Here is a 140,920-nt window from a genome sequence, read left to right as displayed (position 1 = left end):
GAATTACTCTTATGGTGGGGGGAAAAAACCATGAGCATGTTGTACTACTAGATACCACAAACCGGTGACTTCAGCAACAGAAAACATTTTTTCATAGTTCAGGAGGTTAGAAGTCCAAGACCGAGGTGCTGGTTTCTGGGGAAACTTCCCTCCTTGGCTTGCAGACAGCTGCTCTCCTGCTGTGTCTTCCCATGGCCTTTCCTCTGCACCCCTCCTCTTCCTATGATAGCATTTAACTAGATTTACCCTTTTAAAGGTCCTGTCTCCAAATGCAATCACATTCTGAGGTGTACTGGAGGTTAGGACATTTAGCACAATTGATCCCAATACCCTTACAGAGGAAATAACAGGCTTAAAAAACAGAGCTGCAAAAGCTCATGCTTAATCCAAAGAAACAAACATCAAATGTGACCCCAGGCCTCCCGGCTCACTGCTCTAGCGGAGGTGGCAGGGGCAGTCCTCAGAACGGAAGGCTGGCCCTCCAGGGAGGCCGGGGGAATTCTGAGGGTTCCTGGACATGTGGGAGGCAAGCTGAACTCTAAGACCTAGATTTTCCTTTAAATGCCCCCATTTATATTAATGCCATCATTATCTACCAGGGCAGAGACTGCTGGCTTTCCATCAAAATCCAGCCCTCCCTTCTTTCTGAACTCAAGGCCAGAACACAGTTTTCAGCCCGCAGCCTCGCCTGGAGTGGCCATCAGACCAAGCACTCCCCAGTGGAAGTGAGAAGAGCCATGGGCCATCCCCAGTCCTGGTCTGTGAGGTCTCCCCAAACACTTCATGCCCTTCGCCCCTTCCTTCTCGCTGGACCGTACCAATCGGGGCCTCTTTGGAAGCTGAGAGTGAGAAACGGCAGGGCAACCATCAGCCCTGAACGACTCTGTGGAACAGAGACCCTGCTGACCCCTCTGTGGGACCTAGAACACCTCAGTGCCTGAGCCCTGGAACCTCAGGGCCTCTTGGTCACAGCAGTTCAGCCTTTTATTCAAGTGACATCCCACTTGGCCTGCCCACCTTTCCTCCCTCCCTCCCTCCCTCCCTCCCTCCCTCCCTCCCTCCCTCCTTCCCTCCTTCCTTCCTTCCTTCCTTCCTTCCTTCCTTCCTTCCTTCCTTCCTTCCTTCCTTCCTTCCGTCCTACCTCTGAATTTCTTTGAGCAAAACTGATGACATATTCCAGGGAGCAAACTCGCCCATGCCGCCCTCCTTAGTGTTCCTTCACTTCCTCCCCTCTGCCGTGGGAGCCGCCTTGTCTGCACTGTCACTCGGCTCCCTAACGGGCAGGGGCAGGCTGCGCCAGCGTCGGGGCGCAGCGCCCTGCCCGGCCCTCTGCAGCTGGGAAATCACGCTCAGCTTTCGGACGCCTCCCCTGGCACCCTGCACCTGTCACCTGGGGCTGCTGAAGGAGGTGTGTGTTCTCGTCACTTCTCTCCCAGTGCCCAGCCCAGCCACTGCCCACTGCAGGGGCGTGGTAAGTCACCCGAGTGAGTTTCCAAGCTCCCTGGGATGCCATTTGATTCTACCTTCTGGAGTCGGGGCTCTCCCCTCGGCCACCCCGGGCCTTGCCCGCCCCTCGGCCCCTGTTTCCGTGTGGCGGCAGCAGGTCGGCCTCCCTGGGCGCTGCGGGTGCGGCGTGGGGCCCTCGCAGCTTCCCCACGCGCTCGGCCTCACTTCCCCTTTGGTCTGGGTCCCGTGGTTCCTCTTACGCCCTGAGACACAGAGGGAAAGGCAGCCTGGCTCCACAGACGGTCTAAAACCTGGGGTTTTCCGTCGGGGTAGCTTCCTGCTGGGGTGCCGGTCTCCTTCGTGGGAAGCTGTGCACCTTCAGGGTTGCCCTCCCACGCCCACCCCTCTGCGGAGCGGGCAGGGGTCCGTGGGAGAGGTGGGGCCTCCCCTGTGCCTCCAGCGACTGCCCGAGCCCACAGCAGTGCTCCCTGGCGAGCGCAGCAGGACGGAGGCCTCCTGTCCCCTGCGGTGTCCTGGCCACCGCACAGGCAACCCTGTCACTCCGTGAGGGAGGGGACATGCTGACAGGCCGCTTGGCCTTGAGGAAGGACCAGAACAAGCGTAATGTGACAACATCCCCACGTTGCACTGAGAGACTCCTGAGCCCTCGAACCCCTCTCGGGGGAGGACGTTCCAAGGGGCTCGCGTGGGAGCAGACCTGCTCAGACCCACTGCCTAGCAGAGCAGTGAACAGCAGCGGTCACCTCACTCGGCCATGGCCCTGCACACCCTTCTCCTGAGTTCACATCAGTTTTTGTTTTCTTTTTTCTGTTCAATAATAGCAAGAAGTTTTTATGATGTGAAACTGGTCATAAGTTGTCTTTCCCAGACCCTGTGGTTATGCTGACAACTTATGGGTCTGTGACAAATAACCAGAAAAGTTGTTCAACAAACGAAACTCACTGAACATGAGATCGTCTTCCATGGAAAAGAAAAACAGTGGAATTTAAGTGCTAGCTTTCTAAACCATTCGTGCTAGCTAGTCGTCTGCAAACATTCAGAATGTGGAAATGGCTTCTGCATTGGGTAGTCAGGACTGGGAGTCAGGAACAGAGGCTCTGCCCAGCTCTGTTCTGCTGATTACAAAGAGCCGGGACCTTCAGTCAGGGGTACTTCTCTGTTTATCTAGGGCCCTGTGGGTTCTGCAGCCCCTGTCCTACCCTTACAGGAGATGGGGGACTCCAGTCCAGCTGAGGGCTGGCCGCAGAAGGATGTCTTGATACTCAGGGATGTTGTCCAGGCCTTCAAATAACTGTTAAAGCACAGTGAAATGACTAAATTCTTTGGGGGAAAAATAATGCTAAGACTTGGTTTTCACGCTCTCTCTTGTCCATTGTGAAAGAATCCCTTCACCTCCTCTCCCTGCCTCCTGACCTTTAAATATTTCAGTAGTCCCCCGGCTCACCTTTCCCCTGAATCTCCCTTAAACGCTGACTTTCATGGTCAGTCTAAGGTCATGTGCAGGATTATCTTACTGCCTTTCTTTGGCTAGTGCTTACTTCTGTCTTGGAGGAAAACTACCCTTCCCTCCTTCCCCCACCACACACACCAGACAAAAAGACGTTTGCAGGATCATCAGCTTTTAATGATTTTGCTGAAATTGCCTCCTTGGAGGCAGCTAATGGAGAATGTGTGTCTGCTGTGAGACTTCCAGGTCCCGAGGGCTTGGTCTCTCTTACCTGGCCCTTACCAAATCTCGGCATCAGATGCCATCAGATAGATTTCACCTGGAGCCCTTTGGCGATGGAAGCAATCAGAACGCTGGGCTGAGGGTGTAAGAGGAGCGAGCATTGGGCCCAGAGCCTGCTTGCATTTCAAGGGCCCTTGAAAATGTCTGAGGTCTGTAACTAAATGTTATGGGCTCCCAAATATGACCATAAAATGGCAAAACAAGTTAATGCTTATTTCTAACACTGAATTGTAGAATCATTAACATTTATAATAGCAACATACACTTAATGTGGGTTATCGGCTACTTGGATGTGCCGGGCATGGCAAGACACCCAGGTCCTGGGAGGAGCCAGGGCTGCTTTCAGCCCCTGAGGAGGCCCAGCTCGGTAGGACTAGGGCTGGCAGGCGAGACGCCCGGGATGCGGCACCTGACTGAGGTCTTGCTCTTGCATGTGCCGCTCAGCCAGAGCAGCTTCAGGCCTGCACGCTCCATTCACCATGCGCACCCTGTTCAGGTGTGCCATTCGAATCCTCCAGGCTGCATTTTACTGTACCTTTTGAATCTTTAGATCTGTTTAGATACACAAATACATACCATTGTGTTACAGTTGACTATGGTATTCAGTGCAGTAACATACTATACAGGCTTGTAGCCCAGGAACAATAGGCTAGACCACATAGCCCAGGTGTCTAGGTTTGTGAAAGTACAATCTGTGATGTTCTCACAATGGCAAAAACCACCTAACAACGCATTTCTCAGAATGCAGTGCTGCCATTACTAGTGCATGACTATATTAGAAATAACCCTGTTAGGTCACTATTAATTGAACTTTTTACATTATTTCCAAAGTGATTGATGAGCAAAAGCTGGGTTTCGAAGAGGCTTCACAAGTCATTTGATTTGGTCCCTTTATTTTATAGAGGGAGATAGATGGGCCCAGCGAAGGGAAAGGACTTGCCCAAAGTCTTACAACCCACAGGTGACAGCCCAGGACCACAGCATGGGTCTCACAGCTCAGCTGTCTCTCTGCTACAGCAGACAATCTCCCTTTCTTAGTACTTGTGGGTGAGACACTGGGCCAGAGCTGCTTGTCCCTCTGCTGCCTGATGACACAGACATTCCTCAGTGTCCTGAGGTGGAGGGCTCAGCTTTCCTCCCAGAGCACTGGTGGAACAGAAGCAGTAGACCTAAGGACTGTAGGAACCAGTTTCTTTCTATTCCGGTCCTTAAGCAGGTATTGTTAGACTAGCCTGAAGCTGCACCCTATATCCCTGGCAGTTTCCAAGATGAATCACACGTTTCTCCAAGCCCCGAGTGTCCAGTTTCAACTTGGGCTTCTTAGATGAAGTAAGCAACCTACAAACTGCTTTGTGCCGAAGACAAAAAGCAGGTCCCCCTTTAGCAGGAAACAGAATAAATGGCCATGAATGTTCAATACTGCAGCATTCCTTATTCCCAAAATCCCTGTGGGTCAGGTTGTGGAGAATCAAAACAAACCCGGAAAATGCTGATGGTCCAGCTCCTGGGCCGCCCTGCAGATCACCGGGAAGAATCTGGGGCTGGAGCAACTACCTAAATGTATCAGGAAAATTCTGCGACATGCCTCATTAACAGACGAATGGCTCCATGAGAAAGTCCAGTGTGTTACTGAATTGTGACATCTCAAGAGTATTTGCATTTTATTTGTCTTTCATAGTTTGTAATGGCTCTAAGCATCCAACATACATATGGTGGTCAGGGATAAAAAGAAGCTAAGAATAAGATGTAGCAATAGCAAAAAATCTGATTATCTGGAAGAAAACTAGTTCTGTACATGCATTTTCCCCCTTAATATCCCAAAACTGGGAAAAGCGGATGCTTGGCTGCGGGGAGCTGCGGGATGGAGAAGCCGGGCCCGGCGCTGGAGGGGGTGGCTGCGCCACATGTGGGAGGCTGCGGAGCTTGCAGAGGTTTTGCTTTGAAAACAAAAGCTGCCCCGCTGGTGTGGCTCAGTGGTTGAGCACCAGCCCACGCACCAAGAGGTCACCGGTTTGATTCCCAGTCAGGGCACATGCCTGGGTTGCGGGCTTGATCCCCAGTAGGGGGTGTGTGGAAGGCAGCCGATCAGTGTCTCTTACTCGCCCTCTCTAAAAATCAATAAAGATATATTTTAAAAATAAAAAACAAAAATTTCCTTGATTTGTCACCATAAGGGGTTGAATTTTCCTTCAAAAACATTTGCTTCACAGTCCTTGTTATCTGAGATAACAAGGCGAACTCTACCCTTGGCTGGTGAATAATTTAACATCCTTTCAAACTGACATTCTTTAAATATTTTTCAACGATTTCTTGGTGGGGATAGAAATAACAAATTGTCTACTGATAAAAACTGTATACCTCTTTCTTTATGTTCAAATTAAAGATTTATTGTATTGTCTTTCACAAAAAGGCACCAGATAATTAAGGAGTTAATTTTATTCAGGCTACTGCAAGAGCAAGCGTGCTCATTAATGAAGAACGCCCCATTGTGAAGGCAGGGCCCAGGCTTTGCAGAAGCAGGAAGTCCACAAAGCCACGCAGGTTCATGACATCAAGCGGAAGCATGGCCCTGGCCAGCGTGGCTCCGTGGTTGGGTACTGTTCTGTGCACCAAAAGGTCGCCCGGTTCCATTCCCAGTCAGGGCACAGGCTCAGGTTTCAGGTTCAGTCCCCAGTAGGGGTGTGCATGAGGCAATCAATCAATGTTTCTCTCTCACATTGATGTCTCTGTCTCTCTCCCTCTCCCTTCCTCTCTCTCTAAAAAAATCAATGAAAAAGAACTCTTAAAAAGAGAAAGAGTGGACATCCAGTCTTACCTAGGTCAAATGGAAAGGGCAGTTCTCTGTGATTAGGGTTAGCTGTTCCCTGAGAACAGCAGGGTGAGCTGGGCGCACTTCCTCCCTGCTACCAGGAGCGCAGGGCTCAGGTACCCATTGTCATGCCCTAAAGGGCCACATTTGAGTTTCTAAAGAATTGTCTTTCATGTCACTGCCTTTTCTGCTGTTACTGGATGAAATAAGTCGTCCACACACAGCTCCTGCTTCTGGCTCACATGTGACCAACACTCCCTGCCTCCTGTAGTCCTTATTCTCTGGCTTTGGCTATTTTCTGAATCTGGCAGTCATGGCAAAATATTAAAGTACTTGCGATTTGGACTGTAAAATAAGTCTCTCATGTCCCGTGCTCAGCACTGATCCAGGCAGTATTTTGTCAGGCGTTATCTTGGGTGAGTGACTGTCAGCGAGCTGGTCTCAGGGTCGAGGTTGGTCTGTGTTTCCACAGGACAGGGATCCAGATGCACGTTGCAAAAGTGCTCTGTAAAAATATGTTGCTGCAGAGCACACAGTGGAGTAAGGACAGCCTCTTTAATAAATGGTGCTGGGAAAATTGGACACATGCAGAAAAATGAAACTAGACCATCAACTTACACCCTACACAAGAATAAACTCAAAATGGATAAAAGACTTAAATGTGACTCATGAATCCATAAAAATCCTAGAAGAAACTGTAGGCAACAAAATTTCAGACATCATACACAGCAGAATTTTCACTGATACATCACCTAAGGCAATAGAAACAAAGGAGAAAATGAACACATGGGACTACATCAAACTCAAAAGCTTCTGCACAGTGAAAGATACAATAATCAAAATGGAAAGGCTACCCACTGTATGGGAGAGCATAATTGCTAATGATATATCAGATAAGGGGTTAATTTCCAATACATATAGAGTGCTCATACAACTCCACAAAAGGAAGACAAAAAACCCAATTAGAAAATGGGCAGAGGAACTAAATAGACACCTCTCCAAACAGGACATACAAATGGCTAAGAGACATATGAAGAAATGCTCATCATCACTAATCATCAGAGAGATACAAATTAAAACAACAATGAAGTATCACCTCACACCTGTCAGAATGGCCGCCATCAACAAACCATAAACAAGTGTTGGCGAGGGTGTGGAGAAAAGGGGACTCTAGTACACTGCTGGTGGGAATGTAGACTGGTGCAGCCACTGTGGAAAACACTATGGTGTTACCTCAAAAAATTAAAAATTAAAATTCCAGCCCTGGCCGGTTTGGCTCAGCGGTTAGAGCGTCTGCCTGCGGTCCGGAGAGACCTGGGTTCGGTTCCCGCTAAGGGCATGTACCTCGGTTGCAGTTTGTCCCCGGCCCTGGTTGGTCGTGCGGGTGGCGGCCACTCGATGTGTCCCTTTCACATCGATGTTTCCCTCTCTCTCTCTTCCTCTCTCTCCCTCCTACTCTGTCTGTACAAAAAATGGAAAAATGTCCTCGAATGAGGATAAAAAAAAAAAAAATTAAAATTCCATTTGACCCAATGATCCCACTTCTAGGAATATACCCTAAGAAGTCTGAAACACCAATCAGAAAGAATATATGTACCCCCATGTTTGTAGCAGCACTATTTACAATAGCTAAGATCTGGAAACAGCCCGAGTGTCCATCAGTAGACGAATGGATAAAAAAGCCGTGGTACATATATACACAATGGAGTACTATGCAGCTGTAAGAAAGAAAGATCTCTTGTCCTTTGAGACTACATGGAGGGACCTGGAATGTATCATCCTGAGTGAGGCAAGCCAAACAGAGAAGAACAAGTATCATATGATCTCACTTATTTGTGGAATATAATGAACATAACAGTCTGAGGAATGGGGTAGTCCCAGAGACGTGGAGGTGGGGTACAGACTGATAATCCCCAGAAGAGGGGATGATAGGGGAAAGATAAACCACAGAACTTATTATGCATGTATGCATGAACAGTGGACATGGACAACAAACTGGGGACAGGGCAGGGAGGGAGGGGGAGGAGGGAATCAGTGGGGGAAAAAGGAGAAACATCCGTAACAAAAATTAATTAATAAAAAAAAAAGAAAGAAAAGAAATACGTTGCTGCTGCTGAGGAATGGTGCCCTGGTCAATTTTTGTTTTGTATTTTCCCCCTTAATGACATTTTACATGTTGCCAGTTGTGTTGGACAGTCCTGTGTGGCAGCTGGCATTAGTGGGTACCCTACTTCCCACTTCCCATCTCCCAGCAACCAGTAGTGTAGTTCTGTCTCTAGATTTGCCTATTTTACATAATAAAATAGGCAACAGATTTGCCTGTCTCTAGATTTATTATTTTACATAAATGGAATCATACAATATATGGCTTCCTTTTGAGTGTGTTTGGCTTCTTTCACTTAGTGTAATGTTTTTAGGTTTCATCCATATTATAACATGTCAATACTTCACTACTTTTTTATATGTCCTTTTTAAAAACATATATGTTTTTATTGATTTTTTTTAAGGGAGAGAGAGAGAATGGGAGAACATTGATCAGTTTCCTCCTGCCAAACCCTCAACCTGGTTATGTGCCCTGACTGGGAAACAAACTGGCAACCTTTTGCTGCACAGGACGATGCTGAACCAACTGAGTCACACTGGCCAGGGCAGTACTTTACTTCTTTTTATTGCCAAATAATCTTTCGTGGTGCGGATATACCATTTTTATCCATTCAGCCGTTGACAGATATGAGGGTTATTTCCACTCTAGCTGTTATGGATGATACTGTTATAAACATTTCTATACAAATTTCGAGCAGACATATGCTCATGGAATGAACTCATATACCTAGGAGTAGAATTGATGTGTCACACGGTTATTCTGTGTTCAGATTTTGAGGAACTGCCGACTGTTTCCCAAAGCAGCTGCAATGCTGGCTGACATTCCCAGCAGCAGGATAAGGGCTGCAGTTTCTCTACCGCCTTGCTGACACTTGTTATTGCCCATCGTTTTTAGCATAGCCATCCTAATGGGTGTGAAGTGGTATCTCATTTTCCTAATGACTAATGATTTGACCATCCTTTTCTTTGCTTATTGACCATTTGTATATCTTCTTTGGAGAAAGATGATTCTCATTTCTTAATTAGATTATTTGTCTTTTCATTGCTGAGTTGTAAGAGCTCTTTATGTGTTCTGAGTACTAGTCCCTTAACATATGTATAATTTACAAATGTTTCCTCCCATGCTGTGGGGCATCTTTTTACTTATAGTGTTCTTTGAAGCACACAACTTTTTAATTTTGATGGAGTTTAGTTTATCCTTTTAAAATTTTTCACTGCTTGTGCTTCTAATGATGTTTTAGTACCATTTAATACCCCAGGCAACCAGCTGACTAACATTCTTTTTTAAAAATTAATTAATTAATTTTTTATTGAACTCTGCCAATGGGTGGGACTGTAGGAGGAGAGGAGGGGAGGGGAGGAGCTGACTAACATTCTTCTGATTTGTTCCAGGCTAGAGCCTTGAAAACTTGAAAATGTCCTTATAAAGTGTGTGTTGCTGTAATTACAGTCCTTGTCTTTCTTCTCAAAGATGGTAATGATGACTGTCCAGATTCCAGAGGACTGTTTCAAACATCCAAAGACACACTATAGGGCAAAGTGGTGTCACCTTTCCTATTTGAAGTTTCAAAAGACCTCTATCATTTTTAAGTCTCAGATGCAGTGTTTCACCCAAATGAATTTACTTGAATGTTCTCTCCATGAGATAGCTGCAGAAAAGGTCCTATTGTCAAACAAGGAAATTCAAAATACATGTTAGAACATAAAATCTCTGAGAACACTGGCCAATGTGGCTCAGTTGGTTGAGCTTTGTCCCATACACCAAAAGGTCGCTGGTTCAATTCCCAGTCAGGGCACATACCCAGGTTGAGGGTTCGATCCCTGGTCATGGGAAATGTTTCACACTCACATCAATGTTTCCCTCTCCTCTCTCTTTCTCTCTCCCTCTCTTGCTCTAAAAATAAATAAAAATAATTTTTAAAGAAAACAAAAAGAAAAACTCAGAATAAGTAGAAGGAAAGAAATAGTAAGATCAGAACAGCAATAAATGACCTAGAGACTAAAAAGACAGTTCAAAAGATCAATGAAACAAAAAGCTGGTTCTTTGGAAAAATAAACAAGATGGATGGACCTTTAGCCACACTTACTAAGAAACAAAAAGAGAGGACCCAAATAAACATAATCAGAAACAGAAAGAGAAGTAACAACTGACACCACAGAAATACAAAGGATCATTGAAACATACCATGAACAATTATAGCCAACAAATTAGACAATCTAGGTGAAATGGACAAATTTCTAGAAACACACAGTCTCCCAAAACTGAACTGGGAAGAGATAGAAAACTTGAACAGACCAATAACAACTAAGGAAATCAAAGCTGTAATTAAGAAACGCCCAGAAAACAAAAGCCCAGGCCCAGGTGGCTTCACGGGGGAGTTTTACCAAACTTTCAGAGAAGATCTAATACTCATTCTTCTCAAACTATTCCAGAAAATCCAAGAAGACAGGAGACTTCCAATTTCATTTTATGAGGCCAGCATAATCCTAATTCCAAAACTGGATAAAGGCACTACAAAGAAAGAAAACTATAGGCCAATATCCCTGATGAACACAGATGCCAAAATCCTTAACAAAAGATTAGCAAATCAGATCCAGCAATGTGGGAGACTGTTTGCATGGCATCCATTTTGCAAAAATCTGCTCTGCCATCTCCTGCCCCAAGGCAGGATATCTCTGTCTGCATCTCTGCATACAATGTTTCTGCATTCCTTTAAGTAACCATTTACTCAGCCAGTTATGCTCTGTTTATCATTTGTTCCACCCGGGATATTTATGTGATATTTACTTGAAATTGCTTCGGGGTGGTTACCACAAACTTATCGCTTGGCAACAAATGTTCTTGTTTTTCTACTTCTTGCCCTATATATACTGTGGATCTCCCCAGAATAAATGAGACTTGATCAGAGCCCTGTCTTGTCTCCATTTCTCGTGTCTCTTGTCCCTCCTCATCCTCACTCCCCCTCTAGAGTCCTCCTTGCCCAGGAAGGCCTCGTGGTCATACTGGAAGCTCTGGTTGTCCTCCGGCGGCCGCTCGCCCAGCTCCGAGTCGGGCTGCACCACGCGCTCCTTGCGCACGGTGGGCTTGGCCCGCAGCGCCCGGGGGGCCAGCGCCAGCGCCAGCAGCAGCCCCAGGGCGAGTCCCAGGCGGCGGCTTTCGTGCGAGCCCCTGACTCGCGCACGTGTTAGACTCCTTGGTCCGTGTTTCAAGGCAATACATCAAAAAATTTATTCACCGTGTCCAAGTGGGATTCATCCCAGATATGCAAGGCTAGTACACTATTCGCAAAGCAATAAATGTGATACACAATATAAACAAAATGAGCTATAAAAACCATATGATCATATCAATAGATGATGAAAAAGCATTTGACAACATCCAGCACACATTTCTGATAAAAATGTTCAGCAATATGGGAATAGAGAGATCATATCTCAACATAATAAAGGCCATATATCAAAAACCTACAGCCAACATCATACTCCATGGGAAAAAAACTAAAAACATTTCCCTTAAGAATGGGAACAAGACAGGGATGTCCACTTTTGCCACTGTTATTTAACATAGTACTGGAAGTCTTAGCCACAGCAATTAGACATGAAGAAAAAATAAAAGGGATCCAAATTGGCAGGTAGGAAGTGAAACTGTCCTTATTTGCAGATGACATGATATTGTACAGAGAAAACCCTAAAGACTCCATCAAAAATCTACTAGACTTAATAAATGAATTTGGCCAAGTAGCAGGATACAAAATTAACATCAAGAAATCAATGGCATTCTTATACACCAACAATGAACTCACAGAAAGAGAAACAAAAAAAACAATGCCATTCACCATCGCAGCAAAAAAAATTAAGATACCTAGGAATAAACTTAACCAAAGAAGTAAAGGACCTCTTCACAGAAAACTACAGGTAATTGAAAAAAAATAGAGGCAGATGTAAAAAAAGTGGAAGCATAAGCCTGGCCAGTTTGGTTCAGTGGTTGGAGCGTCAGCCTGCAGACCAGAGAGTCCTGGGTTCAGTTCCCACTAGGGGCACGTACCAAAAAAAAAAAAGAAGAAGAAGAAGAAAAAAAAAAAGTGGAAGCATATAACCTTGCTCATAGATTGGAAGAATTAACATCATTAAAATGTCCATACTACCCAAAGCTATGTATAGATTCAATGCAATTCCCATCAAAATACCAATAATATACTTCACAGAACTAGAACAAATACTCCAAAAGTTTATATGGAACCAAAAAAGCCCCAAATAGCCACAGCAATCTTGAAAAAGAAGAACAAAGTAGGCGAGATCACAATACCAGATATCAGGTTATACTACAAAGCCACTGTACTCAAAACATCCTGGTACTGGCACAAGAACAGGTGGATAGATCAATGGAACAAAACAGAGAACCCAGAAACTAACCCAAGACAATATGCTCAATTAATATTTGACAAAGGTGACAAGAGCATACAGTGGAGTCAAGACAGCTTCTTCAATAATTGGTGCTGGGAATATCAGACAGCTACATGCAAAAAAATAAATAAATGCAGCTAGACCACCAACTTACACCATACACAAGAATAAACTCAAAATGGATAAAAGACTTAAATGTGGCTCATGATTCCATAAAAATCCTAGAAGAAAATGCAGGCAACAAAATTTCAGACATCATACACAGCAGAATTTTCACTGATACATCACCTAAGGCAAGAGAAACAAAGGAAAAAATGAACACATGGGACTACATCAAACTAAAAAGCTCTGCACAGCAAAAGAAACAACCATCAAAATGGAAAGGAAACCCACTATATTGGAGAGCATAATTGCCAATGATATATCAGATATGTGGTTAATTTCCAAAATATATAGAGTACTCACACAACTCAACAAAAGGAAGACAAAGAACCAATTAAAAAATGGGCAGAGGACCTAAAGAAAGGAGGTTGGGGGTTGGGGACTGGGAAAGATGAAGGATTAGATTGCAAATTAGTAACAGGTGTAAATATCTCTACACATGGCCAAGAGATATATGAAAAAGTGCTCAACGTCACTAATCATCAGAGAGATGCAAATTAAAACAACAATGAGGTATCACCTCACACCTGTCAGAATGGCCGCCATCAATAAATCATCAAACAAGTGTTGGCGAGGGTGTGGAGAAAAGGGGACTCTAGTGCACTGCTGGTGGGAATGCAGACTGGTGCAGCCACTGTGGAAAACACTATGGTGTTACCTCAAAAAATTAAAAATTGAAATTCCATTTGACCCAGTGATCCCACTTCCAGGAATATACCCTAAGAAGCCTGAAACACCAATTACTAAGAATATATGTACCCCCATGTCCATAGCAGCACTATTTATAATACTTAAGATGTGGAAACAGCCCAAGTGTCCATCAGTAGATGAATGGATAAAAAAGCTGTGGTACATATACACAATGAAGTACTACGCAGCTGTAAGAAAGAAAGATCTCTTATCCTTTGAGACAATATGGAGGGACCTGGAAAGTATTATCCTAAGTGAAACAAGCCAAGCAGAGAAAGACAAATATCACTTATTTGTGGAATATAATGAACTAAACAAACTGATGAACAAAATAAACCCAGAGTCATAGAAGTAGGGTACAGACTGACAATCCTCAGGAGAAGGAGAGAGGGGGAGGGAAGGGATAAACCATAGAACTTATATGCATGTATGCATAACCAATGGACATAGACAACAAAGCTGGGTCAGGGTGGTGGGGTTATGGGGAGGAGGGTGTCGATGGGGAGAAGAGATATATCTGTAACAAAAATTAATTAAAAAATAATTTTTAAAAAATATTTAAGAAAATGAAATAAAATCTCTGAGAAATTCTGCAGTAAGCAAGTCTAAATGAAACTTTGTCATAGAGAAAAGGGAACTCTCACGAACTGTTGATGGGAATGCAGACTGGTGCAGCTATTATGAAAAACAGCATGCAGTTCCTCAAAAAATTAAAAATTGAACTGCCTAATGACCCAGCAATTCCATTTTTGGGTATATATTCAGAGAAACCCAAATACTAATTCAAAAGAATACATGCAGCCCCCATGTTCATGGCAGCGTTACTTATAATAGCCAAGGTATGGAAGCAGCCCACAAGACCATCAGTAGATGAGTGGATACAAATGGTGTAGGACACATATACAACGGAATATTACTCAGCCATAGCAAAGACTGAAATCTTGGGAGAGCATGGGAAGACCTAGACAGTATTCTGTTGTGAAATAAGTCAGTCAGAGAAGGACAAATACCATATGATTTCACCTATATGTGTAATCTAAAGAACAGTATAAACAAAGAAACAAAACGGAAACAGTCCTGGCCGGGAGCTCAGTTAGTTTGAGTGTCATCCTGATACGTCAAGGTTGCAGGTTCCATCCCCAGTCAGGGCACATACAAGAATCAACCAGTGAAAGCATGGATAAGTGGAACAACAAATCAATGTTTCTCTCTCTCTCTCTGTAAAAAAACAAAAAACAACAACAAAAAAAACAATAATGATAATAATAAATAAAACCCCTGGCCAGTTTGGCTCAGCAGTTAGAGCACCAGCCCAAGGACTGAAGAATTGCGGGTGTGATTCTAGTCAAGGGCATGTACTTGGGTTGCGGGTTTCATCCCCAGCCTTGGTAAGGATCGTGTGGGAAGCAACCAATCAATGTGTCTCTGTCACATTGATGTTTCTCTCTCCCTCTTTCCCTCCCTCCCACTCTCAAAAAATTAGTGGAAAAATATCCTCAGGTGAGGATTAAGCAAATAAATAAATAAATAAAAACAGACTCATAGATACAGAGAACTGACTGATGGTTGCCATAGGGAAAGGAGGTTGGGGGTTGGGGACTGGGAAAGATGAAGGGATTAGAGTGCAAATTAGTAACAGGTGTAAAGCACAGCACAGGGTGTGTAGTCAATAATTTGGTAATTATGCATGTGCCAGGTGGGTGCTGGAACTTTCAGGAGGAGCACTGTAAAGTATATGACTGTATGCCCTGGCTGGTTTGGCTCAGCGGTTAGAGCGTCGGCCCACGGACCAGAGAGACGGGGGTTTGGTTCCCGCTAAGGGCACGTACCTCGGTTGCAGTTTGTCCCTGGCCCCGGTTGGGGTCATGTGGGTGGCAACAAGTCGATGTGTCTCTCTCATATCAGTGTTTCTCTCTCTCTATTCCTCCCTCTCTCCCTCCTGCTCTATCTGAAGATGAATGCAAAAGTGTCCTCAGGTGAGGATAAAAAAAAAAATTAATGAGCCTAGTTGGTGTGGTTCAGTGGTTGAGCGTCAACCCATGCACCAAGAGGTTGCCAGTTCGATTCCTGGTCAGGGCACGTGCCCAGGTTGTGGGCCAAATCCCCAGTGGGAGGCACGCAGAAGATGGCCAATCGATGTTCTCTCTCATAGATGTTGCTATCTCTCTCTCCCTCTCCCTTCCTCTCTTTCTAAAATCAATAAAGAAAAAAAAATTTTTAAGGAAAAAAATATATAATTAAAAAACAACAACCATGGCTTCTCAAATTATTTGAACAAGAAACTATTTCAGACAAGGAACTTAACCTGTTTTTGAACTAGCGCACATTGGAAGGGTCGGGAGAGCAACTGGCTCTCAGGGTCTCTCAGTGACCACCCCTGGAGTCTGTTCACACTCGCAGCAGGGTGCAGCGGGGGCCTTCCCCCTCCTGTGGCCACACCATCTGGTCATGTGGCCTTCAACACAGCCAGGGAAGAGAGAAAATGGAGGAGGGTGGGTGACAGATTTTATGGGCCAGACCTAGACATCTCCCCACACTCCCTTGGCCAGAGGAGTCTTGTCTGTTAGGTGCAGCGTGGCCCCACTGTGCTTTTGGAAGGACAGGGGTTGGTGGCCCACTCTGCGGCACCGGCACACATGCTTTCGGAAGCCCTGCTCTGGAGGTTTACATGCCTGCAGTACAGGCATCCACGGTGACTGTCGGCATGTGAAGACGCCCTGGACAACACTGTGGACTTCGCTCTGGGACCAGCTCCCAGGCCTGAGGCTCTGTGTTGCCTGAGCCCAGCCTGCCCTGGATCCTGTGCACACTGCCATCAACCACGGGTCCTTTTCTACAGGAACGGACACTGGGGCGGTGGCATCGTGCGTGCTTATTTCAGCAGAGGCAGAATTCGACAGGAGCAAACGAGTCGATGACTTTAGACTGCTGCCCTGGAAATCAGGTCGATGCATGGGAGTGGGAGAATGTGACTCTGTATCTGAACAGACCAGATGGAACCCTTAGAAATGGACACGGCCGATGCATTGGAATGGCCATCCTAGAGCTGGTACTATTTAGAGTCTGAACACACAACAATAATGAGGAGAGAAAACCAAAAGTAATGCTGGTGGTAAATGCTTGATCTTTTCCCAGAAAGAAAATGAAGTCTTGGTGTGGTTGGTGCATTGGGACATAAATAGCCTGAATGACACTTTAAAATTTACACACAAATCTCAGTAGCTCCCTACTGAGCACCTATGATGCTATCATGCTCCCTTGAAGTGTATTTAAAGCCTTTTCAATGTCAAGTTGCAAAGGAGAAGGAGAGCTGCTGGTATGTCGTGAGTGGAAAGTGAGGGCCAGCTGGTAAAAGGTTAGAAAAGGTGCTGTGTGTCTGGAATGCGAGGTGCGTGGGCCGGTCTGGCTGAGGAGCAGGCCTGCTGCAGCCCATCCGAGGAGGGCCACCTGCCCAGGGCCCTGGCTGTTGCCAGACTAGTCTAGGTCCTGTCCAACAGAGGCGGCTGCGGAGGGCAGGGCTGGCTCTCAGCACCCACATAGGGAGCAAAGCTTGTTTTGGATGTGGTCATGGGCAAGAGTGCCCATTTTGGAGCCAAAACCTGTCTCTGTCACTCTGTGACCCTGTACAAATGACCCCACCCTGCCCCGCCCCAGAGGCCTGCTTCTGCTGTGACCACATTTGAGTAAAGCCTAGAAAAGTACTACCACGCTCTGTGCACAGTGGGCTGGGAGCTGCCCCTCCCACTGGCCTTTGTTTTTCTTTCTCAGCATCGCTGCCCCTCTCTTCCAGTCTTTGCTACCAGCCTGCAGCCCACCAGGCCTGAGGACAGAGACAGTGCTGTTTCTCTCCCAGCTACAAGGCTCAGTCTACTCAAGTGAAAACGAGAAACGGCTCACTATCGACCCACCTGTGCAGGTGTGGAGTTAATGTGGTCAGGCAGGTGCAGGATGAACAGGCTGCAGCACCAGCAGGCGCTCACAAACGCTGAGACTGTTATTTCATTGCTTATGTAGCCAGCGATCTCAAAGCTACCAGAGGAGGGTGTTTCACACGGCGGTGATGGCGATTGAGTGTGAGGACAGCAAAAGGAGCGGGAGATAAAAACATGTGCTTCTCTCCAGCTGGGCAGCTGTGAGGGGAAAGAAGGCGGGCCCTCCAAATGCTCCTCTCTCACAAACACATTCCAGGCAGCCCTGTTCATCTCAGATGATTAGCTTCCTTGCCTGAGGCCAAGCAGTCTTTCCCAAAGTGTCTGCTCAGCAGCCTGGTGGCTCCCTGTCACTGCGCAGGCAAACCAGTAGGGCTCACATCTGACTGGGCCCAGGCTGGCTCTGTGGTCACCCACTCGCTGGGGGCCAGGGCTGTGCAGCTGTATGTTTTGTTAAGAATATTGATTTTGAGAGACAGGAAGGGACAGGGAGAGGGAGACACTGATGTGAGAGCACATGGATCAGCCACCTTCTGCACGCCCCCTACTGGGGATCGAGCCCACAACCCCGGGCATGTGCCCTGACCAGGAATCGAACCGGGACCTCTCAGTGCACAGGATGATGCCCAGCCCACTGAGCCACACCAGCAAGGGCCAGCCATGCGTCTTTTAAAACCCCCAAACTACTGAAAAATCCCCAAATAATGTGGATAAAGTTTTATGGAGAGAAAAAGGAAAGTTTTCACCGACATCACACCAAAAAACATCAGAAATATCTGCTATAACATCTCTCACCCAAAGTTCCAGTTCCTGAGGTGGCCACTACCTCCTTTAAAAAATTTTATTTTTATTTTTTATTCCAGTTGACATAAAATATTATATTAGTTTCAGGTATACAGTATACTGATTAGACGTTTATATACTTTACAAGTGATCACTCCAATAAATCTTGTACCCATCTGACACCGTACATATATTACACTATTATTGACAATATTCCCTATACTGTACTTTATATCCCCATGACTGTTTGTATAACTGGCAATTTGTACTTCTTTTTTTTTTTTAATCCTCACCCGAGGACATTTTTCCAGAGTGGGAGGGAGAGAGAGGAAGAGAGAGAGAGAGAAACATCGATGTGAAGGGACACATCGAGTGGCTGCCACCTGCACGACCAACCAGGGCCGGGGACAAACTGCAACCGAGGTACGTGCCCTTAGCGGGAACCGAACCCGGGTCTCTCTGGACCCCAAGCCGACGCTCTAACCGCTGAGCCAAACTGGCCAGAGCTGTACTTCTTAATCCCTTCACCCTTTCGCCCAGCTCCCATCTGGCAACCATCAAAATGTTCTCTGTATCTGTGAGTTTGTTTTTGTGTTGCTTATTCATTTATTTTATTTTTTAAATTCCTCATATAAGTGAGATCAAGTTTGTCTGTCTGACTTATTTCACTTAACAGCACCATCTAGGTCCATTCATGTTGTCACAAATGGCACGGTTTTATTCTTCTTTATGGCTGAGTAATATTGCATTGTGTATATGTACCACATCTTCTTTATCCAACTGTCTGCTGATGGATTCTTAGATTGCTTCCATACCTTGGCTATTGTAAATAATGTTGCAATGAACCTAGAGGTATATAAATCTTTTTGAATTAGTGTTCTGGTTTTCTTTGGATAAATACTCAGAATTGGAATTGCTGGATTCAATGGGAGTTCTATTTTTAATTTTTTGAGGAACCTCCATACTATTTTCCATAGTGGTTACACCAATTTATAATCTCACCAACTGTCACTGTCCCCTCTTATCCAAACTTCCCTACCCCCCTCCCCCCCTTCTGTGCACTCCTCGCTCGCCTCCTCGCACCTCTGCCCGCCTGGCCCCACCCACAGCCCTGTGCAGAGACCACGCTCTCCGCTCAGGCTGCACCACAGGAAGGCAGAAAAGAATAAACCAACCGAGAGATCATGTTTTCCTAGTCACAAGGTAAATACAAATTTATCTGAAGTAGTTTTGACATTAAGCACATTTGCTAAGATTTATTTTTCTCCTTTCTAGTAACAAAGTAGCAAGAAAGGAAGATCTCCTGTCTGTGTAAGGAAATGGAATGCACTCACTGTTTCTCTCCTGGAAGGGCTCAGCCTACAGATTACACTCGCAGAGTGTCTAAAGTGAAATTTAGTTTTGACTTTGCTTTGCATCTAAGTAGCCTAGTAAGGAAACAGGAGTTGAATTTTATGTAAGATTCATTTTTAAAGGACTCTGTTTAATTTGAAATGCATCTAATTCAGAACTAAAAGTGGCGGGTATTTTTGTGGAGCAGGTCAAGGATGTGGAGAGGCATTCTCCTGGCCTGCTGTGTCTGGATCTGAGTGCAGTGAGCAGCCTGGGGGAAAGGGTGCGTGGGACCAAGGATGTTCCTCTTTGTAGCAAAGTGTAGACAGCTTGCTGCCCATTATGGAAGATGCGGGTTCCACCAGCTCTGGGCCCTTCTCCTGCAATGGGACCCACGTTGGTGGAGGTTTCCGCTGGTGGTCTCTGTGTCGTCTGGACGCGGAGACCCCAGGAGCCGCACAAATGCTGCTTTGGCTGCCACTGTTGCTGCGAGCGATGAACCAGCCTTCACCTCCTTCGTCACCACAGCTGTGGAACTGTGGCAGGCTAAGTGTGAGGTAGTCACAGTTCGGGCCAGATGACACTCTCCCAGGGAAATTTGAGTGAACACAGTTTACTGTTCACCAGGCTCACCAGCTTGGCAATGGTATGTTCAAGGTCCTCTCACACCTACTCAGGAACAGGGTCTCCACTAGACGCAAAGCCAGTGGTGAGCTGAGCCAATGCCAGGCTGCAGTGGCTGTGCTCTGAGTTGCTATCAGGGACTTGAATGGAATTTAGCACTTGTTCTGCTTCGTTTACTGCATTTTGATTAGAACTAGGACAAAGGCTGGGGAGAGATAAGATGTAAAGGAAATTTTTGAAAAAAATTAAAGAAGTGGACATGCCACTTAAGAAGCTTTCAGCCCTGGCCGGTTTGGCTCAGCGGTTAGAGCGCTCGCCTGCGGTCCGGAGAGACCCGGGTTCTGTTCCCGCTAAGGGCATGTACCTTGGTTGCAGTTTGTCCCCGGCCCTGGTTGGTCGTGCGGGTGGCAGCCACTCGATGTGTCCCTTTCACATCGATGTTTCTCACTCTCTCTCTTCCTCTCTCTCCCTCCCACTCTGTCTGTACAAAAAATGGAAAAATGTCCTCGGGTGAGGATTAAAAAAAAAAAAAAAAGAAAAGAAGCTTTCAAATGATATAGAAGCTCATTAAATACACAGTCTAAGTTTCAGCACCCCAGTTTCTGGGTTCCATCAGGCCTTCTTCTTGGCCCGTGTGGGGCTGGGGAGAAATGTGTATGTGCGGAGGACACCATGGCTCCAAAGGAGAGCCCTGCAGCAGGTGTGAGTTTCATGACAGTTTAGAGAGGGTCCGAAAACATTTCCAAAGAAGCCAGAGCCAATCATGGAGAGTAGATCCTCAAAGAGAACGGTCCCATACTTAAAACCTATGAATTGTACACCCAAAGTGGGTGATGTATGTATGGCATGTGAATGATAGCTCAATAAAGCAGTTAAAATAGAAAGAAGATTTCAAACCAAGTCAGGTTACTGAAAAGAGAAGACAGATTCTTTCAAAATCCACACGCAGGCTTACGTCGTTGGTGTGCCCGCAGCTCCTGTGAGGTCCGCGTGTCCTCTAACCCCTCAAAGAGGCAGGCTCTTCAGAATGGAACGTGGGCAGGGAGAAGGAACATACCCAGGGGAGTACAGTTGTGCTTGTATTTTTGATTTGTTAGCCTGGGTGGTAGGTATACAGGTGCATATTATGGTGATGTCTATAATTTTTTGTGTGCCTGAAATGTTTTATTTCTTTAAGGAAAATTAGTTAGAAATAGCCAAAACTCATTCAGAAAAATAATTTCACCTACTATAGATTTATATTTATTTCATCAGATTAGGGTTGGTGTTTATGTTGGAAGTAATTACATAACTGTTAATTTTAGTCAATCTTCTGTTTTTGCTTAATTTTAGAATAAACGGAAGTGAAATAATGAGGTCATCATTAGCTGGGAGCCTGGGCCTTAGGCCTTCCCTGGTGACACCTGACGACTGTCTATCGCCATCTAGTGGTAGTGACATGTACAAACAGCCTTGGAAATGCCCAGGAGGTTTACAAAAAATATTGACATCTGATGCTCCACCCCTAGAGATTCTGACTAAATTGGGTTTGGCCTGGGCATCAGGAGTTTTTAGAAATCTCAGGTGATTCTAAAGCAAAGTCAAGATTGAGAACCACCATCCAAAAATAAATAAGAGAAATATCCAACTTCTAAAGTGCTTCTAAAATGATATATTGTTTCTTTTTTCCTTCATTAACTCAGAAAATATTTATTGAGCACATATTATATGCCAGCACTCTCCTAGAAAAGTAATTAGACACTCAAGGTCCATACATCCCTATGGAATGTATATTATATTTTAAAAAGAAAGACATGAATCAATAAATAAACAATCAAGGACCCTGTCAGGCGATGATGAGTACTCTGCAGAGAATTAAAGGAGGGTGATGGCAGGGAGACTGGGGAAGGAGGAGGCCCTTTTCCTCGCGGTCAGAGAATCTCTGGGAGAAGCTGAGGGTGAGAAGACGAGAAGGAGCCAGCTCTTCTGCGGGAGGAAACAGCAGAGGCCCGAGGCTGGAGCGCGTCTGCCCTGCCTACTGAAGGAGGTCTGAGGGCCACGACAGTGAGACCCACGTGCTGAAGACACTGAGGGCGGCTGCACACGGCTGGACCTTACTGCGTTCCCACGTCACGCCTGAAGCGTGCAAACGAGCCAGGCTCCTACGCTGCAAACAGGGAGCCCGAAGGAGCCTGACTGACCTCCCTGGGAACACTCTTACCAAGAACAGCACGTGCACGGACCAGGGACTGTGTCATTCAGAGAAAGGGTTCAAGGAAAGAATAAGGGACACAGTCCAATAAGGCTGCTAAGTAAGCAGGGCAGGTGGCCAAACTTTTGCCTTTAAAAATAAACTGCTGCAAGCACTCGCGGCTGCAGCCACGTCCTGTTTGTGTGTCTTGTCTTCTGTGTGTCTTATGTTCTGTGTGTCTTATGTTCTGTGTTCATTCCCTTCTTCAACTTAAAAAGGAACCACTGCACCTACAGAAGAGAAGAGAGAACAAGTTGGAAGAGCATGAAGCAAGGGACAAGTACCATGACACAAACTCAGAGAGTTTGACTGTGTGAACCAAGGAAAGGAGTCAGGATTTTATTCCAACCTCACCAAGAAGCCACGGGGCTTTTAAGCAATGTAGTAAATGATCTAACATGCTAGGAACAGCCTGGCTGGTGTGCCTCAGTGGATTGAGCATTATCCCAAGGACTGGGAGGTCCTGGTTCGATTCCCCAGTAGGGGGCGTGCAGGAGGCAGCTGATGGGTGTTTCTCTCTCACATCGATGTTTCTCTCTCTCTCTCTAAAAAAATAAACTACTAGGACCGGCCTGGGCTATTGTGGCTCGGTTGGTTGGGCATCATGCCCTCTGAAGGGTTGCTAGTTAATTTTCAGTCAGGACATGTGCCTGAGTTGCAGGCTTGATCCTCGGTGGGTGGCATATAGGAGGCACTGATCAATGTTTACTCTCATATTAATGTTTCTCTCTCCCACCCTGTCCCTTTTTCTCTCTCTAAAAATCAATTTAAAAGAAAAGAAATAAAATACTAGGAACATACTTGTACATATTTTTAAATTGAGGTTTTTTCATCAGATTTCTCTCAAGGGTATCATATTCAAGATTGTTTCTATAAGTAGTCATTAGAAACATGTTTATTGCAGAATATACATTCTTGTGGGAATGCAGATTGGTGCAGCCACTATGGAAAACAGTATGGGATTTCCTCAAGAAATAAAAAAATTGAACTGCTGTTTGACCAAGTGATCCCACTTCTAGGAATATATCCTAAGAATCCCAAAACACCAATCAGAAAGAATATATGCACCCCTATGTCCATAGCAGCACTATTTACAACAGCTAAGATCTGAAAACAGCCCAAGTGCCCATCAGTAGATGAGTGGATAAAAAAGCTGTGGTACATGTACACAATGGAACTCTATGCAGCTGTAGGAAAGATCTCTTACCCTCTGAGATGACATGGAGGGACCCGAAGAGCATTATGCTAAGCAAAATAAGCCAATCAGAGAAAGACAAGTATCACATAATCTCACTTATATGTGGAATCTAATGAACAAAATAGATCCAAAGACATGGAAGGTGGGAACAGACTGACAAACCTCAGAGGGAATGGAGGTATGAGGGGTTGGGGGATTAACCAAAGATCTTATGTGCATATATGCATAGCCCATGGACACAGACAATAGGGTGGTGAAGGCCTGGGGCCAAGCAGGAACTGGGTGAAGGGGCGCAATGGGGGTAAAAAAGGAGGGACATCTGTAATACTCTCAACAATAAAGATAACAAAAAAGGACAGAAAAAAAGTAATTGAGTATTCTGTCTTTGTTAATTTCATCTTAAAAGAAGCATTGCAGTTTAGAGGTCTTCAACACCACTCTCAGGGTCAATGATTTGCTAGAAGGACTCATAGAACTCAGAAAGGTTGTTATACTCACAGTTATGGTTCATTGCATAGAAAGGATAAAAATGAAACTCAGCAAAAGAAAGAGGCACATGAGCTGTGCCCAGGAGACAGCAGGTGCCCGCTCCCAGCTGTCTCTCCTACTGGAGTGCTGAAGACCACTCACTCCTCAGTGTGTGGCAACATGCATGGAGCAGTGCCAGCCAGGCACCTCTTATTTATTACTAAAAGTAATCATAAAAAAGGGGCAGCATGAACATGTTATCTAGATGAGCTAAGAGGCTTCTAAATACCAGAAGAAACAGCTGACCGAGTTGAAAATGGTTGTGTCTAGGAAGAACAACGTCTGAGGAGGAGGAGGCTGGGAGACTGCTGTTTCATGATAACCCTCTTAGAACCATTTGGTCTCTTGTGTAATTATCAACTTGGTAAATAAAAAAATGAATTAATGTATTAATAAATTAAAAAGGGTGGCAAAAAATTGATTAATGTTTTGAAAAATTATAAAAGGATGGTAAAATTTTTTATTTTTATTTATTTATTTGTTTGTTTATTGATTAATTTTTGTTACAGATGATGATTCTTTTTTCCCCTACTGATTCCCCCCTCCCCCTCCCTCCCTGCCCCTTCCCCAGATTGTTGTCCATGTCCACTGTTCATGCATACATGCGTATAAGTTCTGTGGTTCATCCCTCCCCCACCTCCCCACTCCTTAGGGGATTGTCAGTCTGTACCCCGCTTCCGCGTCTCTGGGACTACCCCGTTCCTCAAACTGTTATGTTCATCATATTCCACAAATAAGTGAGATCATATGAAATTTGTCTTTCTCTGTTTGGCTTGTTTCACTTAGGATGATACTTTCCAGGTCCCTCCATGTAGTCTCAAAGGATAAGAGATCTTTCTTTCTTACCGCTGCGTAGTACCCCATTGTGTATATGTACCACAGCTTTTTGATCCATTCGTCTACTGATGGGCACTTGGGCTGTTTCCAGATCTTAGCGATTGTAAATAGTGCTGCTACAAAGATGGGGGTACATATGTTCTTTCTGATTGGTGTTTCAGGCTTCTTAGGGTATATTCCTAGAAGTGGGATCACTGGGTCAAATGGAAGATCAATTTTTAATTTTTTGAGGCGACACCATATTGTATTCATAGTGGCTGCACCAGTCTGCGTTCCCACCAGCAGTGCACTAGAGTCCCCTTTTCTCCACACCCTCGCCAACACTTGTTGTTTGATGATTTATTGATGGCGGCCATTCTGACAGGTGTGAGGTGATACCTCATTGTTGTTTTGATTTGCATCTCTCTGATGATTAGTGATGATGAGCATTTCTTCATATGTTTCTTAGCCATTTGTATGTCCTGTTTGGAGAGGTGTCTATTTAGTTCCTCTGCCCATTTTTTAATTGGATTCTTTGTCTAAGGATGGTAAAATTTTTTAAATGCTTTGGACATTTTAAGAAAGAATGGAAGATATGATATCCACAAAATGTTCCAGGAAGAAAAAAATGGCAAATGAAAAGCTGTAAAGTTTCCCAGGTTCATTTGCAACTTCAGTTCCTTCCTTTTTGCAGAAGGCAGCAGTGAGTTTCTCCTGTAACCCTCAGAGCCTATGGGGCTGTGGAGGCAGCTCCAGGCCACCTGGAGGGTGAGCCTAGGAGAGGAGGTGAAGTGAGTGGGCTCTGGGTGCCCTTGCACCGGAACGCCTCTCCTGTATTCGGGTCCATGCTGTGGTGTCCGACACAGGGCTTCCCAGGAGAGGGGCCTCTGTGGCTGCGAGAGCCCGAGAAGCAGCGCCAGGGCCGGTCCCGCAGGGCTTCCACATCGTCCAGTTCACCTCTGGGCACGGAGCTCTTTCTTTGGACACTTGTGCTGGGTTTTGAGAAGGGGATGAGCGTCTGGTCTGCTCAACACTGGCTCAGCAGCATCAACGGCAGGTCAGGTGCTATGATCTTGGGTGGTGGTCACCTATGCCTGCAGATTTGAACTATCAACTCAGAGGTGAGTGATTGTGTGAGTGTGTGTGAGAAAGTGTGTGAGTGTGTGATTGTGTGAGTGTGTGTGATTGTGTGAGTGTGTGAGTATGTGAGTGAGTGTGTGAGTATGTGAGTGTGTGAGTGAGCGGTGTGTGAGTGTGAGTGTGTAAGTTGTGATTGTGTGTGAGTGTGTGATTGTGGGAGTGAGTGTCTGATTGTGTGAGTGAGTGTGTGTGAGTGTGTGAGTGTGCGAGTGAGTGAGTGAGAGTGTGTGATTGTGTGAGTGTGTGAGTGTGAGTGTGAGTTGCGATTGTGTGTGTGTGATTGTGTGAGTGAGAGTGTGAGCGAGTGTGAATGTGTGAGTGTGTGAGTGTGTGAGCGTGTGAGTGTGATTGTGTGAGTGTGAGTGTGTGAGGGAGTGTGTGTGAGTGTGTGAGGGAGTGTGAGTGTGTGAGTGAGCGCTTCTTGGCTCAGTGGAGCCTCCTTGTCACGACAGCAGGACTCGCATGCCTTCTTTGCTCACAAACCTTTATGGAGCTGAGCCTCCAGCGCCCAGGCCCTGGGTAGGAGCTGTGGATCTTCGCGTGGGTGGTCTAGTTGATGCCAGCTGGTCTAGCAGCAATTACAGGACATTCTTGGGCCACAAAACTTCTGTTGCCCCACTGGAGCCACTTCCCACATTTCTGCACCCTGTGTCCTGCTGCAGGAAGCTGGGAATCGCTTCCGTGGCCCCGTCACCAGGCTCATTGGCTTTCAGTTGGTTCTGACCTTGGGTTGTTCCCACGCATCTGAGGGGCAGAAGAGCAGGGTGTTTAGGGTATTTGTACCTCAGGTGAAGGTCACAAACCCTACACGGCTCTTTTCTTTCAGGTTCTGGCAATTCTCCCTCCACTTGTCTTTCGGGGCCTAAACGTGGTAACTGCTGCCAGCCCTGGGCGGTGGCACCGTTCCACCCAAGGCTCCTAGAGAGATGCGACTTGAACATGACGTGGGTTTTCTGCTGGGACCTTGACCAAAGCAACCCTGACAAGTACAATGTCAGGGCTGAGTATTTGCCGTCTTGGTCCAAGGGTGTGGGCAGACGAGTGAGAGGAGCAGTGGGTCACTGTTCTGATTTCACCAGCAAACGTTACATCACTAGTCACCTTGTAATTTAAAAGCCCATAAAGGGTTTGAATTGCCAAAAATAGAGGTCAGCAAATTACTACCTGGGCCCAAGCTGCCTGTTCTCATAAATAAAGTTTTATTGGAACACAGCCACACCCCTTTATTTACAGATTGTCTGTGGCCACTTGTGCATTATAAGAGCAGAGCTGAGCAGTCAGGACAGAGCTTATATTGCCCACAAAGCCTAAAATATGTGCTATCTGGCTCTACAGAAAAACGGTTGCTGACCTCTGGTCTAAGGCCACAGTTCTTAAAGTGTGGTCCACGGAACAGTGGCAGGGGTACCTGAGACCCTTTCAGGAGGTCAGTGTTGTCAAAATTATTTTCATAATAAAAGTAAGACATTAATGGCCTTTTTACTGCATTGACATTTGCTGATGGCACAGTGGCGAGGCCGGTTAAGTTGCTGGTGTTCTTTGTTTTTTTTTACAAATTGAAGGCAGGACCCTCAATCAGCAAAAAGGATTATGACTTGCTTTATTGCGGTGGTCTGAAACCAAACCCACAGCAACTCTCAGGCGTGCCCGTCCTCCTTGGCCAGGCACTTAAACAGAGACTCCTCTCAGTGAACACAGCTGGTCAGATGAGTGGGGCCCAGACCCCACAGGTGCCTTCGGGTCCCATGCTCTTAACTGTGACACTGTGCTACCCTGGACACAGTGTTCTTCTTATGTTCGCTTCCTGGTTCACTGAGAGGTTCGTGAAAACCTGTCTCTGTTTACTGCCCTGCAAGTGCCACAGCCGCACTGCAGCCCGGACGCAATTCTCTCTGGCCGTGCTGAGTGAGCCCCAACACAATGAAATGGAGACGGAGGCAGCCAAACAGTGCAGAACTGCCTCCAACGGGAATGAAAACTATAACCACTTAGTTCTTATTTGTCTCTTTTTGAGTTTGTAAGTCACAATGTGCGGCTATTTTCAGTGTTTTTATTGCCATTAGTGAGCTAAGCAGACTCCCAGGTCTCTTCAGGGACCATTCACTGCTGCTGCAGGGTGGAGGGTCCGAGGGTCTGCGCTTGGTGTGGGCTCCCCCGCTGGCAGGGTTAGAAAGTATTCCATGTCAGTTGCATCATGTCCAAGCAATCTAGAGCCTAAAATAGAAGTCTGATTGAAGAAGGTGAACAGTAAAGCCAGTTTTATGATTAAAAATCCAACTCTTTTTCCTTTTTTTCAAGATAGATGAGGGGAGCCTTTCTAGTAGATTATTCTGTTACTCAGACAAGAAAGCTGAGGGTCAGTGGGGTCAACAACTTGCCCATGGTTACAAAATAGGAGGGAAAACTAAGCTCCTCTTCATTCAACCTGAAGGCTCCTCAAGGCAGGGCCTGAGTCTCTTGCATTGTCCCCCAGCTATGGCGCAGGGTGGGGGTGCATATGAAGACTGGCAGGTGAGCCTGAGTAGGAAGCCTTTGCTCTCTTCCCTGGGTACGGCTTTCCTGACAGGCTGGGGCCGGTATTCGAATGCCCTCGGTTGAGAAGAACCCCAGCGGACTGATGGCCGCATGTGCACTGTAGAGGGCTTGGGGAGACTCAGAGATGTAAGAGCTTTCTGAGGCTCACATATTCACAGGAGGTGACTATTCATCTGGTGGGCAGAAAACCAAATGTCTCCACTGAAGCTGCTTCCTGCCCTGTGTTTTGCCTCTCCCAGTTTTCCGGAAAGAACCCTTGAGAAGGATAAGAAACAAACCATCCGCAAGAACCGTGAGCACCATGGGGAGACTGGGCCAGCTTTGCCGTGTGCGTGGCACGGCGCTCCCGTGGCCAGTGGAGTGACACTGAGGCATTGGGATTAGCTGGTTACTCGCAACAGGAGCCGAGCAAAGAAAGGACAGGTGTTACGGCAGGTCAGGTGGGCGGCTGTGCCAGGAAACTACAGCTTTGCACTCCCCAGGGGTCAACACAGGAAAGACAGCCACATGCCCAGTAAAGCTGGGGTAACATGGGAAAGGTGCTTGCTGCCAATCACACCTGGGGACAGAGGTCATTGGCCAGAATGGGTGTGGCCACTGCAATGCAGGAAGGTTTGGGATATTTAATTCCCTGAACAAAGGAATTTGCTCTCTTGGCTCTTGCGCTCTTACATTTTTTTTTTTTTTCAAACAATAACATAGACCACATTGTGCACAAAAAGGGGCCACATACTAACCCTGACAGGCTCTGGGAGGCCTGCGTGGCCGCCTCACAAACTCAGAGACCTGGAGTAACCACATCGGAGGGTCTGAAATTAAATCTTTTCAACTAAAACAGGTCATAGCGGGTAGTCGTGTTCTAAGGCAGTATTTTTCCCTAACAAAGGTCAATCTTTGCCTTAACTGAGCCTGTCTGTTCTCTTTTTGCATCGAGGATAACATAACTGATAAACATGCCTTTGGGATAACAAAGTAATTTCTCCTCTCCTGGACCCCTCAGAAGGTACTCACCAGAGAAGAGACCACCAATCCCATCATTGTCATTCTTATCGTGTTAATTGCTGACTTAACTATTCTGTACCCACCTATGTAAAAGATGTTTGTGTCTATCATGTTATTGTTCATCAGACCCTAGAGTACCCTCCCACTCTGCTTCTCCCACCTCCCTCATCTGTCACCAGTGGATCTCATGTCACCCACTTACATCTTCTCTTTTGACTGTGATGATAAAACATGGTTCAAGCCCTAGCCAGTTTGGCTCAGTGGTTAGAGCGTTGGCCCGCGGACCAGAGTCGCAAGTTTGATTCTGGTCAAGGGCACATACCTCAGTCGTGTTTTGTCCCGGCCCTGGTCAGGGTTGTGTAGGAGGCAACCAGTCGATGTGTCCCTTTCACATTGATGTTTCTCTCTCTCTCTCCCCTCTCCCCAACTCTGAAGATAAATAGAAAAATATCCTCGGGTGAGGATTAAAAAATATATATATATATGGTTCAAAAGTGTAATTTTTCTAGAGCATTTTCTCAATCCATTGAGGTTTTGCTTCTCAGAGATTGTTGACAGTTTGGCTCAAATAAACGGATAAAAATTCTCTACAGGTTTGAATATTTCTTCCATCGACATTTACTTGGCCTAGCGCAGTAGCGTTCCAAAGAAGCTCACCCAGAACCAGTCCAGGGACCTGGACCAGATGCTAAAATCCAGCAGGGGTGCACTGAGCCCTACTGGCTCCCTGCCACATGGGGTGAACTTGGGTGCCTTGTCTCTTAGAATCCAGGACCTTCCCTTGCTTGTGGTAGAGTCTGACTTTATTTATTTTTTTAAAAAATCTTTATTGTTGAATATAAAATGTATTACAGATGTTCCACATTTTCCCCCCATTGACCCCCTACTCCCCACTCCAGCCCCCCTCCCGCCTTTTCCCACACTGTTGTCTGTGCCCATTGGTTATGCATATAAGTTCTTTGGTTTATCCCCCCCCCCTCCAACCCTTTTCTCTTTGAGGTTTGTCAGTCTAGCAATGAATTTGTACTTCTTAATCCCTTCACCTTTTTCACCCATTCCTCCAAACCCCCTCCCATCTGGCAACCAACAAAATGTTCTCTGTATCTATGAGAATGTTTCTGTTCTACCTATTCATTTTGTTTGTAGATTCAATTGTTGATAGATATATATTCATTGCCATTTTGTTTGCTCATATTTTTTATCTTTTTCTTCAAAAAGACCCTTCAACATTTCATATAATAACGGTTTGGTGGTCATGAACTCCTTTAACTTTTCCTTATCTGGGAAACTCTTTATATGGCCATCGATTCTAAATGACAGCTTTACAGCATAGAGTAATCTTGGGTGTAGGTTCTTGCTTTTCATCACTCTGAATATTTCTTGCCACTCCCTTCTGGCCTGCAAAGTTTCTTTTGAGAAATCAGCTGACAGCCTAATGGGAACTCCCTTGTAGGTAACTAGCTGCCTTTCCCTTGTTGCTTTTAAGATTCTCTCTTTGTCTTGAAACTTTTGCATTTTGATGATGATGTGTCTTGGTGTGGGCCTCTTGGGGTTCATCTTGTTTGGGACTCTGTGCTTCCTGGACTTGTATGTCTGTTTCCTTCACCAAGTTAGGGAATTTTTCTGCCATTATTGTTTCAAACAGGTTTTCGATTTCTTGTTCTCGCTCTTCTCCTTCTGGCACCCCCAAGATGCAAATATTGGCACACTTGAAGTTGCCCCAGAGGCTCCTTACACTATCCTCATATTTTGGATTCTGTTTTCTTTTTGCTGTTCTGATTGGGGGTTTTTGGCTTCCTTATATTCCAAATCGATGGTTTGCTTCTTGGATTTTTGTACTCTACTATTGAAGCTGTGTAAATTATTCTTTATTTCAGTTAATACCTCCTTCAATTCTCACTGTGCATCCATAATTTCTGACTGGTCCTTTTTTATGCTCTTGAGGCCCTCACTAAGTTCATTGAGCATCCTTAGAAGCAGTATTTTGAACTCAGCATCTGTTAGGTTGCTTATCTCCATTTCGCTTAGTTCTTTACTTGGGGTTTTGTTCTGTTCTTTCATTTGGGACCTGTTTCCTTGTCTCCTCATTTTGGCTGCCTCCCTGTGTTTGTTTCTGTGTATTACTTAACGAGAGGTATGGGGCTCGCTGAGACCAGATCCTGCTCGTTTGAAAGAATTAGGAAAACCTGAAGCAGGATCCAAGCCAGGCCAATACTATGGTTAAGCAACTGGCAACAGCTTGGGTGGGCCTGAAAGTTGGGTGGGGTGGGGTAGGGCCTCAGGGAGTCACCAGGGCGGGGCTACCAGTGTGAGCCAGGTTGCTGGAGTCCCAGATATGGCAGCTGTTTGCTGCCCCAGGGAAGGGCTCACCAAAGGAACAAAGGCCTCCGACAGCATGTTTGTCCAGGAGAAAGCCCCCTCTCCAGCCCTCTCTGCAGTGCCAAACAGCTCAGTTCTTCCCTGTATGTCTCTGGCGCCCCTCGAGCTGCCTCCCCTCCAAGCTTAGAGGGAGAGAGTCCGATAAGTCCGTGCGGGCCCTTTAAGGAGCTGCCTGGGGCTCCAGCCAGGTCAGCTTCCCTGAGCCTCAGTTCCTCCTGGTTTTTCCAGCCAGAAGTGATGGGGATTCTCTTCCTGGCACTTTGACCCTGAACGGGGCACCTGGTGTGGGACGGGGACCCCTCGGTCCTCAGGAAGGACCTTCCCAGCCGCGGGAGCCTCCTGATTTTTATCCGCCACACGTGGGTGTGGGACCAGCCCGTCCCCTCCGCCCCTCCTACCAGTCTCGATGAGGCTGCTGCTAATTCCGTAGTCGTAGGACTTCCATTCAGCTTGATTTCAGGCGGTTTTGAATGGTGGTTGTTCTGTAGTTTAGTTGTAACTTTGATGTGGTTGTGGGAGGACGGATACCGCGTTTACCTACCCGCCATCCTGACCGGAAGTCCTAGTCTGACTTTATTTGAGCTGTTCTTTAGAAAATCCTTGAGGTGGTGCTAAATCATAGGAATTGAAAGGAGTGGCTGGTTTTATTTATTTTTATTATTATTAATTTAAATGTGTTTTTATTGATCTTTCAGAGAGAGGGGAAGAGAGATAGAAACATCGATGTGAGAGAGAAACATCCATCGACTGTTTCCTGCACACCCCCTATTGAGAATTGAGCCCACGACCCGGGCATGTGCCCTGACTATGTACTGAACCGGGACCTCGTGGTCCGTGAGGCAATGCTCAATCCACTGAGGCACACCGGCCAGGCAAGGAGTAGGTGGTTTTAATTTTGGCTTTTCAATTAGAATCACTTAACTGCAAGTTTGGACAAACCACTTGCTAAAATGAGAGCCTGAACTCAACTTGTTAGGGTCTGATGATATGGGGTATGTGCTCCCTCCAGCCAGAATCTCGGGTGTTCTTAGGTGGCTAAGAATCTTTGTGGAGGTGTCAGCGGCTGTTCTCCACAATGTACGGAGCCCTGTAGGGAATTCCAACTCAACTGTATGTAAACAGGTGACTCCTCCTGTGACACAAATGTCAAGGTCATTCACCTGGCATTTGGAGTCCTCACAGCTACATTGCACAGTCAGGAAGCCCGGTGGTGTGGCTCTGTGGTTGAGTGTTGACCCTGCACCAAGAGGTCTCCAGTTCGATTCCTGGTCAGGGCACATGCCCAGGTTGTGGGCCTGGTCCCCTGTGCGGGGCATGCAAGAGGCGGCCAATTGATGTTCTCTCTCATTGATATTTTCATCTCTCTTTCCTTCTCCCTTCCTCTGTCTCTCTAATATATCAATAAAGGAAATAAATTTTTGTAACAGTCAGGGAGAGAAACCAAGGCACACAAGAATGTTGATGCAGTTTGAGGTGAGAACCCCATGGAGCTCAACCCATAAGCCTCACACTTTGACCCATTACACAACATTCACAGAAATGTGCACAGACTCTACAGATCCCAAAGTATTGCTGAGCAAAACAAACCGAGCAGAAAAAGACAAATATCACATGATCTCACTTATTTGTGGAATATAATGTACTAAACAAACTGCTGAACAAAATTAATCCAGAGACATGGAGGTGGGGTACAGGCTGACAAGCCTCAGAGGAGGGGGGCTTGGGGAGGAAGAGATAAGCCACAGAACTTATATGCGTGTATGCATGACCAATGAACATAGACAACAAGCTGGGGATGGGGTAGGGGAAGGGGAGGAGGCTGTCAATGGGGGAAAAATGAGAAATATCTGTAACAAAATCAAATTAATAAATAAAAAATAATAAAGTACATTGTGTGCCATAAAACAAACAAACAAACAAATGAACACTAAAATTAACATGGGAAATTGTGCCTCCAAGAAGAACACACCCAGACCCAGCCTCATTAACACTCCTGGAGATTAGGAGGACTTTACTTGCAAGTAATTTACAGAAATGGGAAGATTTAACTAAAAATAATATTGACTTAAAATGGCAAGAATGCAGTTTGCTTTGGGTGCCTAAATCAATGTTTTGCAGAAATAGAGACGTGGCAGCTCTGAGGTTAGCCTGAGTAACTGGGAAGCTTATCTTGATTTGGAAACTAGCAGCTTCTATAAGGAGTACAGATTAATTAAAATACATATATATTATATATATGCACATATATATACACACACACATATATATATATTATAGTTGACAGCATAACAGAAAATGTTCTCCATCCCCCCAACCCTTTACCTCCCTTCACCTAGCTCCTACCTTCTCCCCACAGGCATTCACTACACTGTTGTCTGTGTCCATGGGCTATGCATGTAAGTAGATAAGTTCTTTGGTTTATCTCTTTTTATTTCCCCAACACCACCACCAGACATGTCAGTCTGTTCCATGCCTCCATGCCTCAGGGCTTATTTTGTTGGTCAATTCATTTTGTTCATTAGATTCCACAGACAAGTGAGATCATGTGATATATGTCTTTCTCTGACTGGCTTATTTCACTCAGCACAATACTCTTCAGGTCCCTCCTTGCTGACTCAAAGGGTAAGAGATCCTACTTTCTTTTATAGCTGCATAGTACTCCATTGTGTAAATGTACCCCAGCTTTTTTATCTACTCATCTACTCATGGGCACTTGGGCAGTTTCCAGATCTTGGCTATTGTAAATAGCACTGTCATGAACCTAGGAGTGCATATATTCTGTCTGATTGGTGTTTTGGAATTTTTAGGATATATTCCCAGAATAGATCATTTAAAAAAAAAAGAATAAGAAATTTTAGAGATTGTCTTTAAACAAGAGAAGTCTTGCCCTGGCCGGTTTTCTCAGTGGTTAGAGCATCAGCCTGCGGTCCAGAGAGACCTGGGTTTGGTTCCTGCTAAGAGCGTGTACCTTGGTTGCAGTTTGTCCCCAGCCCTGGTTGGTGGTGCAGGTGACAACCACTCGATGTGTCCCTTTCACATCAATGTTTCTCTCTCTCTTCCTCTCTCTCCCTCCCGCTCTATCTGAACAAAAAATGGAAAAATGTCCTCTGGTGAGGATAAATAAATAAATAAACAAACAAGAGAAATCTTCTGAAATTTGTAAATACCAACACTTCATTCCTCCCCTTTTACAGCTATAAAACCAAAGTCCCAGAAGCTTTCAAATGCAAATACTTGGTTTTCATCAAGAACTCTTATTTGCGCCATGTTTTAAAATGCAAATTTTGGGGAGGTAAACCTTATCCAAAGAGTTAAAAAACCTTAGCCATATCTGAGCAAATCAGTTTAATTTATTTCAGCTATTCTTTTCCAAAAATTAGTAAATTTTGATAAAATTTATTGAATGTCTAGATATTTTGAAATAACGTAAAATATTGAAACACTGATTGCTAGACAAGTCTTAAGTTCACCTTCCTTTGGTTTTTATAAAGCAGCAAGGCTATAGAGTGGATTTGGAGCTGTTGATAAATGTCTTGTGCTTTGTTGGAGGTGTGTTTCCTAAAAATGAGTGTATTTGCCAATACAGAAACCTATGTTTCTAAAGGTTATAAAATGTGTTCATGAAAATCAATCTAGCCCTGGCTGGTATGACTCAGGGGTTAGAGCATCAGCTTGTGCTCCAAAGTGTTTCAGGTTTGATTCCCCATCAAGGACACGTACCTGGGGTGCAAGTTTGATCTCTGACCCCATCAGGGTGCATACGTGAGGCAACCACTCATTGTTCTCTCACATAAATGTTTCTCTCTCTCTCTCCCCACCCCCCGCCCTCCCTTCCACTCTCTGAAAAATCAATGGAAAAAAATATCCTTGGATAAGGATTTAAAAAAATACAAAAGTAAATCTAGGAAATACTGGTTGCTTACTTTTTTTGGTTATCACTGGGAATTGAGTTTTAAAAGTTAGAAATTCTAATTAAGTTAAATAGAAACTGTAGCCTTGGCCAGTGTGGCTCAGTTGGTTGGAGTGCCATCCCATACACCAAAAGGTTGGGGGTTTGAGTCCCAGTCAGGGCACATACCTAGGTTGCGGGTTTGATCCCTGGTTGGGGTGTATTCCAGGAGGCAATTGATCTATGTTTCTCTCTCTCTCTCTCTCTCTCTCTCTCTCTCTCTCTCTCCTTCCCCCACCACAAAACAAAAAACAAACCCAATGAAAAAAACTTACATATCCTCAGGTGAGGATTAAAAAAGGAATTTAAATAAAAAAATAAATAACAAAAGAAATTGCATAGGTTTCATAATAGAAGGTATAAGGTATAAATATACTTTTTTGAAGGACAAGGATTGAAAGTGAGTTGTTCTACAAAATAGATCCAGAGACATGGAAGTAGAAAACAGACTAACAAACCTCAGAGGGAAGGAGGATGGGGGAGTGGGAAGAGATAAACCACGGAACTTATGTGCATATATGCAGAACCAATGAACACAAAAAATAGTGTGGTGAAGGTGGGGTGAGGGAACTGGGAGAGAGGGGTCAATGGGGGGAAAAGAGGGAACAGCTGTAATACTTTCAACAATATAGATAAATTAAAAAGAAGTGAAATAAGAAATAAAAGAAATACAGGGTGGGGCAAAAGTAGGTTTACAATTGTGACTATGTGAAACAATTTATTCTTGTATTATTTATTAATTATAGTACTATTTTCCATATAAACAACTATAAACCTACTCTTCCTGTACCCTGTATATAAGAAATTTAAGATCTGTGTAAGAAATTTCAAAAACATTTCCATTATAAGTAAAAGGTCTGAGCTGGCGGGAGATCACATCCACAATGTGAAGCCAATGTAGAGCCAAATGGCTTTATTGCACGTGCCTGGGTGCAGGCGGGCTGGGCCGAGAAGGGGTCAGCCTCGAATCAGGGTTGCGGTGTCATTTATATACCCTACTTTTAGCTTCTGGCAGTTCCTGCTGATGTACTCTGCATGGCCCATTGTCCACTTTGCAGTAGGACTGGTCTGGTATCTCATCCAGCATCTGCTGGGTTACCCATTGCCTTGCGGACAATCAAGATAATTCTTATCCATACTCAACAGAAGGCTGAGCCAAGGTCATGCAAGCAACACAATTTCCATAGTTTCTGCCTTTTGCAAACTTTTACCTTTACCCTTTAAAACATTACTAACCCTTTCATTCCCATCTTATAATGATGATATAAAAGAGAAAAGGGATGAAGGTTCTCTTTGTCTACTTCCTGCAAGTGTGAGGTTGTCATGGACTCCTAAAAAGAATTTGTTAGATAACTTCTTGGGGAATGGGGTGATAGGGTCCTTTTGCCTATGCTAGAACAAATTGTCCAACTGTCTTGTTGACTAAAATTTGCAGTCGATTTTGTACAAACCTAGCAATCAGGCGCAAGAGGCAGGGTCTGAAAATCAATAATGAAAAGGCTAATATTAGGGGCCCTATGAAGGGGAGTAGCCAGGTTAGTGTAGGCAAGGCTGCCTCTATACTTGTCCAGGTAGATTGGGCTGGGAGGTCCTGACTGAATTCCTTTAGCCACTAGGAATTATCTAGAATTTGTTGTGTCCTCTCCCCGACCTGTCCAGTTGAGTTAACATAGAAGCAACAGGATGTATTTGCTGTCATGCATACGCCCCCTTCTTTGACCAGTAAGTAGTCTAGTGCAATGTAATTATCTGTTACCATGCAGGCAAGAGAGTCGAGGGATTTTGAAAGAAGCTTGACATTTTCACCTGTGTCTCTACCTATATTTGCCATGGCAGTGGTTACATTTTTTGCTGTAATGGCATTATAAGTAATTCCTCCCATGATGCCGGCAGTGGTAATTGCAACTATGACTTCTGCTATGAGGAGTCTGACTCCCCTTTTTGCCCTGTGATGGCTTCTGGGCTCAGGGCCTGATGAGGTTGAATTAGGGATGAAGGAGTGGATTAAGGTAATGGCTGGGGTGACATATCCTTCTCCCCATAAGCCACCCTGTTTTTCTGGGTTTAGGCATTGAATAGCAATTCCTGTCCTGGGGGCAGAAATGTCTAGTGCACCTAAAAACATCCTTCCTGCTGGTAGGCAAAGCAGCCCAGTCATATTTGGGCCCAGGGAGGTGTTTGATAGACTCATAGTGAGGCTGGAATGATCCAACCATGATAGAGGGAGGGGAGGGTTGGTGCCACCAGCAGAACTGTACCCTAGATAGCTAATTTCCCTAGTATAATTTTTGGGTATTGCATCAAGTCCTTCTGAGCTTGCACATACAAACTCCCATCGCAGGGGGTTAGACACATCATGAATAGTTACATTACAGGTGCCTCCCATAAGGTTACAGTGAGAGATACTATACATGGTGTCTGCTTTCATTGTCTGTATTCGTACTAAGAATCCAGATCAAGGGAGTGTCTGCCCTTCTGCTCCAAGGGAGGATTCTGTCTTCCCTGAGATCACTTTAGGACACCTGCATTATCAAGTGACAGGTGTACCATCTCAGTCAAACTCCCCACCTAGCACTGTCCTCAGAGCAGGTGGTGCTCGGCTGGCACAGCTGAGCCCTTGGCGCCAGAAGCCAGCGCCTCTCGGGGCTCACCCTGCCTCACTGGGTCAGTGAAAAAATGATAAAAGTAGTGGTATTTCACCAGAGACCAGCATGGGCGGCGGACCCGCCTGCCCCCTCGAGGGGACAGAGGAGTGCGGGGTTTGTGTTGGAGAGGAAGCAGATTTTGGTGGGGAGAGGAGGAAAGGTCAAGTGGCGTGGAGGTTAGACAGAATGTCCCGCCCTAACAAGGAGTGGGGCAGGCTGGTAGTGCAAGACGAGAGCGGAGGAAGCTAGAGGGGCCTGAAGCACGAGTGAGTGTCGCTCTGGGTTGCAATATTGCAATATGTCAGTTCTCACAACTGGAACCCCAGAGTGTGGAAGAGGTCCCCTGAACTTGGGGAGGGCAGAGTAGGTTGCCCAGGTATCAGTTAAAAATGAAATTGGCCTACCTGCTGCCATCAGAGTTACCCGAGGTTCGGAGTTCGAGATGACGGTCGGGCCATCTGTTCCTGGGCACCTTCAGTCTCCAGCCGCCAGGCCAATCAGATCAAAGCCCGGACTGCCTGATCCGCCCCCGAGGAGGGGAGGAGGACCGGCTCTGCGCAGTCTGTCTGCAGTCCGACTCCCGGGGGGGGGCCCTCTGCACTGAGGACATGGCTTAGGCGGTGGTCGGTGGTCGGTGGTCGGTGGGGGGCACTGCCTCACCCAATGTCGTAAGGTGTCAGCGAGGTAACCAGAGACGCACAGCCAAATTGTCAAGGAGCACTTTATTACAGGGGCGGGCTGGGGGGATCTTCCAAATCCCAGCCCCGAGCTTCCTTTGTTCTTTGCTTATATAGGAACAAAATACAGAAAAAAAAACTACGTTAAAAAAAACAAAAACAAAAACAGAAAGAGCTACATTCAAAGAAAAAACTTACATTCCTCCTGGCTCCACTTAATTGGCATCAGGGCTGATACAGACTTCTCCAGAGGAGAAGAGGGGTCGGTTGCAGGGGTCAGGGCCATCATTAATCTCTTTCTTTTTTATGGTCCCTCCGAGTTTCCCAAGGCCATCATTAATCCCTCATCTTTATGGTTCCTCTGAGTGTCAGTCCAAGTTTTTTAGAAAACTGCTCGGGTGTTTACGTGTGGGAACAACTAATCAGAATGGAGTTTGATTTTTAAAAATAGCCCAGTTCACCAATGGCCAGTCTGATTGCATTTAAAGCAGGGATCCGGGGGTTCATTCTGCTGATCCTGGTGGGTGCTCTTCTTCTGTCCCCTGAAGGGGGTTTGCTGACCCTTCAATTAGCAGGGCCTCTGATGGCAGAGGCAGGCATCTGGATTCTGCTGTTCTCTGCTGTTTAGCCTCTTCATTGCTATTATTAAAAACCTTAAAGGATAGATTTAGAAGTTCCCGTTGAGGGCCATCTTCAAGTTTTTGTTACTTTCTCCTAATGTCTGGGGCCGACTAAGAGATGAATCTCAGGTTTAGAATGACGGTCCCTTCTGGGCTGGTGGGATCTAAGTTAGTGCATCTCCTCGTGGCCTGCGTAAGGGGGACAGAAAGGCCACAAGGCTTTCATTCCTCTCCTGATTATTCCACAGTTTTTCATAGCCGCGTTGTGTGAGGCTTTTCTAAGTCCCTCAATGAGACATAGTGTCATGTGGTCCCTGGCTTTCCACCTGCCCCATTGTCCTGATAGTTCCACCTGGGTCCTGGCCAGGGACTGCTTTGGCCCCTAGGGGGTAGTGGGAGTCTGTCGCCTCAGAGCATCGGCATGGCCCTGGAAGTTAACCCAAACTTGATTTTTATCTTCCAGATTAAGAGTGAAAGAGAGAATAACATGAATATCATTCCAAGTTAGATCATAGGACTGGGTAAGGTACTTGAATTTCTAAGTACAATTGGTGGGATCCTCAGTAAAGAATCCTAGTCAGATTTATTTGGGACAAATCAGAGAGAGAAGGGGACATGAACTCTGACAATTCCTTCAGGTCCTGCTACTTCCCTCAGGGGCCATTCTAAAACAGGGGCGAGGTAGGGGATGGATAGAGACCAAAATGGTTCCAATCGTGTGTGAGGGAGTCGTTTGCAGGGGTAGAGGAGTTGGAGCGGGAGGAGGAGGCTCAGGGCAGGGTGGGGCCCACAGAAGGGCCTGGAGGAGGTGACACTGCTGGAGGGGCGGAGGGAGGAGGTTGTAGGGCGAGGTTGGCTGGGGCAAAGGAGGAAACAGGAGCAGTTAGCGTGCTGTCTTCAGAAGGAGGTTTGGGAGCATTAGAGTAGAGCAGGAAGATTTGGGAGGGGGAGCAAGAGTCACATAAAGAGGGGTGTGTTCTGAGTACAAAGGGGCCTGGGTGTAAGGAACCTCAGACCATTTTCCTTGCCTTTGACAGAAATTGTCTAGGTCGGTGAGAATGTCGAAGGTGCCGTTCTCAGGCCATAGTGACCCACTCTCTCATTTGTACTGAGGCTACGCAGTGTTGCAGTAAAAAATGAGTTGCTTGGGATGTAAGTCCGGAGTGCCCTAGGGTCTGTAGGTTTTTTTAGGAGACATCCTAGGGGTGTTGTGTGAAGGATGGCAGATTCAGTGTTTCCCATACTGCGGTGTGAGATGTCGTGGCCTAGCGGTCTGACGAATACACCAGTGGAGGAAGAAGGCCTCCCCGCTTCTCCCCTCGTGTAGGGAGACATGCAACTCACCTATATCAGGCGTCCCTAGATACTTGGTGAGCTGAGGAAACCTGGTTCCCGAGGAGCATGTCCCGACCAGCACTGGATTTCAAGAGGGATGATCACACAGACGTGACCGAGAGACCTGGCTATCATGTCCCAGAGAGGGGATAACGAGACAGCCTGGAGAATCAGACAGGTAGGCAAATAAACACTCCCCAGTGAATTAGTGTCCAGTGTTGATGTTGGATCAGCAGAAAAAGTTGGAGGTCCAGTATCCGGTTGAGGTTGTGATTGATCCCGGTCCAACAGAAGGCTCAGAGGACTCTGGGGGCCTGCGGTTGCCTCCTATGCGGGATACTCACAGACCTCCCGGGTTTTGGCACCAAATAAAAGGTCTGAGCTGGTGGGAAATCACATCCACAATGCGAGGCCAGTGTAGAGCCAAGTGGCTTTATTGCATGCGCTTGGGTGCAGGCGGGCTGAGCTGAGAAGGGGTCAGCCTTGAATTAGGCTTGGGGTGTCAGCTATATACCCTACTTTTAGCTTCTGGTGTTATAACTCAGTGCCATTGACCCAAACTCCCAGAGGCCTTCACGACAACCAAAGGGGTTGTCAGTTTACTCATTTACTGAAGAACATTCTTCACTAACTAATCCCTAAGTAATCGCTAACCCTGGGGCAATAACTAACCCTTGAGTAATCCTGGGCGGCACCAGGGATAATCTATTGAAAACATCTTGACCTTTGAGATGTCTGGGAAACTGAGTAACAGGTAATTAACTAACTGCTAAATTCCGCTTCTGTAACATGCTTGCTTACACGTAGCAACCCCCTTACAAAATCCTATAAAAAGGAGCCATTTTAGCTCTCCGGGGCCGCAGTTACTCCTGTGTGGGACATACTGCAGGTGCCTGTGGACTTAGCTCAATAAACTCCTTTTATTAAACCCCATCTCGGCGTCTGAGTTAGGTTGATCTCCTGGGTTACAACACTGGCAGTTTCTGCGGATGTACTCTGTCTGGCCCATTGTCCACTTTGCAGTAGGACTGGTCTGGTATCTCATCTGGCATCTGCTGGGTCATCCATTGCCTTGCAGATGATCCTTATCTGTATTCAACAAAAGGCTGAGCAAAGGTCATGCAAGCAACATCATTTCCACAATTCTGCCTTTTGCAAACTTTTACCTTTACCCTTTAAAACATTACTGACCCTTTCAATAGGCAAATTTTTACTAGTAAGTCAATCTACTTCATGAATAAAACATACTATATATGAAACATAAAAAAAAGAGAGAGAGTTATTCTAAAGACGGTTATTTATGAATGGGTAAGAAGGTTGTGAAGGCTGTAAGTTTGGAACAGTGTTAAGTTTGTAAAGAAAAACCCCAGTCGGGTATTTCTAGGAAGCCAAAGCATCCCATCCAGGCTGTCTTGTTGCTCAGTTCCTTAGACCAGAGCCAGGACTTTCTGTTTTCACCACTCATTTGCCCTTAAAACATTCTTTGAGAGTCCGAACAGGTCTTTCTGCTGGCTAATTAGGACCTTCCCTCCCCTTTTCCAGTCTCCTTGAAAGTTTTCAAGGGCAAGTGAAAAATGTTGTGTCTTCTTTACAAAAATTAATAATTCAGATTATTAAGTATAATCTGTGTGGTTTGATGTAATATGTATTCATCTCTGTATTATATGTGGTTCATTTTTTTGCCTTTACATGGCATAACTAGGGTATAATATTTTATTGGCCTAAAGAGATTAAATACATAGATTAAGCAGGATCCTATAGTCTGGAGAAAATTTTTTTTTTTATTATTTTTAAATCTTTATTGTTGAATGTATTACAGATGTTCCTCATTTTTCCCCATTGACCCCCTCCTCCCCACTCCCACCCCCCACCCGCCTTTTCCCACACTGTTGTCAGTGTCCATTGGTTATGCATATAAGTTCTTTGGTTTATTTCTTCCCACCCCCCAACCCCTTTCCCTTTGAGGTTTGTCAGTCTAGCAATGAATTTGTACTTCTTAATCCCTTCACCTTTTTCACCCATCCTCCCAACCCCCCTCCCATCTGGCAACCAACAAAATGTTCTCTGTATCTATGAGAATGTTTCTGTTCTACCTGTTCATTTTGTTTGTAGATTCAATTGTCAATAGATATGTATTCATTGCCATTTTGTTTGCTCATATTTTTTATCTTTTTCTTCAAAAAGACACTTCAACATTTCATATAATAATGGTTTGGTGGTGATGAACTCCTTTAACTTTTCCTTATCTGGGAAACTCTTTATATGGCCATCGATTCTAAATGACAGCTTTACAGCATAGAGTAACCTTGGGTGTAGGTTCTTGCTTTTCATCACTCTGAATATTTCTTGCCACTCCCTTCTGGCCTGCAAAGTTTCTTTTGAGAAATCAGCTGACAGCCTTATGGGAACTCCCTTGTAGGTAACTAGCTGCCTTTCCCTTGCTGCTTTTAAGATTCTCTCTTTGTCTTGGTGTGGGCCTCTTGGGGTTCATCTTGTTTGGGACTCTGTGCTTCCTGGACTTGTATGTCTGTTTCCTTCACCAAGTTAGGGAATTTTTCTGCCATTATTGTTTCAAACAGGTTTTCGATTTCTTGTTCTCGCTCTTCTCCTTCTGGCACCCCAAGATGCGAATGTTGGAACACTTGAACTTGTCCCAGAGGCTCCTTACACTATCCTCATTTTTTTGGATTCTTTTTTCTTTTTGCTGTTCTGATTGGGTGTTTTTTGCTTCCTTATATTCCAAATCAATGGTTTGCTTCTTGAATTTACGTACTCTACTATTGAATCTGTGTAAATTATTCTTTATTTCAGTTAATGCCTCCTTCATTTCTGACTATGCATCCATCATTTCTGACTGGTCCTTTTTTATGTTCTTGAGGCCCTCACTAAGTTCATTGAGCATCCTTAGAAGCAGTATTTTGAACTCAGCATCTGTTAAGTTGCTTATCTCCATTTCGCTTAGTTCTTTTCTTGGGGTTTTATTCTGTTCTTTCATTTGGGACCTTTTTCTTTGTCTCCTCATTTTGGCTGCCTCCCTGTGTTTGTTTCTGTGTATTACTTAACGAGAGGTATGGGGCTCGCTGAGACCAGATTCTGCTCATTTGAAAGAATTTAGGAAAACCTGAAGCAGGATCCAAGACAGGCCAATCCTATGGTTAAGCAACTGGCAACAGCTTGGGTGGGCCTGAAAGTTGGGTGGGGCGGGGCCTCAGGGAGTCACCAGGGCGGGGCTACCAGTGTGAACCAGGTTGCTGGAGTCTCAGATATGGCAGCTGTTTGCCACCCCAGGAAAGGGCTCACCAAAGGAACAAAGGCCTCTGACAGCACATTTGTCCCAGAGAAAGCCCCCTCTCCAGCCCTCGCTCCAGTGCCAAACAGCTCAGTTCTTCCCTGTATGTCTCTGGCGCCCCTCGAGCTGCCTCCCCTCCAAGCTTAGAGGGAGAGAGTCCGATAAGTCCGTGCGCGGGCCCTTTAAGGCGCTGCCTGGGGCTCCAGCTGCGTCAGCCTCCCTGAGCCTCAGTTCCCACTTGTTTTTCCAGCCAGAAGTGATGGGGATTCTCTTCCTGGCACTGGAACCCTGAGCAGGGTGCCTGGTGTGGGACAGGGACCCCTCAGTCCTCAGGAAGGACCTTCCCAGCCGAGGTGTCCTCCTGATTTTTATCCGCCACACGTGGGTGTGGGACCAGCCGTCTGCCTCCGCCCCTCCTACCAGTCTCGATGAGGCTGCTGCTAATTCCGTAGTCGTAGGACTTCCATTCAGCTTGATTTCAGGCAGTTTTGAATGATGGTTGTTCTGTAGTTTAGTTGTAACTTTGATGTGGTTGTGGGAGGACACGATACCGTGTTTACCTACCCACCATCTTGACCTGAAGTCCTGGACAAAATATTTAACATTAAAATCAGTTAAAGTTCAGTTGACATCTTTTAGAATTATTACCACAAAATGTATTTATTTTAACCAGGTTTAGAAAAAGTTTATGTCACGGCCTTTTGGTTAAATATGTTTGACAACATCCCAAAGTTTAAATTTTAAGAGACTTTTTAACTGAGAAATGGCTTTGATTTATACCAATGGGCCCCGGGAATAGTTCAAACACTTTTTCTCTTTTCTTGTAAAAGAGAAATTTTACACTAGTAAGGCTATTTATGATATGCTTGAAATTACATGAAAAGCTTTGCCAAAAAAAAAGTTCTATTTGTATACATGTTTTCATTTTTATTTTATTTCTTTATTTTTTATTAATTAATTATTTTTGTTACAAATGTTTCTCCTTTATTTTATTTCTTTATTTTTTATTAATTAATTATTTTTGTTACAAATGTTTCTCCTTTTTCCCCTATGGACACACCCCCCCCCCCCCCCCCCCGCATACACACACACACACCATTGTTGTCTAGGTCCATTGGTTATGCATATATATATATGTGTGTGTGTGTGTGTGTTCTTTGGTTCATCTCTTTCCTCCCCCCCTGCCTAACCCTCTGAGGTTTATCAGTCTGAACCCTACTTCTATGTCTCTGGGACAATTTTGTTCATCCACTTATTTTGTTCATTATATTCCACAAATAAGTGAGATAATGTGATATTTGACTTTCTCTGATTGGTTTATTTTGCTTAGCATAATACTCTCCAGGTCCCTCCATATCATCTCAAATGATAAGAGATCTTTTTTTCTTACAGTTGCATAGTGTTCCATTGTGTACATGTACCACAGCTTTTTTTTTTTATCTCACCCCAAGACATTTTTCCTTTTTTTGTTCAGATAGAGTGGGGTAGGGGAGGGAGAGACTTCGATGTGAAACAGACGCATCGAGTGGTTGCCACCCGCACGACCCAACCAGGGCCAGGGACAAACTGCAACTGAGGTACGTGCCCTTAATGGGAACGGAACCCGGGTCTCTCTGGACCGCAGGCTGGTGCTCTAACCGCTGAGCAAAACTGTCTAGGGCTACCACAGCTTTTTTATCCACTCATCTACTGATGGATACTGGGCTGTTTTCAGATCTTAGTAACTGTAAATAGTGCTGCTATGAACATGAGGGTAAATATATTCTTTCTGATTGGTGTTTCAGGCTTCTTAGAGTATATTCCTAGAAGGAGAATCACTGGGTCAAATGGCAGTTCAATTTTTAATTTTTTGAGGAAACACCATATTATTTTCCATAGTGGCTGCACCAGTCTGCATTCCCACCAGCAGTGTATTTGAGTCCCCTTTACTCTAAACCCTCACCAGCACTTGTTGTTTGATAATTTTTTGATGGCAGCCATTCAGGCAAGTGTGAGGCGATACCTCATAATCATTTTAATTTGCATCTCTCTGATGATTAGTGATGTTGAACAGTTTTTCATTTGTCTCTTGGCCATTTGTATGTCCTGTTTGGAGAGGTGTCTATTTAGGTCCTGTCTATTTTTAAATTGGATTCTTTGTTTTCCTTTGGTTGAGTTGTATGAGTACTCTACATATTTTGGAAATTAATCCCTTATCTGATGTATCGTTGGCAGTTATGCTCTCCCAAATAGTGGGTTTCCTTTACATTTTGATGCTTGTTTCTCTTGCTGTGAAGAAGCTTTGTAGTTTGATACAGTCCAATTTATTAACTTTTTTTTTGTTTCTCTTGCCTTAGGGGATGCATCAATGAACATTCTCCTGTGTGTGATGTCTGAAATTTTGTTGCTTACATTTTTTTCTAGGATTTTTATGGAGTTAGGAGTCACATTTAAATCTTTCATTCATGCCCTGGCCGGTTCAGCTCAGCGGTTAGAGCATCAACCTGTGGTCCAGAGAGACCCGGGTTCGGTTCCCGCTAAGGGCATGTACCTCGGTTGCAGTTTGTCCCCGGCCCTGGTTGGTCATGTGGGTGGCAGCCACTCGATGTGATCCTTTCATGTCGATGTTTCTCTCTCTCTCTCTTCCTCTCTCTCCCTCCCACTCTACCTGAACAAAAAAATGGAAAAATGTCCTCGGGTGAGGATAAAAAAATAAATAAATAAATAAATAAATAAATAAATCTTTTATTCATTTTGGATTTATTCTGTGTATGGTGTAAGTTGTTGGTTTAGCTTCACTTTTTTACATGTAACTGTCCAGTTTTCTCTACACCATATGCCTATTCTTGTGCTAGTACCAGGCTGTTTTGATTACAGTGGCTTTGCCTGTATCTGGTATTGTGATCCCTCCTCCTTTTATTTTATTAAAAAAATTTTTTTTCTTTATTGATTTCAGAGAGACAGGAAGAGAGAGGTAGAAACATTGATGAGAGAGGACATTGATTGACCACCTCCTGCATGCCCCCTACTGGGTCAGGACCACACCTGGGCATGTGCCCTGACCAGGTATCAAACCGGTAATCTCTTGGTGCTTGGGTCGACACTCAACCACAGAGCCACACCAGCCACGCATTGTTCTTCTTTTTAAAGATTGCTGCAGCTGATGAGATTCCAAAATGGTAGCAGAATGAATGAAAGCTACATGGACTATCTCTAATAATGAAACTGGAGTTACAACTAAAAAAAGACAAATTGTTGGAGAAAATCAACAGAAAAGCAGCTGGAGAGGATGCATATAACCATGGACAGAAAGAAGACACTAAATTGAACCTGGTAGGAATTGTGGAGGCACAAGAGGGTGGGCTCGGAGCCCACAGACAGCCTCTCCTTCTGGGTTAAAATCCCAAGGTGGCTCCACAGTGCAGAGGGCCGGGACAGAACACTAAATTAGCTACAGCCACTGACACTAGGCTCTAGCAGAGGGAGGGCAGACTGGACTGGAACTGTGTCGAGAGACTCAGGATTTGGAGGGCACTGGGAGTTTTGTGCTGAATCACTTCCTCATAGGATGATAGCCATATTACTCAAAGAGCCCCTTTCCATAGCTCTGGGAAGAAGCAACAGCCCTTCCCTCAGGAATTTAATACCACCTGTCCAGGCCATAGAAATGCAAATTGAGGCTCATTAACAGCCAATACGTTTCTGCCCCCCCCCACTAGAAGTTCTCTTACTCTGAACACCTGAGGGATTTTTTTATTCAGTTGAGAGCTGCAACCCAAGGCTCATCAAGTAAGGGAGACTAATAGCCTCCAGGCATAAAGATAGAGGATAACTTCACCTTTCATGGGCTTTCAAATCTACCCAGGAAAGTAAGACTTCACAGTGGTGTTTAACACTGGTCCTCCCACAGTCATCTAAATACAGAACAGGGAGCAACAACTAGCAGAACACGAACACCCATGGGAAAAATTTGGCAGGCTTCAAAACCCACTAAGACAGCCAAAATGGTAAAACTAAGACACAAATCCCAAGTGAAGAAACAAGATAATTCTACAAAAGGTGAAATAAATGAAGAAGAATTGAGCAACATATCAGAGGGAGAGCACAGAGTAATAATCAAGAGGAAGCTCAACAGCATGAGTAAATATATAGAAGCATTGAAAATCGATGAATTGGAAATGAAGAATGACATAGCAGAAATAAAGAACACATTGAAAGGAATAACTAGCAGAATAGAGGAGGCCAAGGACTAGATCAGTGAATTAGAAGACAGGGTTGAAAAAAATCACCCAATCAGAGAACCAAAAAGAAAAACCAAACAAACAAAAACAGGAAGACATCCAAAAAAAAACAAAAAAAACTGGGACAATATGAAATGTAACAACATCTGCATGATAGAAGTTCCAGAAGAAGAAGACAGTGAGCAAGGGTTAGAGAATATATTTCAAGAAACAGTGACAGAGAGTTCCCTAACTTAGTGAAGGTAAAAGGCATACAAGTCAAGAAGCACAGAGAGCCCCAAGTAAGAGAAATGCAAAGAAGCTCACACCAAGACACACAATAATTAAAATGCCAAAAATTAAAGACAAAGAGAGAACTCTAAAGGCAGCAAGAGATAAACAACAGGTTATCTACAAAGGAACCGCCATAAAGCTATCAGCTGATGTCTCAACAGAAACATTACAGACCAGAAAAGAATGGCATGAAGCAATCAAGGTAAAGAAAAACAAGGATCTGAATCCATGACTATTCTATCCAGCAAGGCTATCAATCAAAATAGAAGGTGAAATAAAGAGCTCCCCAGACAAAAAAAAAAAAAAAAAGGACAAGGGGATATATTAGTACCAAACCAGCACTGCAAGACATGTTAAAAGGATTGCAATAATTAGTAGAATAGAAAGAAAAATATAACCACAATAAACAAAAATTGTAATCAATAAGTACATATCAATAATAACTTTAAATGTAAATTTATTAAATGCTGCAATAAAAAGACACAAAGTAGCTGACTGGATAAGAAAGCATGACTCATATGTATGTTGTTTATGAAACCCACCTCACAATAAAAGACACATAAGTTGAGAGTGAAAGGATGAAAAAATCTTCCAAGCAAACTGAAAGGAAAAAAGACCTGTAGTAGCAATACTCATATCTAATAAAATGGACTTAAAAATGAAGACCATAACTAGAAACAAAGAAGGCCATTACATATTATTGAAAGGATCTATCCAACAGGAAGATATAACCTTGGTAAACATATATGCACCCAATATAGCAGCACCAACATATATTTTAAAACATATGGAGGACTTCAAGGGAGAAATTGACAGCAATACAATCGGGACTTCAACACCCCGCTGCCATCACTGGATAGATCATCTAGAAAAAAAATTAACAAGGAAACACAGACTCTAAATGAAGCACTAGGTCAAATGGATTTAATAAATATCTGCAAAGAATTACACCCCCAAACTACAGAATGCACATTCTTCTCAAGTGCACATGGGGAATCCTCAAAAGTAGATCACATGTTAGGACACAAACTAAATCTCTGTAGTTCAAGAAGATTGAAGTCATATCAAGCATCTTCTTAGATCATAATGACATGAAAGTAGAAATTAATTATGATAAAAACACTCAAAAACATTCAAACACATGGAGGCTAAAGAGATGTTATTAAATAATGAATGAGTTACCAAGGATCAAGGAAGAAATTAAAAACTTCTTGGCAAACAATGAAAATGAACACAAAATAACACAAAATCTATGGGACTCAGCAAAAGAAGTCCTGAGAGGGAAGTTCATAGCACTCCAGGCCTTCCTCAGGAAACTAAAAAACTTTCTAAATTCACAACTTAAAGATCTAGTGTTGTAAGGTGTCAGCGAGATAACCAGAGATGCACAGCAGAATTGGAAAGGAGCACTTTATTATACCAGTGGGCTGGGGGGGCCTCTCCCCAAATCCTCAGCAACCTGCCTTCTTTGTTGCCCACTTTTAAAGGCACAAACTAAGAAAAAAACCTACATTCTCTTGGCACCGCTTTTGGCACCATTAAGGGGGGCTGATACAGAGAAGGGGGAGAGAGAAGCTTGTTAATGGTCAGGGTAACTATTAATCTCTTTTTTCTCATGGTTCCTCTGAGTTTCCCAAGGCCATCATTAACCCCTTATCTTTATGGTTCTCCTTGGGTTTCTCAAGGCCCTTATATTTACAAAAAAGAGTCTGCCAGGGTGTGTACCTGCAGTAACTGAGAGTCAGAATTGAGTTATTACACTAGAAAGCAAACAAAAAGAAAACCCCAGAGCAAGTAGAAGTAAATAAATAGTAAAGATCAGAGCAGAAATAAATGACATAGAGACTAAAAAAAACAATTAAAAAGATCAATGAAAGGAAAGCTGGTTCTGTGAAAAGATAAACAAGATTGAAGGACCTTTAGTTAGACTCACCAAGAAACAGAGAGAGATCCTAAATTTAAAAAATATAAGAAATATAATAGGAGAAGTAACAAGTGACATCACAGAAATACAAAGGATTGTTAACAAATACTCTGAACAATTATATGCCAATAAATTGAACAATCTAGGCAAAATGCACAAATTTCTAGAATCACATAGTATCCCAAAAATGAACCAGGAAGAGATAGAAAACTTGAACAGACCAATAACAACCAATGAAATTGAAGACATAATCAAGAATCTCCCAGCAAACATAAGCCTGAGTCGAGATGGCTTCACAGGGAAGTTTTATTGAACCTTCAAAAAACTAACACCTATTCTCCTCAAACTATTCCAAAAAATTCAAGAATAAGAAAGAATTTCAAACTAATTTTATGAGGCCAGCATAATTCTAATTCCAAAATCAGATAAAGACACTACAAAAAAAGAAAACTGCAGGCCAATATCCCTGATGAACATAGATGCCAAAATCCTTAGCAAAATATTAGCAAACTGGATAAAGCAAAACATTAAAAAATTTATTTACTATAATCAAGTGGGATTCATCCCAGGGATTTAAGGCTGGTACAATATTTGTAAATCAATAAATGTGATACACCACATAAACAAAAGGAAAGATAAAAAACATATGATCATATCAATAGATGGTGAAAAAGCATTCAACAAAATCCTGCACTCATCTCTGTCAAAAATCCTCAGCAATGTGGAAATAGAAAGATCATATCTCAACATAACAAAGGCCATATATGAAAAACCTATAGCCAATATCATACTCAATGTGTTGTAACGTGTCAGCAAGACAATCAGAGAATGCACAGCTGAATTGTAAATGAGAGGAGCGCTTTATTCACTGGTGGGCTGCAGGGGCCATAGTCTCCCCAAATCTACAGCCCTGAACATTCTTGCAGTTCATTTATAAAGACCAAAACCACATCCTCTTGATGCTGCCTTAGCATCATTAAGGGGGAAACTGATACAGATGGGGGGGCATGAGGAGCTGTTACATAGGCCAGGGCAATCATTAATCACAGTATTTTTATGGTTATTCTGGGTTTCCCAAGGCTATTATTAATCCCTTTATTTTTATGGTTCTGGTTTTCTAAGGCTATGGTGTTTACATGAGTCAGGGTGTGTATGTGTATCAAATGCTGGTCAGAATGGAGTTACTTAAATTAAGTAGTCTAGTTCATTCCCCAATGGTTTTATGTATATGAGTCAAATCGTTGACTCTCTTTCCTCCTCTGGGACAGAGTTATATCGTCCCTTAACTACAAGTTTTTCAGGATTCATTCTCCTCTGTATAGTTTTGATAAGTTAATTGACAAGGCAGGTCCGATGGTCAGGGCTAAGAGCAAGGGCGAGTGGCCACTGCGGACAGGAGGGCTGTCAGCCAAGGGAACTAATAAAACATTCTTTGGAACTAATTATCAAATTGTCTTTTTTTTATCTTTAATGTTCTTTCTCACTAAGGATACCAACTCTGTCCCTGTTACTCCTTTTACTACATCCCAGACTGTTATCCCACCACCAGGGGCAAGCTCTCCCTCTCTCACTCAGTATCCTATTTTTTTCCCTTCTTGAGTATTACTCCAATGTCCTGTCTCCCCATAATATGTATGTCCATTTCTTTTATCCTTTTTTATCTTTTCGCTTCCTCTATTCTTCTCTTTTTGCTCTACACAATCTTTCTTCAACTTGCACAGACTCTCTATAAAAGTCTAGTCCCTCCCCTGACATAAACCTGAGAGCTTGCTCAGTCTACTTGCTGTCTACTTATCCCCTAGTTTTCCTTCTCCTCCTTCCTACTCAGCCCTACACAGACCTGCTTATCCCTCCACCTTCTTCCTTTCCCTGTGGCCTTACTGGATATCGTCTGCCTCTTTCTCACCCCCAAGTGCATGATCCCTGTCCCCATAGCCTCCTATTCCTTAGAACCCTTACTAATTTTTTTGTTCTCTCCTTGGTATATGGGGATAACATCCTTAAATAGGGAACATAGATCTATAGTGAACTGCACTTGTTCTTGTTCCCCTGCAGTCACCTTAGCAAGGACTTCCCCTGTGATTTCATTCCTAAGTTCCCAATTCTATTTGGGTTTTGGCTTACGGGGGTTCCCATTTATATAGAGTAAAAGCAATGTTAAGATTCTGATACTTGCAAGAGTGTTATTTTAAGGGGTCTGAAGAGGTCTGGACCGTCTATTTTGCTTTTTTTCACCCTCAGCTGGGAATGGTGCAGCCAGGTCGGGATGCCATTGACCTTGACAGCCATTGGTGTAGTCAGGATGACAGTGTGTGGTCCCTTCCAGGCTGGAGTTAGTCCCTGGGTGGTGAACTTCTTTACCCACACTGAGTCCTTGGGCTGGAAGGGGTACACAGGGTTCGAGTTGGGCACAGGCAGGGTGTCACAGATGTGTTTATGGACAGCCTTCTGGGCAGTTTGTAGGACCTGCAAGGACTTGCAGCCTTCAGTTCTTCTCAGCTTGGGAAGAATGAGAGGAGGTCTACCATACATAATTTCATAAGGGGAGAATCCCTCCCGGTATGAGGTACATCTTGCCTGTAAGAGGGGGAGGGGAAGCAGAGTGGTCCAGTTTTTCACCAGTTCCTAAAGTAAATTTGGTAGTCATTTTTTTTATCCTCACCTGAAAACATTTTTTTTTTTTCATTTCTCTTCAGATAGAGCAGGAGGGAAAGAAGGAGGAAGAGGGAGAGAGAGAGAGAGAGAGAGAGAGAGAGAGAGAGAGAGAGAGAGAGAGAGAGAGAAACATTGATGTGAGAGAGACACATCCAGTGGCTGCAACCCACACAGCCCCAACTGGGGCCAGGGACAAACAGTAACTGCGGTAATGCCCTTAGCGGGAACGAAACCCGGGATTCTCTGGTTCGCAGGCTAACACCAACCGCTGAGCCAAACTGGCCAGGGTGGTAGAAATTTTTTAACTACAGTGGTGGCTGTCCCTGTTTTGGTAGGGTAAGCCTCAACCCATCCAGAGAAAGGGTCTAAGTAAACCAGGAGGTATTTATATCCTGGTCCTGGGGGCTTAACTTCTGTAAAATCTATTTCCCAACGTTCCCCTGGGGAGGCTCCCTGAGCTCAGATTCCCAGGAGAGCTTTTCTATCCTGCTTAGCATTAAGTTGAACACAGGTAGTATACCTGGATACAGTGCTATCCAATATACTGTCTAAATTGGGTATGTAGTACCTGCCTCTCAGGAGTTCAGTAAGCTTGGTGTAACCTAAGTGAGTAGTCTGGTGCAGCTGGTTGACCAGAGTCCAACCTAGAGCCTCTGGGACCAACAACCTCCCATCTGGCAGAGTCCATCATCCTTTGTGGCTTGTTTCTGCTTGGCTAAGACATTTCCTGACCTACTGTATCTGGAGAGGCCCCACTGGTTTTAGGACTGACTCTAAAGTTTCCTGATCTGCAGCACGATTTCCCTGTGCCTCTAGGGAGTTCCCTTTTTGATGTCCTTTACAATAGCCATGGCCTTTGGTAACTAAATTGCATCTAATAAGGCAATAATTTCTTCCTTATTTTTAATATCCTTTCTGGCTGAGGTCAGAAGTCCTTGTTCCCAATAAATGGCACTATGCATATGTACTGTGGTAAAGGCTTACCTACTGTCTGTATAGGTGATTATTGATTTATCCTTTCCCCAGTGTACGGCCTGGATCAGCCCACTGGGCTGAAATTCCTCTACTTAATAACTGAGACCAAATGATATGGTCCAGAGTTACTATTGCTGCCCCAGCATACCTGATTTCTTCCTGAACATAGCTGCTCCCATCCGTGAACAATACCTCATATGATGATGGCAATGAGACATCCTTGAGATCTGGGTAGGCTGTCTGCACTGTGTTGATTACCTCCAGGCAGTTGTGTTGACATTCCTCCAGGTCATTGTCTGGAGGAAGGCTGGCAGGATTGATGGCCAATGTCTTGTGGAACTTGATGTGGGCCTGGCCTGGAGTGGCAGTGGCCAGCAATTGAACAATCACTGGAGGAGATCACGTCCAAGTAAGGGGTATGGGCACTTTGGCATGACCAGAAACAAATGAGTCACAGTATTTTTCCCAAGGTTTATAGTCCTCTGTGAAGTCCAGGGATAAAAAGGCTGACTGTCTTGGTGGCCCCTTGCACAGACGTATTTTGAAGGTTAGGGGCCCCATTGGCTCATTCAGGACTTTAGTAGCCTGCATCAGTGTCTACTAGGAAACTAACCAGTTTGTCACCTACTCGTACTGTTATTCTGGGTTCCCGGGGGCTCAGTTGGAAGGAGCCCTGGTCTTCTAAGTTAATGACAGCTTTTTACTTTGTTCCTCTCTTTACTTCTACCAACTGTCCTTTCTTAACCCTTTGACCTAGCTATATCTCACCTTTCTTTCATTTACTCTGACCATTTTACTTGTCATAGGGCCCTTTCAACCACTTATAGACTCCCTTCTTCCAAATCTGACTTTGCCCTCGTCTTTTCTGCCTGCCCGATTTGGGCACTCGCTTCCAATGTCCTTTTTTTTTTGCGATAGGTGCATTGGTTCTTCCCTAGTCGGGTCCTAGTCCTGCTGTCCTGACCCTTCCTCATGTTTTCCTTTCTAAGGTGATCCTTTTCTGTGGACCCTGTTTCCTCTGAAGCTGCTACTACCTTTGCTATTCTTTTATCGTTTTTCCACAGAGGTGTCCCTATTATTATATACCTTTTGAACTATTTCAACCAATTGGTCCTTTAGGCTTAACAGAAGAACATGGTGAAAAGTGTTTAAGGAAGCTCTTCCTCTGGCAGTATTTGGGTCCCACCACAGGTGGAGGGATGGAAAAATTTCCTCTGACTGCAGGTTTCCAAAAGGACACAGGAAAGGGAAACAATGTCCTAGCATGCATGTGTAAGAGGGCCAGAGTGTTTTTCAACTCTCTCCAAAAGCAATTTGTGCCCGTGCCCAGGATTGCCACCTTCAACTCCCTAAAATCAAGAAACCCGCAGGAAACTTGCATTACTGCACCCGTTGCCAACAAACCCATGGTGGCAGATGGGGCCACTGGGCTGGCACTGAAGAAACATGCCCTTTCTGCAGCTGGACCACCCTCCCCAGGGGTCCCTGTGGCACCTGTGGCCTCTGGGTGAGTGTCTGCGTGCCCGCCCACCACCCACTGCATACCTTGTCACCAGGTGCCCCTCACCACCTCTCCAGGATGGGTGGGAGGCTGGAGGTCCAGCAAGTGCCAGCAGTGGTGCTGTTTCCCCATCTGGTGTAGCCGCTGCTGGTGCCCGTGCATTGGAGGAGAATTACCCCCTCTGAGGGGGTGGAAGTATGAGGGAGGTCCTGTCCTCAGGTTTCTCTTGGGGCCCAGTTTGGGGCTCACTACCAGTATTAGACTAACTGTAACAAAGTTGAGAGAAACACAGTAGGGAGGTGGATGAGGACAAAAACAAGGGAGAACACACAAAACAGAACTTTTGCTTTGTGCATTTAGCCACTCCCCTCGTGGAGCATGGGTAAGGACTCACATAGGCTCCATAGCAGACATTATGGAGCACGGTCATTCACACACACAATCACACAATCCAAACTTCCAGAGATTCCCTATCCTGAGAAGCATCTATGCCACTTGGGAGGTGATCAGACTCCCCTTCTGGCTCAGAGGTGGGTCTGAGGGAACAGAATTTACCATATTTGAACCAGAATTTGCCTATTCTAAATCCCTCCTAACATCTTAAGGGGGATTCCCTGGAGAGGAAAGGTTGCACCACGTCCAGCCCGAATCACTCTCATCCAGATAGACCAGTCACCAGAACATACCTCTGGAGGCTTTCTTACCAGATCTCCTAAAATCTTTGGGGGATGTAGTGGCATCTCCCGGCTGCTCATTGGATCTTCAGGGCTCTGAAATGTCTTAGGTGGTACCCCCCCCCCCATTGACCCCTAGGTGTCCAGTGGCTAGACTGGAAGAGGCCATCCATCCTAGGAGTCTAGCCCATGATGCCACAAAGCACCAGGGATCTTACTGGGGCCTCCAAGTGTTGTAACGTGTCAGCGAGACAATCAGAGATGCACAGCCAAATTGTAAATGAGAGGAGCATTTTATTCACCAGTGGGCTGCCAGGGGCATAGTCTCCCCAAATTGACAGTCCCAAACATTCTTGCAGTCCATTTATATAGGTCAAAACCACATCCTCTTGACACTGCCTTGGCATCATTAAGATGGAAACAAGTACAGATAGGGGGCATGAGGAGCTGTTACATAGGTCAGGGCAATAATTAATCACAGTATTTTTATGGTTTTTCTGGATTTCCCAAGGCTACTACTAATCCCTTTATCTTTATGGTTCCAGTTTCCTACGGCTATGGTGTTTAGATGAGTCAGGGTGTGTATGTGTATCAAATGCTGGTCAGAATGGAGTTAGTTAAATTAAGTAGTCTAGTTCAAAGGAGCATAAGCTAAGAACATTTCTCTTAAGAACAGAAAAAGACTTTTGCCACTCTTATTTAACATATTACTGGAAGTCTTAGCCACAGCATTTAGTCATGAGGAAAGAATAAAAGGCATCCAAATTGGAAAAGAGGAAGTGAAACTGTCATTATTCACAGATGACATGATATTGTACATAGAAAACCCAAGAGACGTCATCAAAAATCTACTAGATTTAATAAACAAATTTGGCAAGGTAGCAGGATACAAAATTAACATCAAGAAATAGACAGCATTCTTATACACCAATAATGAACTCGCAGAAAAAGAAACTTAAAAAACAATCTCATTTACCATTGCAGCAAAAAATTTAAGAAGCCTAGAAATGAACTTAACCTAAGAAGTAAAGAACCTCTTCACAGAAAACTACAGGACATTAAAAAAAAAAAAATAGAGGAAGATATGAAAAAGGGGAAGCATATACCTTGTTCATGGATTGGAAGAATTAACATCATTAAAATGTCCATACTAACCAAATTAATCTATAGATTCATTGCAATCCCCATTAAAATACCAATGACATACTTCACAGAACTAGAACAAATACCTCAAAAGTTCATATGGAACCAAAAAAGACCTCGAATAGCCACAGTAATCTTAAAAAAGAAGAACAAATTTGGAGGGATCACATTACCAGATTTCAGGTTATACTACAAAGCCACTGTAATCAAAACAGCCTGGACTTGGCACAAAAACAGGCATATCAATGGAACAGAACAGAGAATGAAGAAATTGACTGAAGACATTACGCTCAATTAATATTTGACAAAGGTGGCAAGAGCATACAATAGAGTAAAAGATCGCCTCTTTAATAAATAGTGTTGGGAAAATTAGACAGCTACATGCAAAAAATAAAACTAGACCATCAACTTACACCATACACAAGAATAAAGTCAAAATGGATAAAAGACTTAAATGTGACTCATAAATCCATAAAAATCCTAGAACAAAATGTAGGCAACAAAATCTCAGACATCACACGCAACAAAATTTTCACTGATATAACACCTAAGGCAAGAGAAACAAATAAAAAAATTAATACATGGAACTACATCAAACTAAACAGCTTCTGAACAGCAAATGAAAAAAACATCAAAATGGAAAGTGAACCCACTGTATGGGAGAGCATAATTGCCAATGATACATAAGATAAAGGGTTAATTTCCAAACTATGTAGAGTACTCATACAACTCAACAAAAGGAAGACAAAGAACCCAATAAAAATATGAGCAGAGAATCTAAATAGACACCTCTCCAAACAGGACATACAAATGGCCAAGAGACATGAAAAACTGCTCAACATCACTAATTATCAGAGAGATGCAAATTAAAACAATAATGAGGTATCACCTCACACCTGCCAGAATGGCTGCCATCAAAAAATCATCCAACAACAAGTGCTGGTGAGGGTGTGGAGAAAAGGAGACTCTAGTACACTACTGGTGGGAATGCAGATTGGTGCAGCCACTATGGAAAACACTATGGTGTTACCTCAAAAAATTAAAAATTGAACTTCCATTTGACCCAGTGATCCCACTTCGAGGAATATACCCTAAGAAACATGAAACACCAATTTAAAAGAATATATGTACCCCCATGTTCATAGCAGCACTATTTACAATAGCTAAGATCTGGAAACAGCCCAAGTGTCCATCAGTAGAGAAGTAGATTTAAAAAGTCATTGTGCATATACACAATGGAACACTATGCAGCTATAAGAAAGATCTCTTATCACTTGAGACAACATGGAGGGGCCTGTGAGTATCATGCTAAACAAAATAAGCCTATCAGAGAAAGCAAATACCACATGATCTCACTTATTTGTAGAATATAATGAACAACAAAGAAGATGAACAAAATAGACACAGAGACAGAAAGAATATGGTTGAGACTGACAAACTTCAGAGTAGGGGTTGGGGAGGGAGGGATGAGATAAACCAAAGAACTTATATGCATGTATGCATAACCAATGGACAACAATGCTTTGGTTGGGACAGGATAGGGAGGAGGGTGTCTGGGGGGTAAAAGGAGAAACATCTGTAACAAAATTATTAATAATAATAATAATAATAAAAGGAGTGCTGTGGCTATTTGGGATCTTTTTTGGTTCCATATAAACTTTCAGAGTATTTGTTCTAACTCAGTGAAATATGTCGTTTGTATTTTAATGGGGATTGCATTGAATCTATAAATTGGTTTGGGTAGTATGGACATTTTAATGATGTTAATTCTTCCAATCCATGTACAAGTTATACGCTTCCACTTTTTTATATCTTTCTCTATTCCTTTTGTCAATGTCCTGTAGTTTTCTACAAATAGGTCCTTTACTTCTTTGGTTAAGTTTATTCCTAGGTATCTTAAAAGTTTTGCTGCACTGGTAAATGAGATCCTTTCAATATTATGTAATGGCCTTCTTTCTGTGAGTTCATTATTGGTATATAAAAATGCCATCTATTTCTTTTTTTTTTTTTTATCCTCACCCGAGGATATTTTTTCATTTTTTGTACAGATAGAGTGGGAGGGAGAGAGAGGAAGGGAGAGAGAGTGAGAAACATCGACGTGAAGGGACACATCGAGTGGCTGCCACCCGCACGACCAACCAGGGCCGGGGACAAACTGCAACTGAAGTACGTGCCCTAAGCGGGAACTGAACCCAGGTCTCTCCGGACCGCAGGCCGACGCTCTAACCGCTGAGCCAAACCGGCCAGGGCTGCCATCTATTTCTTGATGTTAATTTTGTATCTTGCTACTTTGCCAAATTCATCAATTAGCTCTAGAAGATTTTTGATAGAGTCTTTAAGGTTTTCTATGTACAAGATTATGTCATCTGCAAATAATGATAGTCTCACTTCCTTTTTTTCTGAGTTGGATCCCTTTTATTTATTTATTTTGTCTAATTGCTGTGGCTAAGACTTCTAATATGTTAAATAAGAATGGCTTGTTTCTGTTCTTAAAGTAAATGCTTTGTTTCTGTTTTTAAAGTAAATGCCTTGTCTTGTTTCTGTTCTTTAAGTAAATGCTTTAGTTTTTGCCTATTGAGTATGATGTTAGCTGTAGGTTTTTCATATATGGCCTTTATTATGTTGAGATATCATCCCTCTGTTCCTACATTGCTGAGCATTTTTATAAAAAATGGGTGCTGGATATTGTCAAATGTTTTTCCAGCATCTGTTGATAACATCATTTGATTTTTATTTTTCATTTTGTTCATGTGATGTATCACATTCATTGATTTGCGAATATTGTACCAGCCTTGCATCCCTGGGATGAATCCCAATTGATTATGGTGAATACCTTTTTTAATGTTTTGCTTTATCCAATTTGCTAATATTTTGTTAAGGATTTTGACATCTATGTTCATCAGGGATATTGGCCTGTAGTTTTCTTTTTTTGTAGTGTCATTATCTGGTTTTGGAATTAGAATTATGCTGGCCTCATAAAACAAGTTTGAAAGTTTTTCTTCTTGAAATTTTTGGAATAGTTTGAGGAGAATGGGTGTTCTTTGAATGTTCGGTAAAACTCCCCTGTGAAACCATCTGGGCCCAGTCTTTAGTTTGGTGGGAGTTTCTTGATTACATCTTCAATTTCATTAGTTGTTATTAGTCTGTTCAAGTTTTCTATCTCTTTCTAGTTCAGTTCTGGGAGACTGTTTAATTCTTGAAATTTGTCCATTTCTCCTAGATTGTCCAATTTGTTGGCGTACAATTGTTCACAATATTTTTTAATGATCCTCTGTATTTCTGTGGTGTCAGTTTTTACTTTTCCTCTTTTGTGTCTGATTTTGTTTATTTGGGTGCTCTCTCATTGTTTCTTGATGAGTCTGCCTAAGGATCTATCAATCTCATTTATCTTTTCAAAGAAACAACTCTTTCTTTCATTGATGTTTTGAATTTTTTTTTCTTTTTTAATCTCTATGTCATTTATTTCTGCTCTTACCTGTGCTGTTTCTTTTCTTCTTCCTGCTCTGGGTGTTTCTTTTTGTTTACTTTTTAGTTCTTTAAGTTGTAGAATTAAATAATCAATTAGAACTTTTCCTTGTTTTTTGAGGTAGGCCTGTGATATGAGCTTCCCTCTAGAGACTGCTTTCTCTGAGTCCCAAAATTTTGTGTTGTTGTGTGTTCATTTTCATTGTTTGCCAGGGAGTTTTTAATTTCTTCCTTGATCTCCTTGGTAACCGATTCATTGTTCAATAACATGCTATTTAGCCTCCATGTGTTAGAATGTTTTTGTTGTAATTAATTTTTAGTTTCATGCAATTGTGATATGAGAAGATGCTTGATATAATTTCAATCTTCTTGAACTTGTAGAGACTTAGTTGGTGTTCTAACATATGGTCTATCTTTGAGAATGTCCCATGTGCACTTGAGAAGAATATGAATTCTGCAGTTTTGGTGTGTAATTCTCTGTAGATATCTTTTTTTTTTTTAAATCCTCACCTGAGGGCATTTTTCCATTTTTTTGTTCAGATAGAGTGGGAGGGAGAGAGAGGGAGAAAGAGGAAGAGAGAGAGAGAGAAACACCGACGTGAAAGGGACACATCGAGTGGCTGCCACCCACACAACCAACCAGGGCCGGGGACATATTGCAACCGAGGTACACGCCCCTAGCGGGAACTGAACCCGGGTCTCTCTGGACCACAGGCCGACGCTCCAACTGCTGAGCCAAACTAGCCAGGGCTCTGTAGATATCTATTAAATCCATTTGCTCTAGTGCAACATTTAGAGTCTGTGTTTCCTTGATAATTTTTTTTTGTCTAGAGCATCTATCCAGTGATGTCAGCGGGGTGTTGAAGCTCCCTGCTGTGAATGTATTGCTGTTAATTTCTCATTTGAAGTCTTCCAGATGTTTGTCGATGTATTTTGGTGCTGCTATATTGGGTGCATATATGTTTACCAAGGTTATATTTTCCTGTTGGATAAATCCTTTCAATATTATGTAATGGCCTTCTTTGTCTCTAGTTATGGCCTTCAATTTGAAGTCTATTTTATTGGGTATGAATTGCTACCATGGCTCATTTTTTCTTTCCCTTTGCTTGGAAGATTTTCCCCATCCCTTCCCTTTCAGCCTATGTAGTGTTTTGTTGTGAGGTGGGTCTCTTGTAAACAACATAAATATGCATCTTGCTTTCTTATTCATTCAGGTATTCTGTGTCTTTTTATTGAAGTGTTTAATCCATTTACATTTAAGGTTAGTATTATATGTACTTATTTATTGCCTTTTTTGTTTATTATAGTTATATTTCTCTTTCTATTTCTTCTGTGTATTACAGTAGTCCCTTTAACATTTCTTGCAATGCTGGTTTGGTTTTAATATATTCCCTTAGCCTTTTTTTTTGGTCTGGGAATATCATTATTTCAACTTGTATTTTTTTTTTTTTTTTTATATATATTTTTTATCCTCACTCGAGGACATTTTTCCATTTTTGTTCAGGTAGAGTGGGAGGGAGAGAGAGGAACAGAGAGAGAGAGAGAAACATCGACGTGAAAGGAACACATCGAGTGGCTGCCACCCGCACAACTGACCAGGGCCAGGGACAAACTGCAACCGAGGTACGTGCCCTTAGCGGGAACCGAACCCGGGTCTCTCAGGACCGCAGGCCGACGCTCTAACCGCTGAGCCAAACCGGCCAGGGCTCAACTTGTATTTTGAATGATAGCCTTTCAGGATAGAGTAGTCTTGGATTCACATCCTTGTTTTTCATTTCCTTGATTACTTCATGCCATTCCCTTTTGGCCTGTAGTATTTCTGTTGAGACATCAGCTGATAGCCTTATGGGGGTTCCTTTGTAGGTAACCTGCTGCTTATCTCTTGCTGTCTTTGGAATTCTCTTCATGTTTAATTTTTGGCATTTTGATTATTTTGTGTCTTGGTGTGGGCCTCTCTGGCTTCCTCTTACTTGGGGCACTTCTTCCACTTGTATGCCTTTTTCCTTCACCAAGTTAGGAAATTTTCTGTCACTGTTTCTTGACATATATTATCTAACCCTTGCTCATTGTCTTCTTCTGGAACTCCTATGATGTGGATGTTGTTATGTTTCATATTTTCACACAGATCTCTTATGCTGTCTGCTTGTTTTTTAATTGTTTTTTCTCTTTGGTTCTCTGATTGGGTGATTTTTTTCTACCTTGTCTTCTAATTTACTGTTCTGTTCCTTGGTCTCCTCTACTCTGCTGGTTATTCCTTCTAATGTGTTCTTTATTTTTACTATGTCAGTCTTCATTTCCAGTTGATGGTTTTTTATTTCCAATTGGTTGATTTTCAACATTTCTATATGTTTACTTATGCTGTTGAACTTCCTCCTAATCATTACTCTGAGCTCTGCTTCTGATATCTTGCTTCATTGCATTTCATTTATTTCATCTTCTGTAGAATTCTCTTGTTTCTTCATTTGGGATCTGTTTCTTATTTTTACTATTTTGGTTGTCTCTATGGGTTTTGGAGCCTTCCAAAGTTTTCCTGTGGGTGTTGATGTTCTGCTGATTGTGGCTTCCTCTGCTGGGTTTGGATGAGTGTAGGAGGACCAATGTTAAACACCACTGTCAAATCTTACTTTCTTGGGTTGATTTGCATGCCATGCAAAGTTTCAGTTATCCTGTAGCTTTGTTTGTATGCCATTATTCTCAGTTACTTGATGAGCCTTGGGTTGTAGCCCTCCACTGAATGAAAATCTTTCAGGTGTACAGAGTAAGAAGATTTCCAGTGGGTGGGTTAATTGCTTGCTGGAAGTCTATAGCTGTTAATGAGCCTCAATTTGCATTTCTCTTGCCAGGCCTGGTGGTGTTAAATTCCTGAGGGAGGGGCTGTTGCTTTTTCCAGGGGCTCTTAGAGTATTGGTCACTGTCCCATGAGGGAGTGATTCAGCACAAAACTCCTGCTATTTTCCTCCTAGTCCTCTCCTGAGCCAGGAGCCCCAGACTCTCTCTGCACAGTTCCATTCCAGTCTGCCCTCTCTCTGCAGGAGCCCAAGGTGAGTGGCTCTAACTGATTTAGTGCTCTGGCCTTTCAGGGAACTGACTGCTCACAGCTAAAACAGCCCTCATCTGCTGTTCATGGGCTTTCATTCCACCCTCTGACACCTCCACAGTTCCTATCAGGCTCAATTTGTTATCCCCTTTCTGGCTCTGGTTATATGGGTTTTCTCCAGCTGCTTTCCAGTTGTTTTTTCCCCCCAATGATTTGTCTTTATTTTAATTTCAGTTTGGTCCTGGGAGATGGTCTGTGTGGCTTCCATTCACTCCGTCACCATTTTTCTCTCTTATTTTACTTTATGTCCAATGGATACAAGTTTATTGTGTCACTTGGAAGTACCCTGCAGGTGTCCGGGTTCGGATGGGGTTTCCAAGCTTTCTGTTATGTTAGAAATGCTGGGTTGTTTTTGCTTCTGTTCTCTTTTTCAGATTCTTCCTTCTATTCTTTTTTCTTAATTAGACAGGTACAGTGCATTGCCAGGAATGAAGCAATAGGCAAAGGATCAGTCTCCCAATCTGAATCCCAGTGGTTGTCACTCAAGTTTTTGCTAGTTCTCATTTTCCTGTTTACCAGGCAGGGAAGACCAGGAGGTGGTGCCATTTTTAGTCCCCAGTGCTCTTCCTGGGTGGACCCATTTGAAGGCACACATCCTCTTGCTGTCTCTGTATAGAGGGGCCACCTGCAACACAAAAGGGGTGTGTGGGTGAGTGTGTATGTGAGGTTTTCTAGAGCTACCAGCTGGTCCCAGCTGGCCACCCCTATCCTACACACACCCCTTTGGGGCACTTAGCCCCTCTGCCAACTGAGCACTTCACTGGGGGGCTTGTCCGCTTACAGCCTCAATTTGCCACTGCTAAGTATTGGTGCTGCTGCCACTGCAGAAGGAGGAGGTGGAAAGACACTGAGGGCTGTACTCGATTCAGATCATCCCCACACTGCATCTTCTCCAGGAATCTCTCTACATATATATATTTTATTAAAATGATGTTCTATTTCAGGCTGCTGCAGGGAGGAACTGGCAATGATTCAGAGCCAAGTTCAAACAGGGAGTTCTGAGGGGTAACAGGTGTCCTGTCAGTGACAGTGGACAAGCCAAGAATGATGGTTCTCTGTGGGGGAGTCCAACAGTGGTACTCCCGGTGTGTGTGGCCCATACATTGGGAGTTTATGAATTGTTTCCAATGCTCAATATACACTTCTGATAAGCCATGTGCAGCATTTTAAAATTTTGCATGTTATTTGTTCTTTATATATTGAAATTATGTATTAAATCTAAAAATATGAGCTTTATATTATTTTTTTATGTCATTTCATAGTAATTATTATTTACCAAGAAATTATTATCTTGGAATGTCATATCTTACAGAAAAGCATTTTGTTTTATTAATTGCATTAGAATCAGATCTATAACCATGTCATTTAAAATTTTGTCAGTTATAGACAGTCATTGTTTTACTCTAATGCATTTGCAAATATGTTACATATGTAGAAAGATCAATGAGAAAAACCTGAATTACTCTAAATTACAGGTTTCTAAGCAGATCATATCTTTGAACTAGATAAAGAGTGATAGAACTCTAAGGAATAACTGAATTCATAGAAATACTGGCAAATATTCAGGATAAATAAAAAGCTTTGTTGTGGGACTTAATGAACTAAGGATAATTATTATTCTTATGACTTTGTGTATATAGGAGGCAACCGATGGATGTTTCTCTCTCATGTTGATGTTTCTCTCTCTCCCTCTACCTTCCTCTCTCTCTAAAATTAAATTTAAAAAAGATAAATAAATAATTGCTGAAGGTGTATAACTTTTTCATTATCAATCACATTCTCTTTTGAAATTTAGAAGAAATGCTATTGCAAAAGGAAAGCGAGGGATGTGTATATATTTAAAAGACGTTAAAATAAAATAGTTTGTCCTAATAAGCTGGTTATTTCTGAATATATAAAAGAATAAGCAAAAAGGGAACTTGTAGAAAGATAGTGGAAAATAAATATTAAAAAGGGAATTTTATATATAAACACCAGAACCTAATTATAGAAATATGCTTACCCCCGAACCCAACAAAGACTACTAGCTATGCTAATTCAGACAGAACTTGAAATGGCTATAAATAACATGGTCTCTATAACTGCTGCTGAGACACAGAAAATGTACTTATGAAATTTAGATGGAATTTTAGATGGTAATTGTAATTTACAGCATTGTGTTTTTACAGCCTTAGCCCTGATTAAAACTTAAGGTTATAGCTTCCAATTGCACAAATAGTGGGAATTAGATTAATAACGGCACCTGAGTGCTTCCAATGGGACATAATAAATAGGAATCCATCTCCAGGTCAAATTATGAAAACTGAAAATGTATAGTGTGCATCTAGTATAACATGTTATTCAAGATGTTATACTATACTAGAGTGTACTATAGTTATACTATAATGTTATACTAGATGCAAAATATAGAAAAGTAAGACAGGCAACAAAACTTGGGTCACGATAGCTTATAAGTTAGAAATGATCCAGAGTGTTTTTCTTAATGCAGGTCCATAAGACCTACTGCCTTCCATTTTCTTACTTTTCACTTTTGAGAACAATTTGGTCATGATTTCCATCCAAGATTATGGTCTTGCCCCATCGCTAGTGGTCCACTGTTCAGCAAGACAAACGCTGACACTGAGACTTTCCAGGAATGAGCCTTCTTAGCACCGTGGGACCCATTATCTAACCAAAAGTTGATCATCAATGCTTCTTTTGGATTGATTTATGACCAAAAGGGGGACTTCTGGACAAAAAGGGGCCACATACTAAACCTGACAAGCTCAGGGGAGACCTGCATGGTGGTCTTACGAACTCAGAGATGAAAAGTAACCACATAGGATGGTCTGAAATTAAAATTTTTTTTTATTCTCACCCAAGAACATTTTTCCATTTTTTGTTCAGACAGAGTGGGAAGGAGAGAGAGGAAGACAGAGAGAGAGAGAGAGAGAGAGAGAGAGAGAGAGAGAGAGAAACATTGACGTGAAAGGATGGCTGTCACCCACACAACCAACCAGGGCTGGGGACAAATTGCAACCAAGGTACATGCCCTTAGCGGGAACTGAACGCGAGTCTCTCTGGACCGCAGGCTGACGCTCTAACTGCTGAGCCAAACTGGCCAGGGCTGAAATTAAAGTTTTTTAACTAAAACAGTTCATGGCAAGTAGTCATGTCCTAGGCTCTCTGTTCTCTTTTTCATCTAGGATAACATAACTGATAACATGCCTTTGGGATAACAAAGTAATTTCCCTTTTTCTGGACGCCTTAAAGTAAGGGCACAGCACCAAAGACCACAAATCCCCTCTTTGTTATTGTTGTTGAATGTTAACCAGGCTGTACCCACCCATGTAAAAGAAGGATGTGTCTATCATTTTACTTTTTATCCAATCCTAGAGGTACCCCCCTCACCTTTGCTTTCTTCCACCTCCCTAATCTATCACTAGTTGATTGAATGTAACCCACTTATGTCTTCTTTTTATTGTAGTGGTCTAAAGGTTGTCATTTTCTGGAGCATTTTCTCAATCCATTGAAGTTTTGCTTAATGGCAATTGTCATCAGTTTGGCTCAAATAAACTTATAAAAATATTCTACAGGTTTGCGAGGTGTGTCTCAGTTAACTGAGTGTTTTAGTAGGATCCCCAGCCAGCGCACACAGGGGCTTGTGGGCTGCATGCCTGGTGGGGGGCATGCAGGGGTCAGCCCGTCAGTGTTTTTCTCTCTTTAACATCAATAAAAACATATTTAAAAAAATTCTCTACAGGCTTAAATATTTCATTGACAACATTTATTGTGACTGGCAGGGATTGCTCCGGAAGAGTGCCCACTGCCGCAGACCTCCCCTCCTGACGGTGGCCAGGACACTGGACTACGCATGTCCCGCCCCACTTCCGGTCCCTTGACCCACCCACCCCACGTTTCCGGATCTTCCCACTCCTCGCTTTGGCGGTGCTGCTCTCAGTTCCGCGGCCTGGCTTCAACAGCGTATTTTGTTTGCGACGTTGTCGTGTAACCACGCGCTTTACGGGTACGGAGCGAGCCGGCGCCAAGGCCACACCCTCCGGGAAGCCTCGCGGAGAGCGAGGTGGATGCGCGGCGGGGCCAGCCCAGCGGCGGCCGGATTTCTCCGCCGCGGAGCCAAGAGGGCCTCCGGAAGCTGCGGTGTCGGCGTCTAGGGACGGCCCGGGAGGCGGCAGCGGCAGCGGCAGAGGCGCAGCGGGCGGCCTCGGGCCGGGGAGCGGAGGTCCGGGGGGCCCCGCGGGCAGGATGAGCCTCACCCCGAAGGAGCTCTCGAGCCTGCTGAGCATCATCTCGGAGGAGGCGGGCGGCGGCAGCACCTTCGAGGGCCTGTCCACCGCCTTCCACCACTACTTCAGCAAGGCCGACCACTTCCGCCTGGGCTCGGTGCTGGTCATGCTGCTGCAGCAGCCGGACCTGCTGCCCAGCGCGGCGCAGCGCCTCACGGCGCTCTACCTGCTGTGGGAGATGTACCGCACCGAGCCGCTGGCCGCCAACCCCTTCGCCGCCAGCTTCGCGCACCTGCTCAACCCCGCGCCGCCCGCCCGCGGCGGCCAGGAGCCCGACCGGCCGCCGCTCTCAGGTACGCCCAGCCCGGGACCTCTGGGGTGGAGCCGCCTCCCAGCGCGCGGCCCGGAGGGGGTGTGGTGACCAGGCCGCGGCCGAAGAGACTCCTGCCGTGGGGCCGCCGTCCGGTCAGGCCGCGCAGTGCGCAGCTCGGCTGTGTGGTCCCCGAAGTGCGGGCGGAGGGCCGCGGCCTTGCATCTCCTGGCGGTGCCTCTGCCCTGCTTTCCCTCAGACGGGCCAACGGGCGGTAGTCAGAACCCGAAGAAGTTGTTGGGCGGAAGCACGCTCAGTAGCGTTTGAAAACTTTGCAGCCACTTGGTGGGCTGTCCGGTGCCCTTGGCCAGTGCGGTGGGCGCAGAGGACAGACGGGAGCCCAGGTCACGCCCGCGTCGGCAGACCACGGCCACGGCCGCTGGGCACGTGTAAAATGTTCAGTAGCGTTTCAGGTGCGTGAGCAGCACTGGGATCAGATCAGTGGGTCCGTGTGAAGCCGCCTCTGGTTTTGAACTCGAGAAGCTTTATGGGACCCGCAGCCAGCAGAGGAGCGGGGATGGCGAGGGTCCCTGGAGCCCTGGACGAGAACAGGGTAGTGGGCAGCGAGGTAGAGGTGGGAAGCAGCTTCATCTCCCAGCACCTCCCTCATGGGAAAAGGCAAATCATTCCGTAGGTGGGGGCCCCTTATACAGGGAGTCAAAAGGTCGAGGCAAGTGAATTGAGGTAACAGCAGGGAGTGTTTGATGGCACAGCAGGGCTGGTCCGTTTTCAGCCAGCCTGTGGCCCTGCCTGGAAACCCTCTGGATCTAGATCTTCTGGTTTGTTTCCTGCACTGCCCACAGAGAGGGGAACCTTTGTGGTGGAGGAGATGCCCTTAGGGTGCAGGTACTGAACCTGGCTTTCAGGGAGTTTGAGAATGCCCAGAAAGTGAATGCAACGTGTGCGAGGGTTCACATCCCACCACCCTAGGGTGCCCTTAGCAGAGGATGATGACGATGGGATTTAGGTCACCAGGCCCTTTGAATTCTTCAGACAGGTTAGACAAAGGAACCATGATTATGTGTTCTAATTCTCAAATGTGATGAGTCTAAACCTAAATCTAGACTGCAGACCGATGCACTGTATACACAAATTTTCTAGGGAAGGAAGCCATGGATTGGTTATTTTATCTCTGGCTCAGTGTTTTAATCTGTAAAAACACAGATAATTCTTAGCTGGTAGAGTTATTATGAGGTAAAGTATCTATAGTAAGTGTTACACATTATTACTTATTATTAAATTGGGTAGGGATGGTGCTTAAATGCACACAGGGAATATGGGTGCCTAGGGTGAGCATCTCATGGGCATTTAAAAGTTTTTCAGATGATTCTGATGCAGAGCAGGGTAAAGAGTGTACCTCACAGTAAATAAGAAGGCTTCCCTGCACTCAAGAAGCTTGTAGGCTGTTTGGGGAGATGATGTAAACACAGTCATCGCACAGCGTGGTAAGGCCTGTACTGGAGGTCAGTTACGGAATGCTCCGGAGCACAGGGAAGCTACCCGTGGGCAACCGGAGATTCTCAAAGGGAGTGATGTTTTTGCTGGATATTGATTAGAGATGGTGGTGAGGATGAAAAGGTGTGGCCCTGCCAGGTTATTCTTAAAGAACTTGGTGTATTGAATGTTTTGAAATGTGGAATCAGGAAATATGAGAGATTTTTTTTCTTTTTTTGCTGCTAGAGTGTAGGATACATGGATTGGAGGGGAAATCAATCTCTTAGGAAAGTGGGTCAGGGTCAGATTATGAAGGGTTTTATAATAGCACAGAAGTTTGGGTTTAATTCTGTGTAAACAGGTTAAGTAATGTAAGCAGATTTGTTCCTAGAAATGGAACCAAATGGTAAGTGGGATTGTGGTGGGTGTGGCAGGAGTCAAAACTGGGTGCTTGGGAAACCAGGCAGGCAAGAGGAGGGGAGAGGGAGTGGCGTGTGGGAACAGGCTGCTTTGGTGGGTGGATGAGGCGTGGTGAGCAGTTGGATTTGGGACAAAAGGGAAGCAGCATTCAGCACTGGAGATTTTCAGTGGCACTGTATTGTGAAGCAGGAGTGGGAAGTATATTTACATCGCCAGTGGATGTTGCCTTGTCTGTTCAACCTCTATACTGTTGCTGGTAGCAGCAGAGAAGAAAAGCATTTTTGAATATTGTATTTAAAAAAATTTTTTTAATCCTCCTGAGGATTTTTTTTTTTTTTCATTTATCTTCAGGTAGAGAGAGAGAGAGAGAGAGAGAGAGAAAGAAACAGAAACATTGATGTGAGAGAGACACATCCAGTGGCTGCCACTCACATGACCCAACCAAGGCCGGGGACAAACTGCAACCGAGGTACGTGGCCTTAGCGGGAACCAAACCCGGGCCTCTCTGGTCCGCGGGCCCATGCTCTAACCGCTGAGTCAAACTGGCCAGGGCAAATGTTGAAGCTTTTAATTTGTTTTTGCTTGTATACATAAGTTTTAGACTTTGCAGGAATTGGGGCATGTTAAAAACAAAATTCTTAATAATTATAAAAATCTTAAGTTTTGTTGATATTGCCACAAATCATAGAATTTCAAATGACAATTACATTTTCATAAATGTATATATTGGGGTAACTGAAACTTAAAATAATTTTGTCTTTAAAAACACATTAAGTTGAGATGGCAAGTAGAAAATGCTAATTTTACCAGATTTGTGTTACTTTTAAAAAATAACCACTGGAGAAATTGTTATACATCTTTGTTTACAGGATTTTTACCTCCTATAACTCCACCAGAAAAGTTTTTTCTTTCCCAGCTAATGCTGGCACCCCCAAGGGAACTCTTCAAAAAGACACCTCGACAGATTGCATTGATGGATGTCGGAAACATGGGCCAGTCTGTGGACATTAGTGGGCTTCAGTTAGCCTTGGCTGGTAAGGAGGAATTGGTGGTTTGGGCATTCTTGTGAGGCAGTATTAGGCCTTTTTTCTTAAGGTACTCCACTTAAAATGAAGGGCTGTAGCTGTGCTAAAAGGTTAGTATTTTCCATGAAAAACAGCTCCAATACTAGATCCTTGCTAATATGGCATATAAGTTTATTTTGAGTTTTTACTTGAATGGATGGCTTTTCCAATTTAGGAAGAATACTGGATAAAATGTAGTCTGTTTTTTAAAAAAAATAGACATGTTCCTCATGTCAGTTTTGCTCAAATTGAGATCACACATTCAATGCAAAACTATGTGTTTTGCAGAAGTAGAAAAACCCATCACAAAATTCATATGGAATCTCTAGGGACACTGAATAGCCAAAACAGTGTTCTCTTGGCACCGTTGTTGAAAATCATTTGACCATATATGGGACGGTTTGTTTCTGGCATCTGCGTTCTGTATCATATCTGTCTTTATTCCAATACCACTCTTTTGGTTTTGGTAGCTTTGTGATAAATTTTGAGATTAGGAAGTGTGAACCTCCACTTTGTTCTTCTGTTTCAAGATTGTTTTGGCACCTAGTGTTACACATATAAGCAAATGAATTGGGTGCTCTTGAAACAAAAGGGTGTTGTGATAGAAAATAGGGGATTCTTGAACTGGGTAATCAGAGCATCTCTGAGGAGTGAAGGAGAAGATGCACCTTTTGCTTGCCTGCTCTAAGCAAAAATACAGATGCTTGGGTCTTATCGCTTGAGAATGATTCATTAGGGAAATTGTAGTATATAGCCAGATTTGTAAACCCTTGACCTTTTGATTAAATGAGCCATCGTATTGATTTTGACTGTGCCCCATCCTTAGACGAAATGCACCTGTGACATTTGGCTGCTTATGTAAGGTGACATCTTTCAGTAAACTACTTTTTCCTTGCAGCATTCTGAACCTCACTTTTTAACTACTGGGAATTAGCAATATAACAGTGGTTATTTTTGAAACCCAGAGAAATCTTTTTAAAACTTTTAAGATCGAAGGTACACAGATGTACTTATTAGCTACCAGTGACAGAGATAAAATTATTATTTCCATAACCGAAGATAGTATGAAGACAGTACAGAGGTGATAAATAATTTCAGTCACCTTACCTTCAGAAGTGATACATATCTTGAGGATTCTAGCTTTGTATTCAGTAACGTGAGAATCGAATCTGACCCCTCAACTTGAGCCAGCCTGTGAGAAAGTTTAAAACTATGTCAGGCTGAGAAGAGAATAATGACTGGATTTAGGATTGAAAATAATGACTAGACTTAGGATTGAGAAGCCCTATCCAAATTGAAGATGTCAAGTCATTCATTTCACAAGTGCAAAAAAAATGACAAGTCCACCTATGTTCTCTGGAACGAGCTGCACAGATCATCTTTGCAGAGGTCTAAAAATCAGATCTTACAGTAGGTTTCATGACCCACCACTATGTGGTAGTGTGTGTGTGTTTATCACATTTTCTTTATCCACTCATCCATTGTTTCTGTATCTTGGCTGTTGTAAATAATGCTGCAGTGAACATAGGGGTGTATGTACTTTTTTAAATCAGTGTTTTGGTTTTCTTTGGATAAATACCCAGAATTAGAATTGCTGGATTTTATGGTAGTTCTATTTTTAATTTTTTGAGGAACCTCCATACTGTTTTCTGTAGTAGCTGCACCAATTTACATTCCCACTAACAGTCCCACTATATTCCCACTAAAAAGGGAACTAATGAAAGTTTCCTTTTTTCTATATCCTTGCCAGCATTTATCATCTTGTCTTTTTAAAAATTATTGTTATTGATATATATATATATATATTTTTAGAGAGAGAGATCAATTTGTTGTTCCACTTATTTATGCATTCATTGGTTGCTTCTTATTTGTGCCCTAACCAGGGATCAAGCCTGCACCTTGGCATATTGGGGTGATGCTCTAACCAGCTGAGCTACCCGACCAGGCTTCATCATTTTGATAATCAGCCATTCTGATAATAGGTGTGAGGTGATATCTCATTGTGGTTTTGATTTGTATTATCTTGATGATTAATGATGTTGAGCATCTTTTCACGGCCATCTGTATGTTCTCTTTGGGAAAATGTATATTCAGACCTTCTGCCCATTTTTTAATTGGGTTGTTCTTTGATACTGAGTTGTGAGCGTATATTCCGTAGAGTGGAATACCAGGAGTTTCATCTGCTCTACTGTGTGGACATAATGCTGCTGCGAACGGTTGGTATACTCCAGTGCACACGCAGAGTTTCTTCTCGTTGGGAAGATAAGCACGTGTGAAAGTTTATCAAGTGATGGAAAATTATTTTCCAAAGTTGCTGTGACAATTTTCATTCCCATTAGCAGTGTGCAAGTCACCTGACAACCTCCTCTGCATTCGATAATATTAGGCTTTTAATTTTTGTCAATCTTGTGGGTGTGTAATAATACCTTGTGTTTTAACTGATTTCTCCCTGGTTCCTAATGGGATTGAACATTATTTTCAGAAGTTTATTGGCCATTCAGGCTTTATGGTGTTTTTTTTTTTTTATTTCTAATCCTCACCCGAGGATATGTTTTTATTTTATTATTTATTTTATTGTTGAAAGTATTACCCTCATTGGCCCCCTCCTCCCCGCTCCCACTCCCTTCCTGCTTTCTCCAACCATTTTTATTGATTTGAGAGAGAGAGAGAAACATCGATATGCAAGAAAAACATTGATTGGTTGCTTCCTGGATGTGCTCTGACCAGGGAATTGAGCCCAAATCCTAGGTATGTGCTCTGATTGGGAATTGCACCCATGACCTTTTGGTGTATAGGACAACACTCCAACTGACTGAGTCACACCCGCTAGGGCCAGCTTTTTATTTTTAAAAAATAAAATGCTTGTTGAAGTCATTAGACTATTTTTATTTTTCCTTTTTTTAAAAATTGATTTGTAGGAGTTTTGAAAAAATATATACATATTCTGAATCTGGTCCTTTGCTATGTGTTGCAGATAGCTTTCCCCAGTTAGTAGCTTGTCTTTTTACTCTCCTTGTGGTGCCCTCAATTTTAAAATATCTCCTATTTTAATCTTTCAGAACGCCAGTCTGAATTGCCAACCCAAAGTAAGGCTAGCTTTCCTAGTATTCTCAGTGACCCAGACCCGGATTCTTCTAATTCTGGATTTGACAGCTCAGTTGCCTCTCAGATCACGGAAGCTTTAGTCAGTGGACCAAAGCCACCTATTGAAAGTAGGTATATATTTTATATCTTGGTTTTATCTTATCAGCATTCGAGACGGTTTTCTGAAACATTATTTTTGTTGCCACTTAAAACTAGAATTTAATGAGAAACTTCTTAGTATAGTGTCTAGAACATAGTGGAGACAGTTGGTAAAAGTTATCTTTAATAAAATTACATACCAAATTTTTTATTACATATCCACTATTAGTGTATCTAAAGATATAAATTCTCTGGTTTTACTGAAATGAGTCTGTTTTTGTAGCTTATTACCTGTTTTATACCTTTTATTAATTTTATCACTATCATTACTTTCTCCATTGTAAAGTTTTACTGGTCTTACGGCTCTTAATTTAATTCAAATAAAACATCTATAGAACTTGAAATATAGCTGCATCTTTTGGTTCTGTAGGTTTCTATGTGGTTTAAATAAAGGGGTAAGAATATGTTCCCCAGATTGTAATGTCCCCATGAGTTTAAAATTTACACTGACTTTCTATGCCATTTATAGTAAATCTTTGGCATAAATGGGTTTAATATTGAAGTCTCAGCTGGTCCCATATGTGCCTGAAGGTCCACGTATAACTGGTTATCTGACAGTCGCGCAGGCACAGCTTTGCCTGCATAGGTCACCAGAAAGGCAGGCAGTGGAAGCAAATCTGCCAGGGCTGTGTTAGGAAACACCAAGCATCCCTGCGTCACAGGACTTGATCATATAAGCATTGTGCGTCTCATGAAGTGCTAAAAATTCTGATTCTTTTTGTAAATGGTCTTAAAAGAGATTCAGGTGCTAGCTCTGGTGATGTAAGTGAAGAGATAGTATAAAGATAGGTGTTAATTCTTAGCCAGAAAACAGACATAAACTAGAGTATGATCTCAAATTTGGCAGAGGCTAGGATCCATGATAGGAATAAGCCATCTTAGGCCCTGTGTGGAAGCCAGACATTTGAAATTTGTTTAGCAGAAGTCAGCCAGTGTTATTGTAGTGGGCTTCTAACTTAGAAGATCAGTTTTGTTTTATGAGATAGTTGAAGTATTGAGTCACTTCATTTTCCTGTTGTACTTTTATTGTTTTATGAAAATTGGTATGGTATTTGTGAATTTATGGAAATCTTCAGATTCCTTTGAAAATGTCAAGTCAGCCACACATTTTTCCCTCTGACATTTCATCTCCATGTAATTTGCCACTTCAGGGTTGTAAGATGTAGAGGTGGAACTACTATAAATCATAGTGGTCTCTGAATAAAAGAGTAACTAAGAATAGAATGAGTGAGATCAAATAGTATTTCATTTTTCCCTTCAAACGATTTTTACCAATAGAGTAGTTTGTATCTTTTTGCCATGGAGGGTAATCATGCTTGAGTGGCAAGTTGTTGGGTCATGGTAATGCCTTCCTCTCCTCCAAAAATACGTAGATTTGGTCTCTGGCATAATAATGTTATATGTGTTTTATTTTCTTTCTTGCATTATGAATAAAATCCTGACTTTCTACATCACTTCTGCTTCTGGCTTTGAAGTCTCAGTTTTATCATGTTATCCTTATTAAAAGGGTGTTTGTGTACTTCATTAAGTAAAACATGTGAGATGTATACAGATGTGCACAGGTGTTAAGAAACAACCTCATGTCACTTTCACTGACAGGCCACTTTCGGCCCGAGTTCATTCGCCCACCACCTCCACTGCACGTGTGTGAGGACGAGCTGGCCTGGCTGAACCCAGCAGAGCCTGACCACTCGGTTCAGTGGGATAAGTCGATGTGTGTGAAGAACAGCACGGGTGTGGAGATCAAGCGGATAATGGCCAAAGCTTTCAAAAGCCCCTTATCTTCTCCTCAGCAAACACAGGTAAACCTTTTCTTTAATCCATCACGTGTTTATTTTTGTTTTTCATAATATGATAAATGACCAATAAAATGATATTGTTAACATGAGCCAGCAGTAGGGAATTTTTTGGATCTTAGAAGCTCTGTTCTGCCCCGTCCACTGTGGTGGGGCTAGAAGTCTGATGACTAAAAATGTATACCAACATTTGTTTGGGATCAGTTTGCCTCTGGGAGAGGAGGGATAGGATGGGTCTCAGTGAAACCAAGTGGGTCCTGGTTTGCTGTTTTTCAGAATTGAAGAATGAGTTCATGACAAAGGGGCATATGAAAGAAAGTTTAAAGATAGACAGACTTCCGCCCTGGCCGGTTTTGCTCAGCGGTTAGAGCGTCGGCCTGCGGTCCGGAGAGACCCAGGATCGGTTCCCGCTAAGGGCACGTACTTCGGTTGCAGTTTGTTCCCGGCCCTGGTTGGTTGTGCGGGTGGCAGCTACTCGATGTGTCCCTTTCACGTCGATGTTTCTCTCTCTCTCTCTCCCTCCCACTCTTATCTGTACAAAAATTGGAAAAATGTCCTCGGGTGAGGATAAAAAATAAATAAATAAATAAAGATAGACAGACTTCCCACAGTGGGAAGGGGACCCAAGTGGGTTACTGGTGAGGCTCTGTTGTCTAGGGGTAGGTATATGCCTTGCTAGCCTCTGGTCCTTTCAAGGAATTTTGCCTTAGCAACATCCATGCATTTTAAAGCTTGGTCCCCCCCGCCCCCCCCCCCCCCCCCCGTGGGTTTAGCCCTAGGTTGCCTAGCTCTAAATTCATATTACCCTTCTGGAAAAAGCATATGTGGGCATCTCTGATTAAAAAAAAAAAAAAAAAAGCTCGCTTTATCAGGTGAATTGGGCAGATTTGATTAGCAAAGACTTAATATTGTCCCATACATTCCCTTTTTGGAAATGGACAGATTCTGATTTAAAAACAGACATCGATTAGCTATTCCTGACATTTGTACAGAAGCTTTACTCCAGGGAGGAGTCAACTTAGTTGTGTGTGGTTAAGAACAAGTAAAGTAGCCCCAGGTATCTATAGGGGCCTTGGTGGCTTCCCTTTTTATGATAATTTCAACTTCTCCCAGACTGTTAGTGCCGAGGAGGGGAAATACCCTTGGAGTAACCCTATACCTTTGGTTTCTTTTCTAAATCAAGTTTTGGTTTCCTGTAATCCTTTTTAAGGTAACATAGTTTTCTGCAATAGAAACACAATCTAGTTTCACAGCAGAACTCACTCAGCAGTCCTGTGGCCTTGCTCCCAGGAACCAGTAGGTATATTCATTGGACTAGGTCAGAATCGCCAGCACTATATTCTTTAACAGTAAATAAAATTCATTTGCAAACCCATCAGGGTCCCAGAGAGAGGAACTAGACATAGCTGTTCCCTTTTACCTGAAACCAGCCTTTCTGGTTTTGTTGTTGTTGTTATGTAATTGTGTTCCTTCCATGAACTTCTAATTTGAAATCAAGATAAGCTTTTCATTTCTATAAATCAAGAGTGTTAATGGGGGCTGGGAATTCCTGGCCCAGGAGGCACAATTTCCCATTTTGATTTTAGTTTTATTTTGAGATCTGTAGAGTCCAAATAAACCTCCAGATCTATCTATTGTGCATTGGGTTCTGCCAGTGTGCTGAGCCCCAAGTCCTCGCAGACCTCCTCACGTGTCTCAGCCTCCCTTTCCCATACCTTACTGTCTAACCTGCCTCGATCTCCTCATTTGATTGGCACTTACCTCCTGCTGTGTACCAGCTAGACGTATGTAGATACGTTATGTTGAAGCTGGACAGTAACTCTCCCGAAGGGAAGTGGATTTATTAACATTTTATGGAGGAGATAAAAAGCTCAGGTAAGGGAAACTAGCCCCCATCACACAGCTGCTTAGTAGTGGATCTGAGATTCATAATAGCCCCCACTGCCCAACTAGAAGACTCCTTGGGGGAAAGGCAAGGGTGGTTTCTGGTTGGAGAGTTTTATTCAGATTGCATCCTTTTCCATTAGAACTTGTCAGGAGATGCTGACATTTCCAGTGCAGCTTACCACCAAAATATTTTCAAAGTCAAGCAAGTAGCTGTTTGGAGTTCACTTGACTTACTAGGTCATCCTGAAACACAATCCACTGTGGTACATACAAGTAGACAGGAGAACGAACATAGAACATTTTAAAGAATTATTTGGCAGAAAATAAGTTGCTTTTGAGGATACCTATTTGAGTTACTCACCCTACAAATGGATGAGTTGCAGGACAGACCTCCCCCTTACCATCCTGCTCCCTCCTGGATCTGGGTTGCACTATTGTTTCGGATATTCCTCAGTTCTCTATGGTCTGCGTTTTTTGGGAGAACTAGTTGGTAATTAAAATTAATTTTGGTTGTAACAGATGACAGAAAAATAAACCCACAATGGACTCAAGAACAGTATTACAATCCAGACAATAGTTCGTTCAACGAGACAATATTGAGTCTGGTTTAATGCCAAGGAGGAATCACTGGCATGTTTATAAACTGTCTTAAAGGTGTTTATAGTGCCCTGGCTGGGTGGCTCAGTTGGTTGGAGTGTTGTCCGTACACCAAAAAGGTTGCAGGTTTGATTACCAATCAGAGCAACACCTAAGCTGCTGGTTCAGTCTCCAGTCAGGGCACCCATGGATGTTCTCTCTCGCCCTTCCTCTCTCTGAAAGTCAATATAACATATCCTTGGGTGAGGATTAAAATAATAATGATAAAGTAAAGGTGTTTATATTTTAATACCTTTTTTTTAATCCTCACCCGAGGACATTTTGCATTTATCTTCAGATAGAGGGGGAGGGAGAGAGGGAGGAAGAGAGAGAGAAACATTGACTGGTTGCCACCCACACGACCCCAGCCGGGGCCAGGGACAAACTGCAACTGAGGTACGTGCCCTTAGCGGGAACCGAACCCGAGACTCGCTGGCCTGCGGGCAGGTGCTCTAACCACTGAGCAGGCTGGCCAGGGCTATATTTTAATATCTTTATAATTCAAGTATAAATTGAAAATTAAGTCATTATGATCATGAGAGTCAGGGAAGAAATTTATGAAGTTGGTTCAATGCAGGTAATTTTATAGCTTTTTTATAAAATACATATTTTTATATGCAGGAAAGAAAATGTCTATTTTGACTCAAGAACCTCTTTCTTTTTTTAAAAAATTTAATTGTATTTAGCTTCTTGGTGAGTTGGAAAAAGATCCCAAACTTGTCTATCATATTGGCCTCACTCCAGCCAAACTTCCTGACCTAGTGGAAAACAACCCTCTAGTCGCCATAGAAATGCTGCTGAAGTTAATGCAGTCAAGCCAGATCACCGAGTACTTTTCAGTCTTGGTCAATATGGATATGTCTTTACATTCCATGGAAGTTGTAAATCGGTAAGTTCCTACACTTGATCAAATGTTGTATAGATCCTGATTACATGGCCAGGAGGGAAAAACTAGTAACACGTTTTTTCCGATCTCGTTAGCCTGAGAAACCCCAATAAATAAATAAATAAGTAAATAAATAAATAATCTGAGCCCTAGTGCTCAGTGTATGTGAATTTAGCATCCACAAGAAGGAGCCCAGAGGGTACGATTTAAAATATTTAGCATTAATAGACACACAATTGCTGAAATTTCTTTCTTTCTATATAGCTGTATATTCTTTTCCTCTACACAAGTATAGATGTTACGTTATTTTTGGTTAGTGACTAATAACTATATCATGGGAAAGTGGGTTTTAAGAGCTGCAAGAATTGTAGGAATGTCACCCTAGAAGTCCTGGCACTGTCTTCCCGACCCGACTTCTCCTTCCTCTGTTGTCACCCACTGTCAGAAACGATAGTGCATTTCCTTCCTGACTTTTATTTTTTTTTATTTTTTATTTCATTTTATTTTATTTTTATTTTATTTTATTTTATGGTCTGCAGGATGGGGTGGGAAGGGAGGAGGTCATAGCTAGAAAAAAGCTCCTCAGATGTGCTCAACATTGCAGAGCCCTGAGCCCACACATAGATGCTGAGATCACACCCGGAAGCTGACACTGGCCTCCTTCCTGATATTTTTTACTGTTTCCCTAAAAACATGTTTTAGGTAAATTGTGGCTTTAATAAGCTTGGGGGGGTTAGCTTGGGAGCCTGCTATTTTATGAAGCTGTTTATATATAAGGTGGCCGACCATATGTCCAGGTTTGTCTGAGGCAGTCCCAACTTAGGCTTACTTTGGCCTCCTTTTATATGGTATCCTGTTGTGGGTGCTAAATCATATTTATATGCTCCTTTTGCTACATGGGGAAATCCATTCTAAGGGTCAGGCAACTGAAGTTCAATTATGGCACATTTTTTAATGTTTTTTTCTAAGTTGGGGATTATTATTTTTGAACCTACTTGAAGCTGTATTAAAGAATATGTCAAATTACTCAGCTGGTGAAAAAAGCCTAGCTATACCAGGTGATCCCAAGTATAAGAGAGTGGTTCTTTTTTGGGTGGGAAAGGAAGAGGTTTTCAACTTTATTTCCTCACTGGCAAAACTGGCCAGCTGCTTGTTTAGAACATGCTGCTTCACTCCTGTCTTCTTGTTGAAGCCCTTTCCCACGCTGCGGAGACTCCCTCTCCTTCTAGGGACCACATCCTGTCAAGCCCTTTGGGTCGGCCGAGTTCCTAGAGCTCACTTCTTCCCCTCACCACTTTCTTGTAGAAGTTATTGTCTGTCTGACATTTCGCATTTAGTCCAAGAATGACTGTGTCTTTGTAGTAGTAATTTCAAGGACAAGATCTGCTCTTTGTGGGTCCCCCCACCCCTGTAGTGCGTCACCCTTCCGTGTGAAACAACCTGTGTGACCACAGCAGCTCATGGCAGTATTTCCTTGGAACACCAGTTCCTCAGTGCCTGATGGCGTCAAGTTCTAGGCTCAGAGTGTAGTTTCTTCTGGATTTTCTTACTGGATATATAATATGCATGCCTTTCTATGAACATGGAATTTCCACCCTTTTTATTTTTCCTTAAAACATTCCATAGAATCCGCCCTGGGCGGTTTGGCTCAGTGATTAGCCTCAGCCCGCGGACCAATGAGTCCCGGGTTCGATTCTGGTCAAGAGCACGTACCTTGGTTGTGGTTCGTCCCCGGCCCTGGTTGGGTCATGCAGGAGGCAACCAGTCGATTATGGCTCTATCACATCAATGTTTCTCTGTCTCTCTCCCCCCCCTTCCACTCTATCTGATGATAAATAGAAAAATATCCTCGGATGAGGAATAAAAAACAAAAACATTCCATAGAATCCTTTGAAAAATACCAGCCTCCCCTCTTGAGCCTCTAACCTGGTCTGCCACCATATGTGCCTGTCAACACCCGCCTTTCCCACCTGTTCCTGAGCCGGCTTCGCTGATCCCTGCTTCCAGCCTTCACTCAGATCATCTGTTTCTCTACTCAGGTGTCAGTTTACGTCATTTGCCCTTTTAAGACTTTTCCCAATTCTTTTCACTTACATTATTGCTCTTCATTTTAGCATTTAGTTTTATATTGTACTTAGTTATTAAACTTACACCCCTTCACACACACTCGTTGCACAGTACTTGTATGTGGTCGGCTTTAGTAAAGGAACCGTCATTGCCAAGATGAGTAGTTTGGAATCACTGATTGTGATTCAGCCAGAACACAGGAGACATGGTGCTCAAAGACTGGGTTGCTTAACGAGAAATCACAATGCATAATGCTAAGTGTAGATGTGAAAATGGAAGTGTCACTTAATGAATGGGGGCTGCTCTTAGGTTTATTTGCATAAGTTTATATAAAACTAGGTAATTGGTCATGTATCAGAAATTTACACTGAATGACCAAAGGAAACAATATTTTATGGTTAACAATGTTTTTTTAATGTTAGCAAATAAAATGAATAGCCTTAACTTTTCTAATTTTATGAAACAGACTAACTACAGCTGTTGACCTACCTCCTGAATTTATTCACCTTTATATATCAAATTGCATCTCCACTTGTGAACAAATTAAGGATAAATATATGCAGGTAAGTAGTAGAAATTTGAGTAAATTTTATGAACTGCCGAGACAATGGGCACACTAAATACTTTTTTTCTTTCAGAATCGCTTGGTGCGTCTTGTGTGCGTCTTTCTCCAATCCTTGATCCGTAACAAGATCATCAATGTGCAGGACTTGTTTATAGAAGTGCAGGCATTCTGTATCGAGTTCAGTAGGATACGAGAAGCTGCTGGCCTTTTCCGGCTGTTGAAGACACTGGATACTGGGGAAACACCTTCTGACACCAAAATGTCAAAATAATACCTCATCACAACCACCCCATTTATTGTTCAGCTGTACTGTGATTTGACTTTTAAAACTGTTAAAAACCTGAGTGGATTATTTGTTGTAAAACACATAAACAACACTTTAACTATTTAAAGCAAAGTTTTACTTTCCTGGCTGACTTTCCTTTAGAAGAATTTTTGGTAAGAACTTAGAAAAATGTCTTGAGGTGTCTTAAACAGAAGGAATGGTTATCCAAAAAATGCTTATTGCAAAAAAGTAGATGAGGTCCTTAGCACAAGGTACCTGTTTTTGTTAAAACAAATGATAAGCTTCTGATTAAGTCAAGAATCCAGTTTTCCTAATGTTTCAATGTTAAATATATTTAATGAGTAAATGAAGACATTAAGAATTTGTTGTACTGCCCTTGAGGTGAAATCAGTTTAATGTTTTTGAATCAAGTGGCAAACAGAAGTTTGATCCTTGAACCCATTACACACGTAACTCTTAACTTCTCATTAAGCAGAATTGAACCTAGGACATACCCGCAACTATCCTTTCTTGTTATGAGGACTTAATAGATAACAAGAATAAAGGCATTTCTTGGACCTCTCATAAACATGGGAACTCTTAGAAACCTTTGTCAGGGCTATAATAGCTGGTAGTTTTCTGTTTTTGTTTTCTCGAGATATTTATTTGTTCAGTTATTAGTCTAAGATAGTCACCTTTTGTTTTAAGAAAACGTCAGTCCATGTTTGGGAAGTGACATCATCACTGAGGAACTGCATATGGAGCTGCTTGCTGAGCGGGGTCTGCCCCTCTGCCTGGGCGGGCAGGTGCCCTGCTTGAGAAGTTGGAGAGCACGAGGGCATCATGTGGGCTGTTACCCCTTACTGAACTTTGGACAGCAGTGCCTTACATTAAAGGTTTTTTTTATAAATTCTATATTATCTGAATGTATTTTTTTCTTGAAGAAATTCTTAATGTACTGTGGTCTTTTCAAAGCATACACTTTATAGGGAAATAACCTGTTCAACAGGAATTACCTTCCAGTCCAATCCCCAGCAAAAGTTCAAGAGAATCAAGCCTAGTGGTTTGAAGTACAAGTTTCAATCTTGCAGTATTGACAAGAGTAGTACTCCTAGATGTATAGTAAAATTAGGTATCCTTATGGAACGAAGGTACTTATAAATATATTTGCTTAAGGACCCAAGCTGATGTAACAAGAGCACCTCCAGACATCTAAAATGATGGCAACAAACTTGATTTCCCTCAGTCCCTAAAAGTGGGCATAACTGTTTTGCATATTTACATTGGGGGAAATAAAAGTACATTATTCAAATGCTTTTTGGAATGGCAGTGTCAGCCACTACCCCTGCTGGGAGCACCTGCCTCAGGCTGCAGGCTGCTGCTGCTGATGGCAGGACCCCTGCCTGGGCGGGGCTGACCACAGTTCTCTCTCTCAGGCATAGCAGCATAGCACGGCCCTGCGCTTAGACTCTGTTCTTGGGGCCACTTTAAACTGAAATCACTGATGACAAAAAGTATACAATTTCAGAAAATGTGACACTAACTAGACCATGAAAAGGACACATGTTGACAGTTTGAGAACAAACAAGAATCCTGTTAAACTTCAACTGGGAACATGCATGTTGGGCAACTCAAAATTCCCAATGCTCTGCATGTCCACAGACTACGGCAGGAGTGCTGCCCATATGGGCATCAGGGACAGATTTCAGCAAGTGAGTGTGCAGACAGGCTCTGCGGATACAGGGATCATTTCAACATCACAGGATTGGTGTTTACCTGAATGAGGAAAGACACTTATTAATAGCTTACAAAGAATAGTGTATTTGGAGAACATACTATATAAGCCTGAGTCAAGATTTACATTTAGAACACCAGCAAAAGGGTCTTCATGAAACAAGTTTAGAAGCAGAGGAAAGTTTACTTGAAATATAAGAAACTATAACTATGGGATTTGTCTTCATGGGAGAGAAGGAGGAAGTGAGAGAAACATCGATGTGAGAGAGACACATTGAGTGGTTGCCACCCACATGACCCCAACCAAGGCAGGGGACAAATTGCAACCGAGCTACATGCCCTTAGCGGGAACTGAACCCGGGACTCTCCAGTCCTTGGGCCGAAGCTCTAACTACTGAGCCAAACTGGCCAGGGCTATAACCCTGGGATTTAATAACTGCAATCAACACATTTTTTTTTGCTTTTGTTTTTTACTTTTATTTTTTCATGCAATCAATTTTTAAGTGCACTCAAGTTCAATTTAACCATTATCTTAAAAAAACACACACCTTGAATTCTCTAGTTTCAATTTTTTTTTCTTTTATTGATTTTACAGAGAGGAAATGAGAGGGAAAGATAGAAACACTGATGAGAAAGAACACTGAATGGCAGCCTCCTGCATGCTCCACAATGGGGATTGGGCCCACAACCTGGGCATGTGTCCTGACCGGGAATGGAACCGGCCACTTCTTGGTTGATGCTCAACTACTGAGTCACATTGGCCGGACTAGTTTCAATTTCCTTAATATCTTCAAACCACCTATTGAAAAGAAGGCAACACTAAGTAACAGTAGAAAGAAGTTACTTTAAAAAGAATATCTGAGATCCTAACATATATCTATTTCAAATAATTTTAACAGTTTATTATTCACTTAAAACAACCTTAAGAAATTGTTATCACTGCCCTGGTCGGTTTGGCTCCGCAGTTGGAGTGTCGGCCTGTGGTCCAGAGAGACCCAGGTTTGGTTCCTGCTAAGGGCACGTACCCCAGTTGCAGTTTGTCTCTGGTCCTGGTTGGTCCTGCGGGTGGCAGCCACTTGATGTGTCCCTTTCACGTTGATGTTTCTCTCTCTCTCTCCCTCCCACTCTATCTGAACAAAAAAATGGAAAAATGTCCTCGGGTGAGGATAAAAATATAAAAGAAAAAAGAAATTATATCACTCACTTTTTGTTGTTAGAGAGTACATACATACTTTTCACATACTTTTAGGCAGCATATACTGTATTATACATTCTGTAATGACTCACCTGCCCATGGAGAACAAGGGATCACATACCAACAGGGTGGGTCAAAAGTAGGTTTACATATCATTCTAAATTGGCGGTGGAGTAAATGGAAGTGACACAGACCATGTCCCAGGACCGAACTGGAATTACAACTAAAATAAAGACAAATCGTTGGGGAAAAAACCCCAGAAAGACATCTGGAGAGAACCCACACAACCAGGGACAGAAATAGGACACTGAATTGAGGCTGGAATGGCAGAGGCATGAGAGGGTAGGCTGGGAGCCCTTGGACAGCAGCTGTTTTGGCTGTGAGCCGCTCCCTCAGGGTTAAATTCCCAAGCTGGCTCCACAGCGCAGAAGGCTGGGACAGAGCACTAAATCAGCAACAGCTACTCACCCTGGGCTCCAGCAGAAGGAGGGCCAACTGGACTGGAACTGTATGAAAAGACTCAGGAGTTTGGACAGCTAGGAGGGCACTGGGAGTTTTGTGCTGCATCACTCCCTCACAGGACAATAGCCATCTTACTCAAAAAGCCCATCCCAGAGCCCTGGGGAGAAGCAATAGTCTCTCCATCAGGAATTTACCACCACCCAGTCAGGCTAGAAAATGCAAATTGAGGCTCATTAACATCTAAAGTCTGATAGCAAGCAAGTGCCCCACCTGCTGAAAATCCTCTTACCTTGAACACCTGAGGGATTTTTTTTTTCATTCAGCTGAGGACTACAATCCGAAGCTCATCAAGTAATTGAGACTAAGAGCCAGCAGGCAAAAGCTAGAGGAAAAGTGAACGTTTGATTGGCCTGAAAAATCTACCCAGAAAAGTAGAACGTGACAGTGGTGTTTAATGTGGGTCCTCCCACACTCATCCAAACCCAATAGAGGGAGCTACAACTAGTGGAACACCAACACCCACAGGGAAAATTCGGCAGGCTCCAAAACCCACTGAGACAAGCAAAATGGTGAAACACAGAAACAAATCCCAAGTGAGAGAACAAGAGAATTTTACAGAAGATGATAAAATGAAATGCAGTCAAGCAAGTTATCAGAGAGTTAAGAGTAATGATAATGACAAACCTCAACAGCATGAGTAAAGAGCTCAACAACATGAGTAAAGATACAGAAACACTGAAAATCAACCAACTAGCAATGAAAAACCACACTGGAAGGAATAACCAGCAGAGCAGAGGTGGCCAAGGAAAGGATCAGTGAATTAGAGGACAGGATTGAAAATAAATCACCCAATGAGAGAATCAGAAAGTAAAAACAAGTAAAAAACAGGAAGAGAGACTAAGAGAACTGTGGGGCAAAATGAAACATAACAACATCTACAACTTAGGAGGTCCAGAAGAAGAAAATGAGCAAGGGTTAGAGAATATATTTCAAGAAATAGTGACAGAAAATTTCCTAACTTGGTGAAGGAAAAAGGCACACAAGTGGAAGAAGCGCCCTACGTAAGAGGAACCCAAAGAGGCCCACACCAAGACACATACTTAAAATGCCAAAAAATTAAACACAGAGAAAATCCCAAAGGCAGCAAGAGATAAGCAACAGGTTACCTACAAAGGAACCCTCATAAGGCTATCAGCTGATGTCTCAATAGAAACACTACAGGCCAAAAGGGAATGGCATGAAGTAATGAAGGTCATGAAAAACAAGGATCTGAATCCAAGACTACTTTAGACGGCAAGGCTATCATTCAAAATAGGTCAACTAAAGAGCTTCCCAGACAAAAAAAAGGCTAAGGGAATATATTAGCACCAGACCAGCACTGCAAGAAATTATGAAAGGACTGCTGTAATACGCAGAAGAAATAGGAAGAGAAATACAACCATAATAATTTAAAAAGGCAATAAATAAGTACATATAATACTAACCTTAAATATAAATGGATTAAACACTCCAATAAAAAGATACAGAATAGCTGAATGGATAAGAAAGCATAATGCATATGTATGTTTTTTACAAGAGACCTACCTCAAAACAAAAGAGTCACATAGGTTGAAAGTAAAGGGATGAGAAAAAAATCTTCCAAGCAAGGGAAAAGGAAAAACGAGCTGGGGTAGCAATACTCGTATCCAATAAAATAGACTTCAAATTGAAGGCCATAACTAGAGACAAAGAAGGCCATTACATAATATTGAAAAGATCTATCCAACAGGCAGATATAACCTTAGTAAACATATATGCACCCAATACAGAAGCACCAAAATACATCAACAAACTTCTGGAGGACTTCAAAGGAGAAATCAACAGCAATACAATCATAGCAAGGAACTTCAACACCCCACTGACATCCCTGGATGGATACTCTAGACAAAAAATTAACAAGGAAACACAGATTCTAAATGATGCACTACAGCAAATGGATTTAATAGATATCTACAGAGAATTACACCCCAAAATTGCGGAATTCACATTATTCTCAAGCCCACATGGGACATTCTCAAAGATAGATCACATTTTAGGACACAAACCAATTCTCTACAAGTTTAAAAAGACTGAAACCATACTGAGCATTTTCTCAGATCACAATGACATGAAACTAAAAATCAATTACAATAAAAACACTCAAAAATATTCAAACACATGGAGGGTAAATAGCATGTTATTAAACAATGACTGGGTTACCAAGGAGATCAAGGAAGAAATTATAAACTTCCTGAAAACCAATGAAAATGAACACACAACAACAGAAAATCCATGGGAGGAAGCAAAAGCAGTCCTGAGAGGGAAGTTCATAGCACTGCAGACCTACCTCAAGAAACAGAAAATTTTTTTTTACTGATTTTAGAGAGAGGAAGGGAGAGAGAGAGACAGATAAAGATAGAAACACTGATGAGAGAGAACATCAAGTAGCCACCTCCTACATGCCCCCCACTGGGGATCTGGACCGCAACCTGGGCATGTGCCCTGACTGGGAATCAAACTGGCGACCCCCTGATGCATGGGTCGATATTCAACCACTGAGCCACACCAGTCGAGTGGAAAAATTTCTAATTGACTACCTAACCTAGCAACTTAAAGAACTAGAATGCAGCCCTGACCGGTTTGGCTCAGCGGTTAGAGCGTCGTCCTGCTGTCCAGAGAGACCCGGGTTCGATTTCCGCTAAGGGCATGTATCTCGGTTGCAGTTTATCCCTGGCCCTGGTTGGGTTGTGCGGGTGGCAGCCACTCGATGTGTACCTTTCATATTGATGTTTCTCTCTCTCTTTCTCTCTCTCTCTTCCACTCTATCTGAACAAAAAATGAAAAAATGTTCTCGGGTGAGGATTAAAAAAAAAGAACTAGAAAGCAAACAAACAAACAAACTCAGAGCGAGAAAAAAAAAAAGAAACAGCACAGGTCAGAGCAGAAATATATGACAGAGAGACTAAAAAAGAAAAAGAAAAAATTTAAAACATCAATGAAAGTAAGAGCTGTTTTTTTGAAAAGATAAATGAGATTGATGGACCTTTAGGCAGACTCACCAAGAAACAATGAGAAAGAACCCAAATAAACAAAATCAGAAACGAGAGAGGAAAAGTAAAAACTGACACCACAAAAATACAAAGGATTCTTGAAGAATACTATGAACAATTATATGAAAACAAATTGACAATCTAGGCGAAATGGACAAATTTCAAGAATCAGTCTCCCAAAACTGAACAAGAAAGAGAGAAAACTTTAACAGACTAATAACAACTAATGAAATTGAAGATGTAATCAAGAAACTCCCACCAAACTAAAGCCCGGGCCCAGATGGTTTCACAGGGAGTTTTACTGAACATTCAAAGAAGAACTAACACCCATTCTCTTCAAACTATTCCAAAAACTTCAAGAACAAGAAAGACTTTCAAACTTGTTTTATGAGGCCAGTGTAATTCTAATTAAAAAACCAGAATAAAGACACTGCAAAGAATGAAAACTACAGGCCAGTATCCCTGATGAACATAGATGCCAAAATCCTTAACAAAGTATTAGCAAATGGGATCCAGCAATACATTAAAAAAATTATTCACCATGACCAAGTGGGATTCATCCCAGGGATGTAAGGCTGGTACAATATTTGCAAATCAATAAATGTAATACACCACATAAACAAAATGAAAGATAAAAACCATATGATCATATCAATAGATGCTGCAAAAGCATTCGTCAAAATCCAGTACCCATTTCTGATAAAAATGCTCAGCAATGTGGGAATAGAGCGACCATATCTCAACATAATAAAGGCCATATATGAAAAACCTACAGCCAACATCATATTCAATGGGCAAAAACTAAAAGCATTTCCTTTAAAACAGGGACAAGACAGGGATGCCCACTTTTACTTAACATAGTACTGGAAGTCTTAGCCACAGCAATTAGACAAGAAGCAAAAATTAAAGGGATCCAAATTGGAAAGGAGGAAGTGAAACTCTCATTATTTGCAGATGACATGATCTTGTACAAAGAAAACCATAAAGGCTCCATCAAAAATCTACTAGAGCTAATTAATGAATTTGGCAAAACAGGATACAAAATTAACATCAAGAAATAGACGCCATTCTTATACACTAACGAACTCACAGAAAGAGAAACTAAAAAAAAAAATCACATTTAACATTGCAGCAAAAAAATTAAAATAACTAGGAGTAAACTTAACCAAAGAAGTAAAGGACCTGTTTGCAGAAAACTACAGGACATTGAAAAAAGAAATGGAGCCCTGGCCAGTTTGGTTCAGTGGTTAGTGCATCGGCCCATGGACCAGAGAGACCTGAGTTCGGTTCCCGCTAAGGGCACATACCCCTGTTGCGCTTTGTCCTCGGCCCTGGTTGGAGTTGTGTGGATGGCGGCCACTGTTGTGTGGATGGCGGCCACTCGATGTGTCTCTCTCATGTCAATGTTTCTCTCTCTCTCTCTTCCTCCCTCTCTCCCCCATCTCTATCTGAAAATAAATGCAAAAATGTCCTCAAGTGAGGATACAAAATAAATAAAGAAAATTTAAAAAAAAGAGAAAGAAATAGAAGAAGCTATAAATAATTGGAAGCATATACCTTGTTCATGGATTGGAAGAATTAACATGTCCATACTACCCAAAGCAATCTCTAGATTCAGTGCAATCTCCATTAAAATACCAATGACATATTTCACAGAACTAGAACAAATACTCCAAAAGTTTATATGGAACCAAAAGAGACCTTGAATAGCTACAGCAATCTTGAAAAAGAAGAACAAAGTAGGAGGGGTCACAATACCGGATATCGGGTTATACTACAAAGCCACTGTAATCAAAACAGCCTGGTACTGGCACAAGAACAGGCATATAGATCAATGGAATAGAACAGAGAACAAGGAAATTGACCCAAGACATTATGCTCAATTAATATTGGACAAAGGTGGCAAGAGCATACAATAAGGTAAAGACACCTTCTTTAAAAAATGGTGTTGGGAAAATTAGACAGATACAGTAAAATGAAACCAGACCACCAACCTACACCAAACACAACAATAAACTCAAAATGGATAAAAGACTTAAACATGACTTGTAAATCTATAAAAATTCTAGAAGAAAATGCAGGCTACACAATTTCAGACATCAGATGCAGCAGAATTTTCACTGATACAACACTTAGGTTAACACTTATACTTGCCTTAGGGCAAGAGAAATAAAGGGAAAAAATGAACACATGGGACTACATCAAACTAAAAAGCTATTTACAGCATGAGAAACAAGGATCAAAATGGAAAGGGAACTCTCCAACTGCCAACGATATATCAGATAAGAGGTTAATTTTTCTTTTTTTTTTTGGTACGTGCCCCTAGCGTGAACCGAATCTGGGACTCTCTGGTCCGCAGGCCAATGCTCCAACCACTGAGCCAAACCAGCCAGGGCATAAGGGGTTAATTTCTAAAACAGAGGGAGTATTCATACAACTCAACAAAAGGAAGACAAAAATCCATTTAAAAATGGGCAGAGGACCTAAAGAGACACCTCTCCAAATAGGACATACAAATGGCCAAGAGACATTATGAAAACATGCTCAATGTCACTAATCATCAGAGAGATGCAAATTAAAACAACAATGAGGTATCATCTCACACCTGCCAGAATGGCCGCCATCAACAAATCAAGCTACAAGTGTTGGCGATGGTGTGGAGGAAAGGGGACTCTAGTACACTGCTGGTGGGAATGCAGACTGGTGCAACCACTATGGAAAACAATATGGTGTTACCTCAAAAAACTAAAAATTGAACTTCCATTTGACCTAGTGATTCCACTTCTAGGAATATACCCTAAGAAGCCTGAAACACCAATCAGAAAGAATATATGTACCCCCATGTTCATAGCAGCACTATTTACAATAGCTAAGATGTGGAAACAGCCCAAGTGTCCATCAGTAGATAGATAAAAAAAGCTGTGGTACACACACACACAATGGAATACTATGCGGCTGTAAAAAAAAAAAAAGAAAAAAAGATCTCTTATTCTTTGAGACGAAATGGAGACCTGGAGAGTATTATGCTAAGCATAAAAGCCAATCACAGAAACACAAATATGACATGATCTCACTTATTTTTGCAGTATAATGAACAAAATAGACCCAGAGACATAGAAAGGAATATGGTTCAGACTGACAAACCTTAGAGGAGGGAGGTGGGGGGGGCAGGGGGAAGATGAGATAAACCAAAGACCTTATATGCATATATGTATAACCAATGGACACAGACAACAATGCTGTGTGTGTGTGTGTATTTAGGAGTAGGGGAATTGGGAAGATGGTGTCTAGCGGGGACAAAGGGGATACATATGTAAAAAAAATAAACCAATTAAAAATAGGTTTACCGTTGTATGTGAAACAATTTCTTTCATCATTTATTAATTAGAATATTTCCGTATAAACAGTAAGCCTACTTTTGACCCATCCTTTATTTTAAATAGCATTTTGAGTGATATCCCTTTAAGATCTCATTCTTACACCCTTCTACCTAAGACAGGCTGCTGATTTTACTCTGTGCTTGCAGTCACTACCATTCTCAGGAATAACCCAAGATGCTTCCGAAGTAGTTCCATAATCCCGGTGTTTGATCACTGCAGTTGGCCCACAGAACTGACAGCATTCCCAGGGCTTTCATTTGCCCATAATGTACAAGCGTACAACTCATCTACCTAAAAGAACGCATTGAATTTAGTCTTACATTAATTCTAAATTAACACAAATACTTTTCTCAATTTACAACTTAATACTTTGTTGTCAGAGTAAGTCAATTCCTAACTGTACTTGGACCTCAGAAACTTCACTTTTATAACTAATACACATCAGTATTCAAAAAAATGAAATGCTTATAAGTGTTTTTAAAACTTCAGAAACTAAGTAGGAAAGGTAGAGGTGGCTTTTCTAAGTGGTTGAGTCACAGAAGCACGACATACTTTTACACAAGACCACCTTTCGTTCAGGCCATCGTCCTGTGCTTTGTAAATCACAACATAGGGTTACACTGAACCTAAAGAAACTGCTTTTAACCAATACATGTAATTACCTCAAGTTCTAGTTAATGAGATACATACTGATTTATTCTCAGCTGTCAGGAGCAAATAAACTTGAATGTGCTCAAAACTGTTGCCAAACTAAGCTATTTTTAACTGGGGATTTAGTTACACTGGGTCCTTCATCCAGATGGGGACACACCTGTTCTGAAGCTCTATCATCATTATAATTCTAGCTGTCATTGATTCATCAAGTATATCATAAACTACACAGAGAGGCTTTTAGATCTCATTTAAGGCCTAGTATTGTCCAAAATTCACCAATTGGTTTTTCTTTAAAAAATCTGAGCTCTGGGCCTTTCTTGGAAAGCTCGCCCAAGGCATGGAGCTGCGACTCTGCCACGAGGTCAGACCAATGGTTCGCTTCGGGAAGTTTTGTCATCGTGCACCCACAGAGAGCAAACTGCTGGTGGACACGCTGCAATTCGGCCTTTTATTGTCATCATTCCTCAGTGACCATGGCAAGCTTTCCGGAAAGGTTTGTACATTCAAGGCACCTAAAATAACAGCATGTACGGCATTACCTGATACGGGGTGCTGCTCCCACACCTCTCCGGACCGTCCTGGTTTTCTGAGGGACCCCAACAGCAGCACAGGGACAGGCAGGGACTAGTACAGAGCACTTCATGTTCAAGGACACACGACCTCTTCTACCGGCTGCCTGTGAACTCCCAAAGTTAAAACTTTCTATGTTATTTGTGAACAAATGGCTTTTTTTTTCACAATTGCTAGAAGGGAAATGATTATTCTGCCTTAAATAACCTTAACAATCTGATTTGCATACCCTTTCTTCATTTACATTCCCCATACTCCCAGCATTTTTTTGCTTATCCTCACTGGAGGATGTTTTTATTGATTTTCAGAAAGAGAAACATTAATGTGAAAAACATCTATTCCCCCCCGACTACACACCCCAACCTGGGATTGAACTCACATCCCAGGTATGTGCCGACTGGGAATTGAACCCGCAACCTTTTGGTGTACTGTATGATGCTCCAACCCAACCGAGGTACCTGGCCAGGGCTATTCCCAGCACTTTATCAACTTTATGTTCCAGCCAAAATTCTGGTAGTATTTGACTCTTTTCACATATATTTCCATCTTACAAAATACCTACCAAAGAAGTTCTAAAGAGTTTATCTTCTACTTTTTTTCGGCTATTAAAGATTTGTTTCTAAAGATTAAATTACAGTTCTTAAAATCTCTTCCATTTATAATTTAGTGTTCAAACCTTTCAATTAAATAAAGCTCTATCTGATAGCCCCTGATTATAAAATCACAGTATTCTTTTAAAAGTCAGCTTTATTGGCTACTGGGAAAAATTGTTAAAGCATTTCTCCATAGTACGTATCTTTCTTTTTACAAGATTTTTAAGCCCTGGCCAGTTTGGCTCAGCGGTTAGAGCGTTGGCCTGCGGTCGGGAGAGACCCGGGTTCGGTTCCCGCTAAGGGCAGGTACTTCGGTTGCAGTTTGTCCCCGGCCCTGGTTGGTCGTGCGGGTGGCAGCCACTCGATGTGTCCCTTCACGTCGATGTTTCTCTCTCTCTCTCCCTCCCACTCTATCTGTACAAAAAATGGAAAAATATCCTTGGGTGAGGATAAAAAAAAAAATAAGATTTTTAAATTGATTTTTAGAGAGGGGGAGAGAGAGAGAGAGAGAGAGAGAGAGAAACATTGATGCAAGAGTGAAACATTGCTTGGCCATCTCCTGCATACCGCCCCCCCCCCCCCAACTGGGGAGCAAGCCACTTGGGCACATGCTTCGAAGCGACAACCCTTTGGTGCAGGGACGATGCCCAACAAATTAAGCCACACTGGCCAGGGCTCTAATATGTTTCTTAAAATACAAAGAAGCAAACCATCTCCTTGGTATAGAATTGAGGACATACTTTCCTATTCACAATGAACCAGAGAAGGCAGATTTTTAAGATGACTGTTATAGAAACCTATTTTGAGGCTGTCTGTTTAAATGAGAGCTCAAAGTAAGACAAATTTTCTATTTTAGTAGTTCCTCAAAACTGAATCTGGCCACAGAGTTTTACTTTAGTAAAACTGTTTACTCACCAAGTACTTCAACTCACTGTGAGCGGCGATAACTGAAAAAAAAAAAAGCTATCTAAAACTTAGATACAGCCATAAGAATAAGTTCTGTAAATTTTGTAAATATATTCTCACTAAACATTTACTTTTACCCACAAAAAATATATATAGTAACTAGAAATAAAGCAACAAATGACTATACTTTCAAGTCCTAAAACACGAACTCTCTCTCCTCCTCAACTTCCACCTCCAACAAGTGACAGAAGACAGGTGTGTTTATTTAGTCACTTTATAAACTTAGTCTCCAGATGCTTTACACCAGCCTGCTCCTTTCACCTGCAAGTGAGAACAGCTAACAGAAGTAAAAGGAACAGATGATTTAAAAAGGCCATGGTCATTAAGTTTGCTTTAAAATTAATTAAGAAGCCCTGGCTGGTTTGGCTCAGTGGTTAGAGCATCGGCCTGCGGTCCCGAGAGACCCGGGTTCGGTTCCCACTAAGGGCATGTACCTCGGTTGCAGTTTGTCCCCGGACCTGGTTGGTCGTGCGGGTGGCAGCCACTCGATGTGTCCCTTTCACATCGATGTTTCTCTCTCTCTCTCTCTCTCTCTCTCTCTCTCTTCCTCTCTCTCCCTCCCACTCTACCTAAACAAAAAAAAAAATGGAAAAAAAATAAAAAAAATAAATAAATAAAATTAATTAAGAAAACTGGTTACCTGTTTATTTGTTACAATAAAAAATTCTCCACCTTTCACCCTTACAATTGTAAATATGAAATTGTAATCAATATTGTAGTCATTATTTACAAAGAAAAATCAGTCTCTGTCTATTCGTCTTCCTAACAAGGCAACGGATAACTTAATGTTCATGTAAAACAGATTCTTTGCATTTTTATTTGTTGAAAAAAATGAACAAACTTCCCATCAAAATGTCACAAGAAATTAGGTAATACAATAATGAAAGAGTGTTCTCAGGTTTTGAAATCTCTAAATAATACCAACGCACAAGAAAGCTGTCGATTTCTCTCATCTCACTTATAAGTTTAATATTCTAAAAAAGTCTTTCAGGGAAAATCGGTGTGGTCAGTTTATGGGATTTAATAACACAATCCACTTCAAGTAGTCTAAATTCAGTGTGCTTAGTCTAAAACCACCCTTGAGATAGAAGTAATCTGTTTATGAGTACCACAGTAGCCAGCCTAGTGCTTAGAAATACTGCCCATCCTCGACATTATCATGCCTTCCTAGTCACCTCCTCTGTACAGACTGTAACATGTTATTTATTGTAAATGATACACTTTAGTAAATATATGAACACTAATGAAAAAAGTCTCTTGAAGAATAAAATATCTTAGCCCTTTGTATATCAAATCAAAACACGAAAGGTAAAAGAATGTACATTATTTTCAAATATACAAACTATGTGCTAAAGTAAAAAAAATAAAATGTCCTTTAATTCAAAGTTCTGTCCATGCCGCTGTCAGTGGCAAACGTGCTAGGAAACAGGTCCTCCGCACTGAAGGTCACGCCTGCCCATCTCTGTAACAAAGCAACGGAAGCCAACATTAGTCCATTGGCATATTCTGAACTTCAATTAAATACACATTCTTACTCATTTAGAAACTGTAATTCAAGCAACAAATTACAGAAAATTTAAAATAAAACGTATCTGTAAAAATGGCAACCCATTCTAGATAGTCAAGAAAAGTATATAAACATCTCCTCACATGCAGTGTGAGGGGTTTTCCAATATTAACCTGACCAACATTAATATGATTGGCATTGTGTTATAAAAAATGATACAGCCTGAGTTGGTGTTAGAGTATGTTTTCAAAAGTAAAACAAGTAGCTTTGGTGACGATGATGATGGAGTCACCTCCTATAACCAACAGCTTGTATTTATATTGACCTAATGAGGTAGACACTATATATTATTATCCCCATTTTACAGATGATGAAACTGAAGCACAGAGAGGTGAAAGTATCTTAGAAGAGAATCTTCTATTAAAATCCCGACAGTCTGATATTACTAGGAAAAGAAGCACAAAATAATTTTAGCACAAACGGTTTCTTACAATAATAGAATACTTTCCTAACTACAAGTGAATCAACTACTTTGAACTCATCTACATTAGAGCTAAGTGCAAAGTCAACTGGACAAAGGAAGGAGTGGTCTACCATTGTTATTTTGTAACCTAGCTTCTTTTTACACATCTTTATTTTGTCTATTATTTGAAATCATAGTATCTTAGTTTTAAGAGGGCATTTGAGGAAAGATGCTGACAAACTAATGCACTACAGGTAACAAGAATGAAGAAAAACCTACAGACTGCTTTTGAAGGATGGTTAGTCAGGATAAAAGTGTTATCTGTCTTTAAGTATCTCAAGGGTGGCTGTGTACTAGGGAAGCAGATTTCCTTTCCTCCTGGACTGCTGGCAATGACATACACACAGTGGTAGGCACTCAGACTCAATACAGTGGGATTCCTAAAAATCAGAGCTGTGTATGAAGGAAGGCACTGCCCTGTAAGGTGGTTTAGTCCCAGCAGGAGGCCAGGGAGCTGGTCAGAAGAATGCCTACAACAGATCAACTTCCCACCGTCCTAAGTCTGGGAAACACAGCCTTCCTTTTCTTCCATAGTGCAGCCTCTCTCCCTCTGCTACCATTCAGAACTGGAGCCCCAATATTTCTATCTGCCTCAAAGATCTTAAACATGTAAAAAAATGAAAAACTGATTCAGTTTGAATATTACAGATTTGGAAAAATAGACTTCCTCTTCTAGGATGGCAAATTTTAAAATCAGAAGCATCAATGATTTGTACAATAATTCAATTACAATAAAAATTCTGATGGGACTTTCTTTTACTTGGCAAAATGATTTTAAGATTAATCTTTAAAAAGGAAGGGCAGGCCCCAAATTTTTTTCATTGCAATACAATTTATTTAAAAATCACTGATATTAATTTAAGACTAGAACAAACACTATCATTCAAACACTTTCCAATTTATCTTCTCAAGTTAAAGTCTAAACACAGGCATGCAGCAGAGCCTTTTACAGTTTACAAAGGTTTTAATCAAGTACATACTCCCTTTCAAAGTGTCTTAAGAATATAAATGCCGGCCCTCTCCCTCCACGGAGCACACGTGCCTTTTCCTTCTCCTCCTTGCCCCCACAGGCACCCATCTCCTCAAGTCTAAGGGACCCCATGAGACTTGCAACCAGGGGAGCAATGGGCAGTGACAGCTCACCCTGGGCTCACCCCCTGAACCTGTCTGCAAGGCCCCGTTTTCTCCGACTTCCCAGTAGGCTGACAGTAGCCCCGCCACCCTGGCTCACTGCTCCCCTGAACGTTTCTGGAGCCAGAGCTGCCCCACCTACTTTCTCCTGCTGCTTCTATCCTACGCCCTTCTATGTCCCACTGTCCCAGGCTAATAAACATACTCTCAAAATCATCTGGAAGAAAAAAAAAGGAATACAGATACTAAAATTAAAGTCTTGGGATTGATTTGATAATCAAAATACATCATCTACTTGCAATATTACTGATGATCTGTACTGCCTAAACCAGAAAAATGTAAAGTTTTACTTTCTGCTTTTATAATACCACTGTATATAATATGCCTGAATATAAAAATGAGAATGTGCGTGTGTGTATATTATATACCACTGTCGTCAATTGTATATACGAGTATATGTTTAACATTTACATTTTTATTTTAAGAGTGATTTTCCAAATAAACTGCAATAGTACAAAAAGTCACTGTATTTAAGTAAAATCATAAACGTACTGTTTACTTAAATGTTCCAACAAATGAAATACTTTTGCAATACAATATTAAAAGTCAAATTTTCTTCCCGGCTGGTGTGGCTCAGTGGACTGAGCATGGTCCCATGGACTGAGAGGTTCTGGCTGGATTACTGGTCAGGGCACGTACCTGGGTTGCAGGCTGGATCCCGAGTGGGGGGCATACAGGAGGCAGCTGATTGATGTTTCTCACACTGATGTCTCTCTCTCTCTCTTTAAGAATCAATAAAAACTTATTTTTAAAAATGTCAAATTTTCTTCCTGATGTTTATTAGAAAATAAACCCAACCCACAGAATGAAATAGCATGTAGTAAAACTTCATTAATTGGAACCAAGGAAAGACCAATATGAATAGGAGAATGTTTAGAAAGAAATGCAATTTTGCTAACTTCCCTAGTCTTGTAACTTTATTTAGCCTATCATAATATTAAGAGGCAGTGCTTGGCATATAACCATACCAATGTTCCTGCAGTCATTCAGTTACCAAGAAATTCACTTCTATCTCAACACACTGTTAGTGAGCAAACACTATTCCTAAAGGGCAAGGCTTTCACCTCTCTGGAGTAGCTAGTTTCCCTAAGTTTTTTTTAAAACTTTAAATATGTTTCTATTGATTTTTTTTTGAGAGAGAGAGAGGGAAACATCCATCAGCTGCCTCCTGCACGCCCCTGTTAGGGATTGAGCCCGCGACACAGGCATGTGCCCTGACCGGGAATAGAACCAGCAACTCTCAGTCCTTGGGAGGATACTCAATCCACTGAGCCTCGCCAGCCAAGCTAATTTTTGTTTTTAAATGTTGTGAAGCAGTGAAATTCTAATTAATGAAGTTTTAATACATTTGAGGTTCATATTTTACACTGCTTTGACATCAAAATAATATAAATTCAATAAAAAAAATCAATCCCCCCAGAGGTAACTTTGTTTTCTGAAACTATGCCAACTATTCATGGCAAATTAAAATCTGATTCTCCATGCTAACTTACGTGTTTTTTGCCTGTTTTACACCAGTCTCTGCTGTGTTTGAATGTGCTCAAGGAATACAGAATAATTTTATCTTCCCCAAACAAAAATAGGAAATTAATCAAAATAAACCATATGACTTTATCGAGATAAATTATTCCATGATTATATGCTTAGAACTATACCCTCCAACAGTATAGACTCTAAAAAGTTTACTTTTCTAGATAAAAATATTGTGAGTTCCTAAGCAACCATGAAAATTGTTATCTTGAAGTCAGAGGATTTAAAAATCTCAATGCCCTTTTTTTTTTTTTTTTATCCTCACCCGAGGATATTTTTCCATTTTTTGTACAGATAGAGTGGGAGGGAGAGAGAGGAAGGGAGAGAGAGAGAGAAACATCGACGTGAAGGGACACATCGAGTGGCTGCCACCCGCACGACCAACCAGGGCCGGGGACAAACTGCAACCGAAGTATGTGCCCTTAGCGGGAACCGAACCCGGGTCTCTCCGGACCGCAGGCCGACGCTCTAACCACTGAGCCAAACCGGCCAGGGCTCAATGCCCTTTTGCAAATGCTACCTAACTTTTGTAAAGTCAAATATACTCAAACCAGTGACATCATATAAAGGTCATCAATGCAAAAGAAACCAGCAAAAACTATGACTATGTTCTATGACTTTAGAAAACTATGCTAGTTACTGTTATCTTCTAGTAGCACAATGTAGACCTGGGCTAACAGGATGATGAAGTGAGAAATATACATATATCTTAGACAAACAAATGAAACACCATATTAAATTTCACATTATCTTGAGGTCTATAGGAAAAGTTATTTTTTTAATAACTTGTAATTGAAAATACACTCTAAGTGCAAGAACAGCCACCCTGCAGGGTGTGCACAGCCCTGCTGCCTGCCCCGGGCTCGGGGGTGCGGCCAGCACTTCAGCCGGCGGCGCTGGCCGTCTCCAGGAGCCGGAGGCCTGGCACATCACTCGGAAGAAAAATTTGGCAAGAAAAAAAATTATTCTTTTTTCTTCTCCAAATGTGGTTAAATAAACCAGATATCTGCAAAGTAATGAAGACTCACTTCAAATAATTACTCTGCTTACAATTGTAATTTACACAGTAATTGTTAACAGTGGCATTTAGTGAATTCCTTGTATTCACATTTTATGTACATATTTATACTTAAAAGGTAAAGAAACTGTGCAATAAAAATGAGGAAAAGAAATACAGTAACTTAGGTCCAATTCAGGAAACAAACGCACAGCAGGAAGATCAAGCTCAGGCAGATGGTACAACCTCAACAAGATCGTTGCCAGGCCGACGGTCCCTTCATCAGGGCCACCAATATGAAGAGAATAGTTACCAGAGTCAAAATTAACCTTAAAAAATGCAGAAAAGGCCAAAATTTTTTTAAAAGAATAAAGATTAAGGAATTTGCATTGCCTTGCAAATATCAAAACATAGTGTTCATAAGTAATTGTTATTCACTAAATAATATTAGGATAATTGGTTAAACATTTGGGAAAAATAGGTTAGCTTGATCTCTCCTTAAACTATGTGGATTAAAGATTTATTTTTTTTAATCCTCATCCGAGGATATTTTTCCATTTATCTTCAGATAGAGTGGGAGGAAGAGAGAGAGAAACATCGATGTGAGAGAGACACATCTACTGGTTGCCTTCTGCATGACCCCGACCGGGGCCGGGGACGAACCGCAACCGAGGTAACATGCCCTTGACTGGAATCGAACCTGCGACTCTTTGGTCCTCAGGTTGATGCTCTAACCATTGAGCAAAACTGGCCAGGGCTGGATTAAAGATTTAAATGTAAAATACAAACCATAAATATTAGATAACATTTTAAAATTTCTAACTAAGCAAAATACATCAGAAAGTCAAAGGATACAGAAATTGGGGGGTAGAAAATACACATGACAAAGACCAAAGTGCTCTTAGAATCAGTATGAAAAATTAGTTTCTCTATAGAAAATTAGGCTATGAATGAAATGGACAACTCATAAAAGAAACAAATGACCAACAAATATGAAAAGGTAACCTCATCAATAATAAACAATTGCAATTCAGCCTTGGCTAGTGTGACTCAGTTGGCTGGGCACTGTATTGTCATGTGCACTGAAAGGTTGCCCATTTGATTCCGGGTCACATCACTTGCATGGGTTGCGGGTGTGCAGGAGGCAGCCAATTGATGTTTTGCTCTCATATCCATGTTTCTCTCTCTCAAAATCAATAAAAAATGTTTTTTAAAAATGCAATTCACTCTATTTTACCTATCAGAATGACAGAAAACAATTAGATAAGTGGTAAACATATACACATAATGATATGAAGGCGTTACTGACAAAGTCCATCAACAGGATGTGGACTAAAGAAATTAATATAGTAAATCCAAAATGTAACACTATGAAGCTATACAAAATTATGTATCTACTGATAAAGAAACAGCTTCATACACTAAGAAAAAACAGGTTACCTAACAGCACATAAATGACATTCTCCCCATAGTTAAACACAGAAAAATATGTCAAAGAGGTAGTTATCAAAATGTTAAAATATTTCCAGGTATGAGATGATGGCATTCATTTTTCCTTTTTTTCCCTGCATTTTACGTATCTCTTCATTCTCTTTCAATGACTAACAACAACAGTTTGTTGTATAGTCTGCAAGCTACTTACCTAGTAAAGCTGTGTTTTCACCCACATCTTCTTTGAAATGCACATCGCCCTGTGGCATGAGCTCACTCGTGGAGGACGATGGTGAACTGCTCCTGTCACTTCTGTCATCGTCTTGCACAGTAACACTCAAATTTGCAGCCGAAACACTCTCCGAGGCTGATTCTGGGGCGGGCATCTCCTGGACATCCTCAAGCTCTCCCTTGAGAGTTAGAACAAAAGAAAATGTCCTTTCTAAGTAAAATGTCAAAGCTTATCTATTATTCTTTGTTCATAATCCACATAAAATGTTTACTTAGGCACAGAATATGGCAAAAAGCATGATGTCTTCTTTATTTAGCATCATCGGACAATGAATTACTTCTCAATAAGCAGCTTCCCAAGACGTGAACATTTTTTATTCTAAGAACCATTTTCCCTTGATACAAGCAATTACACCTTTTAAACTATGTGTTGACTGAAGGTGAAGCTTGTTATGACACTTTGCTATGTTCTGGAACAACCTGGCTATCTCTGCTGATCACTTCTGGCCCTGACCACCAGTTCCAACCACTGCCTCTCAGGACTCCTTCACCGCGAGCACTGGGGACTCGGACGAGCAAGGCTTCTGAACAACACGGGGCTTCAGACTGCGTTTTGTAAACTTAAAAATATCAGCTGTCAATTTGCCTCTAACTCCCCACCCCTCATTTGTTGCTTTAAAGAAGATACAATAATGAAAGTGAGGGCTGAGACTCTAGGACAATTACTACATTGAGTCTCAAAATTTGGGAATATCCAGAAACCTTGTTTGATTAAACCTTGCTTTATTGTGTGGTGAGGAGACAAAACTGCTGGGTAAGTGACTGTGAAATGAGGGGTGAGGGTGGGTTTACTGGGAGCCTTGGCTGAGACTGGCAACTCTGCTTGGAGTGAAAACACTGCAGTCATCCCCCTCCTCTGGGCTCTCAGGGACCAGGGCACGTGGCCTGCTGCTGCCACTGCAGCTCCACCCGTGCTCCAGAGTACCCCTCTCCCGAATACCTCCTGGCCCACTGCTGCCTTCTCATCAGTAACAAACACCCTCAGAACAGAACTCCTGACACACCAAATCCTGTTAAGTTGTTATGTCCAAACTTGCTCAGTCCACTCTAACCGTTTTTTCCAGGTATTTCTCTCAATACCTACCAAACTTAACTACCTACCTGCCAGTCTCAAACCCCACATGTTTGCACCACTGAAATAGGCTCATCTGTCAGACAAATCTTTTAACACCCAGCTCAGATGCACCCTGAAAGAAACACTCCCTTGTCCTTCCCACATGCACTTGGCAGAGTGAGCCCTCCTTCCCTGTGCTCCTGCGGCCTCTTCGCCAAGCTGTGTCTGGGTGAATGCCCTGGACCTATCAGCCCCCACAAACCCAAGAGCCGAGTGCAAGGGCTGTGTCTCCCCAGAGCCCAGCTCAGCGCAGCACCTCAGACGGCGTGCCTCGGCCGGATGCCTGCCAGGTTCATGAGAGCAGCGGCGGCTGTAGCTGCGAGCCCAGGACCTCCGACCTGTGTGAGGGCAGCAGCTCTCCTTGCTGGGGGCCTTTCTTGGAAACGAGAACCAGTTACACTGCTTACAGCTACTGCACTAGAGTGTGTCATGACTACCTACAAAATTCAACACAGGATGGGCCAATAATCTAAAGGAAATGGCATACTTGTCAAAATATTTTTAAAAATTATAAAGGCAAGACAAATTAATGACCTAGTTTGGTTTCAAGTTACTACAGGTTTCTGTTCTTCAAAAAAAAATTAAACTTTCTGGGTATACATATTCTCGCTTTCTGAATTAACATTCTAAGGAAGCAATCCAACCTTATGTTAAATGAAGAATCTTGATTTTTAACATATGAATTATATTTCCAAAAACAAAACTCATGAGAAAAAGTCTCAACACTAACTGTCAGTGAAATTCCTTCTTTACATATTTTTAGAAATGCAAAGCAGGTTAGAAGTACTGACTCATGACGTAAGTTACTGAAAAGGACTGGGGAGTGTAGCTAAGGAAGGAAAGGGGAGGATGACTGCTGGGGCTCTGCTGCGCACACCTGTCCCAGGGGGCGTGGCCTCTCGCCGCGCAGACAGGGAGTGAGCCCTGTTCACTAAGAGAGCACGTTATGACATGCTAGGCAGAGCCATTGTTACTAAAAACTATGAATAAATGAATGTTAGAAATTCTAGAGAAAAGATACATTTTCTAGATATCAAATGAGATTTCAGTAAGACGGTTCTTGAGTGCTGATCTCCCCCTTTCTGTGCACCTATGGTGAGGGCATTCTAGAACTTACACTCAAAAACTGTAGTTCATAGAAAGTTATGCTGGTTATTAAGGTAGTGGCCTCTTATCTATCTTTTGCAGATATGCTAAGCTATAAGATAAGAGAACACTTCAAGGAGACCTGAAGCCCTACGGGCCATTATGACTTTAAGTAGCATAAAATGGCCCTGGCCAGTTTGGCTCAGCGGTTAGAGCGTCGGCCTGTGGTGCAGAGAGACCCGGGTTTGGTTCCTGCTAAGGGCGCGTACCTCGGTTGCAGTTTGTCCCTGGCCCTGCGTGGGTTGTGCGGGAGGCAGCCACTTGGTGTGTACCTTTCACATCGATGTTTCTTCTCTCTCTCTCTCTCTCTCTCCTTCCCATTCTATCTGAATAAAAAATGGAAAAATGTCCTTGGGTGAGGATAAAAAAAAAAAGTAGCATAAAATGATTCCAAAAAAAATAAATCACCCCTCTGTAGTTTTCTAACTGTACAATAAATGCTACAAGAAACTCTGAAAATATATTCAGCAAGAAGAAAAATATATTTTATATTTACATTACTTATTTCAAAGATCTTTATTCCAAAAGTACTTACTATTTAATCAAGACTATTTGGAGACACTGATTTGATTAGAGACTCTAAAAACAGTAAAAAATAGGGCAATCCAAAAAAATCTGTTTTCTTCCCTCTATTTGCCCTTGCCCCCTTTTGAGTATGACAGTAGTTTAGAGCTTGGACCCTGGAATTTAAGCAAACTTGTTTGTGAAGGCTGACTCCCCATTAACGATCTGTGACCTTGGGTGAGCTACTTAGCATCTCTTAAATTTGAGCTTCTAATTAGCAAAATAGAGACAGTGAGCAATTACCTCACAAAGGGTGAGGAGGGGGCAAATTAGCAGTGTGTGCGGCTTCTCTCACTTCACGCTAATGTCTGTCTGAGGAAGGTCCTATGACCACCTAGGATCAAACTGACAGCAATTCGATGCAGGGCACATCCCACAGTGTCTGACTGACGCCAGGACCCCAGGGAAGCGGTGTCAGGGAGTGCTGGCTGTGGCTCCCTCACGGGCAGGGTGCGCGCCTTGGGCCAGACACTGTCGAGGCTCCTTCCACTGAGAACATTGCATAATTCTTGTTCAGAGAGACTGACCCGCACATACGCATCCCACAATGTATTATACCAAATGTACCGCTCTAAGTAATTACAAACTCTATGAGGAGACACTGAGTGCATGATTCTATAATCACAAATTTAGGTCATTCACTTTTTTGGAATTTTTAAGGAAGATGAAAGTTTCTTCAGAGAAGTACTTAGAGCATCCCTCCTGCCTCTGGTCAATAATGACATCACATCCTTCAGGAAGAACCGGGGCAAAGATTAAATATAAACAAAAATGCAACAAACCCAGTATCCCAGGGCTTTGATGACATCAAGTTTACACATGGGACACGTGCGGTGATCCAAAAGCCATGGGTCAATGCACATTCTATGAAAAATATGCCTAAAAAAATTAAGTTGTGTTAATGTTTTACAATCAATGTTTATATCTTATCAAGGAAACAAAACATGCTACCAATTTATCTTCTCATTAAATTAAATAACATCCAATCAATACTCTAGTCTATTCACTTACCCTAAGTTCTTATCTATTCTATTTTCCACGTTAAACAGAATCTTACAGGGAAATTTCCCCTTCACTCCACAAAACCAGCATGGCTTACTCTGGCCTCATGCTAGGCTGTACTTTACGTGTTTAAAGCCCTTTGGGAACATATGTGGCACAAGTAAACCAACAGTAAACTAACAGTAACAAAGGATACTAAACTGACAGCATCTTATATCTGCCTATAAAATGACTCCAATGGAAATAGAGCAAAATATTACCAAATCATCTTTGGGCTGCAGGCTTAAAAAAAGATATCTTCTGTCACATTTTTCTGTAACAAACACATCACTTTCAGAATAAAATAAACTGCATGTGTATTTTCTTCTTTTACTGATTTGCCTTAGTTGGGTCTCATTTGATAAAGGAGCTAAGAGTGCGGCGCTGGAGCAGACTGGCTCAGATGCAGCTGTGTGACTCGCTGCTGCGACTCAGCCAGCTCTGCAGCTGTCCGCAGGCTCTGCTGAGGAGCAGGTGAGTCGCAGCTCACAACAGTGCCGGGCACAGGAAGAGTTCACTACTCATCACACAGATCTGCTGGCGTGGCTAAAAATAACAGTATTGATCATGTAATACAATCAAGTCCAGCTTCTCTTTTGACTTTTCCATCTTCAAACTGAAACTGACTCACCCGAAGGAATCATTTTTTTTTTTATCCTCACCCGAGGACATTTTTTTCATTTTTTGTTCAGACAGAGCTGGAGGGAGAGAGAGAAAGAGAGAGAGAGAGAGAGAAACATCGACGTGAAAGGGACACATCAAGTGGCTGCCACCCACACGACCCAACCAGGGCTGGGGACAAACTGCAACCGAGGTACGTGCCCTTAGCAGGAACCGAACCCGGGTCTCTCTGGACCACAGGCCGACGCTCAAACCACTAAGCAAAACTGGCCAGGGCCAAAGGAATCATTTTTACAAAAATATAAAAGAAATACAATGGCCTTACTGGAAAATTCATTAAATAAAAGCACAGGAGAAAATGGAGGAAAACCATCAAAGCCCCTAAGAAAGAGACCAGGAAATGTCATGTGTTTACGTAGGAGAGTCAGGTACAAGATCCGGCTCAGATGCCAGGACATACCTGGTGCTACACAACACCGGGAAGGAGCCTCAGGTTGCTCCCCTGTGAAGCATCCTAGATATTTATTTTTAAGTCAGAAAGACTTGTCCTAAACCAGCCTAGAGTAAAAATACTTTCCTATTTTAATAATTTTCTACAAGACATGTTCAATCTATAACACTGACCTCAATTCATTAAGTACCTACCACCCCAGCCCCCTATAAAGGCCTATAGCTTTAAGTTATATATCTTTATTCAGGAAACTTTTATTTTGTTATTCTGGTATTTATTCATTTCCTCTACAATTATTGAGAACTTAATCTACTATAAAGTACTTGCATATGTATTAAAATACTTTGCAAACATAATTATATACATGGTGAGGCAAAAGTAGGGTGGGTTACAGTTGTTCACATGGAAAATACAATAATTAATAAATAATAATACAAGAATAAACTGTTTCATGTACTCACAGCCATAAACCTACTTTTGTCCAATCCTGTATTAACTCGTGACTTGCTTCTAATAGCTGTGAAGTATAATTAAAACTGATCAGACTTAAACATATTATAAAGTTTGGCCTTGGATGGTTTGGCTCAGCGGTTAGAGCATTGGCCTGCGGTCTAGAGAGACCCGGGTTTGGTTCCCGCTAAGAGCATGTACCCCGGTTGCAGTTTGTCCCCGGCCCTGGTTGAGTCTTGTGGGAGGCAGCCATTCGATGTGTCCCTTTCAAATCGATGTTTCTCTCTCTCCCTCCCACTCTACCTGAACAAAAAATGGAAAAATGTCCTCGGGTGAGGATAAAAAAAAATAAAGTTTGTACAACCTTCTGCTAACAAAGCAATGTTTTTAAAAAGTTATCAAACTATTCCATTATTAAAAGGAAAAATAACTCTGTTGCTGAAAAAAAATCCAAGCCCCTAATGTATCTACAGTAAGGAGAGGAATGTTTATTTTATGCAACCCCTAGGACCCAAACCCAGGGTGAAATGAGAGCAAACTGATGCTCTCCCCACCTACTTTCCTCCACTCTACTCTAGCCCTCGACCAGGACCTCGACCTGTCATGTTCAGTTTCCTTGCTCCTTACATAGCACACTTTTAAAAAGTCAACCAATGACAAAGATACATTATGGGTCTCACTAGATCTCACCTACAGTCTCCTAACCAAAGCAATTTGAAAGCTATACAACACAGGAGTCTTGAAGACTGGAAACGTCTTTTCTAAAGGAGATGATCATGAGATCATCACAACAGCAAGATCTCCACGTCATAAACACACAAAACTCTTGCTGGAAATCTGAAGCCTATCAAGTAATTTTTAACATCGTAGAAGGTAAGAAGAACATACTTGCATGGAAGAATTCTGATAATATCCTTCACTTTAAAATTTTCAATACACACTGCACAATTCTCAGCATCAACGTCGATTCCCTGTAAAAAGAAGAGTAAAGTTTACTAACTTCGGTGTATAGCACATCCTTGGAAAAACTCACTGCACCCTGGGTAAAACAGTGATGAATTCCAGTCCCCTTGGGTACAACCTGAAACTAACCATATCATTTCTACTTGTATTTACTTTTTATTACTATCAAGAGGATATTTAAAGAATTTGGATGAAAAGAAAAAAATTTCATTGTCTACCCAATTAGACATGAACAGCATTTATATATGAGGCTAGTGTTCATGTTTTTTTTTTTAATGTTTTTATTGATTTTGAGAGAGAGAGAGAAACATTGATCAGCTGCCTCTTGCACGCCCCCTACTGAAGATCAAGCCCACAACCAGGCATTGTGCCCTGATCAGGAATCAAACTAGGACCTCTCAGTCCATGGGATGGACGATGCTTAGTCCACTTAGCCACACCAGCTGGGCATAAAATATTCACGTTTTAAGAGCTTTAGAAATGCAAATGCCTGCTTTACTATGATCAAAGTAATTATTTTTCAAATATAAAATTCATAAAGAGAAAGAATATCCAATAAGCTGCTTGTTTTCTGGAATCATTAAAAAGAAAAACTAGAGCATGTTCATGAGAATTTGCTAAAGTAGTTACAACTTGCAAAGGAGGAAATGCAAATGGCTAAATATCTGAAAATATTCACCTCACTAGAGATAAAAGAATTGCAAATTAAGCCCTGGCCGGTTTGGCTCAGCGGTTAGAGCGTCGGCCTGCGGTCCGGAGAGACCTGGGTTCGGTTCCCGCTAAGGGCACGTACTTCGGTTGCAGTTTGTCCCGGCCCTGGTGGTCGTGCGGGTGGCAGCCACTCGATGTGTCCCTTCACATCGATGTTTCTCTCTCTCTCCCTCCCACGCTATCTGTGCAAAAAATGGAAAAATATCCTCGGGTGAGGATTAAAAAAAAAAAAAGAATTGCAAATTAAAATAAGTTACCATTTTTTCACCTATCAAATTAACAAAGATAAAAAGTAACAAATTGCAAAGGAGGAAGCAGTCTTTGACAAAACTCCCACTTCTAAGAACCTATGGGCCAACCTCAGCCCCACACTGTCCTGGGCACCCTCGGGATCTACCCACCTGGCCTAGCTCAGCAATCAAAACAGGTGGTGCCTGAGTGATCACCTGACCCAGAAAGACTAACAAGGCTCTTATTTCCAAGATTCTGGGATGAGGATTCAGGAATCACCAATCAGTGCCAGGTGGCTACAATTTTAGCAAGTTAATTTTATGGAATTTGGCTACACCATAATTATTTTAAAATATATTTAGCCATGTGTATCACTTGTTAACAAGCAAGTAATAAAAATTGATTTTATATGTAGATATGGTCATCAAAGATGGTATTAATATGAACTTTATAACAACATTTAAAATTATATGTTACAACTAAAGTAAATATTATCACTTACTATTTATCATATGCCATGTAAGTGATGGAATCACTTTTAAAGTCCCTAATGATTTAAAGACTTATACATTCCTGTGAATGAGTCCTCAAGAAAAGAAAAATTAGAAAACAAACACTAGTCTCCATGACTGGACAATATGTAGATTTAAGAAGACCCTTGCTGGATAGTTCTGTGGTTAAAGCATCGTCTCAATACACCAAGGTTGCAGGTTTGATCCCCGGTCAGGGCACATACAAAAATCAACAATGGTTCCGCCGGTGTGGCTTAGTGGATTGAGCATCATTCCTAGGGACTGAGAGGTCACCAGTTCCATTCTTGGTCAGGGCACATGCGTGGGTTGCAGGCTGGATCCCCAGTAGGGGGTGTGCAGGAGGCAGCCCATCTATGTTTCTCTTTCATCAATGTTTCTATCTCTCTCCCTTCCTTTCCCTCTGAAATCAATAAAAACGTATTAAAAAAAAAAAATCAACCAACAAAAGCATAAGTGGAACAACAAACCAATGCTTCTCTCTCTCTCTTCTCTTTCCCCCTTCCTGTCTACAATCTATATATATAGATATCTATATATAATATATATAGATATCAATTTAAAACAATATTTTTGCATACAAATTTAAAACATAAAATCATCAGAAAATCATGGGCCACTTATGGATCCTCTTTTCTAAACCATTATTTAGACAACTTTTAAAAAACAGTCCATGGAAGAGTATTTTCTAAAATGTTCTGTACAGAAAGAGGATAGTATCAATTTACTTACATTCTCAAAAACAACTCAGTAAATTATACATATAAATCTATGTCTTCTCATTTAAGAGACTGAGAATTCCTGCTATGGAGAGTAGACCTATTCCAAGAGGAATATACTACATGCTTGTCAATCACTGGCTACACCAAATGCATGCAGTTTGTCACAGGCATTTGTCACAAGGAACCTTGTTGTGTAAATTGGATGATAACCGTAACCTTTAAGATGGGAAACTTAAAAAACTTTTTCTGTTCAGTACATCTGCACAGCAGGAAACCTTGTACAAACTCTTAAAACTCAATTGTTACTACAATGTGAAGGCTTTCGGGAAGGAATAGCAGCCAACAAACAACACAAGAATATCTTAATATTAAAGACATCGCATAAACCATACCAGATTCTAAAGTTGTCAAATCAAAGGTCTATAACTTAATGTGTTATTTCTGTTTTGATTCTTTAAGTAGGTCAGAAGAAGAGACAAATACCACAAGTGCAGTTATTCTTTGAAATAGATTAAGTCTCAACTTAGTGAGATAAAATGAAAATCAAAACAACTGAACAGACCTACAGCTATGTCAACACAGTTATCAACATTTCACGGCACAAAAGATGGACTATAAAAGAATAAACACCACTGTGTTAGCAACTGTTTTAAGGAATTTTCCCTCTAAAGTGTGGTGTTCTAGACTCAGGATCCATCCTCTTCTAAAAATGGTTCAACTCTGACATGATTTGGGCCTGTTGAGTCTCTGTTTGGCCGTGTTCAAGGGTCTGTGGTAGAGAGTTTAACTTCTTTATCTTCTTCAGAGTCATCTGAGTCTGACCAACAAGTAGAAATTTTCTCTGTAAGGATGTATTGGAATTGTCCAGGATGGTAGCAACCAGTCAAGTGGCTAATTTGAGCATCTGAGTGTAGCTAGTGTGATGGAAGAACTGAACGTTAAGTGTAATTTAATTCAAATTTAACTTAAAGGCAAGTAGCTGTGTTTGGCTAGTGGCTCCCACTGGTCTGAAAGGCTCATCCTAGATGCAACAGAATTAGTTCTGACAACCCTGCTCTGAAATGAACACATGTAAAATGAATTAGTACTGGCTCAACTAGTTAAAATTTCGGATGTTCGATACTATGACTTTAGTAGATTGGAAAGTATTACTTAGATATACAGACAGACATCTAGTCTAGTCTAGTCTAAACCAAAAACAAAACAAAAAACACAAAGCACAAAAACATTACCTTTTCTCCATGCTTTATAGTATGAAGCGGAAGCTGGCCTATAACTTTCTTGGTTTCTTTCCTATGGTTCTTAGGTAAGATAAAAAAATTATTACTGAAAATTTTATATCACTAATTTAAAAATTTATAAAATATAAGAAAGCTTATAGAAAAATTCATTTAAAAATTAAAGTTAAATGACAATAAAAAAATAACTCTAAAAATTACCATTTGTCTTAATGTATAGAGTAAATACATATAACTTAAGATCTATCTGATCAAGAATACTTATTTCCACTTAACATAATACCCCCTAGGGTCCATCCATGCTGTCACAAATGAGTCAAAGAAAGACAAATACCACATGATTTTGTGTGGGATCTAAAGAACAATATAAATGATTAAACAAAACAGAAACAGATTCGTAGATACAGAGAACAGACTGATGGCTGCAGACGGGAGGGAGTTGGGGGATGGGTGAAAATGGTGAAAGGATTGAGAAGTACAGACTGCTAGTTACAGAATAAAGTACAGCACAGGAAATATAGTCAATAATATTGTAATAACTATGTATGGTGCCAAGTGGGTGCTAGAAATACTGGGGGGAGCCCTCTGTAAGGTATATTATTATCTAACCACTACAAAATAATACTAAATGTAAACTGTAATTGGGGGGAAAAATAACACTATTTTTGATTCTATGCCAAAACAAGAACCCCAATTTCAATTCGTATGTTTAATATTGGCAAGAAAGTAGTAAGCTAAGGATGGGCTACCACCTATTAACTTCCCTAAAAGGAAAGAGGCTTCCTAGGCCTCAGGTGGATGACTCAGAAAGTACCAGGCCTACAAAGTCAGGAACGGTGATTTTTCACGACAACAGAGATAAGTGTGAAATCATGAATTGGAAGCCTCTGGCTCTTCAGCTGTCCCCTCTTTGCTGTACTGAGACCGTGTTTCTCTGCAGGTAAGTAGCTCTGAAAGTTGCTCCACGATGGAGACAGGGAAGCCCCTCCCACTCTGCTCACCTGAGGGCCCAGAGTTCTCTTTTTAAACAGAACCAGGTCCCCTCTACCTCATGTCTTTTTGTTATTCCTTTATGTCTGGAAAAGGACAAAGAGGGTATTTCAGGAGCAAAACATGCAAAAAGTTATCTAGATTTAAAAAGATACCTAATTTCCCACAGAACAGAAAATTTCATATATTCTAATTTAAAAATTATTTTCAGAAAAATCATATTAATACTTAACTATTATGAGTGAAAATGAAATTAAGACTGGGGTCCAATGCAACTTCAAGCAATATATATATGTGTGTATATGTATGTGTATAAATATATATATATATATGTATATATAACATTTATGAACTATCTTTTAAAAAGCAAAGTTAAAAAGTTATCCATAATTACCTGACTTCCAAACTGTGAGCCAGTATATAAGAAACGCTGTATATAGTAAAATATTAGCCACGCTAATGAGATGATCATCATAGTGATGAAGGCGATGGCCACAAACACCACAGACTGACCACTGATGATCTCCTGTACATGACGAGTGCCAACCCCTATGGTCATTTTGACTTGAATTTCTTTTTGCACCAGATCCAAAATTTCTTTTCCTTTTGAGTAGCTAACCATAATGACAACTATATTTCCTGTTCCTGCAAAAAAGGACAAAGAAATCAATACTAAGAATGCAAAATAAGATATAAAATTAAGAGAAACATAAGAGTACTGTGGCTTGTCCATACACATACATCCAAAAACTTTGATAAAAAGGGTAATTTTTAAGAAAAACATAGTAGTTGTCCTAAAAGAGTGTAAAACAGACTGTTTACATGAGAAGTAGAATAAATCACTAAGAACCACGTCCCCAAAAGCAAGAACCCCACTCAGTTTCACAGGTGAGTTTCTACAACCTTTTAAGGACGAGCAATATCAATGACATTTAAATAGTTCTACAGCAGATTTAAAAAATACGTTTTCAAATGATTTCTAAGATAATAAAACCAAACATGATAAAAAACAAGCAAAAGAACCACACAGCCCACTTTCATTCATGAATGTTACTACTGACTGGCGAAGCTGGCGCACTGCGCTGGAGGCGGCGAGCCGACGACTCCCACTACGATCACCATCACTTAACATTGCTCTGAAGGCGCCGGCAGACAATACGCAGGGGGAGGGGGCAGCAAAGAAGGAGTAAAATAATCGATTTCATTAGTATCTCTATAAGTTAATGCAATAACCATAAATGTCAATAGGATTTCAAAAACTTTAAAAATGCCACATCTAAAGTTTACTTAAGGGAAAAATAATCAAGAATGATCAGGCAAATCTTTTAAAAAAGTGCTTTACTAGCCTTTATATTTAAAGTAATTAAAACAGCATGATAACATATGAAGATGACAAGAATGGGGCAGAATAAAAAGTCCAGAATTTAGACCCCAAAACATAAAAGAATTTAGGAAATGATAAAAGTGAAATTGCAAATCAATGGGTTAAAATGTATAATTAAAAAAAAAAAATGTGGGGGTAATTGGGTATCATCTGAGGGGAAAAAAGCTATTATCCCTTCCTCACAACTTACACCAAAATAAATTCTAAAGATTTAGAATGAAAGATTTAACTATATTTAAAAAGTAAAAGAGCCAGAAGAAACATGGGTATTTAAAAATACATAACACTGAAGAAAAACCTTTCCGAGTATGAAAACCCACCTCAAAGTTTCTTTAAAAAACAAAAGGAAAAACAAAACAAAACAGGATTTGACCAACCATATAAAAATGAAAATTTTCTACATGGCTAAAGGGCAAAATCAAGGAATCAGGAGCAAAGAGCAAATGGCCAACTGGAGAAAAATACATGTAACATAACAAAAGCAAAAAACTAATTTCCTATAAGAACTAAAACAACAGAAAAACAAGGAAAATGAAGTCAGTATGCAGAAAGGGAAACACAAATGGGTTTTAGATTTTTAAATAGCAGCTTTAGCAAGATATAATTCACACACCATTAAATTCACCCTTTCAAAGGTTATGATCCAGTGGTTTTTAATATATTCACAAGGGTTGTGAAACCATCACTAATTACATAACATTTTCATTACTCCCCCAAAAAGGCTGTACACAGTTTCTCTCCAATAAGTGGATTTTAGACATATGAAAAGCCACACCAAAGATAAACTTGCTTAATATACTACACTGACAAGACTGAGCACAAATATGCACTCTTACACAATGTGGGGTAATGAATTATTACAATCTGGTGTGGAGGGCAATGACTACCAAAATTATTTTTGGCCCTGGCCAGTTTTGTTCAGTGGTTAGAGCATTGGCCTGAAGGTCAAAGGGTCACGGGTCCAATTCCCAGTAAGGGCACATGCCTGGGTTGCAGGTTCAATCCCTGGCCCTCATCAGGGGCATTCGGGAGGCAACCAGGCCATGTGTTTCTCTCAGATCAATGTTTCTCTCTCTCTCTCCTTCCTTCCTTCCTTCCTTCCTTCCTTCCTTCCTTCCTTCCTTCCTTCCTCCCTCCCTCCCTCCCTCCCTCCCTCCCTCCCTCCCTCCCTCCCTCCCTCCCTCCCTCTCTATCTAAAAATCAATAGAAAAATATCCCTGGGTGAGGATTAACAATAACAAAAAGTTTTTAAATGCACATGTCTTTCTGACTCAGTGATTCCACACCCAAGAACTTAATTGCACAGACATACATACATATGTACATGTGAGGAATCTAGAAAGATACTGATTGCCAATGTTTTTTCTAAATTTTTGCTATCACAATCTAAAAGCTCATCAGTAAGAATATACTGATATACAGATTGAGGAAGCAGCTCTGCCAATTCTGATAGGGTACCAAGCTACACAGATGACAAAAAAAGCAATATGCAAAACTGTGTGGACCAGAGATCCATATGGTCATATCAATACAGACTACCTCTGGAAGGTGGCCCCAGAGACTGGGATCCTACTGTCTCTGTACCATGGTAAATTCTGTACCGTGTGCACACATTAATATTAAAAAATTAATTTAAAAATACATATACAATGTTCTCCGGCATTTCACGAAAACCACATTGTAACACCATTTTATCTTAAGAGAGAAATTTAATCTGTAGCAAATGCACTGTCACCCTCAGCCATCAGGATTTAGTTACTGAAACACCAGAAGGGCACCCTTCTAAGTGGCTCCTGTCTGGAAGCTGATCCTATGATCTGGGCCTAAAAGCATCGCTTTTCAAGAACTGAAGTTGCCTCAGCACTCACACAATCTCCATGTCATCACTGGGAGGCAGAGCAAGGACTAAGGCACTTCCTGCCTTCAGGAAAATAAACATCTAGTAGCTAAGAAAGACAAATATAGAAACAGTTATGACAGTTATACCCACTTGTAATCACATGGCACTTCATAAGCTGAAGCCTTTTTTATAAATTTCCTTTTTGTGGAAATTTTCTGGAACAAACTAATGTAGGAAGACCAGTATAAGGAACCACATGCACCTACCTCGGTTGACAGGTTTCACACAGAGAACAAAACTGCCTATGCCATGCTTGCAGCTACACATAACATCTGGTCCTGACAGAACGTTCTTTGTGTGATGTTGCGGGAAGCCAGCTTGGGAGCACTTTCACATTTATATCTCACTTGAAGCAAAAAGAAGCACATTACCATTTTACAGATGAGGGCTTGGAAATCTTAAGAGTTGCTCAATGTCGTACAGCACGTGGAAAAGCCGGTTCTGGAAGAATCAGCACCTCTGTCTCCCGGGGACACAGGCTACCCAGCCACAGCCTGGGTTCAAACCTCACTCTGTCACCACTGTCTGGGTCAGAAGAATCTATCTTCTCTGAGAATATTTCTTCAGCTACAAAATGGAGATGAGAATTTTTCTATTTTCAACGGTTGCTTATTTAACAAGGAAGTGGAAAACAAAGAGCTGCAGAAATGAGGTGATACTTTTGTCTGGGGTGACGAAGAACTCTTTCCTTGGGAAGTGCATTGCATTTCAGTTACACTTTGGAGGACAGGAAAGCTTACTAAGCAAAGGAAATTGTAAAACCATCTAGGCTGTGAACCATCATAAAACATATTTGGGCCCAGCTGGTGTGGCTCAGTGGTTGAGCGTTGACCCATGCACCAGGAAGTCGCCAGTTCGATTCCTGGTCAGGACACATGCCTGGGTTGTGGGCCCGATCCCCAGTGTGAGGCATGCAGGAGATGGCTAATCAATGTTCTCTCTCATTGATGTTTCTATCTCTCCCTCTCCCCTCCTCTCTCTCTCTCTAAAATCAATACGGAAAAAATATTTAAAAAAACAAAAACATATTTGGGATGGTGACTGGTCCAGCTTGTTTAATGACTAAAAGGTGTTAACCTCATTATCCCTAGTGCCTGACCCAGAAGCTGGCACATAGCAAGTGTTTAGTAAATATCTGTGACATAAACTAGTGAATGAATGAATGAGGGATGAAAGATGAACTGAGATGAGAGATTCTTCAACACCTAAAATCTCAAGTGGGGGAGGGGTGGGCTGAAAACACTTGTCACATCAATCTGAATTTTTTCACCTAGGAAGTTAATCTTAGTCTAGTGAGTTAAAAGAAATCATTAAAAAAAAATCCTGTGCCTAGGATGAAGGCTAAACTGTTTGCTGTGTATACAGTAATTACAGCAAGACTGCTTCTGGGAACTCCTTTAAATTAATAAAACTCAGAATGAAGACTCTATCCTGTGATGTGCTTTTCTGGGACATTTTTGGGGATAAACAGGAGGCAGAACAGTTGAGTAAAAATGCACTAGCCTGGGGTCACTGCCCGCACAACTCTTGCCCTTCTCCCCTTATGTTTCTCTGTCACCCCCCGTGACACATCACAATGCATTCTCAGACTACACAGCTGGTTTTCACCATAGAAGACACACACACCCAAAGACTTGGGATGGTTGCAAAGAAGTCCTTAGAACGATTTTTCTTCCCTAGGCCATATTGCACAACCCTCCTTCAGCCTCCCAAAATCTATACACATCACCATCAGGCAGGAGAACGAACAGGAGGCAGTTCGCTTTACTGTTGTCTTACACTTAACACAAAGTCTTTGCATGTAGTCCATGATGGAAAATCTACTTGAAAATAATAAGTACCAAATAAAGTATTATTTTTATTAATAAGCCAAATTATCCATAAAACTCTTCTATGCCAAAAACAAAACTGGATGTATTTCCATTTCCTTTCAAATTTCTATGTCCTCCTATCACCTTGTCAAAAACAAAAAAGGTTAAAAAAAAATCTGATTTGTGGTCAATAGCTTCAAAATTCTAGAGGGTGACTTCTGAGTCTAGTGTACCATTTCTCCTCCCAAGGAAAGTATTTAAAATTTCAACATTCTGCTGAAGGAAATGGGAACTACTGAAATATTTAAAGTAGTGGATTAGATTTCTGTTCTAGAAAACTAATTCAGATAGTGAGAAATACATTTTAAAGTTCTAGCAAGAGAATTCCGTGAACTTTCAGGTTTTCTTTTTTCCAAATAACTTCCATAACCTCGCCACCTCTTCCCTTTAACTTGGAGACTTCTTGAAGGTTCAGCATAAGCTCAGCCTAAGGCTTTTCAGTACCACCCAACCTTTGAGTATGCAGTGCACCAAAGTCTCTTAGCTATGCCTCTTTTAATACACCTACTATAATTTCTTACAGGTCTCTCTCCCTCACTAGACCAGTACTACCTGTTCTTATTTATTAGTTTTTGTAGCCCAGCATCATGCAGTGATGACCCACAGAAGGGTTTCTGAATGAGTCAATCTGAAAAATTGGTTTATTTTCTAGTATTATAGTTGAAATGGTACAAAAAAGGAGAATATTAATTCCTCTGCAGGGGAAATAGTACAGTAAATATGAATGTAAATGTCTCCGAAATCTGAAGCTACTTCACATGTTTTTAAGGTTGGCTTAGGGTGAGGAGGACCCGAAAATAAATGCAATTCTCTTCTTGGAATGTTATGTTTTGAATAATCTGGCTTGCTCAAAATAATTATTTTGTATCTGTTGAATGTACTACTCAACAGTCTTACTGGGAACGTCTTGCATTACTTTATCTCAGCCATTCAGCCTTTTGCAGTGCTAATCTTGCCCCCCAGAAAATCCTATAGCCCATCCCTACCTCACACCACACATCCCCAGTGACACCTTCTCCATCAACTAGTCTTTCAAAACTCAATCTTTCTGGGAACTGTCCTAATTAATTCCACCTTCTATGAAGCTGTCAGGTGCCATTTCTGTTTTCTTATAGCACCAAAATATTGCTAAATTCAAACCTAAATATTTAGATAATTTGTGGGAGTAGACATTAAAGATCATTAAGAATTTACTAGTCCAGGCTTCTGGTCAAGACAGTGGCACAGATAAACGTGGTACTCGCCTCTTCTCACAACCACATCAAAATTAGAACTAAACTGCAGAACAACAATCAATTATAACCACCTGAAATCTACCTGAACAGAAGTCCTACAACTAAGGATTTAAAGAAGCCACATCAAGACTTGGAGGAGCGGCCTAATAGGAAGAGTGGAGGCGCAGATGGGCTGGTCCCACACCCATGTATGGTGGATAAAATCAGGAGGGGTATCGCCCTGGCCGGTTTGGCTCAGCGGTTAGAGCGTCGGCCTGTGGTCCTGAGAGACCCGGGTTCGGTTCCCGCTAAGGGCATGTACCTCGGTTGCAGTTTGTCCCCGGCCCTGGTCGGTCGTGCGGGTGGCAGCCACTCGATGTGTTCCTTTCACATCGATGTTTCTCTCTCTCTCTCTGTTCCTCTCTCTCCCTCCCACTCTACCTGAACAAAAAAATGGGAAAATGTCCTCGGGTGAGGATAAAAAAAAAAAAAAAAAATCAGGAGGGGTATCTTGCTGTGGAGGCCATGTCTGAGGAGTGAGGGGTCCCAGCTCCACACCAGGCCCCCAGCCCAGGATTCAAGTGCCTGGAAGAGAAGTCCCCATGACTTCTGCTTGTAAAAATCAGCAGGAACTGAGGCTGAGGGAGACTGAGGCTGCTGGAGTCCCAGATATTCCTCTTAACGGGCCCGCACGGACTTACTTGGATTCCCTCCCTCTGAGCATCAGGGCCAGGGCAGCAGCTCAAAAGGCACCAGGGACATACAGGGAGGAAGTGAACTGTCTGGCTTCAGAACAAGGGAAAGTGGGGTAGCTTGCTCCCAGACAAAAGTGCAGGCAGAGGTCACTGTTCCTTTGTTGAGCCCACCCCACAGAGCTGGCAGACAAGAGCCACATCTCAGTCTCCATAAATATGGCTCACACAGTTTACTCCACTCTGGTGATTCCCTGAGGCCTTGCCCTACCCAACTTGCGGGCCCAACCAAGCTATTCCCAGTGGCTTTTCCATACTCATGGCCTGCCTTAGCTCATGCTCAGACTTTCCTAAAACCTCTCAAACAACCTCAGCGTGCCCCACACCTCTCACTCCATTGCCCCAGGCCTGGCACTAGTGGCAGACGGCCTTGGCTCACAGCCTGGCCTCTTTGGGGCACCTCCAAGCCCAGCACAAGTAGCAGTCATCAGCAGATCACTTTGTAGCTCATGCAGGGTGGCCCTGGCAAGGGCACAGGTGGTGGGTGACTTTGGCCTAAAACTCCTGGGAGGCCCCAGAGCCAACACACCGGCTAGAAAGCTTCAAACCATGTCGAAGCACTACCACCCAACCACCTCCACAAATTCCACATTCAAGGGGCAGACTCAGTGGGCACCAGAGCCCCAGTGAAGTAAATCCTGCCCAGGCCAGCCCCTGCACAACTGATTATCCACAGCAGTAACAGCCAGTCCTGCAACCGTCTGGCCTAGGAGTAAATCCCACCCACTGATGTGCCAACAGCAATCAAGGCTCAACTATAACAAGAAAGTGTACAGAGCCCACACAGAGGGCACACCTAGAGTGCCCAGCTCAGGTGATCAGGGAAGCTGTGCCACTGGACCTTATAGAGCACCTACTACATGAGGCCACTCTACCAAGCCTGGGAGACATAGCAGCTCTACTTAATACACAGAAACAAATACAGGGAGGGAGCCAAAATGAGGAGACAAAGAAACAGGTCCCAAGTGAAAGAATAAAACAAAACTCCAGGAAAAGAACTAAACAAAATGAAGACAAGCAATCTACCAGATGCAGTGTTCAAGACACTGTTTATGAGGATGCTCGATGAACTTAGGACTTCGACAAAGAAATGGGAAACATAAAAATGGAACTAGAAACTTAAGGGGGAAAAAAAACTAGTCAGAAATGACAAATCCATGAACTAAAATTAAGAATACATTACAGGAAATCAACAGTGGGGTAGATGAAGCAGAGGATAAAACCAGAGAGTTGGAAGACATCCAATCAGAACAGCAAAAAGAATCCAAAAAATGAGAATAGTACAAGGAGACTCTGGGGCAATTTCAAGCGTACCAACATTTGCATAATGGGCGTGCCAGAAGAAGAGAGAGAGCAAGGAATTGAAAACATATTTGAAAAAATAATGATGGAAATATTTCCTAACCTGGTGAAGGAAACAGACATACAAATCCAGGAAGCACAGAAAGTCCCAAACAAGATGAACCCAAAGAGACACCAAGACACATAATTAAAATGCCAAAGGTAAAAGACAAAGAGAGACTCATTTTTTTAAAACATTTTTTAAATTTATTTTTTAGAGAAAGGAAGGGAGAGAGAGAGAGAGAGAGAGAGAAACACTGATTGGCCACCTCCTGCACTCTCCCCACTGGGGATTGAGCTCGCAACCTGGGCACATGCCCGGACTGGGAATCGAACCGGGACCTCTCAGTCCATGGGATGATGCTCAATGCACTAAGCCACACTGGCTGGGACAAAGAGAGAATCTTAAATGCAGCAAAAGAAAAGCAGTTAGTTACCTACGAGGGGGATCCCATAAGACAGTCAACTGATTTCTCAACAGAAACATTTCAGGCCAGAAGGGAGTGGCAAAAAATATTCAAAGTGATGTAAAGCAAGGACCTACCAAGAGTATCTACCCAGCAAAGCTATCATTTGGAATTGAAGGTCATATAAAGAGCTTCCCAGACAAGAAAAAGCTAAAGGAGTTCATCACCACCAAAACCAGTATTACATGAAATGTTAAAGCAGCTGTTCTCGGCCTGTGGGTTGCGACCCTTTTGGGGGTCAAATGACCCTTTCACAGTGGTCACCAAACACCATCGGAAAACACATATTTCCAATGGCAATTCATAACAGTAGCAAAATTAGTTATGAAGTAGCAACGAAAATAATTTTATGGTTGGGGGTCACCACAACATGAGGAACTGTATTAAAGGGTCTCAGCATTAGGAAGGTTGAGAACCACTGTGTTAAAGGGTCTTCTTGAAGAAGAAAAAGAAAAAAAATATAAACAATAAAATGGCAATAAATGCCTATCAACAATTGAATCTTAAAAACAAAATAGACGAACAAACAGAACAGAAACAGACTCACAGATACAGAGAACATTTTGACAGTTGCCAGATGGGAGGGGGTTTGGGGGATGGGTGAAAAATGTGAAGGATAAGAAGTACAAATTAGCAGTAACAGAATAGTCATGGAGATATAAAGTACAGCATAGGAAATATAGTCAATAATATTACAATAACTATGTATGGGGTCAGATGGGTATCAGGATGATCACTTAGTTATATAATGTCTAATCACTGGGTTGTACATCTGAAATAATATATTATTGATGTCAATTGTAATTGAAAAATAAAAAATTATACAAAGTAAAAAAAAAAAATATTATTCATAAAAGACTACCATGTTCTGTAAATATGAAATGCACATCTCTTTTGATGTCAGGAACTTTTTTTTTAAATCCTTACCTTTGGATGTTTAATGATTTTAGAGAAGAGAGGGAGACAGAGAGAGAGAGAGAGAGAAACATCGATCAATTGCCTCCCATACGCACCCCAACCAGGGATCGAACCTATAATCTAGGTATGTGCTCTGACCTGGAATCAAACCCGTAACCTTTTTGGTGCATGGGTGATGCTCCAACAAACTGAGCCACCCAGCCGGGGCAAGATCAAGGACTTCTTACACATCTTTGTCATTTCCCTCCACACCAACTCTGGCCTCTTCCCCAAACATATCTCTAATAAGCCTTGCCAATACTTGGCAATTAGTAAACAACCGTCAACAGCATGAAGATGCCATTCCTAAAAGGCCACATCAAGATTTCTGCCAAAGAATCATTCTACTTATTAATGAACAACAACTACATTAAGTCCAATACTCTATAAGCTTTCATTTTAATTATTTGACTTATATCCATTTTTATCCATCTTGTTCAAACTAACTTCAAGTCATCTTTGCAATATTCACATTAGATGTCTTTCCTTTATGCCTTCTAAGTATGTGTGCACATAATTCTCTTGAAGTCCCAAACATACTGCCTGGAACCTTGTTAGTGTTTTCACTGGGCCATAAACTCCTCAAAGGCAGGCATGCATCTAACATATTTTTATGTCTCTGAGAAGGCACAATCCTTGGCTCAGTATCTGTCTGCTAAAGGGAATCAACTCTGTGCATTAGTGTAACAGTTTGCAGTTGTTCTGACACATAATTATCGTAAAGTCATGATTTATCTTAAAGCTACAATATAATATTGATATAAATCCAAAATATCTTACACTGGATTTTAGCAACAGATTTAAGAAAAACTGGAGAAATTCTTCCTGAGACTATCACAATTCAATTTTAGAAGCAGCCATCTCTATAGATTTTTCTAACACCAGTATTATATAGGAGCACTGAGAACCACTGGCTATAGTCGTTACTGGCTCTAGCCCCATTTTGACAAAATACCAAAAACCTAAGTCTGCGCTGCCTTCAAGGTTTTGTGTAACAGTTCAAATTCATGTTTGTCAGACTTGGTTCCTCTTCTGACTTAATTACATTCATTTTATTTTAATTCTATTCCATTCTCAAAAAGTCATGATACACTTGTACCCTTATCCCCAGTTGGGCCAAGTTCTGTGAGGGTCATTTTTTTCCCCATCTTTGCAGTCATCACTATATTGGCCCTTATATTTCTACTTGCACTAGTCCAACAGTCCAATTGGATTATCTGTTTACAGTTCTTACTCTGTTTAATGCATCAGTCACAACGCTACCAAATTACTCTCCCTTTAAGTCAGTGATTCAAAAAGTTGGTCATCCTCTCTCCCCCACAACACATGGCAATATCTGGCGACATTTTTGGTTATCACAACTGGGGTGGGGGGTGTTACTGGAATCTACTGGGTAGAGGCCAAGAATGCTGCTAAATATCCTATAATGCACAGGGCAGCCCCTCCCACAACAAAGAATGATTGAGCCATATAGCACCTTGATACCTTGGGCCAGTCATTTAAATTCTTTGAGCATCAGTTTCCTCACTGGTACAAAGGGGTTAAAGTAGGTTAAAGTACCTCTTTAAAAGGCTACCAGGGGGATTATGTGAGCCACTATATAGAGAACACCGAGCACTATGCCTAAGCACTGGGTACTTTCACATATTTTTTAAAAAATTGCTGTTACTATTGTCATTTTTCTCAAACAGAATTATTCTCATGGCAAAAAGACTAGAATGGACACTGACAATGGGAACAAAAGCTCGCAAGAAGAGTATTTAAAATAATAGGTGTTTTTCTGGGCCTGGATAAACTGTATGTCAGTAATATAAGAAAGCAAGGTTGCTGATCCATGGTTGGAACACATGCTTGGAAAAATGTTAGTGTCATTATCAAAAAATGTAGTGAACTGATTTAAAAAATTATAGGCTGATGAGCCCGCATTTGGAAAGAAAACGGCTACATTAAGATGTTGTAGGCTGAGAAGAGATTGCAAGGATCCAGAATCGGAGAATCCAGACACACTAAACTCTTCTGGGCCAGAACTACCAAACTTGGGGAACACTACTGATAAAATGTATCTGGAATGCTATGTGAGTGAAATCAGGACTCTTCCTTCATGAGTCTTGTGGAAACATGGCTTGGGTATAATGGTAATTGGATAGATTTGTAATCATTGGAATAACTGCACCAAAAGTGGTGCCTTGCCCAATACTCTAAATGGACACCTGCTCCATTTCTGCTCCAAAACCAATTCCTTTCTGTTGCAACTGAGGAATTTTCTCTCTACTATCCGAGGCCAACCCCTCCACAGGTATCCTGGGCCCTCCTCTGTCAGTTACCTCTTCAATAACCCAAATCTCGACTAGACCCCCTTTCCGACTTCAAATGTCTCACCATCGTCCATCCTACTGCCCCCACAGTTTCTGCCCATGTCTCAGCACCTCCCACACCCTTCCAGTCGACCTTCTTGAAGAGCTGTTCTAACAATGTCCACTTCCTCACCTCTCAAATGACTTTGTTCCTTTCACTCTGCTAAAATAGGACAAATGCAAAGACACTTTTCTGTCTTCATTTTACTGTCAGGTTCTGAACTTGCATTCAGAAAGCCAGAACAGAATGACAAACAAAAGTACAGGAAAAAGGGTACCTGACTTGCAGCAGCAGAAACTTTTAAAAAGATTTTAATAACAGTAAGTTCAGAATGAGTCATGACCTTGGAAGAACAGAAATACATTCACTCTGCTGTGTACTGGTCAAAAAGCACATGGATTCAGTTCTGAAGATAGCTACAATATAATACAAAATAATTTAAATAACTACAAAAGAATACAAAATAATTTAAATTATCATTACTGCTTGAAGATGCCACCTGTTGCCTGGGGAATACGTCTATGTAGGAAGGCTCACCTGGCAAAGAGCAAGCTCTTTTCTTGAATGAACACAGCTTTTAAAACTTCGTCTCAACTCAAGACTAAACAAATCTGATTGGCAGTCACGCCAGTATCATAACCTTACATTTAGTAAGTGAAACAACATACCCACATTTAACAGGCTTGCTGACTCAGTTAAACCCGATTTTCTGCCTCAGAGTTTAGAATGTTCATACATCTTAAGAGTCAAAAAGCCAGAGCCACCCCCTGAGTCCGGCGCAGGGCCAGCCAGACCCTCCAGCGCTCTGGGAGACGCCGAGCGCATAAAGACCCATGCGGAGCAACCGTGAGACTTTCCAGGTCTGAACCACGCTCCTGCCCCCACGGTGGGGTTCGATGTCTTTCGTTCTCCCCATTGCTCTCAAGAGAAGAGCCCAAGGCGAAAATATAATCTGGTCGGTAGGCCGGTGTCCCGCCAACAGCACCCCGGGGAGCACCCCGAGCAAACCGAGCGCTTCCCCAGCCGTTAGTTCCGGAGGCTGTCCGTCCCAGGCCGTCCAAGGCGCACCCCCATCCCCTCGGGGAGCCAGTGGGAGAACGCAAGTCCATCGACCAGGACCGCGCTGCAAAGACGCCCCGGCCACCGCCCCGTCCCCAGCCCCGGCTCACCCGCGTGCGACATGGCCGCGGTGAGGTTCCCGTACTGCTCCTCGTTGTAGATCACCACGGCCGAGGCGTTCCTCCGCGCCGCCGCCAGCACCTTGTCCTTGAAGGTGCAGCCCCCGCGCGCCACCAGGGCGACCCAGGGCACGGCTCCGCGGCCGCCGGCCGGGGGCACGACGAAGCGCGTGTCGGGCGCGCAGCCCTTGGGGTCTCCGTCCACGGCGCGCGGGACGCCCACCAGGCCTAGCGCGCCCTCCTTGGGCGAGCTGTCGCCGAAGCGGCCGCTCTCCGAGACGCTGTACACCGTGCGGTTTGTCTGCTGGTCCACGTACTCGAGGCTGACCACGGCCGAGTACCACTCGAGAGCCCGGCCCCGGGCCCCGGGCGCGCACAAGGCCAGCGCCAGCAGCACCAGCGCGCCGCGGGCCCCGCAGCCAGCCTCGGGCCGCCGCCGCGCCATGGCCCCACCACCCGGCTGCCGAGGCGCGGGCCGGCCGGGCTGGGCGACACGCAGGGACCTGCGGGAGGCGAGCGCCGGGGAAGCTGAGGAGCTGGGTGAAGCGAAGGTCCACCGCCGCCCGGGAAGAGCGCAGCGGCACGGCGGGCGGGGCCGCGGCGCACGCGCACCTGGTGGAGCGCGGGGGGCGGGGCCGCGGGGGGCGGGGCCGCGGGGGCGGGGCCGCGGGGGCGGGGCCGCGGGGGCGGGGCCTGGTCGCTCTGGGGCGGGCGGGCGATGAGGTGCTCGCCGGCGCGAACGCGCTGCTACCTGGAGGGGCGGCTGGTGACCCGCGGTCCTGCGGTCCCGAGACCCCCAGGCCCCCGCGGGCGGAGGAGCCGGTGCGGGCAGCCCACGCTCCGACTTCCGTCTTGGCGGCCCGTAGCCACCGGTCGACCTTGTGCAAGAGGACTCCTGGCGCCCCGGAAGCCGAGGGGGAGTGACCGCCGAGAAACGGGAAGCTTCTCCGCGAGGCGTGGGTGCGGGATTGTGTAAGATCTTGCTCAGATCACCCAACCGGATGTTTATGAAGGCTTGCCTGTGGCCAAGGACTTGCTTGTCTAAAACGTTTAAAAATCCACTTAAAAATTTAAAGGTACACACGTTTTGCAATGTTGTAATGCTAATTGATTCCTTAAGGCTTTTCTCAAGTATTATACTGACAGGAACCCTTTTTACTATGTTTTTTTAAGATACATATAATCTGTAGTTTGGAAATAAGTCCATCAAACTTAAATTGTACAGTAATAAATAAAAAGAAGAAATTGTTTAAGTTAATAAACAAGCCTTACTGCTGCAGTGCAAGAAGCGAAGGCAGCCTCTCTCCTCCTCCTCCTCTGTACAGGACATGTGGTCGGGGTGGGCTGTTACTTCATCGTGTCTTTTTCTTGGGCCTCAAACCCTCTCGCATTTCCTGTTCGCTATCAGTCTGTCTTGGACTGCATTTTAAAACTGCTCCAAAACGCAGCCTGGCCCACGACCCCTACGTTTTCCTTGAAGTTGAAATCTTCCCTCCCTTTCTCATCAGGAAATTGGTTTTAAAAGGCTGAAAGTATCCCAAACCTAGAACGAGGGAGATCAAGTATGGCGGGGGTAGCAGGTTAGGAGCAGGCCCTGGGACCCCCACATTGTGTTCCAGCAAAACAAAATACTTGTAGTTCCCAGAACAAGATTTGCAGTTTCATGCTGTTTTACAAATTCCTTTACTACTTCCTGAAATCCTGCTCCTGGCTCTTGTCCCGGCAAACGCCAACTGAATCTTCACATGCATGCCCCCCTCCCCAAATTTTGTCTTTATTTATTGATTTTTAGAGAGCAAGGTTGAGAGAGAGAGAGATTTGTTGTTCCACTTATCCATGCCTTCACTGGTTGATTCTTGTATGTGTCCTGACCAGGGATTGAACCCACAATCCTGGTGTATGGGGATGATGCTCTAACCAACTGAGCTACCTGGCCAAGGAAGTCTTCAAGTTTTAACTCAAAAGTTATTTCTTCTATGAGACTGCTCCCTGGTTCTTAAAAGCAAACTTAGGGGCTCCTTCTATTTTCTTTATTGATTTCAGAGAGGAAGGGAGAGGGAGACAGAAACATCGACTGGATTCCATCTTTGCTGTTTTTTATGAGTCTACTTCATGAAAAAAGCAAAATAGCTCTTTTGACTGTTTCAGAGTCAAGGACTCATGATCGTTGACAAACATGTTGCTCAGTGAAGTCCAACAGGCTAATAGGAACAGGCCTTACAGCTGTTGAGCCCCTAGACCCACCCCAGCTTCTTGGTTTTTATTTTTAATTACCAACTCTAGGCCTCAGCTGGTTCTCCCCAGGTCCAAAGCTATCACCACTGACTCAAACTGGTAGGGCTTTCATCCCCTACACTAGCTCCCAAGTGCCACTCAGTCTCTTCAGTTCCCCTTCTCTACTGTCCCAAAAGAAAAACTGACAGTCCTCACCCCACCACTCTTTATGCAGGCGGCGGGGTGGTAAAGTGAGGCTGGTGTCATTATCTAATTTAAATAGTTTTATAATGGAGAATATCGGAGAATATCAACTGTTCCCCAAAGCAGAGACTTGTATAATGAAGCTCTATGCACTTATAACTTAGATTCAATAATGATCAACTCATGGCTAATTTCATTTTTAGTAGATGCCCAGTCACTTCCACTTGCCCCTATTGCATTATTTCGAAGTAAATCCCAGACATTGAGGGGACACAGAGTTTGCTATCCCAAAATATGCCTTTTGGGGATATTGATTATTTTAAGCTGGTTATTTTTAAGATACAAAAGACTCAGAAAGTTTGTCCCTCCCCCTTTCCTGCCTAAAGATATTCAGACAGAAAAACCTGCTTCAGGAAGGGAACCTTAGCATACTCACTTTAGCATGTAAGAATTAAGTGTGGTAGATGGGAGAATCCACGCAAGTCTCTTGTTAGAACTCCCACTGTGACCTGTTGTTTCTGGGTGGCCTGGCAAGAATTTGTTTGCCCTTTCTCATCTATCCGTGAATTACCTACTACACCTACCTACTACACCGTTGAAATCCCAGACCCCTCTGTCCCTCTCCTTTGTCCAGAATAGCATATAAATCTCAACTGTCCAACATGTCCTGGGTCCCACATTCTTATGGAACCCTCATGTATACATACACAATATATTTGGTAACTTTCTCCTGTTAATCTGTCTCATGTTAATTTTTTTTTTTTCATCCTCACCAGAGGACATTTTTCCATCTTTTGCACTGATAGAGTGGGAGGGAGAGAGAGGAAGAGAGAGAGAGAGAGAAACATCGACGTGAAAGGGACACATCCGAGTGGCTGCCACCCGCACGACCAACCAGGGCCGGGGACAAACTGCAACCGAGGTACATGCCCTTAGTGGGAACCGAACCCGTGTCTCTCTGGACCGCAGGCCGACGCTCTAACCGCTGAGCCAAACCGGCCAGGGCTGTCTCATGTTAATTTGATCATTAGTCCAGCCAGAAGAATTTTGAAAAGAGGAAAACTATCTGCCCACACAGCATATCATCTTACCTATAAACATTTTAATATTTAAAAACAAAAACATAATCACAATATTATCACATTTTTTAAAAAGCAAAAGCAAAATTATAATCACAAAAAAATTGTCCCTAGTTCTGTTGGTGGAAGTGTCCTTTCATAGAGCCAAAAAAAAAAAAAAGCTTTTCTGGGAACCCACGCATGGGAGGATGAGGTTTAGTGGTAAGATTTACCAGGATTGAAACAAATGACTGTCCCCAGGTTCCTGATGTCTCATCTCTATTTGTCCTGCTACGGAAAAAGTCCAGCCTTGTCTTCATCAGGACCAGAAACGGCCAGTGTCCAGAAATTCTGTGCCATTGGCTCAGCGCAGTTCGGCCTCTGTTCCCAGAATAGCTTAGCGTCTGTGTCCGGCTGTGCTTTGGCGGGCGCTGAGCCCGGCAGCTCCTGGGGCCCACCTGGTCTGCCGCGCCCAGGTGGCTGCTGAGGCCGCATGGCTGCTCTGGAGAGAAGGTGCGAATGAACAGGGGGCACGCGTTGGGGAAGGCAGGGAGGAAGACGGGGCATTTATATTCCCTCCGCTGGGAAGGACTCGGCCCTTTTTGAACCAATTTCCCACTCCTTCAGGGGTTTACTTGCCTTGCGCTGGGCCCTAGGCCCTAGCCAATCCAGTTCCTCGGTTTTCCAGGGTCTGGGCCCTAGTCCAATCCAGGCCTTTCCCCAGGCTAGGCTTCACCTCTGATGGCGCCATCTTAGTTGCTACTGAGCATGCGTCGGGTGCAAGTGCCTGCCCTGCGCCATCTTGGCTGCTGCAGGCACGTGCCCTGCAGAGGACTGCCTCCTATTGCTTTTATTCCTTTCTTGGTAGTAATGAGTAAGGATCCTTCCTGCCCACTTCCTGCCTGGAGATTAGGTCCCTGGGCAGAGGGTGCGTGGGTCCCCTGGGGATTGTAGAAGCTGTAGCTTCCTCATGATGCAGGCTTATTGTCCGACTCAGCTCCCTGGTTCGTTTTGCTCAGTATTGTCTCATCCCTTTTGCTCCCTTCCTTTATTAATATCCAGCTACCTACACTAATACCCTCAAATATCCAGCTGGTGCAGGGGTTCTCCATAGTCACCTGAATGTTATTTTACATTTAGTTTATTTAGATCAAGATGAAAAATCTCATGCATTGCATTTTGTTGAAATGTCTCTCATGTTTTCTTTATTAATACTTTTTTTTCCCATTTTTTTTTTTTGAAGAAATTGGATAATTTGTCCTGTATGATTTTCCACTTTCCTTTTTGGCTGATTATATTGGCTGATGACAGTTGAGCATACTCCTCTGTCCCCTGTATTTTCTGTAACTGGTAGTTAGGTTAAGAGGTCTGATCTGATCCAGCTGTAGATTTTTGGGCAAGAATACTTCATAGGTGGTGCTGAGCTCTTCCATCTGAGAACACATTATGTTGGGGTATCTTTCTGTTTTGTAATGTTAGTGGCTGACCTGGGCCCCTTGGCTAAGGCACTAAATGACTCCATTTTTTATCATCAATGGACCTTCCTTGATATTTTTCCAATAATAGCTTAATTACCCCTAGAAGTAAAGGAATTTTGCCTAAGATTATCATTGCTGCAGGTGTTGGGAGGTATTTGCAGTTTCCAAGTAAACTTCCCGGTGAATAATGCTAATTTTGACTTCTGTAATCACTGTCCTAGCCACTATTGTACCAGTACCCTGAGCTGGGGGGGGGGGGGGGGGGTGCTGCCAAGGGCGATGGGGCTTCTGTCTTTAAAAGCGGACAAGCAATAAGAATCAGGGCTGAGGATCAGGGGAAGCTGTACCCCCCCCCCCCCAAGCCGGCTAGTGTAATGAAGTGCTCCTTTACAATTTGTGCATCTCTGTTTATCTCCCTGACATGTTACAACGTGGCCACTAACGGTTATTACCTAGATCTAGTATTTTATTAAGGGTTTACAAAGTGGTGATATTCTAATTATATCATTCCTTCTTCATTTTTACCCGGAATACTTCTGTAAAAGGAAACTACCCCTCAACAAATAGGGGTTACCCTGATGTACAATTTGTACAGAAGAGTAAGGTTAAATGTTTAATTCTTTTATTTGTCAATTTTCAGAATAATGAATTCCTAACTCTCTCCAAAGATTCAATTACTTGCTGTTATTCTTCTTGAAGTCCAAATTCTTCTGTTGATGGATTTCTCAGATACCTTTCTTGATTTCTAAAGTCAGCTGAGCACCAGCTATTTTTCTAGGGAACTTTTACTTATTTAAATGAAATGCTTTTTTTTTTTTTTTTTGAGGCTATAATCAGTCCCCTGGCTTTGTAAAAAAAAAGTAAAAAATAAAAAAATTATATAAATAATACATGTTCATTGTAAAGGAAAAAATATAAAAAGATATAAGTAAATTAAACAAAGTTTAAAACATAATTATACCAGAGAAATACTATCAAATTTTGATAAACCACATGCTAGTCTTTTTTCTATGATCGTATATTTTTTAAATGACAAAATACAATGTATATTGTTTGTTTATTTGCCTTATAAATATGTAGCAAAGTCTCATGAATATTTTTTCTATACCATGAATGCACTTTAAGATCATTTAAGTAGTATTTCATCATTTGAAAGCAGCCCTGTTTTTATAATCAATTCCTGTTTGTGGACATATAAATTATGTTTTATTTGTCCATATTATAGATGAAAACATAGCCAGGCCAGTGTAGCTCAGTGTATTGAGTGTCATTCCATGCACCAAGATATCACTGGTTCATTTCCAGTCAGGGCACATGCCTGGGTTTTGAGATCAAACCCCAGTGGGGGCAGGGGGTGCAGAAACCAGCCAATCAATGTTTTTCTCTCACTGATGTTTCTCTCTCTCTCTCTCTCTCTCTCTCTCTCTCTCTCTCTCTCTCTCTCTCTCGGTGCACCTTGAGGGCCTAGCTGGGGTGATCAGGGAGGCTGTGCCACTGGATCCTATAGGACACCTTCTATGATAGGCCACCCTAGGAAGTCTAGGAGACATAGCAACTCTACCTAATATATACAAAGAAGCACAGGGAGGCAGCCAAAGTGAGGAGACAAAGAAACATGTCCCAAATGAAAGAACAGAACAAAACTCCAGAACTAAATGGAATGGAGATAAGCAAAACACTGGTTTATAAGGATGCTCAAGGAACTCAGTGAGGACCTCAAGAGCATAAAAAAGACCAGTCAGAAATGAAGGATGCACAGTTAGAAAAGAAGGAAGGACTAACTGAAATAAAGAATAATTTATGGGGAATCAATAGTAGAGTAGGTGAAGCGGAGAAGCAAACCGTTTATTTGGAATATAAGGAAGCAAAACACCCAAACAGAAGAGCAAAATGAAAAAGGAATCTCCCCCCACACCCAAAATGAGGATAGTGTAAGGAGCCTCTGGGACAACTTCAAGAGTACCAACATTTGCATCATGGGGGTGCCAGAGGAGAAGAGAGCAAATAATTGAGAACCTATTTGAAAAAATGACAGAAAACGTTCCTACCTTGGTGAAGGAAACATACATACAAGTTCAGGAAGCACAGAGAGTTCCAAGCAAGATGAACCCCAAGAGGCCCACACCAAGACACATCATAATCAAAATGCAAAAAAGTTAAATACAAAGAGAGAATCTTAAAAGCAGCAAGAGAAAAGCAGTTACCTATAAGGGAGCTCCCATAAGACTTTCAGCTGATATCTCAACAGAAACTTTGCAGGCCAGAGGGAGTGGCAAGAGATACTCAAAGTGATGAAAAGCATGGACCTACAACCAAGATTACTGTATTCTGCAAAGCTATCATTTAGAATTAAGGGAATATAGTTTCCCAGACAAGAAAAAGCTTAAGGAGTTAATCACCACAAAACCAGTATTACAAGAAATGTTGAAGGGTCTTCTTGAAGAAGAAGAAAATAAAAAATATGAACAAGAAAATGGCAATAAAATACATATCTATCAACAACTGAATCTACAAACAAAATGAACACACAGAATAGGAACATATTCATAAATACAGAGACCTTTTTGTTTGTTGCCAGATGGGAGGGGCGTTGTGGGGATGGGCAAAAAAGGTGAAGGGATTAGGAAGTACAAATTGGTTGTTAGAGTGAGGAACCTCACAGGGAGGAGGGGAGGGGAGATAAACCAAAGAACTGATATGTATATATACATAACCTATGGATACAGACAATAGTGTGGGGAAGGCAGGAGTGGGGTGGGAGCAGGGAGGAGGGTGTTAGTGGGGGGAAGGGGGACTTCTGTAATACTTTCAACAATAAAGGTAAGTTAAAAAAATAGTTCTTTGTCTTATTTATGACCTTCTAATACACGTAGTGGGGAATAAGCTCAGTTTCCAATTTTGCAATTTTGGGTATACAAGAGTTCTCCATTTCTTGTTCTTTTGGGTGTTTTTTGTTTTTTATTTTTTTTTAAATAAAGTAAATTGGACTGTGGGCTCTGTCCCACGATGGGTGTGTCAGTCAGCATTAGAATCCCTCAAAATGTTATAGACTTCAGTGGGGTCCAGAATCCAGGGCTGGGGCTGAGGCTGGGGAGGGGCTTTCATTGTGACCACATTGACCCTTCACTGTCAAGGTCTCTGGTAGTGCCTTGAAGTCTCTTTACACATTGATTCCCTGCCTGTCAAGGGGGATGGGCAGGAGGAAACTCTGCTGAGCTGAGAATCCTAGGACCACCTAAAATCTCAACAGCCCCTCCTGTATGTCCCTGGAACCTTGCCCATTTATCTCAGCATCCTGCTCACCCCTCTGACCCTGGAATCCTCCTCTAACCTAGGGTTTTTTATATTTTAATGTAGGTCTGTGTCTCATCACCTGAAAAACTTAAAAAGAGTTTTCTTTGTTTTACCCTCAGAGATTATGACTCCATGGTCTGGCAGGGCCCATGAATTCACATTTAAAAAATTTTTTTTCTTTATTGATTTTTAGAGAGAGAGGAAGGGAGAGAGAGATAGAAACATCGATGAGAGAGGACATCAGTGAGAGAGAACATCGATTGGCTGCCTCCTGCATGCCCCCCACTGGGGATTAGGCCCACAACCTGGGCATGTGTCCTGACCAGGAATCAAACCAGCGTCTTCTTGGTGCATGGGTCCATGCTCAACCACTGAGCCATACAGGCTGGACATAAATTTATATTTTTAACAAGCCCTCAGTCTCATCAGTGACACAGCTGGAACCCCTTGAAATGGTGGGAGTGCCTTAGAGCAACTGTGGTTGTCCACTCTTCAAAACTTTCCGAGGCGAAGAAACGTGAAGCTGTGCACCGGCTTGAATTGGGGAGGAGTGTGGGGTGGGGTGGGCATAGAAAGAAAAAGCAAATAAGTATTTTACAATAAATATTACCAATTTGAAATGATGAAAGTAAATTCTACTACTAAAATATTACTCATCTGATTTGTATTTGGATATATGTATACCAGAATTTTGTTGAGACCGAAAAAAAAAGATGTTTCTAAAGAAGCTTAAACCCCTTTTTTTGGACCTTCATGATGACGGGGACTGTGGCTTTTAGATTTTTAAACCTAGATAAACATAATGATGAATGAATGAATAACTTATTGCTATTTAAAAAAAATTCACCTAGACATATTCAAATATGTCTAAAGAAGGAACTGAGTAGGCATCATGTAATTGTTCATAGTGGAATAGTGGTTAGTCTTGTTTGTATTACTGAGTGAATAAGAATTTTCTAAATTTAATTTGATTTCACTATATGAATTAAAAAATATTTTTCCTGTTTTAGACATTTTCTTTAATGTGCTTGTATGATTGTATTGGTAATAAAATAAATAGAAGTTTAAATAGAACCTGGGTTGTTAGGTCTATGTAGATCATGTGTAGGGTGTAGGGCAGAGGACCCTGTGGTACAAAGAGCAGACTTTAGCTAGCCTCCCTGGTGAATGTGTTAAAGGCATTGCCCATTTGACTTCTGAGATGGATTGTACCTGTTCCAGGGTTACCAGTCTACTGAACTCTAGAAAATCCAGGGTGATCCCTGCTGTGGCAGAATAGTGAGAGGCTAGAAAAATTCCTAGTCAAGTGGAATAGGGAAACAGACAAGAAAGTTAAACAAGGCCAAACAATTTGAACAACTTACAGCCCAGCTTGTGAATCACAAGATCTTATCTCCCCAAACCAAGGACACTTGAGAGAAATGGTTTATACCCTCCTTCCTAACCAGAGAGCAAATAGCTTAAATCACCCTGGCCTGGGAGAACAAAGACCCAATTAATGCCATTTGTGTTAGCTAAATCCAAGGACAGATGAAGTTGGGGAAAAAATAACAAAAACCTCATTAAAGCCAGACAGACCTAAGATAAAAGTAAAACAGTAAAGAATAATCCCAAACTCCCCTCTACACTCATTTTGATGCATCAGCATATTAGAAATACACCTGAAAACTGATGAATATTCTGAAAACCTCCCTAAGACTCTCACCTGGAGAAAAAAAAAGGTGGGGGGGCAGGGGGATAAAAAGCCCCCAGGACAAGAGCACACCCATGTCCCTTCCAGGGCATGAATTTTTTACTTCCTTTTAAACTCTAAGGGTCCCCGTGAGACTTGTAACCAGTGGGTAGCAGCAGCTCCACCAGGACTCACTCCCTGATCTTGTCTCCAAGCTCTCTTTCTCTGACTTCCCAGTGAGCTAAAGCAGCCCTGCCTTGTCTCACTCCTGTCCTGTCACATTCATAGGGAGCCAAAGCAGCCCCACCTAGGCTCTCTCTCTTCAGTTGCTTATTCTACCCTAATTTCTTCCTTTGTTTCACTGTCTCCAGCTTTAATAAACACATTCTCAAACCCATCTGGACTTGTGTTGTAAAGTTTTTCCTACATGAAGTCAAGAACCCACACACTACAGGCCGGCCTGAGGCAGATCTGCTCCTGGCCTGTCCTTGCCTGGTAACACTGCAAGAAATAAATCCCCCTAGGTTCATTCATCTTAGTCTAAATCTAGGCCTGCAGTGGTTTCAGAGTGTACCAGTCCCCAATATAGGTCAGGGGTGCCTAGGGGCTTCTCTTAACTTTTCAGTTAGTCTCTGAAATAAGTATTAATGAAAGAGCTTATAAATATGGTACCAAAGCATGGAAGCGGGTAGTTTGGTAATGTTGGTCATTAGGTCATGAGTTGGAACATTACTGAACATCTTTTCCAGGGGTTGAATTAAACTATAATGAGATCCAGGCCTGGGCATCTCTTTACACAGTAGTGCTACTTTATAATTTTTTTTAACGTACTAATTGCCTCTTTAGTTTTCTGAACACTGCCAGCATTAAGAACTGATGAATAACCCTGGCCAGGTAGCTCCGGTGGTTAGAGCATCATCCTGGTGTGCCAAGGTTGTGGGTTCGATCCCTGGTCAAGGCACATACAAAAATCATGAATGAATGAAATGAATGCACAGATAAGTGGAAGAACAAATCTACATTTCTCTCTTTCTCGCAAATCAATCAATACAAAACAATTTCTTAAAAAAAAAAAAAAAAAAGAGAGAGAGAGAGAGAACTGATGAATAAAATCTGACTCCATTCTCCAAAAGTTTTCCATGGTGGATTTTCAGGAAGAAAATTATGGGCATTCCTGGAGTTCCTGCTTGTCTATAGAACTAATCCAGCGTCCTTCCTTGGGCTGTGTCACGTTTTCTATACACTAGGTCATGACTGCCCAGGAGAAATGCCATATGAGTCACAGCTGTAAATTTAAAATTTTTAGTAGCCACATTACAAAAGTGAAAAAGAAACGTGAAATTAATTGTAATAATACATTTTACTCAGCCCAATATACTAAAAATATTCTAACATATTATAATCAATATAAAAATAATTGAGATTGCTTAGCTTTTTTTGTATGAAGTCTTTGGACCACAATGTGTGCTTTATACTTCGAAAATGTCCTAGTTAGGAGTAGCCACATTTCCAAGTGCTCAGTAGCCAAATGTAGCTAGTGGCTATTTTATTGGACAGTGGAGGACCAGGGAAATACAAATAGATTTCCTGTGACATTGCTGTCTTGTTTAAAAACAACATATTATTTGGAAATGGACTCAAAGTACAACTGTGTCTTGATGTCACTTGCAAGCTCTTAAAAGGTCTTTCTTGACATTTGCTCCATCAATATTCTTTCTCAAGTATCAATCATCTTAGTTCCCAGAACTTTTTGTACCTAGTATTTCCTGCTTTCACAATATGATATATAACAAATATTTTTAAATAGATCAATGGAAACTTTGCCTTATTACTGTTTGAAAATTGAAGTCATCTGAGGACATTTAAAAGAAAAGGTGATAACCAATGTCACCCCAATAAATTTAATTTAAAAAATATGCCCAGCTGGTGTGGCTCTGTTGGTTGAGCATCATCTCGTGCACCAAGAGGTCACTGGTTCGATTCCCCATCAAGGCACGGGCCTGGGTTGTGAGCTGGATCCCCGGTAAGGGATGTGCAGGAGGCAGCCAACTGATGTTTCTCTCTCACTGATGTTTTTGTCTCTCTCTCCCTCTCCCTTCCCCTCTCTCTAAAATCAATTAAAAAATATTTAAAAATCTGTTAAGAGGGTAGATCTCATGTTAAGTGTTCTTACAATAAAATAAAGATTAAAATATTTTTTAAAAAAAGAAAAGGCAAAGTTCTGCAACTGTGCTCAATTAATTTAATTTAGAGAATCACTTGTGCCTTAAGAGGTTAACTTAAGAACAGAATAAAAAATGAAAGAAGGCGTGTGACAGACTCATTTGCCAATTTTCAAAATACACTATTTCTCTTCTTAATTTTCACCTAGTATTTGGAAATATGTGTTTACAGACTGGCAAATAAATATAGCTCTATTTTGTAGAGAACTATATTGTATTTGTTTTTCTAAGAATTTTTTTGTTTCATCTAGATTATCTATGTTGGCCTATAGTTGTTTAGAATATTCTCTTATAATCCTTTTTATTTCTGTAAGTTCTGCAATAATATCCTCTCTTTTATTGTGATTTAATATTTTGACATCTTTTTTCTTGGTCAGTCTAACAAAAGGTTTGTTAATTTTGTCTTTTCAAAAAGACAGCTTTTGGTTGCATTGATTTTTCCCCATTTTTTCTAGTGTATATTTTATTTATTTCTGCTCTAAGCTTTAGTATATCCTTCCTTCTGCTTGCTTTGGGTTTAGTTTTCTTGTCTTTTTCTAGTTTCTTAAGGTGAAGTTTAGACTATTGATTTGATATTTTTCTTCTTTTTTAATAAAAAAGCTATAAATTTTCCTTTATGTATTGCTTTAGTTGCATATGTTTTTCATTTTTATTCATCTAAAAGTATTTTTGAATTTTTCTTCTTTCTTCCTTCCTTCTTTTCTCTTTTCTTTTCTCCTTCCTTCCTTCCTTCCTTCCTTCCTTCCTTCCTTCCTTCCTTCCTTCCTTCCTTCCTTTCTTTCTTCTCTCTCTCTCTCTCTCTCTTTCTCTTCACCTGAGGATATTTTTCCCATTTATCTTCAGATAGAATGGGAGGGAGACAGAGTGAGAGAAACATCTGATGTGAGAGAGACACATGGACTGGCTGCCCCCCACATGACCCCAACCAGGGCCGGGGACTGAACTGCAACTGAGGCACGTGCCCTTGAATGGAATCAAACCCATGACTTTTTGGTCTGGGGGCTGACACTCTAACCGCTGAGCCAAACCATCCAGGGCAAATTTTTTCTTGTTTTTTAATTCTTTGACCAACCCATAGGTTATTTAGGAGTGAATTGTCTAATTTCCACATATTTGATATTTCCAAAATTTTCTTCTGTAAAATTTCTAATTTGATTCCACTGTATTGGAGAACATACTTTATATAATTTTAATCATATTTAATTTATTGAGAGTTGTTTTGTGGGCTAAGATATGGTCTATTTTGGAGACTGTTACCTGTGCCCTTGAGAGAAATATATATTCTACTATTGTTGGGTGGGATTTTCCATAGATGTGTCTTAGATCAAGATGGT

General features: G+C 42.3%; 2 protein-coding genes and 1 non-coding gene across 3 annotated transcripts; 1 reads left to right on the top strand and 2 right to left on the bottom strand.

The window, feature by feature from the left end:
- The first annotated feature begins 19,707 nt into the window (after nucleotides 1-19,707).
- Nucleotides 19,708-83,293, top strand: CNOT11 (CCR4-NOT transcription complex subunit 11). The gene is made up of 8 exons (XM_036262461.1): nucleotides 19,708-19,960; nucleotides 68,243-68,881; nucleotides 71,622-71,786; nucleotides 74,876-75,028; nucleotides 76,659-76,861; nucleotides 80,065-80,267; nucleotides 82,798-82,894; nucleotides 82,970-83,293. Exons 1-8 carry the CDS (start codon nucleotides 19,708-19,710, stop codon nucleotides 83,165-83,167), a joined length of 1,911 nt encoding a protein of 636 aa, XP_036118354.1. The 3' UTR covers nucleotides 83,168-83,293.
- A 10,717-nt stretch (nucleotides 83,294-94,010) lies between these two features.
- Nucleotides 94,011-94,123, bottom strand: LOC118631309. Its single transcript, XR_004959792.1, has one exon. It is a non-coding gene; the product is annotated as a small nucleolar RNA SNORD89 (small nucleolar RNA).
- A 2,234-nt stretch (nucleotides 94,124-96,357) lies between these two features.
- On the bottom strand, nucleotides 96,358-128,010 carry RNF149 (ring finger protein 149). Its single transcript, XM_036262360.1, has 7 exons — nucleotides 127,436-128,010; nucleotides 114,420-114,670; nucleotides 113,030-113,098; nucleotides 109,529-109,611; nucleotides 106,860-106,956; nucleotides 103,174-103,372; nucleotides 96,358-97,245 (listed from the first exon to the last, which is right to left on the bottom strand). The coding sequence occupies exons 1-7, from the start codon at nucleotides 127,887-127,889 to the stop codon at nucleotides 97,202-97,204; spliced, it is 1,197 nt and encodes a 398-aa protein (XP_036118253.1). The 5' UTR covers nucleotides 127,890-128,010; the 3' UTR covers nucleotides 96,358-97,201.
- Between the last annotated feature and the right edge of the window lie 12,910 nt (nucleotides 128,011-140,920).

This window comes from Molossus molossus, unplaced genomic scaffold (assembly GCF_014108415.1).
Source record: "Molossus molossus isolate mMolMol1 unplaced genomic scaffold, mMolMol1.p scaffold_m16_p_15, whole genome shotgun sequence".
NCBI lineage: Eukaryota > Metazoa > Chordata > Mammalia > Chiroptera > Molossidae > Molossus > Molossus molossus.
This window is presented reverse-complemented; position numbering and strand designations above follow the sequence as displayed.

What these genes read in the sequence shown, in the direction of transcription:
- RNF149 (XM_036262360.1), bottom strand. Translation starts at nt 127,889, where the DNA reads ATGGCGCGGCGGCGGCCCGAGGCTGGCTGCGGGGCCCGCGGCGCGCTG. An exon ending in ATCAGAATTCTTCCATGCAA is followed by an intron (nt 106,957 to 109,528) that starts GTATGTTCTTCT and finishes TAATTTTTTTAG; the next exon opens with GCATATTTTTCATAGAATGT. An exon ending in TCAAAGCCCTGGGATACTGG is followed by an intron (nt 103,373 to 106,859) that starts GTTTGTTGCATT and finishes CTAACTCTCAAG; the next exon opens with GGAGAGCTTGAGGATGTCCA.
- CNOT11 (XM_036262461.1), top strand. Translation starts at nt 19,708, where the DNA reads ATGTTCCTCTTTGTAGCAAAGTGTAGACAGCTTGCTGCCCATTATGGA. An exon ending in TCCATGGAAGTTGTAAATCG is followed by an intron (nt 80,268 to 82,797) that starts GTAAGTTCCTAC and finishes TTTATGAAACAG; the next exon opens with ACTAACTACAGCTGTTGACC. An exon ending in TTAAGGATAAATATATGCAG is followed by an intron (nt 82,895 to 82,969) that starts GTAAGTAGTAGA and finishes TTTTTCTTTCAG; the next exon opens with AATCGCTTGGTGCGTCTTGT.